This window comes from Gopherus evgoodei, chromosome 2, assembly GCF_007399415.2.
Source record: "Gopherus evgoodei ecotype Sinaloan lineage chromosome 2, rGopEvg1_v1.p, whole genome shotgun sequence".
NCBI lineage: Eukaryota > Metazoa > Chordata > Testudines > Testudinidae > Gopherus > Gopherus evgoodei.
The window spans coordinates 230,770,736-230,914,914 of NC_044323.1; the positions used below are offsets into that span (position 1 = coordinate 230,770,736).

General features: G+C 42.4%; 1 protein-coding gene across 1 annotated transcript; it reads right to left on the reverse strand.

Moving 5' to 3' along the window:
- Positions 1–2,150: 2,150 nt before the first annotated feature.
- Positions 2,151–51,981, reverse strand: CA8 (carbonic anhydrase 8). The gene is made up of 9 exons (XM_030549571.1): positions 51,795–51,981; positions 50,886–51,077; positions 47,045–47,169; positions 17,767–17,862; positions 14,485–14,547; positions 12,272–12,320; positions 10,294–10,406; positions 3,685–3,858; positions 2,151–3,283 (listed from the first exon to the last, which is right to left on the reverse strand). Exons 1-8 carry the CDS (start codon positions 51,862–51,864, stop codon positions 3,724–3,726), a joined length of 843 nt encoding a protein of 280 aa, XP_030405431.1. The 5' UTR covers positions 51,865–51,981; the 3' UTR covers positions 2,151–3,283; positions 3,685–3,723.
- Between the last annotated feature and the right edge of the window lie 92,198 nt (positions 51,982–144,179).

Here is a 144,179-nt window from a genome sequence, read left to right on the forward strand (position 1 = left end):
CTCCTGGATGGCGATTTAAAATCCAAAAAGCCTGACGTGTCCGGGAAAGTACAGATGTATGTTAACTCTACCTAAAGTTCTTTTTTAAAAAGATGTGTCTGAACTAAAAATGAGCTCCGCCACTCCCTGAGGGTGTGCTAGGCTGCATGTGTGGGTCCCAGCTGCTCCCTGCCCACCTCATTGAAGCAGTTGTGCAGGGTTACTTCCCTAGGAACTACAGGGCACCAGTGGACATGGGGCTGGCTGGAGGTGGGGGAGAGGTGGCTGGAGGTAGGGTCTGGCTGCAGGCTGGGCAAGGGGTGTGGGGCAGGCTGGAGACGGCGTGTGGGATGGGCTGGCTGGCTTCAGGCAGGGCCACAGGGGGAGTGTGGCATGGGTTGGCAGGGCTGGAGACAATGGAGTGCAGACTGGCTGGCTTCAGGCAGAGGGGTGCAGCAGGGGTTGGCTGGAGATAGGGAAGGGGCTGGCTGGAGACAGGGGTTGGTGCAGGGCTGAAGGCAAGGCAGGGGGTGAGGGGCTGGCTGGAGACCGGCTGGCTGTGGGCAGAGGGTGCAGGGCTGGCTGCAGACAGGAACTGGTGCAGGCAGGGCAGGAGGTGCGGCAGGGGTTGGCTGTGGGCAACTGGTGCAGGTACAGGGGGTACAGCCCATCCTGTATGGTGAGTGCCCCCTCCCCCTGCCTCCCCCACCAGGGTAGCAGTAGCAGCCCATGGCTCAGGAGCTATTTAAAGGGCCTGGGGCTCCCCTGCTTCCACTGCCCCAGCCCTGTAAATAGCTGCAGGAGCCCTGGGGAAGTGGTGGGGCTCCAGGGGCTATTTAAAGGACCAGGGCAGCAAAGGCATCTGGAGACACCCCCTCCCCCGCTACCCCAGGGCTCTGGGGGCTATTTAAAGAGCCTGCGGCTCCCCTGCTTCTACCACCCCAGCCCTGTAAATAGCCAAGGGAGCCCTGGGGAAGTGATGTGGCTTCAGCGACTATTTAAGGACCGGGGTGGCAGAGGCAGCTGGAGCCCCAGCCCTTTAAATAGCCCCCAAAGCCCCCCGCTACCCCAGGGCTCTGGGGTATTTAAAGGGCCCGGGGCTCCCCTTCTTCTACCACCCCAGCCCTTTAAATAGCCATGGGAACCCTGGGGAAGTGGTGGGGCTCCAGTGGCTATTTAAAGGGCCGGGGCAGTAAAAGCGACGGGAACCCCGGACTTTTTAAATATCCCCCAGAGCCCCACAGCCCTACCCCAGGGCTCCAGCAGTGGTGCTCTGGTGGCAATTTAAAGGGCCTGGGAGCCACAGGCCTTTTAAATTGCCCCCTGGGGAAGCTGGGCCACCCTGCTACAGCGCACTGGCTTTTGCCCATACACACAGAGATTTAAATGGCTCTGGGCTCCCCACCACTGCGGGCAGCTCAGAGCCTTTTGAATCCCGGCCGCGGCTGAGATTTAAATGGTTCTGGGCTCCCCACCGCTGCGAGCAGCCCAGAGCCCTATGAATCCCGGCCGCAGCTGAGATTTAAATGGCTCTGGGCTCCCACCAGTGCGGGCAGCCCAGAGCTTTTTGAATCCCGGCTGCGGCTGGGATTTAAAGAGCTCTGAGCTCCCCACCGCTGCGGGCAGCTCAGAGCCCTATGAATCCTGGCCGCGGCTGAGATTTAAATGGCTCTGGGCTCCCCGCTGCTGCAGGCAACCCAGAGCCCTATGAATCCCGGCCGCAGCTGAGATTTATATGGCTCTGGGCTCCCCACTGCTGCGGGCAGCCCAATTCCTTTTAAATCCCGGCTGCTGGGATTTAAAGAGCTCTGAGCTCCCTGCCGCTGCAGGCAGCCCAAAGCCCTATGAATCCCGGCCGCAGCTGAGATTTAAATGGCTCTGGGCTCCCCACCACTGCGGGCAGCGCAGAGCCTTTTGAATTCTGGCCACGGCTGGGATTTAAAGAGCTCTGAGCTCCCCGCCACTGCAGGCAGCGAAGAGCCTTTTGAATCCCGCCGCGGGCCGCACAGTGAGCCTCTGTGGGCCGCATGTTGTGCAGGCCTGTTTTATTGAACTAATTTCTGTTGTTGAGAGAGACAAGCTTTTGAGTTTACACAGAGCTCTGCTTCAGGTATGGGAAAGGTACTCAGAGTGTCACAGCTAAATACAAATCGTTAAGCATAAGGAGTTAACACAAGTTGCTAGAGACCATTCAAGGTGAAGTGGGCAGTTTATACTTCTGCAGTCATAGGACAGAGAAGGGTTAGTGGGTTACCGATTGTTGTAATGAGGCATAAACCTGATGTCTTTACTGAGTCCATGATTTTTAGTGTCTAGCAAAGTTATGAATTTAAGCTCCCAGACTCACCTTTTGAAAGTGTTGTTCGGGTTTCCTTTGTGGCCTGAGAGGTCAGAGATGAAGTGATCACTTTGTGAAAAGTGTTTGACCATGGGTGATATGGTGTTTTTGTCTTTTATCATTTTTCTGTGTAAGTTCATTCAAGAAAAATTGTGATCATCTCATTTCACCGACTGGATGAGGTACATCACATTATTGTGACAGGTATGTGTAAGACCCAGGGATCCTGAAATGTATGTGTGGGGGGGAGTGTGTTGATCATTGCAGCTGTGGAGTTATGTCTACTTATTTTGCATCATCAGTCATTACAGAGAGCAAGTGAGTAGCCTGTGCATCTGGAATGGTCCATTTTCTTGACAATGTTGGAGGGCTGTTAAATAATAACATTAGTTACCAAGTTGGGGCTGATCCTATTGTCTGCATGGTAAGTTCTCTTTTATTCAGTGTTAGTATATCCCATCACCAGGCTGCTGTGTATTACACTGATTATCTAAGTGTAATGGGCGTTGGTGAATTATGCTGGAATACTGAGGGATTTTTAAATGTAAGGTCAGGGGAAATAGATTGTGGTAGTTTTGATTAACTGACGTGTGGATAGTGAAGGTTCAAATGTGTATTTGCACCTATGCATGGGACCCAAAGTCATCTTTTACTTCTTGTTCTTCAAGCCAGTGGAAGCTAAAAACATTACTGAGGCAAGAAACAATCATAACTACTCTGATTAATGGAACAACAGATTAACATTAGCCATGAAAAGGCCAAATATTCAGCATCCTCTTCTGCATGCATTGGCTGTGCCTAACTAAACATGCAGCATTTGGAGTAAAAAAGTAACATTTTAACAGAGGACAGAGGAGATCCAAATGAAACAATCCTCCTTTGAGATGGGATCATTTTCTTCCATCTTTATCAGTCTCATGGAGTGGAGCTCTGTAACACTAAAACGACTCATTGATGACTGAAGTCCTAAAAACACAAAATGTAAAAATCAGCCAATGCATCCATATCACTAGGCAAATCTCACTTGTGCTCAGGTTTAGCACTCTTCTTGTCACATGAAACCAAATGCCCTAACAGGGCCCAATCCAATGTTCACTGAAATTGATGAAAATACTCCAATTGACTTTACTGAGTATTGTACAGAGCCTATATTGAACCTAATTATTACAAGGTGTTCGGGAGTGCAGATAAAGGCAAAATATATTGTGGTATCAGATGAAAAATTAAAATAATACAAGGTTCAAAGTACGTGGGTTACCCAGGGCATTTATCTAAAAGCATTGTCTCCTAAAACACAATCTCTATCATGAAAATTGTTTCAATAGACTTATTTTCCATTTTTGTTTTTCTGCTGAACTTTCACTTACCTGAATAAAGCTTTGTTTTCATTGTTGTTTTTTCTTCTGCTACTGGAATGCAGCCCTGATGACTCTGTCACTAAGTGGCTGAGTTGGTCTAAAGTTATCTCCTAATATCCCATCACAGCCTTCTAAAAGTTCTGCACCTTTAACGTGTGTCCTCAGTCTTCGAAACTCTTCTATCTGAAAAAGTAAAGAAATGACATGCAGAATATTTTAGATATTTTGTTCACTGTGTGGCCAATGGTCTAGCCTTAACTATAGTTGAAAGTGTGGTTTCAATGCCTAAATATCTGAGCACATAAATTCTCATAATCAAATAATTGTAGGTGGATAAATTAATTTGTACACAAAAACTGCATTTGCCTGGGCAAAATGAGTAGCAATTACAATAGATGTCAACCTATTCAACTGTGTGCATAACTTCCCAAATAGTTCTAGCTCAAACTACAGCTTGCTCTTGAAAAAGTGCTCGCCAAATATTTGGACATTCATACCTCTCCATGAAATTTTAGAAACTTCTTCTGAAAAATTAAACCAATAGATTAAAAACTGAACGTAACTGGGGGAGAAAATTAGTCAATGTCTGTATTTTTTAAATTGTTGGTATAACATGAATATGGTATTTTGAGCCAATTCTTTTTAAATAAGTGCCTACATTGTAACTGCAAAAAATAATTGCACATGCAGAACATGTAGCTGTGTGAGCAAAAAAAGATAGTGTGCACATATGCTTTTGAAAGCTAATCTCTGCATATTTTGTCACCACTTTTTTTAGAACATTTAGAGCGTATTCAGAGCCAGCCTTTGGGGCAGGCAATTGGTGCAGCCACCCTGACTGCCAGCATTTAGGGGTGCCAAATGATCACATTCAGGGATGCCAAATCCCTAGTGTGTTAGTTTTTTCTAGTTGTTGTGTTTTGCTTGTGCATTTTGGGTTGATGCAGGCGGGGCCACTGAAAACGTTTTCTGACATGGGCAACAAAGCACCTAAGGCCTGTCATGCAGATATTTCCCTATCTTGCATTTCATTCTAGATCACCTCCTATGTATGAAATAACACAACAGACAGGGGACCTCTTTCTGCTGTCACTTAGATGATGGTAAATCAGGGATAACTCCTTTAATAGCAGCATAAGTCCTCTGTGATATCAGAAATGGTGCCAGAGGGTGAGTTCATAGTGACATATCTTCATTTGTTAAGCATGAGACAAAAAGTAGTCTTGCAGCACTACTGAACCAGTGTGTGCACCTTGCTGCAATAGCACACTCTTTTTGACAGTTTGTTTTTAAAACAGGATTTTAAATTAATGCAAATCACACGTATTTTAAACAGAAAAGAACATAATAGTAGAAAGAAAGTAACATGAAAGAGTGATCTGTAAAATAATTAACCTTCATAGAAGAATTACATTTCTTTTATTTTCTTTGGCCTCTCACAGCTGAGATGTAAGGAAGACAGCTTGGACTGAAAAGATGAAAGGAGGGAAGAGTGGTGAGGCTCTTTTAGAATGCTTTTAAAGGTAGAGCTGTTGTATTAATTTAGCTGGAATACAGATGCCTATTCTTGAAGATTTTTTTTTTCTATTATTTTATGATTATTTAACTTGAACTGAAAATAAACACATTACAGGCCTGGAGACTGAAGAAACCTGCAGAAGTCAAGTGCTGGTAGAAGCAGTGAGCGGCTTTTCTGAAGGTGGCCTCTTCCAACAGAGCTGAACTGAATCAATAGTGGAATCGTCTGAAACCACTGTAGTTTGGGAAGAAGCATTTCACAAGAGCACAGCTTTTGTTTGATTTTCGGAGGCTTGGAGACTTCAAATAAAAACAAATCAAGCAGGAAAACGCCTTTCTGTAAAGCCAATATTTTGGAATTATCCACTGCTGCAACTTCAAATGTGCTGCAGTGTACACTGAGCTGAATCACTCACTTCCTGGAGGCTTTCCTCACAGAGCAGCTCCAACACCATTCAGTCAGGAGGGCAGGGTTCACCCCAGTTCCACATACTGAGTTCTGGGTCCCTATCACAAACCTTTGATCTGCAGAGGGTCAGAGCCATTGTACTGAGACACACTGTGCCTCTACACCAGCTTTGAAGCCCCACTGTCTGCCTGCCCAATTCCTGATAGCGTGGTTCCAGACAAGACACACTGCATGGGCTCTGCTAGCCATGGCTGTCCTCATGACCACTGAGGAAGTGGCTCTGTGGGAAAGATAATACAGGCTCAGACTCTATTACCTTTCCCAGATAACTTCCACGGGGAAGAGAAGGGAAACTGTGTAACCCATTGGCCCTGCCCCACCCAATGTGTAGTTTGCCACCCTCTGCCAACCTTCCCGTGCCTCTCCCCTCTCACAGACACCATCATTTGAAACATACTCTTCAAGGCCCTGCGGGGAAAAAGGATGTTTCGGTAGAGGTGGCTCCCTCTCCCAGCAAACACCCACTCCACCAGGGAGTGGGGAGATCCAGACACAGAGGGTTCCATCCATGTTCAGATCAAGGGTGCATGAGCTGACCTTTTGAATGGAATAAGAAGGCCTAATCCTGGTCCCACTAAAATCCATCCTAACACTCCCTTAGAATTCTATTGAGAACCAGTTCAAGCCCAAAATGTTAACTATATAGAAACCTAAACCAGATTAAAGCTCTTTGCTGTATTATAAACACTGTGTAGACATGGTTTATATCACAGTTGGTGACAAAAACACCATTAGCTTCTATTTTTCAGAATTTTGCATTAACATTTAGGTCAGATTTCCTGATTTCAGACTCTAAATTTTGCTTAATTTATGGTTTCTATTAAAAGGCTATTTTCTTCATAGCACAACACAAACCCAAGAATGTTTCCTCTGTGAAAATCAGATTTTCTTGGAAAATGGACCCATTATCACGTAGATTTTTTTTGTTTCCAGTTTTGCTTGAAAATTTCATGTACGTTAGTGACACATTCTCTGAAAACAGTCACTTTTTTCAGTAAACAAAATACTATGAATCACCCATAGTTCTTTAGTTTGCTGAACATATTTCCACACCAGTTCAGCCACAACCATATATGCCAGTGACTATTTATTTTCTTTTAAAATGATTCGGTACAAATGAGCTAGACAAAGGAGCTAGAGATCTAATCACTCAATTCAAAACTAGCTAACTCTGACAGTGAGTATAGTGGATTGACAGCTGCTCCCTGTATTACTGTTAGAAAGCCACATTCTGACTGGCTCAGAGGATGCAATTGTTCTGTGCTTCAGTGAACTACAAAACAAATTCTTTGTAAGTGTCTAGTTAGAAAAACAAATTGTCTAGCAAAATCTGAACAAGCTTTTCCCTATTTTTCGTTTCCTTTGGGAACATCATAAGCGGGAGAATACTCTTCTTATTACAATGTTATATTTCTGTAGTGCATAGGAATGTGCTTGGTGTCTTCCAAAACAAATTAAGACATTGTCCTTCCCCTTGAAATAAAGGTAACATGAGACAAGTGAGGGTCATAAACAGACAAGAGAAGGGAAGGGAGAAAGAAGGAAAAGGTTGACATTAGGAGGGAGCAGTTGTCCAGGCTGATCTTCTTCCTATTGACATCAGTGAAAAAACTCCAAGGGCCAGAGTGTGAACCTTTTGTCCCCACTGCTGAACAGTTACTGGCAAAAGCCATCCAGACTTCACTAAGGCCAGGTCCACACTACAGCGTTAAATCGATTTAAACAGCGTTAAATCGATTTAACGCTGTAACCATCCACACTACAAGGCACTTAAAATCGACTTTAAGGGGTCTTAAAATCGATTTCTGTACTCCAGCTAAACGAAAGGAGTAACCCTAAAATCGATATTACTAAATCGATTTAGGGTTAGTGTGGACGGATATCGAAGTTATTGGTCCTATTCTTTTACTGAGCTAATCAGAGTGCACCGCTCCAGAAATCGATGGTACCCTGGGACCATGGACGCATACCACCGAAGTAATGTGCCCTAGTGTGGACGCGTAAAATCGATTTTATAAAACCTGTTTTATAAAATCGATTTTACTAATATCGATTTAAAGCTGTAGTGTGGACGTAGGCTAAGACTGCTTGTGAAAACAACTGCACAGTCGGGCCCCAGTTGACTGCCAGTGGAGTAGGATCAAGCCCTAGCATCCTGATAGTTCTGTTCCTTGTTTGTTCTTTTGTTACTCAGGTAATTAATAAGTTCCAATCTCAGCTACCAAAATGACAAATATGTATTGGACCTGCTTCTCCTCTTACACTGGTGTAATCAGGAGTAACTCCACTGCAGTCAATGGAGTATAAAACTATCATAAGTAAGAGGAGAATCAGGCCAATTGGTTGGAATCCTTATCAGCCAATCACAATTAAGTCTAGATCAAACCAGTTTATACAAGAACTTCTCTACCATCTTTGCGCCCATATTAAGCAAAAATGAAAATGTGTTGGAATGTATAGGAATGGGAGATCTAAACTTATGTTACATAAACTTTATACCCTTCAACTGAGGTGATATTCCCTGAGCTGTTTAGGCCAAGTTAAGGCCTAATCCAACCAACAGTGCAGCTGAAAGATCTGGCCTACTAACACTAATCACTTTTCTTTCCTTTCTCTGCACATCATGTATTACTGCTTTCTTTCTTAAAGAAACCTGACTGAAAGTGAACTTGGTAATTGAGGTTAGAGGATGAGGCTGAACCACTGATTAATATAATGGCAGCATACTATGTTCCACATTAAGCTCTATCCCCTTCACAATACATCCTAGTATCTAGTTTGCTTTTTCAACCACTGCTGTGAATTTGTGTGTCTTCATTGTAGTAGCCATGACCTCTAGCCCTTTTTTTTTCTGTATGTTAACTAATGTGGAATCATTGGTGTGTAGATAGCTTAAATTGTGCCAGCCTTAAATTGTGCCACTAATTGCCTTAATTTGCCTATCATATACTGAATTACTCCATGGCTACCTAACAGGACACAGGGTTGCCTGAGCTAGTGACTTAGCGCAAAACTGGCCACCTATCGAGGTGAATAAGGGACAACTTAGTCCTTTTATTTTATCATGTGAATATCCTCTCTCATCTTGGTAGCAATATTTCTCCTAATAAATAACAAAATCTCCAGGAATTTCTCTGATGAAAAAAGAGATTTAGTCAACTTCTCTCCACAATAGCCCACAAAATCTATTAGCATTTTCAGTTGTGTACACTGTGTTCAAGGCTTTGTATTTACATACTAAAATATTTTATTAACTATCAGAAAATACAGAATATAGGCTAAAAATATCTAAGTAGTGTAAAGCAGAATGTCATTCAAGGCCTCAATCTCATAGCCACCATATTATTTGATGCATCTGAAGAAGTGTTTTTTTACCCACGAAAGCTTATGCCCAAATAAATCTGTTAGTCATTAAGGTGCCACTGGACTCCTCGTTGTTTTTGTGGATTCAGACTAACACGGCTACCCCTCTGATATTTGAGTATTGTTTTGTTTACATTCATATAAGACCTTTTAACACTATCATACTAGAATGGTTATAGCAGTTGACATAGATTAATACAGAGTACATTTTTCACAACAGTTATTCTGAGTCTGCTGATACCAACAGATGTGTTTTCATTCAATCAGTGCTAAACTGTCAGGAGACCCATCCTTTCAGCAAGAAAATATGTGTCAGACTCATGATTAGATATTTTTAAGTTACAGTCACTTAATTTAAAACTAAGTTTACTGGAAGCTAGTGCTTTTATTCTATGATCAATGAATTACATTGTTGAATTAACTTGTCATATTAAAACAAACACTGTCAACTTAAAATAAGTTGTGAACAAACACATTACTTGTGTTACAAGTAACACCTTAGATTATTAAAAGTGGGGGAAAAGAATTAAAAATCCAGTTTGTCACTGTTTATGCTCTTTTGTCTCTACTGTTTTGCCTTCTCTCAGCATGGACAATAAAAAATCAGTGCATTCATATTCTGTGTTATCGTTAGGTTCACCTTGCTCATTGCAGGTGTTCCTATGACTGGGTTTCAAACACTGCTGGGGAATATTTATGTGTTCAGCACCAACAGTTTTCTTTGTTATTTTTGTATTTATGTTGTGCAGAAAGGCTTATATGTATTATAAAAGCATATTTTTTTTAAAAATGGGCCAAATTTATATTGACTGTTCATTTGCCAACTTTTATTATGTAAGATTATGCAAAGAGTAAGATAAATTAAATATAGTCCAAAGTAATAGAGTTAACCTGCACTATTAACAATTTCATTCTCCAGGACACACTGTCTCCTAGTGTGTCTTTGTTCCTTTAATATCAAAAAGAAGTGATATTTGAAAGCTTTTGATTACAAAGGATTGAATTTCTTTAGCTCATTGATTTCTTGCTTTCACTTTAGTAAAGAATTATTTTAAATGCAGATGATAAATGATAACAACATTTGTTTCCATCTTTGACCTTTTCGTGCATTCACTGACTCAAAAGGTTTAACATTTTACTTGAAAAGCTATGTACAGATCTAATGGAATCTTCAAGAAAAACCAGGTATAGCATCCTGCTTTATATTTGCACACTATAACCTTTAGCTCAGAACCATATTCTTAGGTCACTTTAAGCACAGTTATTACCTGCAGTTGGGATACAGTCAATGGATATCGAAATAATATCCAGGTAACACTTTCACTGCAAGGTGGGATGGTAAGGGAGCCCTCATATACCCAATAATCACGTAGAAGAGGATCTGAAATTAAAAGGATAATTTAATGTTAATGTACTAATTAAGGAGTTTCTATTCACATATACACAGATTTTATTATAATAATTTATACTTAGTCTGTCCAAGAATCCAAAAACTGCTAAAATCCACAAAAATGGCTATTATTATCCCTATATTACAGATGTGAAAAACAAGGTTCAAAGAGTGTACATCCTCAGTCACACAGCAAATATATAACAGAGTGGAAAACTGATTCCAGATTTTTTGATTCCCTGGTCCTTTGCTCTAATCATTAGTAAGCGCTGCCTCCCTTAGGACTAGACTGTGCCTAACCCTGCCTGTATAAAAGGGAAGATGAAAGAATTAGTTCCTTTCTTGTAGCCTGGCCAGAGGAGATCAGACATAGTTTCATGATCTGATCCTGCAAGGAGCTCAGAGCTCTTTGCTGGATTGGGGTTTAAATTTCTTGTGCTCCCACAGTGAGAGGGCAAAGAGCTGCAACAGAAACCCCATGAGGAGGAGCAGATATGGCGAGGGCTGTAGTTATACACTCCCTCCATATCCACATGTGCACCTTGGCATCATGAGGAAGAACACTTTCTGCACCCTACAGTAAAGGTGCCACTGTAGGCATTCTCCTAGTTCTCCCGTAGGCATTGTTCCACTGCAAACATCTTCACCCTCACCCAACATGGGCACTGACTTAAAGCTACAATCCAGTCCTTAATTTTAGGCAGAGCTGGTAGGCAAAGGTCCTGTGGAAAAAACCAGTATGTGAGCATGTAATTAAGGACTGTACCATAATGCATATGCAATGGGGGGCTGAATTAAGGTTGCAATTGCAGCCTTAATTCTGGCATTTCCTGTCTTTTGAGTACTTGACTTTCCAACCTTAAAAATGTTCTTTTAAGGTAGTTTTGGGTCTGTACTGTGGAAAGAGACTGCCACAATGGCATGGAATTTGGCATGGAGGCAGTCCTTACAATGGAAGCTATGTTTTGAAGGAAATTGGTAGAACTGGTCAAAAAAGAGGTCAAATTTTCATGACACCCTGCAATGGGGTTGGTTATACTTATTTGTCTCTGTTGGTCTAAGACTTATTTGCTGTGTGACTTTGAGCAAGTCACTTAACTTCTCTGTTACCCATGTGTGATGTAGATATCCTAGCATTTGGGGCATTCTTTCCATTGATATCAAGCCCAACGGAGATGTGGGGATTAATTATCAGACGTTGGACAGTAGTTGTTTAGAAAAACAGCTCTGTATAGGGAATTACTCTCTGAAGTCTGGAGGAGTAGAGGGCACTGCACAAAGAAAACACACAACTTTCCTTCTAACCTGGGCCTAATGTCTCCCCAGAGCCAGCAGGGATGGGAGATTATCAAGCTGGCTGGCCAGAGAGTAGTGGATGCTGCACAATCTTAAAGGATATACTGGCATCCACACTTCCCAGGCACACTGTAATGCTCGGGGAAAAAATGTACCTCCACATTGTCCCAGGCTGGGTCTGTGCCTCCAGGGGATCAAAGAAGCCACTGATGTATATTGTGACTTCCTGTGAGTATCACAGTTGCTAGCTGCATGGCAGAGGCGATAATCTTGAAAACAATGATTCCACACGATAAGAAATATAATGGGTACTCAATGGATAAATTGCTGATAGCCAGACACAGTTCATTTCCACTATTGGTCAATGGAGCACCCACATCCAGATCTACAGAGAGTTTTGCTATTGATTCAGCTACATTAAAGCTGTTCTCCAGGAAAGAATGAGTTGCAACAGGATTTTATAAAGTGGCACAAGGCATTTGACTGTTCAGAACGCAACATATGTAACAGTACATCTACACTAGTAAGTAAAGGTTTGCTGTATTTGAAACAACACCTACCTGGTAATAAAGAGTTGGGATTAAAACAGGGTATTGTTTTGGACTTCCCCTGAAAAATCAATACAAATCCATCTCATCTCCAGTTCTCATTAAAAAAATGTAGAAGGGGAAAAAAGGAGCCTTTGAATGTTGCATCACAGTAAGCCTTGAATTGCTGTCCCTGTCAACCACTGATGACAGTCTCCACTGTATCATCATTACATTAGTCCTTGCAGCTATACAACCCTTTTCTTTCTTTCTTTATTTTATATTTTCTGTCCAAGGCTACCCAGCCCGTTTTTGTAGATCTTTGTTAGCTTAGTCTCTCCTTTTGGCATGGAGCCCTCTGCAAGGCCTTGATCCTGCAGTTCACTGCATTAGCTTCAGTGGGTTCCACATAGGTGAAGCTGCGTGAACTGAAGGACTGGCCCCTAACTGAGCTTCGTCCCAAGCAGCCTGTTTACTCCATTATTTCTAAGGGCAAAATTCTGCCCATAGATTTCTAATAGCAGGTGGCCTTTGAGATCCTGGATGACAACATGTACACCAAAGGACAGAGTTAACTGCACAATTGAAAATGTCTGATTTTCAAAAGTGAATTTCAAAGCTTTGGGGGGGGTTTGCAAAAAGGTGTTTTACACCAACATTAATGCTTTATAAATGTAAAAATTACCAGTGAGTGGGGGCGGGGAGGGGGAGAAAGGGTATTATCCCCTGGAGGAATATTTTGTTATACGTTGCATGTGGGTTTGTATTTAGTAGCAGATGGAGGGATCTCTGCAGTGGCTGTCTTGCTCAAGGGAAGGAGAAGCATTTTAAGGAAGATCCTTTTAATTGTTCTTTGTTTACATTTGATTTAATTTTTATTTTAAATTGGAAGCACCTAGAGATTATGAACAGGTACAGTAAAACTAATTAACTAAAAATGCGTTTTAAAACAAAGCATTTGAAAATCAATTCCCTCCTACATTTACATGCCAAATCCTGAGTTTCTGGATTTATATTTCTCACATCAAAATGCCTAACACAAATCCAATCCAAAGCCCATTGACTTCCACTGATTTCAGTGGGTTTAGATCAGCCCCACTGAGCAGGAAGTGTTGTGCTTCACTCTGTGATTTGGAAAGCTTATTAGAAAGACATGTAACACACCAATTCTAAGTATTAGCAAATATATTATCATAAACTTCTCATTAACTTCTTTTGATTATGGTTGGGTTGAAATTGAAGATGTGACTTTTGGGTGTGACACTTTATAATATAAGATTATGTTGATGTGCTTAGTGCAAATAAAATGTATGTATGCACAAAGCACGTATCATGCTGGCCCTCTGAATTCAGGAGTGAGCTTTCATGATCTTCCTATTTTTATCTGTCCTACCAACAGAGTATAAAGAGTTCTATACAATCTCTTGCTCTCTCTCTCAGACACACATGTACACAAACACACAATAATAGTTTGTAGAAATGAATGCTACACCTGGAGTACATGAGATATTGTTCAACTAAAACAACATTTAACATTCAGATTAATTAATAATAATACATAGTTCCTAAAATTCCTATACTTCTGTCTTTTCAGACCTATACAGTGCTTTTCATTCATCGATCTCAAAGCCTTTTATAATCATTATCCCCATTTTACAGATGGGGACAGTGAGGCAGGGAGCTCAAGTGTCTTGATTAAGTGGTCACAGAATAAATCAGTGTCAGAGCTGGGAAGAAAATCCAGATCCCCTGAATCCCATTCCAATGCCATATCTAATTCATTGACTCTCTTAACAGGGTTCCACTATGCTATAGCCATATTGCAGCTGTGATTTTTCCTGGGTGTTCGGTCTGCATATTCTGCTCTTGTATAACTTGAAACCTGGCAGGTTGGGGAATAGTGACACTGGGGTTCTCTGAACATTCAGCACAGATCTTTCTTGGTAGTTGATTTCACATTGACAAAGTATTGGTATCATTAAAAAAATCAATACTTGTGAACTGTTACCGGTATATGAGATTAAAACTTTCCCTGCAGTCAGAATAGGAAATAACTGTACTAATTGTGTGGGATTAATTTTTAAATGTTGACTTTTAATGGTGACCACTGTATTATGGCTCCCACATGATATCTTAGCGCAAACATTTCTGACACTGTACTATCTGCTTCAGTTTATTTTCTTTGTCATTCCCCCATTCAGTCCGTCTCTGTCAAGTATTTCTGTTTCCCTCAAACAATTCCTCACCTTGTACTGGATGTCCTGGAGAATTTCAGTTACGGCCTTTAGGCCTAAATGTTCCTTTCCTATCTGAAACATAACAAACAAAAAAGCAAACCCAAAAATGAACTTCACTGCTGTGTTGTTTCTGAAAACTAAGAGAGAGGTCAACAAGCCTGGCCAGTTCAGTGCTTATTTGTACACAACCTTGGATTAACCAACTATTCTGTTACAAACAAGAGGTACTATTCCCATCAGGGGCGGCTCTAGACATTTCGCCACCCCAAGCACAGCGTCACGCCGTGGGGGGCACTGTGCCAGTCGCCAGTCCCGTGGCTCCGGTGGACCTCCCGCAGGTGTGCCTGCGGAGGGTCCGCTGGTCCCGCGGCTCCACCGAAGCATATGTAGAAACAAATTTTTTAAATGAGAGATCCTGATTATTTAATGTAGTTTTAAAGTAGCCAAGTTGCATTGTAGAACCAGGATCTGATTCTAACCTGAGATATATACATATGCTCACACATACATGCACGCCTGCCATTGACTTCATTAAGAGCTGTATGCACATGTACATGGGCACAAATGCACTCAGATAGTTTACAAAATGTCATTGTTTAAATGCACTATGTTTCTGAGCTCGGTACATAAGCACTAATAGAACAGCCTGGGCATAATAATAAAAAAAAAAACCTACGGAATCCAAAACACACAATTTTCCCCCTCTGGAGAGGATGAGAGAAAGAACGAACCAATATGACCAATGTTATTCACATTGCTTAATGCCTTATTGCTGGGTGCTCAGATAATAAGATGGTGAAGGAGGTGTGAAAGTCCATACAGAATAGAATCACAGATTCATAGTTTCCTAGGACTAAAAAGAGGTGTGAAAGTCCATACAGAATAGAATCACAGATTCATAGTTTCCTAGGACTAAAAAGGACCATTCTGATCATCTAGTCAGACCTCCTGTATAACAAGGGCAATAGAATAAAATACAGGGAGCATTTTCAAAAGCACGTAAGTGATCTAGGAGCACAGGACCCATTGACTTCCAGTGAGACTCGTGCTCTTAAGTAGGTGATTTTGAAAATCCCTCCCTAAAAATCAGGAACACATAAAACTTCCTGGGCTTGATTTTGATGTAACCATGCCTCCTGATTTCAGCAGAGTTCTTCCTAACTCACACTATGCAGTGTGAGAGCAGAACAAGCGCTCCCTCACCACAGTGTTTTTACATTCATAAGAATGCTGACGAGACTGAAAGACCTAAAATTTGACTTTTTTTCTAATCTGCCAAATTTTTGTAAATGTCTGTGCATGGGTAGAATTGGAGTGCACAGGGAACTGGCACCAAGGCAGGAATAGTTGTTTTTTTTTAGAAAGCACCCAACACTTCAACTGACTAGTGGTGTTGGGGGTGTTAGGGCATGTATTTGTGCATATAGGTTTTTAGGAGGCAAAAAGTTTCAGTAGGAGTTTGAACCTCCAAGAAGCAATTATAAACAGCAGTGGCTTAAAAAAAAATCACTCTTTCTGTCTTTAACAGAAGTGAAAAGAAATGTGACAATTTGTTTTCTCACTGAACCTTTAATAAGTAGCATAAAGCAAACTATGATTTTTTTAGACAATTTTTAATTAGGTGGAGCCTTTCTTGGCTAATAAGAAAACACCATGGAATGCTTACGGCGAGAGATAGAAGTAGAAAAAAAAAAAGATATTGGTTACGTTTCAAAGATTTATTTAAGAATTGTATGTAACTTTGTAAGTGACTCCAAAGTTACCTCTGCTGGAATTAGAGGGTGACTTATATAAGCAATTATGACATAAGCCTGTAGGATATGAAGCTAAGAGAACTGAGAATTTCTAGCATTACTGTTTAACAATTCTATCTCAGTGCTGAGACTGTATCCAACGTACTTTTACATTCAAATAGAGGTAAACCTCAGAGGTGCTCAGAAGCTCATTATGGAATATGACTAATTAACAGTACAACTGTGGGAAAAAATCCATTTGATCTAAATGTGCATCATAACTCTCTTCCTCAGACCTCCTTAAATGGAATGGTTCACCATTTCTCATGACTAGGGTTAGGGGAAATTGATGCTTTGGGTTCACGGGGGTGCTGGGAATCAAAACTGGTTGGCTTTGTTCATAGGGTTCCCAGCTCTCGAAGACACTTACTGTCACTTAGAGTCAGGGAATCACCTGAACACCCAATTAACTCCCAGGGTCACCAACAAGCCACACAGGTCCTTTCTTTTTGACTTTTCAGGATGGGCTGCCCTGTGAGCACCATGACCCAGCATCTCCCCTTCCAATGTCTCTGAAGAGGGAAAGTCTCTCCCCACCTTATACTCCGTGCAGAGGCCACACTATGCTGGTGTCCTTGGGTCTAACACAAACTCTCTACAGGGTTACCCCCATTGGCAGCACTGGGGTCACAAAGTAAGGAGAGACTAATCCACACAACACCCCTCCCATCCCCATATCTCTCATGGCCTGCATAACAGGATTGGCCGAGAATGGAAGGGAGCAAACTTTAAGTGGACATAGTCCCTGAGAGCTCTAGGAGGCGTTGTATTCCAGAGGCACACTACTTCCTTCTGTTCCCACTGGAGGGGTGTGATTCCACAGCTGCCCCAGCACAGACCTGTGTTTTACTGCCACCATTTACAGGTAGCACCATGCTGCTGTCCACAACAGTTTAGGACAAGAAACTAAGGATTTCCTTTTCCAACTGAAACTTCAGGGTGAACTGATGTGGACAGGATGTAATTACCTCAGCGGAAATTTGGCCAGAACATCAGAGCTAACAGCCTATTTCTTATTAAGAGTGCTGTGGGACTTTTAACAAACAAAGAAGTGGCCAGCACTTCAGTTTTTATACAGCACCTGCTGCAGCACAGAACCACCTAGCACTGACTGAGTAAGAAGGCAGCGTGGCACCTTTTGAATTTCCTACACCACTTTCTGCTGCCACCTAAGTGTTTTTTAAAGGTATGGCATCCAAGTACCCACCCAGCCCACTGCTCTTTAGCTTATATGACATGACAAGGCTGCAGGACAAGTCAGTTAGATGGCATGTTTTCCATTCTTTAGTTACATTATTTTAAATATGTTGCTTTTAATCAAATATCATTTTAGTTACCATTTACACTGAAGATACGTGTAGACAAATCCTTGTTGTATTAGAATACAAGCACCTGTCGATTTCTTTTGTTTTCTGAAATCACTAACAGTAGAAAGTAGAAGGGGACTCTTTTATAGGGGCCAAATGATAACATGTGATCACCACAGTAAAATATTTACCTGCACAAACAGAGCAATGATAGCTATCCCGTGCTTCTTCCCCACTGCCTCATCAATACTGCTGTATAGTGTAGAGTTCCAGTGGATTAGATGGAGCTAAAACAAAATGATGCAGACAACGTCACCAGTAGTTAAAAGTTTCTGTGTACTTGAGAAACAGGAAGGTGATTTTAGCTAACAAAGCCAGCACATATTATAAAAGGTGGAATCCCATGATGACCATTATAAGTCCAGTAAGAAAGAAGGTACTGTTGATAACTTCCCCTCCTACTTTAACCACAGAAAGGATGCTTTGCATTCAGCTGCCAAGTATCCATGACAAAGGCATGGATCAATGTGGTAACAGTGCATTACAAATGGTGTACTTCCTCATTCTGAGGCACTGAAATAAACTCTGCAAACTCAACCCTTTGGCATGGCCTCCATCACTACCAGCTAGCTCTCTTCCAAGCCTCAAATTCATATTCGCCACATTAGAGTATGGCTGTGGACATGGATTTTCCTAACATTCATTTAATTGGCTGGCTGTGCCTTTTTGATAGTACATGTCTCGTGAACTACCACTGCAATGGTGAACCACTGGGAACTCAGCAATGAACAACAATCCCTCTCCTTCTCCCACCCCCCGACTCCCACTCATTGTATGTAATGGGTTGGGAAAAGGGGAAATGGGGAAAAGGTAAACACAGGCAGCATGACTGGGGAGAAGTAGAGACAGGCAGCTTGCAGGTGCAAGAGATGAAGGTATTGGTGGATAATAATCCATTATTGGTGGATAATAAGTGCCAATAAAAGCCTGTGGACATCCAGCTACTTTTAATCAGCTTCCCTGAATCAAGGCTTGAATTAGTAGCTGCACATGTAAACAGGAAGCAGTAGTCACTGGCTGATAAAAGGGAGGTCTTATTCTGGCAAACTGGTACAGCTGCCCAGCAAGAATTGGGAACCTCTGTCATAGAAGCAATTTGTTAATGAAAAGAAAGAAAGGGGAAGACTGACAGCTTTATATAGTCAATGGCAATATGCATTTCAAACAGCTGACTGTTTCCAGCATTAATGATAACATGTTATCTCCTTGGCTATGGCCCATAGCACTGGAGAGGTTTCCCCCACTCAAGCATGTGTGCATTTAAGTTTATCTAGGAGCAGCCATGGCACATTCCATGCAGATAAAACAGCTACAAAAAAACTAAATTTAATTCCCTGTCGTAAAATCAAGTGATCGATGTTTTGCACTGTTAGATGTTTGAGGGGTTAAAATGTCACCTGCATTTTTCCCAGTTTCACAAAAAATAGTTTTTAAAATAGAGTTTTTCTCTGTCTTACTATTTCTGCCTGGCACCCCCAAGCAGTGATAACTGCTCTCCACCCCTAGAGAGTTCTTTTAGATTGCTCAGCATCTCCGATGATCAAGCCCTCAGACTGCTGCTCATCCCTTATTTCAGCTCAGATGGAAACCAATCATAGGAATCTGATTATCATTCTGATTATCAATGAAGGATTTTTAAATGTACTGTTGCAAATTAAATTAGCATAATAGATCATTTTATTCATTCTGAACACAAATATTTGACATGATAAAGAAAACTACAAGCTAAGTTTCATTAGAAAGTCCACTTGCATTGAACAGTGCTAATATAAAAAACACTGACCCATAGCTACAGAAGTAATAGGCAAATAAATTACCAAGTAAAACAAGACACAGAACTAAGTTGTGTCCCTGTACGTCCTGCATTCATAAAACTTTACTTGGAAGCAAATAAATATGAAGGAGTAAATCAGTCTATTTGACATCTTGTTTAAGATTACTATTTAAATGGGTCCTTTTGTAACGTCGTTCTTTTCATACATTTGAAACTTTCATAAAATGACCTTTATTTCCATTTTCTCTTTTTAATATTAAGTGATTCTTTAAAAAGCGAAACAAAAAATCAAATAAAGACAATTTAGTACTAATGCAATCTCTAGGAAAAAGATGAACTAATACAATCCAATTAGTTTAGAAGGCAATGCTATACCTTAAATCAGACTATTTGTCCAAAATGCTACATTATTTGATTAGGCCGGAATTTGCAGATATTACTTTAGCCACTAGAGGGGGCTCATGCAGTCCCATGAACATAAAAAGCCCTGAAATTAACAAGGAAAAATCTACTTCCTACAAACAGGTCGGTACAGACACCCAAAAAAGAATAACATTCCAGTGACTGCAATTGTGATGGCAATGTCCTCGGTACTGCAGAAAACAATACCCCATATCACTGCTATTAATTTTATTTTAAATGTCAGCATAAACCTTTCCTTCTGGACAGTAACAATGGTCTTGAACGTTTAGAAAGCCCATTACTTTGACTAAATCAACAAGCAGATCTGAGCTAAAGCCACCATGACATTCAATGTGTTGTTACATTCAAAGAGGTAACATTTGTAATCTGACATTTTTCTGCATTCTGTCAGCAATGTTGCAACAAGTCGTTTTCTGAAGTTCTAAAAGGAAAATGCATGACTTGAGATTTTCCTCAATGAGGAGGGAGAATGTACGAGCCCCATATAGCACAACATCAGCACCCTTTACTTGTTGAGAGGCAGACTGGCCCTAGAGCAGGGTATAGGAGACCTGGGTTCTATTTCTGAAGCTGACCTGCTATGTACTGGGGAGCAAATTACTTCACTTCTCTGTGCCTTCCCGGCTGTGTCTTGCCTATCTGTTTAGATTATAAGCTCTTCAGGGCAGAGACTGTCCACTGCTATGAGTTTGTATGTTGTCCAGTACAATGGGACTCCAATCTCTGTGTAACACAACTGATAATTGTAGCTCCATTATTAAGAAAAATGTTAGTGATCAAATTTTGCTGTGGCCAGTCTACAAGGAGAAGCAGAAATCCTGTGAGGTGTGTCCTGTGCTCCAGAAATGCTAGTGGGGATTTGTGCTGTGAAGTGCACCTTGCTGCTGCTCTGACCTGGAGCAAAGCTCATGACTACCTGTTTCTAGCTAGCACATACAGTTAACCACAGGATGTATCGGCTGGCTGGAGAGCAGTCACGTCCCCACAGACTACTAACACTTGGAGAGGAAGTGCTGTGAGCTGACATGCTAGCATGCTATCTCTAGAGCTCTCCTTAGTACTATCAAAATATTCTGCCCTAAACTTTTCCAGGAGGGAAGAGGCTCCATATGCCTTTTCCTCGCCTCTTTCCCTCCCTTCTCTTCACTAGTTATGCATCAGTGTAGTAGACGTCAGTATTTAGTCCTAAAACATGAAGAGAAGTTAGACAAGAGAACAAACTGCCAAAGGGAGATGTGGAAATGTCCACACTGAAGATATTCAGGATTAGTGTAGACACCAACCAATTAGGAACAGGTTAAGTAATTATTAAATCAATCCTGCCACAAGTCCTGGACAGGCAGTAGGGGGACATTTGTAGGACTTGCCAACGCAAATCTTTCTAAGACTTTAGGACTCTAGTCATGGATGCCCTAGGTTTAGATTGTAAGCTCTGTGGGGGCAGGGACCATTGTTTTTTGTTCTGTGTTTGCACAGCAATTAGCACAATAGGCCCCGGCTCATGACTACAGCCCTGCTGTAATAGAAATAATTAATAATAGTAATAGGCTGGTGGAGCTCAGGATGATTATGGTCCACATCAAAAGAGGACAACTGCTGTTTTCTTCTTGTAGCTGTAGAGCCCTGTAGTGGATATCCAGATCCACGGACCATTTTTGTGGCTCATGGATCAGATGAGGATACAAATTTTGTATCTCTGCAGGGCTATTGTACCTGGTTCTGTTCCTTGGCTTCAGAGGTTGCTTGAGCCATCTTGTGGGTGCAGAACCGAAGCACTGAGATGACAGTTACTATTAGGAGATAAAAATGGATGCACGTGAATGGATTCACGTCCTCACGGCGCTGGATCAACGGCTGCGACTTTGCTTCCGCCTCTCGCACTGCTGGAGTTCAGCAGTTGATGAGAGAGCGATCAGGAATCAATTTTATCGCATCTACACTACACTTGATAAATCGATCCCCGATAAATCGATCGCTACCCAGCGATCCAGTGGATAGTGTGGACATACCCTCAGACAGGGGCCAGCTACAGTGGAAGGCCCGGTATTCTTCTGAGCACAGGCGCTACTCTCTGCTAGTGACCACTACATAGCTCAGAGTGGCAGGAAAATATAAGGGGACAGCACCACCCCTTCAGGTAAACACACAGTGTATGCTCCTCATGGGGTTACTGTGAGAACGCTCCCAGTGCCTGCTGGAAGAGCTCCAGGAGACATTGTGCATAGCACTTCACAGACAAGTAAGGAGACAAAGGCCTTGTAGACAGGCAACAGAATGAGAAATGACCACAAATCATACTATTAGATATCAGAGGGGTAGCCGTGTTAGTCTGGATCTGCAAAAGCAGCAAAAAGTCCTGTGGCACCTTATAGACTAACAGACGTTTTGGAGCATGAGCTCTCATGGGCGAATACCCACTTCATCAGACGCATGTAGTGGAAATTTCCAGGGGCAGGTATATATATGCAGGCAAGCTAGAGATAATGAGGTAGTTCAATCAGGGAGGATGAGGCCCTGTTCTAGCAGTTGAGGTGTGAAAACCAAGGGAGGAGAAACTGGTTCTGTAATTGGCAAGCCATTCACAGTCTTTGTTTAATCCTGAGCTGATAGTGTCAAATTTGCAGATGAACTGAAGCTCAGCAGTTTCTCTTTGAAGTCTGGTCCTGAAGTTTTTTTGCTGCAGGATGGCCACCTTAAGGTTTGCTATAGTGTGGCCAGGGAGGTTGAAGTGTTCTCCTACAGGTTTTTGTATATTGCCATTCCTGATATCTGATTTGTGTCCGTTTATCCTTTTCCATAGCGACTGTCCAGTTTGGCCGAGATACATAGCTGAGGGGCATTGCTGGCATATGATGGCGTATATTACATTGATGGACGTGCAGGTGAATGAACCGGTGATAGTGTGGCTGATCTGGTTAGGTCCTGTGATGGTGTCGCTGGTGTAGATATGTGGGCAGAGTTGGCATCGAGGTTTGTTGCATGGATTGGTTCCTGAGCTAGAGTTACTATGGTGTGGTGTGCAGTTACTGGTGAGAATATGTTTCAGGTTGGCAGGTTGCCTGTGGGCGAGGACTGGCCTGCCACTCAAGACCTGTGAAAGTGTGGGGTCATTGTCCAGGATGGGTTGTAGGTCCCTGATGATGTGTTGGAGAGATTTTAGCTGGGGACTGTATGTGATGGCCAGTGGAGTCCTGTTGGTTTCTCTCTTGGGTTTGTCTTGCAGTAGAAGGCTTCTGGGTACACGTCTGGCTCTGTTGATCTGTTTCCTTATTTCCTCATGTGGGTATTGTAGTTTTGAGAATGCTTGGTGGAGATTTTGTAGATGTTGGTCTCTGTCTGTGGGGTTAGAGCAGATGCGGTTGTACCTCAGTGCTTGGCTGTAGACAATGGATCGTGTGATGTGCCCGGGATGGAAGCTGGAGGCATGAAGGTAGGCATAGCGGTCTGTAGGTTTTCAGTATAGGGTGGTGGTAATGTGACCATCACTTATTTGCACCATGGTGTCTAGGAAGTGGACCTCCCGTGTAGATTGGTCCAGGCTGAGGTTGATGGTGGGGTGGAAGCTGTTGAAATCGTGGTGGAGTTTTTCCAGAGACTCCTTCCCATGGGTCCAGATGATGAAGATGTCATCAATGTAGCGTAGGTAGAGAAGGAGCGTGAGTGGACGAGAGCTGAGGAAGAGTTGTTCCAGGTCAGCCATAAAGATATTGGCATATTGTGGGGCCATGCGGTGCCCATAGCTGTGCCACTGATCTGGAGATATATATTGTCATCAAATTTGAAATAGTTGTGTGTGAGGATAAAGGCACAGAGCTCAGCAGCCAGTTGTGCTGTAGCATCATCAGGGATACTATTCCTAACAGCTTGTATTCCATCTGTGTGTGGGATGTTCATGCAGAGAGCCTCTACATCCATGGTGGCTAGGATGGTGTTTTCTGGAAGGTCACCAATGCATTGTAGTTTCCTCAGGAAATCAGTGGTGTCACGGAGATAGCTGGGAGTGCTGGTGGCATAGGGTATGAGTAGAGAGTCCACATATCCAGACAAAAGCAGCAAAGAATCCTGTGGCACCTTATAGACTAACAGACGTTTTGGAGCATGAGCTTTCGTGGGTGAATACCCACTTCCTCAGATGCATCTGAGGAAGTGGGTATTCACCCATGAAAGCTCATGCTCCAAAACGTCTGTTAGTCTATAAGGTGCCACAGGATTCTTTGCTGCTTTTACAGATCCAGACTAACACGGCTACCCTCTGATACTTGATATCCAGACAGTCCTTCAGTGAGAGTGCCAATGCCCGAGATGATGGGGCATCCAGGATTTCCGGGTTTGTGGATCTTGGGTAGTAGATAGAATAACCCTGGTCGGGGCTCTAAGGGTATATTGATTTGTTCTGGTGTTAGTGTAGGGAGTGTCCTGAGTAGATGTTGCAGTTTCTTAGTGTATTCCTCAGTGGGATCTGAGGGAAGTGGCTTGTAGAATTTGGTGTTGGAGAGTTGTCTGGCAGCCTCCTTTTGGTAGTCAGACCTGTTCATGATGACAACAGCACCTCCTTTATCAGCCTCTTTGATGATAATATCTGGGTGGTTTCTGAGGCTGTGGATGGAATTGCGACTTAGATTATGAGGCAAGCGATATTGTTTTTCCACAATTTCTGCCTGTGCACATCGGCGGAAGCATTCAATGTAGAGGTCCAGACTGTCATTTCGACCCTCAGGAGGAGTCCATGTGGAGAAATTGTGGAAAAACAACATCGCTTGCCTCATAACCTAAGTCGAGCAGAACGCAATGCCATCCTCCCTGATTGAACTACCTCATTATCTCTAGCTTGCCTGCATATATATACCTGCCCCTGGAAATTTCCACTACATGCATCTGACGAAGTGGGTATTCACCCACGAAAGCTCATGCTCCAAAACATCTGTTAGTCTATAAGGTGCCACAGGACTCTTTGCTGCTTTTGCGTACTATTAGAGTGACCACACGCCTCACTGCATTCACTCTAGCACTGATGATTTTATACATGCACATTTAAACAAATAAATAGATTTACAGCTTCCTTAAAAAACCAATCAAGCTAATTCTCCTCCAGACTGGGGAGGAAGAAAGAAAGTTCAAAACTGTACCTCTTCCTTCTAGTCTTATATACTTGGGAATCATTCAGAGGCTAAATTGATGGAGGCCATATAAGTAAATAGATAGGTCCACCAAGCGGGAACCAAGAAAGGAAGACATCAGAAAACAAGTGGAAAAACAACTCTGCTCTTTGGAAACTAGCATTTATTTTTTACTTTTTTTGTTTGCGTGTTCTTTTGTTTATTAGTTGTTTTATTTGTAATATGGTTAGGCGTACAGAAGTCAGGTGACACCATGAGATACAAAAATAAAAACAACTACTGGTGGCAAAAAAAGAAAAGAAAACCCATCTACCAACAAAGATTATACAATTTGAACTCTAAGGCCTACATTCCGCAGTTGACAGAACAAACAACTCCTGTTAATATTAATGGGAGTTGGAGGTCCACCTTGGGAGAACTGATCCCAACAGTTTTGCAGATTTTTATAATACAAACGTATGATGCATTTGTAAACTATACATTTCATAGCTTCACTTCCCAACATGCAACAATTTATAGTCACTATTCTGAGAGTGATGCTAACTTTTTGATCCTTATCAGACCAATGCACAATATTCTGCTAACCTTCATTTTACATTCAGGCAGTCATACAAAGAGCACGCATTGGTGATACTAGACTGATATGAATATAACCACAGATTTGGTAGAATAATAGATTGAAACCACTAGATTGTACTGGCAGTTTCCCATTATGTGGTTTTAAAGTATCCTTCATTCAGAGTAGAAACAAGCTGAGCATGTCAGTACAGCCAGAAAGGTTCTGTACAATTTACTAAGCTAAAGTTTTGATTTTCAGTGGTTATGATGTTTTTATTGAGCCAAAAAGAGTCAGCTACTCTGCTACTCTGCCAGTCAGGTGCACAATGAGAAGTATTTTCACAAACTGTTTATAAAACTAGGAAAAGGTCCTTAGCTGTCAGAAAATAACTTATTTTCCTTGGAGGAGAAAATAATAATTCAGAGGATTTTATTGTAGCTGGATGAGTGGCAAGTTAGTATCGAGTTCCTTTCAAGGTGAACTGAAGCCTTAAAAATGGTAAATAAATAACACAGCGCTGATGAAATTGTCTTGTTCTGCCATCAGGTAGAGAGAAGTTTCTTCTTATGTATCACTAAGAAACTCAGAACTGAGCCTAGGAAAAATATTTATTTCTTTAAGGGTCATATCCTGAGGACCTTACTTAGTTTTTACTCCATCCTTCCTTAATCCAAACATGCACTGATCTCAGTTCTTATGACTTTACTCAGACAATATCCCCACTGACATTAACTTGAGGTTTGCATCAGTAAGGACTGAATACGAACTCAGTAAGGACCTGAGTTTCAGGCCCTATGTTAACGTTGTACCTGAGACTTTAGAATGATTGACTAGCCCTGATTTAGGAAACCATGCCTTTCTGCTTCCAGGCCACCACAGCAAGATCTTTTATGGCTGAATGAAAAGATGGGGCCCTGGGATGCTGGAGCCTGACATGGAATCAGAGGCATTCTCTGTACCGCTGATAGGTTTATTAGTTCTGGCAGCCAGCTTCTCTCAATAACAAACAGAGTCGGAGAATCTTGTAAAAGTTTACTCCTGACTATGGCAATGGCTGTTCTATGCAGCTCAAAGGGGTCATGAGTTCACAAAGAACAAAAGTGAGCAATTAAGCTCTGATGTCAGCCAATCTTACTCTTACACATCGACAACTAGTCAGGAATTGCTATATCAGGTACCTGGCTGCAGACATCCAGCAGTGCAAACTCTGGATTGCAACGTTACCTAGTCTTCTAAGCTATGCCTGACTTGACTTATTTTTAGCCCTGCCCTGTACTGCCACATTCCCATATCCAGCTGCCATTTGAGTGACAGACCCCTCCTGAGATGCTGTATGGAAAAGCTTCCTATGAAATAAATCGCAGCCCATTGTTTAGGATAACACATCTGATTAACAGTACAGATTGGCGTAGGATCTTTGAGATCTGGGCCCAGTGGTTGTGGTGGGCAAATGGGAGCCAGTTACCTACTAGGGTGAGTTGGCCTGTTTCACTTCTGAGCAAGGGAATGGGCTCACTCTTGGGAGGAAGAGTCTGTCTGGAAAAGGGAGACGGAGCAAGCCATCTGTCTAGGGGGATAGGCGCACAAAGATTTGATGGATCTAAACCCCATTTAGCTTTAATCCAGCCATGACTATAAATAAGTATGTTATACATTTACACAATACATAATAATTTGCCCAGTTTTACTACATTAAAAATATTTTTTACTTCCTTTAACTATTATGAGAGGAATTATGAAACCCTCATTTGGTATTTGGACAAACATAAAAAACTATTCATCCTGCACTAGTGAAAGGACAGTTTTAATAGTAAACTAAGCAACTGGGACTGGAAAAGCAATTACAGGCCAGGTCATGCTCCCTCAAAGGCAAACTTCTATTGACCTCAGTGGCAGCAGGACTGGGTCCTGGCAGAAAAATTCTGCACAAGACAACAGCATTTTGGTTGAGAGAACTGAATGCAGCATGAAGCATCTGCACAACCTGGCTGTAGCCACTTCCCCCAGCTAGCAGCCATGGCCCATGGCACCCCTTTAACATGGTGATGTGGTCCTGAGGATTAGTTCTGCTAATGAGCCTACCAGTTGTGCTCTTCCCACACTGAGTTCTTCTCCACACTTCTGTGAATAGTATGGCTGAGGATTTAAACTTCACAGTTGTGACACTCTGTGCCTTGGGGAAACCCCCTGCACCCCTATGTTCATCCTTATAAAATGATTGTGTGGTATCCAATGCAAAGTTTGTCATGTTGGGTGTCTTTGGAAGGCTCATGATGCACTGAGCATTGTTGTTATGGTAATGTTATAGGTTGTAATTTCATGTATATAGTTATGAGGCTGAAAGTATGTCCTCGTGGCTTAAAACAAGCCCAGGCAAAACTCTCCAGAAAAAGAGGGGCAGTTCACACCTCATCAGGGCGTGTATGGGACAAACCCAGCCCAGCCTCACAGGAACAAAGGACACTGGCCTAGGCAGCAACAAAGGATCTGTTGGACTCTTGAGTGAGTCACCCCACTTCCCTTGGTCAGTCAGGGACTGCAATGAGGTAATGCTCATCTGACTCTGAAATGGCGGGGACAAAGCCAAGAGGGAAGAAAGAACATGATAAAAGGGAGAGACATTTGTCATGCTCTTCCTCTCTCTTCCACCTACATCTACAGACATCACCTCCAAGCAACTAAAGCTCTGATCAAAGGGGAGAGCCTGGCTGAATGGCAACCAGCCATCCTGTGGTGAGACGCATCTAAGTTTGTAAGGGCACTGAAAGTGTTACGATCAGCTAAGAATGCATTTTGCCTTTATGTCATTTGGTTACACAATCAAAGCAGCTTACATGCCAGAGGCTGTACACAAACAGCCCAGGAGTGGGGGTTGTCACAGCAGAGCAGGGTAAGGCTGGCTCCCAGAGTCAAGGATAACACCAGGGGAACGTCACAACAGTATACTGTGGATTCTCTCTATATATCTGCTCTACTACTTGTCCCCCATGGGAAGGCAGAAATGTGGCATGCTCATTGGTGGATTTTGTGGGTCTGGCAATGCGGGGCCAGTATGAGGATCATAGTGAGCAGATATGTACAGTAATATGGTGCCATTTATGAAGAATCATTTTTCAGATCCACAGCTTAAACTGTATCAAAGTTAGAAAAACATCTTGTTGCTACTGTAACTACACTATGATTACTGAGCATGTGCTATTTTTGTAATCAGCTGTTCATTTTCTTCTATTGCCTGAATTCTTACTCTCACTGAGGGGCTAATTATTACAAAGACTCCTTTCTTTTATGCAAGCAATGTCAAATGTAAATTAATCCTTGGGAGCCTGTTTGTTTCTCCGTCAGAACCAGGTTACACAGAAATTTCCCATTAGCTGTGCAACTAGGTACTGTAATCTCTGGAACAGTTCTTTAGGCCAGTATCGTTGTCAGCTAAGCATGTTTCTAAAGGCTTAAGACAAAGAGTATCCCTATGAGTTCTGTGTGTATCTCAAGCTCAAGAGATTCCAAGGTTCTGTTTGGGTGAGCTAAGCATCACAAAGCTTATCGAAAGGGGTATTCAAATATATCCTATCCAAACCTGATTTCCCTCTGGTTTTAAATATTGTATGAATACTGTGGAATGGCCCTCTCAGACAAAGACAAAGTGCAATACAAGCCTGGAGTAGAAGTTACAGCTGCTAGGATCAGCATTAACTTCCAGACAGATATCTTCATGAATAGCAACCCAGTTCAGAGGGAAGCATGCCCATCAACAATGACTACTGCCCAGCACCCCTTTGAATTTCCCTCTTCCAAATTGCTGAGCTCCTCCATCATATGGCATGGCTGCAGAGGAGCCTCTTCTGGGTCCCTGTAGGGTTAAAACCAACCCTGGGAGAGGGCTGGAGGGTTGGGAGAACAGCCCAGGCTGAGTGGGAAGCAGGCTCAGCTGGGGCCATGCCCCAATTAGGGCCCAGCTGGCCCTATGAGGGCTTGAGCCAGGAGGTCAAGCAAACAGTCTCCCTCTGGCTGTAGAGGGAGAAGGGCCTGGCTGCAGGGAGCTAGAGACAGGGTACCTAAGTGAAGCAGGGCTGAGGAAAGGCAGAGGAGCTGGGGAACTCCAGCCTGGAAAGCCCCAGGCTGTGGCCTAGCATTGGGCTAATAAGTACTGGGGGTTGCAGAGGGCAGCCCAGGGGTAGGCCAAGGCAGCAGGTCCAAACCTAACCTTGCCAGTGATGAGTAGGGCCTAGACAATGACTGGCAGTAGCCCTATACTGAGGTGAGGTGGGGATAGTGGGTGGGGGTTCCCTGGGGAGACACTAAGACTGAGAGGTTACTGCCAGGGGGCAGTGCCCCACATAACAGGGCACTGGGTCTGGGAGGGACACAGGGGCCAAGTGGTAGAAGGACACCAGTCTGCAGAGGGCGCTCCAATGGCTGGAGAGCTAATTCCCTGAGACCACCAGCAGGAGGTGCCACAGGGGTGAGTCTACACGCTTACAGTCCCAAAATGGAGGGTGAGTCACAGATTCAACTCCTGAGCTTTTCCACCTAGTTGTATTTTTCCTTGCTTTCCTTCACATTTCATATCTAATTTACATTGCACCAGAAGAAAGGCAAAGAAATCGAGTAGAGGCATCCTAGTGCAAAGGGTTACATATAAATGAGTGCATCATTTCACATAAAGATTACAAATGCCTATATACCAATGCAGGAAGCTCGAAAACACAAATAGATGAGTTGGAAAGCCTGAGATCTGGAGAAGATCTCATAATAATTGGCTATTGGGTACTAGTTAGATGAGAATGAACTGCATTATACCATGATTTCTGCTGCAATTTATTCTAGAAAGATGGTTTTGGTACAAGAGGAGAAGAAGTACTATGTATTAAAGAATCTATGGGCTATAGAGAGAGCTTCTTAGGAAGAATAGGTTTTCAGTGTAGAGAAGGGATCGACAACCTTTGGCACATGGCTCGCCAGGGTAAGCACCATGGTGGGCCAGGCCAGTTTGTTTACCTGCCACGACTGCAGGTTTGGCTAATTGCAGCTCCCACAGGCTGTGGTTCGCTGCTCCAGGACAATGGAGGCAGAGGGAAGCAGCAGCCAGCACATCCCTCAGCCCATGCCGCTTCCTGCAGCCCCCATTAGCTTGGAGTGGCAAACCGCGGCCTGTGGGATCTGTGATTGGCCAAACCTGTGGATAAGGCAGGTAAACAAACTGGCCCGGCCCACCAGGGTGCTTACCCTGGCGAGCTGCATGCCAAAGGTTGCTGATCCCTGGTGTAGAGAATAATACTTATGAGGTAGATTCAGCATGAATAAAAATCTGAGTTTATTAAAATTAGGATGCACATGGGGCTTTCAATCAGAACAAAGATGAAGTCAAAGGGCACAACCATGGGGGAAAGCAAAAGCTGTGGTGAGCCATCATCACCCTTGCCCTTGGCCTTGGGGTTGAACCTGCCCTTGACATAAATTAGAGCATCCTAAGGACTGCTCTAACTTATATTAGCCAGTAGAGTCCTCTAGAGCAGTGGTTCCCAAACTTGTTCTGCCACTTGTGAAGGGAAAGCCCATGGAGGGCTGGGCCTGTTTGCTTACCTGCCGTGTCCGCAGGTTCAGCCCATCATGGCTCCCAGTGGCCATGGGAGACGCTGGAAGTGGTGTGGGCCGAGGGACGTGCTGGCCGTCACTTCCAGCAGCTCCCATTGGCCTGGAGCAGTGAACCATGGCAAGTGGGAGCCGTGATCGGCCAAACCTGTCAATATGGCAGGTAAACAAACAGGCCCGGCCCACATGGGGCTTTCCCTGCACAAGCGGTGGAACAAGTTTGGGAACCACTGCTCTAGAGCAGTGTTTCTCAACAACCAATCCATGGACCGGCACTGGTCCCTGAGATCTCCCTGGCACAGTTTAGGAAGGCAGCAAGCCGGTCCCTGGTATCAAAAAGATGGAGGAACACTGCCCTAGAGGACGTTCCATAGGTTCAGGTTTTCCAGAGGGCATCATGTTGTGGTTCCAACCACAACACGATACAAAAGTAGAGGAGAGTGTATGAAGTAAAGGGAATCTTTACCTGCCCATTTGGAACTGGTATGATGTTCCTTTTATAGCTTCTACAGTGCAAAGGGACCCTAGTGAAAGCTTAGGACAGGTGTTCTCAATTGGGGGTCAGAATGCCTCAGGGGGTCACAAGGTTCTTATATGGGGGGATCGCAAACTGTCAGCCTCCACCACAAATCCCACTTTGCCTCTGGTATTTATAATGGTGTTATAAATTAAAAACACTTTTAAATATATCTAAGAGGGGTAGGGGTCACACTCAGAGGCTTGCTATGTGAGAGGGGTCACCAGTACAAAGTTTGAGAACCACTGGCTTAGGATATGGCCCAGAAATTTATGTGAGATCAGAAAGGCAATAGAAGCTAGTAGAATGGTAATGTGTAATTTCAGCCACCCAAGTACTGAGTAAACAATGTCACAGGAGGGCATGACTTTGAAAAACAATTTCTTACTACCGTAACCAATAGTTTGTGTGAGCATTTAAAAGGGAGAAACCTGACTTACTGCTGAATTATTTTAAGAAGCAAGTGTGTCTGAGTCACTACGACTGACCATAATATTCAGTAATTAAGTTCCACATCTTCATGGAGGGATCATACCCAGGAATGCTACTATGGCACTCAATTTCAAAATGGTGATTTTTTTAAAAAATAGGAAGTTAGTTATTAACAGCCTGAAGGGGAAAGTTAGGACATTAAAATTCATAGAAGCAGTATAGAGGCTGTTGGAGAATATCTTAGTGGCAAGGTAGAAGGCCTGTGTATCCCACAACACAAAAAGGAAGCAAAAAAATGAATGAGCAAAGCCTGGCAAGGTGCAAGTGTTCAGTCAGGCTAAAATATATCATTTAACCATGCAAATTCAGAGTGAAGCTAAGTGATAACTGAACAGAGCATCAACTTTGGCCAGAACTTGCCTTCCATCCCTAGTCCCTTCCATTGGTGCAGAAGGCTTGATGGGAACTATCTTTTTGTTCCATGTTTGCATAGCACCTAGCACCATGGGCCATGGGCCAGGACTGGGGTATTAGGTGCTACCACAACAAATAAATAATAGTGAAACCAACGTGGCTCTGAGTCCAGTGTGGCTCTGAGGAATAGGGTTCAAGGATCTTGAGCTGAGCATCCACATCAATTATATCCAATGGTTCTTCTTTCTCATTCAGTGAATTATAACAGGTTAGAGAGATACCATTTACCATAGCAGAAGATGTGCTGTTTTTCCCCCAGGTTCTGTAAACATACACAACAGAAAGATGACCAAAAGAGACAACAGGTGGGTACAATGAACAGATGTGAGGAGAGCACAAGGTAACAGTGAGATGCTGTTCAGCAAATTTTGTACCCACAGAGTGAGATGTAATTCTAAATCATGGAATAAAAAGTAACTAAAAGATTGAAAGCATACATTAGGAATAAATGGCCTGTTCTATAGCAAGAGGCTGATAGTGGTGTAGCCCAAAACCAGCACTGACTAGTGTTGTTTAATTTATTTACTAGCAACCTCGAAGAAGGGTTGAAAATCTGCTGGCAACACAAAATGAGGTAATGAGTCAATAAAGGGAAAGATTGCAAGGCACACACCAAAGGGCCTGAATAAAACTTGATAACTGCGTGGCACGTCTACAGTTGAAATTCAATTTATACGAGTGAAAGCGTAAGGAACAGCTGGAACAAGCCATATGCACAGTGATGGGTTCTGAATTAGTTGTACTATTTCAGAAAAAGCTCTAGGTGTCATTGTGGACAATCCAGTGTGCTTAAGCAGTCAGAGGCTACGTCCAGACTACCCGCAGTATCGGCGGGTTAAAATCGATTGCTCGGGGATCAATGTATCGCGTCTCATCTAGACGCAATATATCGATCCCTGAGCGCGCTTATATCAATTCCGGAACTCCATCAACCCCAACGGAGTTCCGGAATCGACAGGGAGAGCCGCGAACATCGATCCCGCGCGGTGTGGACGGGTGAGTAATCCGATCTTAGATATTCGACTTCAGCTACATTATTCACGTAGCTGAAGTTGCGTATCTAAGATCGATTTCCCCCCCGTAGTGTGGACCAGCCCAGAGTAACTAAGCTATTAGGCTTTTGTTAAGGAAAGGATAGAGAATTGAGACATTACATATATATCAGTGGTATGTCTTCGTGCTGAACAGTAAATTCACAAATGTCAATCTCATCTCAAATAAGACATACCAGAAATTTTGACAGCAGCAAAGTGCTTTTACAGATCCAGACTAACACAGCTACCCCTCTCATACTTGACAGAAATATTGACAGTCCTTTGAAAAACAGAATTAACAGCAGGAAGGGCTTCCATAGGGGGAAAGACTCTAAAGACTAGAACTATTTTTGGCAGGCTGGAAAGAAGAGTAAAAAGAGATACAGAGAAGGATGAGGAATACAGAAAAGGCCAGCCAAGTTCTCCTCTTCACCCCATTTTAGAATACAAGAACGGATTAGTCTTAGCAGAAATGCTTCATTTTAGGGCTGTCAAGAGATTAAAAAATTTAATCACGATTAATCACACAATTAAAAAAATTAATTGTGTAATTAATTGCACTGTTGAAGAATAATAGAATACCATTTATTTCAATATTTTTGGATGTTTTCTACATTTTCAAATATATTGATTTCAATTACAATACAGAATACAAAGTGTGCAGTACTCACTTTATATTTATTTTTATAACAAATATTTGCACTGTAAAAAACAAGAAATAGTATTTTTCAATTCACCTAATACAAGTACTATAGTACAATCTCTTTATCATGAAATTTGAAGTTACAAATGTATAATTATGTAAAAAAACTGCATTCAAAAGTAAAACAATGTAAAATTTTAGAGCCTGCAAGTCCACTCAGTCCTACTTCTTGTTCAGCCAATCGCTCAGACAAACAAGTTTGGTTACATTTGCTGGAGATAATGCTGCCCACTTCTCACTTTCAGGTGACATTGTAACCAAGAAAAAGTGTTTTCATGGCACTGTTGTAGCTAGCATTGCAAGATATTTTCATGCTAGATGAAAGATTCATATGCCCCTTCATGCTTCAACCACCATTCAAGGGGACATGCCCCCATGCTGATGATGGGTTCTGCTCGATAACAAACCAAAGCAATGCAGACCAACACATGTTCATTTTTGTTATCTGAGTCAGATGCCACCAACAGAAGGTTGATTTTCTTTTTTGGTGGTTCAGGTTTTGTAGTTGCCACATCGGAGTGTTGCTCTGTTAAGACTTCTGAAAGCATGTTTCACACCTCGTCCCTCTCAGATTTTGGAAGGCACTTCAGCTTCTAAACCTTGGGTCGAGTGCTGTAGCTATCTTTAGAAATCTCACATTGGTACCTTCTTTGCGTTTTGTCAAATCTGCAGTGAAAGTATTCTTAAAATGAACATGTGCTCGGTCATCATCTAAGACTGCTATAACATAAAATATATGGCAGAAGGTGGATAAAACAGAGCAGGGACATACAATTCTCCCCCAAAGAGTTCAGTCACAAATTTAACTGACATATTATTTTTTTAATGAGCGTCATCTGCATGGAAGCATGTTCTCTGAAATGGTGGCCGAAGCATAAAGGCCATATGAATGTTTAGCATATCTGGCACCTAAGCACCTTTCAATGCCAGTTACAAAAGTGTCATGCAATGCCTGTTCTCACTTCATGGTAACATTGTAAATAAGAAGAGGGCATCATTACCTCCTGTAAATGTAAAATAACTTGTTGATTTTAGCGGTTGGCTGAACAAGAAGTAGGACTGAGTGGACTTGTAGGCTCTGAAGTTTTACATTGTTTTGTTTTTTTAGTGCAGTTATATAACAAAAAAGTCTACATTTGTAAGCTGCACTTTAACAACAAAAAGATTGCACTACAGTACTTCGATAAGGTGAATTGAAAAATACTATTTCTTTTGTTTACCATTTTTACAGTGCAAATATTTATAATGAAAAATAATATACACTTTGATTTCAATTACAAAACAGAATACAATGTATATGAAAATATAGAAAAAACATCCAAAATATTTAATACATTTCAATTGGTATTCTATTATTTAACAGTGCAATTAAAACTGTGATTAATCGCGATTCATTTTTTTGAGTTAATCGCATGAGTTAACTGCGATTAATTGACAGCCCTACTTCATTTCCATTGTGCATGAGGTCAGGAAATGGGGAGGCCACACAGGGAGTCTCTGATGGACACAGAGATGAATGCTGAGCAGCCCTCTCAACACAGATGGGAGTGGCAAGATGTGGCCTTGAGCTACCTGCATATAATGCAGTAAGCCACAGCTGCCACTGCAGTCCACAGGCCTTAGTATCTCCTGTGGCAAGCTGCAACGTTCTCCTCTCTATGCCTTGGTTTGCAGGGAGAAGGACCTGATCCCCCACAAAATCATTTAAGCTCCCCACACACAAAACCTTTTTACTCCGGTTTTAAACAGGAGACCAAAATATCACAAAGATCATCAATATGATTAACAGGCAGGGTTCACCGCCACAGAGCACTGTGGGGCCAAACAGCTCAGTATGATTGGTAGAGGAACTAAGAGAAGGTTGTGCAGTTAGGCCACCAAAGGTAACAGTACAAGGGTCTCATGTGTCAGGTCACATGCTGTTCACTAGCTATGGGAGGAATAAATTTCACCCAACAATTGTATAATTAGGGGGTGCATTATAAGTAAATTATTGGGTGTGTTCTACAATTGTCCTTTAGTGAAGAGCTTGGACTATGATAATTCATTCAATTCATTTCATTTGAATGTTCTTGTTTGTGAACAGATCATGATTTTACCAAACTCATGTGCTATTTGTGAATAAATATTTCATTTATTCAACCAGCCTATAGCTGGTTGAATTATATTTTGTGACTAATATTAAATTTTGGCATTTTTCATCAAATAATTATATGTATTTTCAATGGTACAGCAGCTTCTACCTTAGAAGGACCTAAATATATTTTTAAACTTAGCTACTGGGGTGGAGGGGCAGGGAAACTGAGGGTTCCTAAGATGACCTGTGCACCAAATTTGCGCAAATCCCATTTTATTCCTATTTACAAGGACAAACTCCTCTATTTCCAGGTTTTCAACTTTTCACCTTGAGTGTGCAGGAGATACAATGAAAACAGGAATCATCTCAAAATGAAAACTGTTTCCACCATTAATAAATACTCTATATAATAACAAAAGAAGAAAAAAGCAAATATGTCATTACTTGGCTCCCGATTGTTGGCTTTTAGCACCAAAACCCTTCACCAGGAAAGTGAAATGCTGTGTAAGTCCTGCAGTCAGATTTATAGGCCAGATTCTTTGCTGTGCCAAGTTTCCGCCCAGGTGTAAGATACAGCACCCTTGGAGCTGCTCTAATCTGTGCCAGCTGATAATAGTACTCAAGGTTCTGTACTTCAACTGGAGATAGCTGGAGCACAGTGCACTCCAGTCTTGCCTCTTACTACCTCTAAATTAGGATGACTAGGAAGGGGTGTGTGGGAAAGATGAGGATTTCTATAAAAGTATCTCCAGTCTGTTTTTGCTATGTAGATGTCTTTGCTGGTGTGTGTGGGGGTGTGTGGAGGTGAGTGGGTGGGCGGTTATATTATTTTTAAGCTTTGAGAGACCAAAACCTGGCAAGAAGACTGGATTAATATAAGTGATTATTAATGCATACAAGTTTACTGCATCTGGTGGAATAGTCAACTATATTGTGTGCTATCAAAGTCATGAGTTTTCTAAGCTGTGAAGAAAACATCCAGAGGTGTGATTCAAGAGAGTAACTCTGGAAAATGTATTCACATGATCAGCTTCTCAACTGAAATCAGTGGGCCTAAGGTAACTGCCATTCATTTCCAGGGATTTAATATCAGACTATTCACCTGAGGAAGGACTAGTTATTTAAACAAGGGCTGCAGGACAAGGGCTCTTAATCTCTTTGATTTTATTTTTATACATACATTTATCTAATGAAGGCAGAATAACACAGTGATCACTCCCATCTGATTTATTTCATATTTACAGATAATTTGGTTTGATATTTGCTGTAAGATGACCTGAGGTTCTTCCTAAATGGATGACCATAACAGCAAGAGTAGGTTATTTTCCAAATATAATCTTGACTTCTCTCCAATGAGCGGTTATACTTAAATAGTACACGCTTCAAGGAAGCTCAGAACAATTTTCAGCTCAATACTGCCCAAGTTTCCAACAATAATAATCTTCATTGTATATCTTTAACAGCCTGCTGTTGAATTGCAGTTTTACATGCTGCATTAGTATTGTGTAATGACTTTTCTCTGAGATGGTCTGTGAGGTACTAGATTGGGACTCAGAAGACTGGTCTGTCTATATAGATACTTATTAGAGCTAATTGAAACTCAGAATTTTAAATCCATGAGGAATTTGGACATTTCAAAATTTCCATTCATCCTAAATCATAATGAAAAGTCATTTTCCACAAAATTGGGGAAATTTTCATTTCAGAAATATCTAAATGATTTTATGAAAATGTTTCATTTTGACTTTATTATTTTGATTATATTACAGTATGTTATACTGAACTTCATATAGCATAAAAGCTGAAACAATAATGTTGAAATGAAGTGCTCTGGCCATATGAAAACTAAAGATTTTGACTTTACCCAAACAAAATATTTAGATAATTACTGGTCAAAAATGTAAATGAAATCAACACATTCCCACAAAACATTTCAATGTAATCAAATCAGCACTTTCCTCATCTACTCAAGGGGTGGAGGAGATAATGCTGAATCCTTTAAAGAGGTCTCAGAGATTGCATTCCCTTCAACAAAGCCAGGGAACTGTGAGACATTTCACCTTCAGTGCTTCCCCTATGATGGTGCAGTTCCAGGTCAGTCTTTACTATACACTGCGGCTATACTTGTCTAGACACGATAAATTGATCCCCGAACATGCTCCCCGTCAACTCCAGAACTCCATCAGGGCAAGAGGTGGAAGCAGAGTCGATGGGGGAGCTGCAGCCAGCAATCCCGCACAGTGAGGACGGGAGGTAAGTTGAACTAAGATACGTCAGCTTCAGCTATGCTATTTCCCCCTACCCCCTAGTGTAGACCAGGCCTAAGTGTAACAGCATAGCCCTAAGTGAATACAATAAGATTTGGTCCTAGTGTGTTGGCCTTCTAGGCAAAATTAGCCCTCAACCACAGACCTCTCCAATGGCTTGCTACTCATTTCCTTCTACCAAACATTCCCTATGTGTCATTTCTTACCCAAAAAGGTATCTTGCTTTCTGGCTGATTTATCTGTAGTGGGGACCTTCCATTTCTTAAATGCATAATCCTTTGTACTGGTTATAGTGGTGCTTCAGAGAAACTATTGAAGTAGCCAGTAGAAAAGATTCTGAGGTGCTCATGAGACTCAAAAGCATCTGCTGCACAATTGGGCAAAAACAGGAAAATCCCTGGAAAAGGGAGTAGATGGGCAATGAGCAGTTTGGAACTCACCTGCTAGTGACTTTTCCCTTAAATGGTGGTGGCTGAGTAGTATCGTGTATGTCTTCCCAGCATCACCCCTGGATTAAATTGCAGTTTTTGCTCACAAAGAAGGCCCCAAACACATTTCACATAAGCACATGAATACCCTTCTTTCAAAGAGCTGGAAGAAGCATTTCCCCCTACATCCAGCTATATCAAAGCCATGCCCACCTGCTAGCATATCGACTGTTAGTGCACCCGGTGCGCCTTATGAATCAACACTGCAATACAAAGTTCTTAAATGTATTCTTTGCAAAGTATAAACTATGCGTGACTGAACAAAGCCATAAGCACTCAATGTTCATACTGGCGAATTACCTAGAATCAAAGTACAATTTAGGGACTGTGAGTGATCATTTGGATCAAATTATCTGTCAGCAACAAATAACAAATCTAATACTGAAAGAACTTAGCAACTGGTAACAAAGCTATTTCAGGAATCATATGCTGCTCATATTACTTTTAAAATGATGATAATGAATGTATTTCATTTTGTCAGTTTCTCTTTGGTCTACTGAGAGAGGGAGAGAGGGTTTCCAGTTCTGCACAGCAGCCAAAAAAACAAATCACAAGTCAATAAATAAGGGGGAAATTGGAAGGTCGCACTAAGTGAAAAACTTCTGGAAAATACTTTTTTTGCAGAGCATCAGCTGGATTCAACCCCCAGTGTAACTCCAGTGATGATTCTGGAGTTGTACCAGGAATCAGTCTGATACATAAAGTACTATGTAAGGGGCATATATTATGATTATACCTTCATTCTATATAAGTGGTAAAATTATGTTTTTCTTTTTCATCAGTGATGGTTTGAATCTGGATCCAGTTGCGAATACAAGAATAGTGTTAGTCATAAAAAACACCACAGTACTTTAAACACTACATTACTAGTCAACAATGATACTAGACTGAACAGTCATTTAGTTATTTGAATATTAAGTTAATATTCTATTAGGGAATTTTCTTTATTAAAAATACTTCTTAAAAAAGTATGAGCAGAAAAACCTAAAATTTAAATTTAAAATAGCAGAATTAAGTTTTGTTAAAGCACTCTGAGCCAATTCCTGCTTGTAAAGAGTGAAATTCATTCCCTTACTTTTGAAATCATCAGTGGATCTTAAGCAATTCATAGGCTTTATGCTGCCCCTTTGCAAAGGAATGAATTCCATCCTTTACAAGCAGGAAATCAGTGAGATCATTGAGGTGAATGAGATGTAGGCCTGTGTTGAAAACATTCCCATTTGAGTTTATGGCCCAGATCAGCGGTCAGCAACCTTTCAGAAGTGGTGTGCCGAGTCTTCATTTATTCACTCTAATTTAAGGTTTCGTGTGCCAGTAATACATTTTAACGTTTTTAGAAGGTCTCTTTCTATAAGTCTATAATATATAACTAAACTATTGTTGTATTAAAGTAAATAAGATTTTTAAAATGTTTAAGAAGCTTCTTTTAAAATGAAATTAAAATGCAGAGATGCTGCCTTCGGCACACGTGCCATAGGTTGCTTACCCCTGGCCCAGTTCATAGTCACATTAAAGTTAATGGCAAAACTCCCACTCATTTCCGTGGTGCAAGATTGGTGCCTAATCTTGGAAACAAGTGTTGTTAAAATGGGTCTGCTTGTCTTACTCCTCTCACCAAGCTCACTGAGGTCAAAGGGAGTACTTGTGTGAGGTAAAGGGAGTAGGATTTGTGTGTGCATGGAGGGGAGTAGAGATTGCCAACCTGGTGTTACAATTACATGTATTTTGTTTGTGTTTGTTTTGTTTTATCACGCAAATTTACAAAGGAAGCAATAAATCTTTGAATAAAATAAACAACACAGAGACCTCTGAACTACAAATATAGGGTGACCATATTTCCCTATGCTGAATATGGGACACCTGGTAAAATTGCTCATATTCAGGGGAATTCAATGACAATCAGAACTATGACGTACAAACATTCAAATTAACATCAAGATGTCTGAGCCCCTGTCAAAAAGAAATACTGCATAGTTGGATTATTTTTATTTATCTTCTTATCTTTAAAGCTTTAGGGCAGAGGGAGGGCAGGTGAAGAGGGTGCTAAGCTCCTGCCCAGGAGGCTGCTGTGGAGCCCGCAGGTTTGGGGCATGAACAGGCTGGAAATTGCCTTCCCCACACACACTCCAGAACTTAGCTGAGGGTTGGAGAGACTTCCCCAAGCCAGAGCTGTGCAGGGGAGTTGGCACATGCAGGGCTCAGCTCCTCCCAGCCAGTGCCCCAGGCCGGAGGATCTTGGGTTTTTCCAGGGCCCTGGCCCAGCCAGAGGCAGTGGGGGACGGAATGAGCCTGCCGGCCAGGCTGCTGGTGCACTGAGCACTCCAACCAAGGGCTGGTTCTCTGCACAGCACTGGGAACAAGCCGCACCCCGCCGAGGGGGGATATGGAGGAGCAGAGGGTCTGGGGGGATGTGAAAGGGCAAAAGGCAGAGGCCGCCGCCTGGCACCTGCACACAGTCACCAGCTATCACAGCGTGCATCCAGTGCCGGCTAGAAACGGGATGGAGGGGCAGGGCCTGCTGAGCCAGCACGCAGCAGGGGCTGTGCTGACAGACCAGCATGGGGAGCAGCCAGCCCCACCACCAGCCTTGCACACCCACCCCCATTGTCGGTCGCTGGACCCCCTCCCCAGCTAATCACTGGTGGGCAGGCGGCTAGTGATCAGGGATCCAGCCAGTAGCAGGAACTGCCAGTACTGATGAGTTGTGGGGGGGCAGAAAATACGGGATAATTTGCCTTTTTTTAAAGAAAAAGTTGGGACACCTGCAGGAGGGCTTAAATATGGTTGGTCACCCTATACATATATGCAAAATAAGGGGTGAATTTCACACAAGGGCATATCTACATTGCAATAAAACATCCACAGATGGCCCATGTCAGTTGACTTGGGCTCGTGGGCTTCAGATGTGGAGCTAGAAAACTGCATTATAGACATTTGGGCTCAGGCTGGAAATTGGGTTCTGGGACTTTCCCCACTCAGGGTCCCAGAACCCAGGCTCCAGCATGAGCCCAACCACCCCTTTGCAATTTTATAGCCCTGCAGCCCAAGCCCAAGCCGACTGATATGAGCCATCCGCAGGTCTTTTACTGCAGTGTAGACATGCCAAAGGTGAGCAGAATTTGGTCCAAAATGCTTTAACAAAACCTAATTCAGACATTTCAAGATTAAGGTAAAGTTCAGTATAAACCTGTGCATTAGAAGCATGGGATTTTTTCTCACAGAAATGAAAAGGGGCAGATTGGTACAGTCTATATATCTGATTTGAAAGCTGTGCTCTTTAAAATAATCCAAAGAACCAAACACTATGTGTTGCTAAACAGATGGTGAAGATGCTTGAGGGAGAGAAATTTAATATCATAATTTTACTCTAAAGCCATTAATTGAGACAAAGTACTATTTTAATACTTAAGATGGCATCATTTCAGATGAGCAAAAGAAAATCTAATTGTTTCATTTAGACTGGGTGAGTTTTATGTATTTATTACAGCATTTTTTGTGATAGTTATTGTTGTAATGAAAAATACTACAGAACAAACGAGTTTGTTTTATATTACATTACGCAAAAGACTATTTTATTTTATTTTTTACTTTTGTTTGGCTTTGCTGTTCAAAACTCATTTGGACTCCGCAGGCAGCTGTGAGATTTTTTGTTTTTTTAATTGAAAATTTATGACAGCAAAAGGGAAGGTGTTTCTCTTCCTGTACATCTTGGAAAGGCTTGGAAATAATTTGCAGCTTATTCCCTCCCACTGATAGTTTGCACAAGGTTTGGAAAAAACATACTGCAGCTGGCTAGTAATGTGTGTACAAAACAAGCTAACATCAGCCAATATTTTAAAGGGTTGGATTCTACAGAATTCACCACTCTGCTCCCAGTCAAGTTGCTTGCATTGACAGGAACCATTTTTGACCAGTGTCAGTTTTATTTTATAGCAGCTTCCTGTGATTGACTCTAAAAATAAATTGTTCTTTTAGGGTTAAATTGTGCTGTTTGGCCCAGTCCTGAGCAAGTACCAGTGTGTAAGCTACACCGTCCCAGACAAGTTCAGGGACATACTAGGACATTCAGAGACACATCTCTGAGGCACAGTTCCCTCCATGCTTCTCCTTGCTGCAGTAGGGTGGTAATTTGCTGTTGGCCTATATCAACAGTAAATTGTTAACCTCCACCCCTGCACCAGGCAACAAGTAGGAAGGGGAGAATCAAGGTTCCACACATTTGCCACTCTTTCCTTCCTATTCCCCACCCACCTTCTGGAGGGGGTGAAGAGTAGATTGCAGCACCCACTTGCTCATTCATCTCCACACTCAAGGCTTGGGTAGTTCATGCAAAGGTAGAAGAGTAGCTTTTACTCCCTTTTCTCCCCTGTATAGGTGTGTATTCCATGTCACAGTCTAGCCTTTGTATCTTTGAAGGAAATTGAACTAGATACTAATCTTCTATTGTTGAGCTCTTTATCAAACATATAGCAGCAGCAGCAGCCTGAGAGAGTAAAGTATCCCTGAGTATGCTCAGTAGAATTCTGCATATGATTTCTGAGGAAGGCTGTATGAAATACCTCCTCCCAGTTTTTGGCTGCAAGGCAAGATTGGGCATTGTATTTCTTTCCAGGAACAACGGGAGGAGGATCGTTAACAACATGTACAGTACATGTTAAAAAAGGTGTAACAATGTTTACATTAGACTGCAGTTTGCTGCTTTGTCTGGCTTATCTTGGTTATTGCAACTACAAGGGTTTCAATTAAAATGATAACATATATATTAAAGTCAACATTTTGATTTCTTCCATTAGGGAAGCTGAAAAAACAAGACTTTACCGAATTTCTGATAATAATAAAAATAACAACAAATTTAGCCTCTCAGTCACATGAACAGCAGTTTTGTTAAAATGACATGGTAAATGATCTCAAGTGTTTGTCCCAGGGGTCACAGTACAAACCTAATTTGCTAATCTATTTAGCCATGAACCTGAAAGTCCTAACCCTGTGCAAGATTCCAAGATGTCTAGTTAGAAAATAATAGATTGTTACACTTAGAGTACAGGATATTGCTTAATTCCTATCTAATAGTTATATCAAGGGTAAAGAACCAGAGGAAGGAACTAAGCAATAATCTTCTTCCAAACATTGAGAAGTAACATTCCTGTCTAAAGTCAGACTTTACAAGAGTTCTTACACTGATATTCTGTAGCTGTTCTGTAATAGCTGGCCCAGTTTATTAACGTAAGGGTGTGTAGGATGGTTCCTATATCTTAGAGTCAGAATTCAAAATCAAACTGCTGCTCTGATCAATAAATACAGAGAGTCATATCAGATATATCAGTTGAAATCCAGAGTTACTACATTGGCTTCAACAGAATTACTCGGGATTTTAATGGAATAATAAAGGTCCCAGTTTGGTGTGTTGCTAATAGATTTAGTAAAAACCATGCAGTTTTTTTTATCATTTGTTCATATGCTTGGTTTGTGTCCTCCTGAAAGTCTTATCATCCAATGTTTTTTTTTATTATCAGTGACAGAAATGAATTTCAGGCTTCCAAGGCAAAAATCAGCAGCTGGGGCAGACATTCTCTTCTAGTGGAAAAGCCAGGCACAGCTATCAAGGGCCTGATTCTCAGGCTTGCTTTTGTGTATACACATTTACACATACACACTACAAGATGAGAACACATACTCCACAGATGGGTATGCAACTGGACAGACACCTATCACTATCTATTAGTGTACACATTAAATTACCATTACCTACCAACCTGCTGAAAATGAGGCCCTAAACTACATACTATGACCACCAGCTCCTGAACAAAAAGATGCCCATATAACAGGCAAGAAAATAGCTTTACTGATCAAAGTGACTGTTTGTGATAAAAGTAATGTGTGGAAATCCCCGGAATGAAGACAGTGATTAGAATCCCGTGTTCTGTAAGCGATGACATAGATCATACTATTGAAGGGACATATATATTTGTCATCAGCACCTGCTTTCACCCTCCTCAATTTTTTACAGTATGATATTTGGACCAAAGTTTAGCTGCCCTGTATGCCTAAGACTAGAAAACTCACAGGTAAAAGGGAAATAGGAGCAGAAGTTTTCTACAGAGAGTGTGGTTCCTCCTCCATTTCAATCTCCCCAAAACACATGCAAAGAAGTCACTCTACAGGCTGTCAAATCAGGATAGTGTGGGAATAAGGGACATGGGGTTAAGTATCAGAGGGTAGCCGTGTTAGTCTGGATCTGTAAAAGCAGCAAAGAATCCTGTGGCACCTTATAGACTAACGGACGTTTTGAAGCATGAGCTTTCGGCCTGTATATCTGTCTGTATATGACTTCTAACCCAAGAGTGGTAACTTCTCACAAGAGAAGAGTAATCTACTTGGGGACCTGTATGTAAGGCTGCACGTTTATGCTGCTTTTACAATGTATTTAAAATAAATCAATAAATCTTATCTTCTAGCCATTAGACCTATCCTACTGGCACCAGTAAGCAAGATCCTAGGATCAGAACTTAGCCAAAAATGGCTTTGATGCAAGGGATGAGGTGGAAGCCAATTTGCTCTTCTGTAGATTTATATACATACTTCTGTGCAAACTGTAATGAAATCTTGGGTTTGACATCCCTCACTTTGTCAGGAAGTTTCAGCACAGCTGTCATGCTGCCCTTAAAGGAGGTGCAGCATGGGTTCCCACTGAGACTGATCAGATCTGTTAGCTAATCCCTGGACCTTTTTCATGACTTGCCTCTATGTGGACCCTTTTTTACATACTGATTTATTTTTTAAATAGACATTAACTTACTGGGGGCAGGTTTGCTTTATATTGTATCAGTTGCCCACTGTCACAAGGGGCCACTAGAACTGCTTTGGCATGGGGATGCATCTATACAGGGTCCAGTAAAAGGTGGTGTAGAAGCCGTTACTCTGACCCTACATTACCTGGTGAGTCCCCCATGTAGGGGTAACTTTCCTGAAGCCAATTCTGCAGTGGACTGATACAAAACAGTCACAGCAGAGGCCAAGATCTGACCAATGTTCCTAACCTAGTTATTTAAGCTACACATTAAACTTGTATCTAGTCCACAAGTTCGTGTGGATTTTTATATTTATTTTTTAAATAAATGCTGATTTTTATCCTTTTTCTTTTAAAAAATTCTGCTCCAGCAGAGTGGGCTCCATGCGTAACCAGTCAGTAACAAATGCCCAAGCACTTGAAGAGGAGAGCATAAATGGATAGGAAATTCCAATTTGAGCTTCTAAGGGATTATGATAAACAGCAAGGCAAAAATAATTTTAAAACCTCTGAAAAAAGGCATGAAAGTTCCTTATAATACAAAAGATGAAGTGCATGGTAAATGAAAATACTGGAATGATCTTCTGCAGCACAATTGCAATCGTGGAACATAAAGTTGAGTGTCTGTGGAACAGGTCACATTTTAAAATTGCAGAACATTTGTATCCTTCTTTCCAAAGCTGAGCTTCATTCCATGCTATGATTATATAGAAGAATTTCATATATCCTCCAGTTTTCAGATGTCTAAGGCTTTTCATGAACAATTTATTTATGCTTTTTTAAAACAAGTTTATTATTTAATTATTATTTACCATGGAAAGGCTTCCAGCAGCTATTTCCCCACAACTATAGCTATTAGTCAAGGTGACATAGGAAGTGTTGAAATAGCAGATCTTGTTAGAATGCTGTTATTATTAAGACAGAAGTTAATAGTTCTGCAAGTTGACTTTATGGCCAATTAATCATGCAATATGATGAATGCTAGAGGCACATTACTAAAGACTCAAATCTCAATTTACTGGCACTAAAGCACACTTCAGCAGACGGTTTTTCGTTTGAAAAATGCTGAGCTAAAATAAAAGCTGTTTTGAACTACCAGGTTATCAAGCAATGTTTAACATCTTGTGCATAGCACAGGTTTTTTGTAACGTGATGTCATTCTTACCTCCATGGGAAAAGCTTTAAAATTAACAGTGTGTTCAGAGCCACGCTGGTTTTCTCTCCCCCAGTGAAACTGAACATCATGTAGTTCAAATTCATGTCCCCGAGGTAATGGCCCACCAACTAACACTGAAAAAGAACACAAATGAAGACATACTTAGTTTTCCAAGCAAACAAGCTGCTGAGTATATTGTCCACAAACAATTGGGAGATTGTTGCAAACTTCTTTATTACCATCTATCTAAGAGAGAATGGGAGCAAAGCTACCATACCTGCTGTCTGTTCTCCTGTGTTATTACTCATCTGCAGAATCCCAATTTGTTCTCAGTTATATAATGCTATTAAAATGGTATTATCCTGCATTCTGAGTTTTATAAGGTGGAACAGCTAGTCATATTGCAAGATAAAAGCATTGTATATTTATCACTCCAAAGAGTGAATAGGTTTATAGATTGATAACCAAACAGAAGCTCTGTGTTCTAACCAGGTGATGTGGTTTCCTTCTGGTGTCAAACTGCTTAATTGCCTTGTAGCTGTACAAATGCCTCGCCGGCATCACCTATGTTTGTTGTGCATAAATTGGTCATGAAACTCTGGCATTCTTGGCTGCCAATATTTTGTTAGATAATGATATTTTGATAGACAACACCTGCCAAGCTTGTGAGATACAGGTTGCCCTTATGTTCCATGAGCTCATAATAAATAATCTTAAGATCCAATATCAACACTATACTATATTTACTTAAAGTAAACCACTAGGAAGATGCTTCACAGTACTGTAGACCGCCAGAATATTCTTACTGCTGTTTCTAAAACCCACAGTTGTGAATGTGGGATAATGCTTTAAAATTAAACAACAAAAAGATCCATCCCCCAGTCATAAAAAATGAAAAGAAGTATAAATTATAACTTGAACATTTGAATTAATCTATCTATTTGCAATGGTATATACACATAGGTACACACATCTGAAGCCAAACTTTGGCCCTCACTTCCTTCCATACCACAGTTTGGTCCAGTGAGTCCTGAAGCTGCTTAGGACCAAATATTGCCTTCAGATACATGCTTAAAACTCTTCACTGAAATCAATAGGAGTAATGTCCTAATATACAAGGGCAGATTTGGGGCTTAGAGTACTTACAGGTCTGCTCCAAAGCCTATCAAACTCTAGTCTCTCACTGTCTTCAGTATGATAATCATTGAGGAAACCAACATGTCCAGAATACAGCAAAATCTGATAATGTGCTATATTAATATTATATCTTTAATAACTTTTTTTGGTGAAAGGAAATATTATTCCCATTATGTGTGTGACTGGAAGTGCTCTCTACTGTAATATTGTTTTGGATTTACAATCACCAAACCTATCTCTGAGGCTTAATTCATAACACTCATCTCATGTTAAGAGTATTTATTATCAGTGCATAGAACATATTCGTGTGCACTTTGCCTCTCTGCAACATGTGAGTCCCTATTGGAAAATCATTCTGAAACTGAAACTGTCAGTCCTTGAAGAGTATACTTGACCTGCATTGTGGTCAAAGAAGTGTTTCTGCTAGTAGAATACCCTCTAAAATATTTCTGAAATATTCAAGAAGGCTCTCGGTCATATCTATTCTCCTCCATTGTAAAGTCAGTCATGCTTTCTCCATCTTATATATCATACATGCACAGTGCTCAAGCTGGATGCAGCCTGTAAAATGTTTACAAAGTCAAATGAAGAGTCTGAATGTATGTTCTGAATTAAGGATCAAAAGAACCATCATTAATGATAGCTCTATAGATGACAACAATATGTGCACTGTGCAATGATGCAGCTGAAAAATGTATAGTCTGAAATGGAATAACCATTGATTTTAATATATATTTTAATCATTTCACTTTATATATTTGTAGGCTTTTCTATAGTCACTACGCCATGTATATGGGAACCTCTCATACCTTAAATGGACATATTTTCAAAAGTGCTCAGTGCTCACGAGCTCCCATTTAGAAAATCTGGCTAAATGGATTTGTCTTCACAGCACTCCATGAGGTGGCAAGCTGTGGGAGCCGCAGCAAGATTTAGGGAACTGGACACAGAGGAGTTCTATTGTTGTTAGTCTTTAAGCTTAAGGGAGCTTATTAACTCCTTCCTCCCCCTCCTGGAGGCAGAAGACATGCACCTGTAATGGAAGATATATCCTGATTTTACATATGGAGATCGGGGGCACAAAAAGATTAAGTGACAGGAACAGACCTAGGAACAGAAGATGGGACTTAACTGAGACTGCCAGCTTATTTCCCACATGTCACCAAAGACAGTAACAGTTGGGCACTATCACTCTGAATTCACATTGGTGACCTAGAGGTCACTGTACTGCTTTTCAAGGACCTCATGTCCAGACATGTATAACTTTTAACTCTCTGTAAAAATCCCCTCCAACAGAAGTTCCCAAACTATGGCCCATGTATCACTGGTGGCCCTCAGAACACTTTCTGTGGTGAATTGACTGGTCACATCATGCAAGTTTTCATCCTGTTAAAATACGGTAAACACCATACTTTCTGAATTACTAACATTAATTCCTAGTGCTATCTTGACAGACTAAAGCTCATCTCAAAGATGTACATTGAATGCCTGTTTCTCCTTCCACTATACAAATCCACCACCTATATTATTGGTTTGATGAAAATAAACATCACGGGCCAGATCCTGGGCCCTTGCTCTGACCTCTTTGCACAAACGGAGCAGCGGGGGATTCCCCCAGAACAGGTGAATAACCAGCTGGCAAAAAGCTGGCTCTGCACCATCCTTCCCAGACTGCTTTGAGTATGTGGCTTGCCAGGCATGGCTGGAAAGCCTTGGGCTGTAGCAATCTTGTGCTTCATAACAGCCTCTACAAGGCTGTTACCAGACAACACAGTTCTGAGACTCCTCTAACTTTATGCAGGGTATGAACTGGCCCCTGTCCACAGGACTGGAAGGTCACTAAGGATTGCCTCTCTCCACCTTCCCTCCTGACTTAAGTCCTCCACTTAGCATAGCTAATCCAGATGCAAAGTTCTGATCACAGAATTCCTCACCCAGGATTTCAACTTTCAGTTAAGCTGGAAATGGTGTTTTTATTGCTTTCTAGTTTTGTTTTGTTTGTTTTTTTTGGGGGGGGGGGCACAAATACTGATCCAATACCCTTTACAATTGAAGGCCTATCAACATCCTAAGTATAATTCAAGCATCTTATCCTAAATGGACCATCAGGTCCACAATTATCCATATAATGCATCATCAAAATCCATGGAAGTCAATGGAAAATTCCTGTTGATTTCCATAGACTTTGGATCAGGTCCACAGTTTCTGCCAGTTAAAAGTATAAAATACAATTTGGGTTCCACAACAGCTTAGTTATATTCTGGACAATTTCTAAACTTCAAACACTGTTGGCTCAAGTGAATTAAGGTCACACCATCATAAGTTGAAATTTTGAACAATGCTGCATGTTGTGAACTAGGCTGGCATCAGCAAATTTTCTTGACATAGGGATTAATTATTAGATTTCTAACAGAAGCAAACTTTCTTGACATAAGGATTAATTGTTAAATTTCTAACAGTGTCACAAAAATGAATGTCCAGTTTTGGACCACAACAATCCAGCTACCCACAAAGCTCACTCCTGCTTCCATTAAAGTCAGTGGCAAAACTATTATCCACTAAAATGATGCAGGATCTGGATCATAGCTCATTTATAGAGGTGAATGTTCTTTCTCAGTTCAGTTACTGTGCAGAGAATATTCCTTAAAACAATCTAAACTTTATCATCCATTTTATTGTGTTGGAAAAAAATGTAAACAATGATTAAGCATACCTGATTTTGACTTAAGGACAATTTGAATGGAATGCCCATCATTAATTACTTCGCAGTCACGGCAAACAACATAGTTTGGTGATAAACGCACTTCTAGTAGTGAGGGGTCATATCGGGCTTCTCTTGAATTCAAGTTAATAGGAGACTGGTATTCTCCATTAGCATCAGGAAAGATCAGCCCCCATTCGACTCCTAAAAATAAAATGAAAAGCTAGCATGTGGAAATAAAATTACTGTTTTTCATGAAGGACATGCAGCTTTAACCTTTACATACGTGCACACATATATAATTGAATAGACCCCTTCACTTAAAGGGACACTGTCCAAAAAATGCTGTTACTAATACCCTGTTAGATAGTTCAACATGAATGTATTTTTAAAATCCCATTGGCTACTCATAATTTATTATGTTTTCCTTTTTTTGCATTTCTCTGAACTTGGACAATGAAATCAGCTAAATTAGTTCTACTTTGTTTTATAGTCGGTTTCACTATCAGGTTCTTAGTGCTGCAGTGTCCGGATTTTAAAGGCAGCAGAGGAATATTTATTTATTTTTAAAATACCTGGTTTCTCCTGTTAGGTTTTTGTTTGTTTGTTTGTCTAATGGGGAAAATATTTCTGTCGGTCTTAGGTTGCATAAAGGGGTGTTTGTACTACATATGGATTTGGGGACAAATGAAAGTTGGCAGTGCCCCTTGACACCATGATCTCAGCTTCGATATTACCCTGAAAGTGTAGCTGCTAAAGAGCCAGAGTTACGACGGTGTGATGGTGGTCTGCATGTCACTGTACTTTGCCTTTCCATAGGTGAAAGTAAACGTCCCTTTCTCCTCCGCACAATGAAACTTCTCCCTTCTTCAGCCCCAGCCAGCAGCTCCGGGAGCCAGCTTCCTTCCCCTCTCTCCTTACCTTCCTCGTAGCCCCACTCCTCCTTCTGCGGGAAGGACTCGGGTTTCTCAATGAAGCTCTTGTCAGCCATGGGCAGCGTCTCCACACCTGCTGTGTCCCTCGGAGCGTCCCGGGGTCTCCCTCTCTGAGCGGGGCTGCCTTGCAGAAGCCTGCTCACTTCGGACGGGAGAGGGGGGTTAGTTTGCAGCTCTCTGGGCGTGTGTGTGTGCGTGTGTGCTGCGCGTGTCAAGCAGTGGCTGTGGTTTGGTTTGCAGAGCAGCCGGGGGGGGGGGGGGGTTGGTGGGACTGTAACACTGTGTGTCACTCTCAGAGGTGATTAGACAGATTAGAATTCTGTGTACTCTATACGGAGATGTCCTGGGACGGAGCTGTGAGGACAATAGCTGAGAGAAAATCAAGGGGGGGGGGAGAGAGACTGTAGCCTGAGTAGACCGACAGGTAGATACTACACAGACATACAGGTACTGCTGTAAACGGAGTGGGATGATACAGTTGATCTGTCCTTGTGTCCGTCTGTCTGGCGATGCTGCAAGCAGGATTATACTGCAGGTAGATTTAGTTAATACAGAAACTCCAGTGAGTGTGTGTTGGGGCTGTACTGAAGCCTTCCCATTGGCAGCAGCTCATAGGCAGCTATGAGATCAGATGTGAACTCTTGCAAGAAGCAATGGGCTTAAATCCCAGCAAGGGCTGTTTAGGTTGGACATTAGGAAAACTTCCTAACCCTCAGGGCAGTTAAGCGCTGAAATAAATTTTCTAGGGAAGCTGTGACTCTCTGTCACTGGAGGTTTTTAAGAACACATTAGAACACCTGTCAGGAATGGTCTAGTTACTATGTAGTTCTGCCTTGCTTGCAGGGGACTGGACTAGATGACTACTTGAGGCCCTTCCCAATCCTACACTTCTCTGAGTCTTACCTGATTCTGATCACAGGTCTGATCTTCTCCCTGTAGCCCCCACCTCTGTCCCACCTTGCCATCTCTGTTTCCTTCTCACTCTTTCTTCCCCCTCACACCTGTAAATATCCTCACAATCTCAACTGTCCCTAACTAGAGCTGGATTAAGGCAGTTGAGGATCCTAGACACATCCACTGAGAGAATCCCAGAGGTGGCCCCACTCCATCCCACATGATTCTGCCCCTGTTTAGACTCTAAACTCCTTAGGACAAGGTCTTTTTTTTCCTGTGTTTTTCCAGCACCTAGAACAATAGGGTCCTGCTCCTAGCTGCTATGATAATAAAAACAATAAATAATCATACTTGTGTTGGTGATAAAAGGGGTCTTCAAATAGGCTGATGGGGCCCACTGCCTGTTCATAAACCCCAGCTATTGCTGCTTTTCAGGGAGGCTGGGGCCTCCTTGTTCCCTAGTCCAGCGTTCCCCATACTTGGGTAGGCTGGGTGCACCCAGGAACAAGGAGGCCTCAGCCCTTCCCACTCCAGCAGAGTGCTCACTATTGGGCAGCATGCAGTTTGAGGGAGGTCCCCCCACACACAAACAGGACCTCCCCCCAATCCAGGTGTGGCAGGCAGCCTCCTCACAGGGCCCAGCACCAAGAGCACCTGTGGAGGTGACAGCCCTCAGCTCTGGTGGGGGGAGGGAACCAGTCTCATCACAAGGCTCCCTGCTTCAGAGAGTATAACGATGAAAAGTGATCCAGGCCATTGCACAAGCTGCACCAGTGGCAATTGGGTAGGAGGGAGCCCAACAGTGGCAGTCAGTGCTCCCATCTCCACCCAGAGAGGGCAGAAGCAGTTAGGAAGTTCCCCCAGCCACCTGCAGACAAGTAGCTCTGGCAGCTGGAAGCCCCCACTCCCCATACATACACTCCGTCTTCAGCCACTTAAAGGAGGCAGCGGCTCCCGACCACGTGGTAATGTCACTGATGTCATCATATTCCTCCTGGAGGCATTTGTGCCTCTTGGTGAACCTGGGCCTTCCCTAGTTCACCTGTAATGCCTATGATTACTGGGCAGGACAGTAACAAGAGTAAAAGTTAATGCCAGTCTTGGATTGCTATTGCAGGAGAGGAAGGAACGGGTTGGAAAAGGGGTCCCGAAATACAACGATAAATCAAGAGCTAACGAGTATCTGATTTGTGAAATATATGCAAATACACAAGGTAGAAAGAGATGGGGCAAATTAGGAAGAGCATACTCATGTCTGCTTCCCGTTCTTGGTCAGGAATACAAATACAGGTTTCTTTCTGCGAGACTTTTATTATTTATTCTTCTGAGCTCATCAAGGAAATGAAACTGCATAATAAGCTATGTTCAAGGGCAGCAGCTTGTTGGATCCTTTCTAAACCAAGATGTTATTTTCCTTCCTAAGTTTATTTCAGGGTCGCTTGCCTTGCACAATTGCAGCTTTGCTTGACCATGAGGGTAGCACTGCAAACCTAAATTCCATAATTCATCATCTAATGAATCCTTGACATTTGTACAAATGAAACACATATATTATATAACAGGAACTTTTGGCACTAAGGAGATCATGTTGTCCAGCCACGTCTGTTTTTTTCCAACTGTATATTGTAAGATATTTTTCCCTCTCAGCATTTCTTATATATACATAAGTTGCTGCCATTGATGTTTAAACCAATTGATTCTACACACTACTCAGCCCAGTGAAAAAACAAGTCCCTCCTAAAGCTCCTTTGATCCTGGCCTACCAGACTGCAAATTCATTTCCCTTTCACTTCCAGAATCTCACACATCTCAAAACATTCTGTGGCATCTATAGTCTTCCCATTATACCTTTTAGATACAGTGTTTCATTCATGTCCTATACTAAGTTAGCCCCTGTAGTAGTTTTCCTTTCGGGGGGGAGGGGAGGGTCCATGCTTGAATTTCATACATGGACGACTGCATGATTGGACCTGCAATTTCCTGATTTGTAATAAATACCCAAGACTAGTTTTTCTAGCCTCCATTCACTGTTTAAGACGCTACTTATATTTGTTCCTCTTCATTTTTACCTTTCCATCTTTTCACTATCTTTCTGCAATACTAGGCACAGTAGGCAAAATCCTATTGAATATTTGGCATTGCATTTTCCCCTAGCATATGTTTAATTTCTCCATGCATCCAAATATCTTATTACTTCCTTGGTTGTGGCCAGGCACTCAGTCATCAGGTTTCAGATTTCTGTTAATATACCAGCACTTCTGCAGTCCTTTTACTGCTGACTTTCTTGTGAATCAGATGTAAGTGCTGGGTAAAATTTTCAAAAACCCCTATGTGACTGAAGAAGCTAAGTCTTCTTGAAAGTCAAAGGGCTTTAGGGTCCTAAATTAGAACTAGGTGAAAATGTTCAGCCAAAACTTTTTATCTGTGAAATATGCAGATTCAGCAACATCAAGACTCATGAAAAAGGCTCATGAAACATTTTGATTCCAGTCAAACAAAAAGTTTTCTTCTACCCAAAATGATATTTTTTTCTTTTACTTTTCAATTTGCCATGTCTGTTTTGGTGTTTAAAATTATTTGCAAGCTGACCCAAAACAATTTTCCCTCTTTTCTGGAATTGTCAGCAAACCCAAAACATTATTATTTACACAGGTCTCTCTGAAGTGACTTAGGCACTTTTGAAAATGGGGCTTGAGCTTCTAAGTCACTTAGGCACATCTGAAAATTTTACCCTCTAGCCCAGTGGTTCCCAAACTTGTTCAGCCGCTTGTGCAGGGAAAGCCCCTGGCAGGCCGGGCTGATCTGTTTACCTGCCAGGTCCACAGGTTCACTCGATCACAGCTTCCATTGGCCGTGTGTTCCAGGCAAATGGGAGCTGCCGGAAGCAGCAGCCAGTATGTCCCTTGGCCCATGCCGCTTCCAGCAGCCCCCATTGGCCTGGATCAGCAAACCTCAGTCACTGGGAGCTGCGATCAGCCGAACCTGTGGACGTGGCAGGTAAACAGACCAGACCAGCCCACTAGGGGCTTTCCCTGCACAAATGGTGGAACAAGTTTGGGAACCACTGTTCTAGCCCCATTTCTGTTCTGTGACATAGGTGTGATATACTGAATGTGTGTATATTCTGCTTATTGCTACACATTCCTATAATACTCAGCCTACACATTCTAAAAATGTACCTTTTCTATGGTATTAACTAACTAATACTATGCTAAAACATAGTAAGAGATAGTCCCTGCTCTCAAGAGGCATATATTATCTATATATAGAAGAACGATAGAGAGGAAGAATAGGAACAGTGGCTTGTACAAAGCCACGCAGCAGGTCATTGGCAGAACTGAATTTCAGGCCAACAGGTCTCTCCTGAATTTCAGGTCAATGTTCTACCCTTTAGACTATGCTGCGTCTCTGGTACCTAATGCTGATACTTTCCCTCAGGTTAGAGTCCTTAAAGAACCATTTGTGGAAAACAGCAATAAAAGGTCTATGAGGAACTTCATGACCTAACACTAGTTCATTTTTCTGTTACATAATGCAGTCTTTTGGAAATGAGAGGACAATTTATCCCAAAGACAGCTGAGTCTCCTGGATGCCAGTGGTCTCATATCTGCTGTTGCAAGCTGAGGAGTTGTATTTTAGAACATTTTCAATTGTCATTAGATTGCAATCAGCCATTCTTGTGTTACCCATTATCTAGGTTGTAATTATTATTGCTTGTTTATTATTTTATTTACAGATTCTTATTTGTATAGCATCAACAGTGTGCTAGGCTTCGAACTTTACAAACAGGGACTTTCTGAAGATGCTATCACAGCTTCAAAGATCTTACCATTTAAATACTGCTAGACAAGTCTGAACCAAACCTCTAGATCCAAACACCTGTATGTAAGTTTGGATCCATACATTTCCACTGACAATGATCCCAAGTTTTCTAGATCTGAATGCCAAGCTTTTTAAAGCATTTTAGTTCCAGCCCTCACAACCCACAGGGGGATGAGCTGGTGAAGAGAACAGTAAAGAGTGCTTAAAAAAAATATCCTCTACAGCAAAAAGACCCCCTATTAGTTCTGCTGGGCTGTAGAGTAATTCTCATGTTAGTTACTGGAGTAAGCCCAACTAGGATGCCTCTGGGTTGACCAGACCAAAACAACTCTGCAGACCTTAAAGGTTGTGAAGCTGAGAGATAACAAATCCTTAAGAGGCCTCAAACGTTCTTCTTACAGTGTTGGTACACAATCCGTGATTAAAACAGGGGCCCCAGTTTGGATCAGTATTTTTTGTTAACAATTTTGCTGATGCAGAAAAAGGGGGTGAAAACATGATATTAAGTGTACTGTTTCTTTCAGTTGACTCAGAAAGCTGGACAGGATGGGGCTGGGACAGTGAAACAGATAGAGCAGCTTTAGTGATAAAAATGTTTTCCGTATCCTTGTGCTGCATTAGAAGAAAACAATTGTAACTCTTCCTGCCCTCTCTGTTGCTTCAGCCCCACCTCATCCTTTGTAGGCCACTGAAAGAGGAGAGGAGGAAGAGGATGCTTTGCATGTCAAGTATAGCTCCTCTTCCCAAAAATCTACTTCCTGGTGCTTCCCCACTCCCCAGAAACCAGCATGCTAATGCTTGGTGGTGGCTGCAGAAGTCACAGCTATTTCTCTGACTCTCAGGAAAAAATAGGATTGGTTTGTGATAGGAATGGGATTCCTTCATGCTTTACTTTTTCTTTTTTTAAGGTATTCCTGGAAATGGGGCCGCTAGTGAAGGATAGAAGGGGGACACTAGGGATTTATATCTGCCTTCGGGGAGAAGAGAAGTGCCTCAAGGAGTAGTAAGAGACGTAATGTTGGCCAGCTGTGCTGAAATGTCAGTCTAAAGAAAGAGCTAATTTAGAGTCTAAGAGAGTGAGGAGCACCTGGCTTTCTGAATGAATAGCTTTTTTAATTTTTGCTTTGACTATCTCAGTCTGAGGCTGGCTAGCCACCATCCCTCTCTCTCACACTGGCTGCCTGTTTCTCTCTTGATTTCTTGCCAAGTTGCTTCCTCAGCTAAGCTTTGTGGGGGGATTAAGGGTCGTTTTGTTTTGTTTTATTCAGATTGAAGAGAATAATCGAAATATTGCTAGATTTGTTTGTTAGACTGTGGGGTTAATTATGATAAGGTAGAAAATTTAGCTGCACATTTTAAAGGGCAAGACTTCAATAAAAATGGCTGATTTCTAGGGCAGGTTCTACAGAACAGTACCACTTCTGGGATGGCAATAGTTGCTTAGAATTTTCTCTGTGATTGGAAAAATGAATTATGGGAGAAACAAGCTGTGGTCAAGTGGTATAAAAACCTGGCCCATGGTGGAGAAAGGGAGACAGTCTGATTAGGGGTAGGTAAAGAGAAATGCTTCTCAGTGACAGGTTCCATATGTGTTTATATTTCACGCTTGTGCTGGCAAATGCTGCCCTAATATGTTGACCAGAGCTCTGCAAGACCACTACCCAAAGAATTTTCATTTCCTTCAGTATAAGAGTTCCAGATACAGAGAATTTTCAAAATTGGGCCATCTGTTTGGGGGGGGTTGGTTTTCTGGGGGGGATAGTTTGTTTGTTTAACAAACCAACCATTTTAGCTAAGTCGTCACCCACCTATGTTTCATGGTTTTGTATGAAACCTGTTAGTTTAAGTTCCATTGAGAAACATTCCTATGAAATTTTATGATGTTCTACACAAAGAACCCTTTAAAATGGTTACAATGTATGATATATTGAAATATTACTGGTTTCTAAGGCCTGATTCTCCTATGTAGAACCTGAGTATCTCCTGTGGAAATCAATAGGTGTTGTTTGGATCCTGTAGGCAGAGAAATTGGCTTCCTATTTTTACAAAGCAATTGAACCAAAGACCTCGATCCTGAAAACCCTTACACATGTTTCACTTTACATACATTCGTAGTCCAATTTTAAATTGATAGGTTTGCTCACAGGCATGAAAGCTTGTGCATAAGTGTTTGCAGGTTCTGAGCATAAAGTGATCTTATGTAAAATCATCTCTGTCCAGGCAGCAAAAGAGAAATATTGAACTAATGGACACAATAGACACATATTCTCCTTATGATTCAAATGAGTATAACAGAAGCACTATACTGCCAACTGGAATCCACACATTCATCTAGGAAACAATAAATCCAAGGATTGTTCATACGTCTTTAAAAGAAAAATAACGGTATGGGGAACCTAATGTTAAACCAGAAGCCTAAAAAGGAACAATCCTAAGCAAAAGGAAAACCGTAAATAGTAACAAAATACTTGATGTGGTTAAAAGGAGGTATACAAAAGAAATTAAGGGAATAATCCAATGGTGCCCTTTGAAACTAACTTGAGCCTTTCCACTAACATCAGTTGATAGTGGATCAGGCCCTATATCTGTAGAATTTCTATGTGAGTGATGCCAAATGCAGAATGCATAACACCCATCAAGAAGGGTATGAAAAATAAGAGAAGCTATAAAAAATACAGCAAAATCTTGCTGATTGTAGGTGTGATGGCGAGATAAATGTTCTCCTAATATATTCAGAGGAAAAGACAGACAGAAGATGAAATAGGATCTCTGTGGAACACAGAAGAGAAAACAATATCCAAGGGCTCTAACATGGCAGAACTCCTGTCGTGGTATAATCCCCACTCTGAACCTTAGCGTCCAAAAGATGGGGTACCAGCATGAATTCCTCTAAGCTTAATTACCAGCTTAGAACCTGTAGCGCTACCACCAACCAGGAATTCCAGTGCCTGGTACACTCTGGGGCCCCCAAAACCTGGCCCGGGGACCCCCAAGACCCAGACTCTCTGGATCCTAACACAAGGAAACTAAACCCTTTCCCTCACCGTTGCCTCTCCCAGACTTCTTCTCTCTGGGTTACCCTGGAAGATGACTGTGATTCAAACTCTTTGAATCTTAAAACAGAGAGGAAAATTTATCTTCCCCCCTCTTTCTCTCTCCCCCTCCAAAATTCTCCCTGAGAGAGAAAGTAATCCTAACACAGAGCGAAATTAACCTTTCTCTCCCCCTTCCCTCCTTTCTCCCCACCAATTCCCTGGTGGATCCAGACCCAGTCCTCTGGGGTCTCACCAGAATAAAAAAAAAACAATCAGGTTCTTAAACAAGAAAAGCTTTTAATTAAAGAGAGAAAAACAGTAAAAATTATCTTTGGAAATTTAAAATAGAATAAGTACAGAGTCTTTCAGCTATAGACACTGGGAATACCCTCCCAGCCTAAGTATACAAGTACAAATTAAAATCCTTTCAGCAAAATACCAATTTGAACTCCTTCCAACAAAATACACATTTGCAAATAAAGAAAACAACCATAAGCCTAACTCGCTTTATCTACCTAGTACTCACTATTATGAACTTATAAGGGCCTGTATCGGAGAGATTGGAGAGAAATCTGGTTGCACGTCTGATCCCTCTGAGCCCCCAGAGTGAACAACCACCAAAAAACTAACAGCACAAACAAAACTTCCCTCCTTCAAGATTTGAAAGTATCCTGTCCTCTGATTGGTCCTCTGGTCAGGTGACAGCGAGGCTCACTGTTCTTATTAACCCTTTCCAGGCAAAAGAGATATGAAGTACTTCTGTTCCATTAACTCTTAACTATCCGTTTATGACAACTCCTACATAAATATGTCTTCATTTTGAATAGGAAGGACAAGGACTAGAGATACACAGGAAGCCAAATTAAAAGGAATAAAATAGACCATGCAGAAAAGAAAATGCAATAAGAAGGCCGTAAAAAGTATTCACCTGACTTTCACTAATACAAATCTTGAAGACCTAGTGAGATTCCTGAAGGACTATGGAAGCCTCATCCAATACCTTTTGATATCAAACAGAGTCTTTCCACCGAAGCCAATGGGCTTGGGACCAGGCCCCAGCAAAGGAAATAGAGAAAGCATTAGTGATTACATTTGACAGATCATCAAAAACAGGTGAAACATCCAAAGACAGCGGGTGGCGGGGGAGGAATTAATATAGGTCTAGTGTTTAACAAGCAAAAGAAGAATGATCTGAGTAATTAACCTGACCTCTACCCTTGGTAAAATTCTTGAAAACTCAATGGCTGATACCCTACCTGATTTTATTGAGGTGATCAATCCCACTGAAAACAGTGGGATTTTTCGTGTGAGGAAGGTGAACTGTATTGGTGTATTAAGGGAATCGATTTGTGGAGCACATGTAGAGAGGAAAGCAGTGCACAAAAAGCAAGTGGGGTTAGGGGTACAGGACCCACATTTTCTATTATGTAGAATGATAGCAAAGAGATGCTCAGTTCTTCATTTCATTCATTTTACTTCTCAGTGTGTAAATATGTGGGGATAACTAAAGTGTCCATGTGACCTATTTATATTTATATTTTTCAATAAAACCATGTATTCATAGAATTTAAGGCTAGAAGGGACTATTAGATCATCTAATCCAGTAGTTCTCAAACTAGGGCCACTGTTTGTTCAGGGAAAGCCCCTGGCGGGTCAGGACGGTTTGTTTACCTGCTGCATCTGCAGGTTCAGCTGATCGCAGCTCCCACTGGCCGCAGTTTGCCACTCCAGGCCAATGGGGGCTGCAGAAAGCGGTGCGGGCAGAAATACAGATTTATTGAACAATTCTGCCTTTTCTGCATCATTTTGGGGTTGGCAGAATTTGCCTTTTTTAATTTTATTTTTATAATTTTGATGGATATTGATGTTTATTTTTAAACATTTTTTTCAATTTTTATCTATTTAAATTTTCACAGTTCTAGGACATTGGGCTGGTGTCAGCAAATCGGAGGGGGGGGTTAGACAATAATTATTTAATGACAATAGATGTTGAGATTTTAAAAATTAAAGCTTTATAACCATTACAACACAAATTGTCAACATCACATACCAAAATATACAAAGTAAACATCCTTAAATCAAACTCTAATAAGTTCTCAAACAGTATTTTTCTTACTTTGCCTATCCGTAAATTTCAGTTATTATTGATGTCAATATTTTTGTCAGTTTGTGTGTGTATGGTGAAATTGATGTTTACCAATAAAAAAATCTAATCCTTCCAAACCTAATCGCTAACTGTTTTACCATTTCATATAGTAATGGGTCTATATCATTGATAGGATTTCTGTCATTCCTAACATACTTAAAAAAATTCCTCCTTATTGGTCTTAATCCCACCAGACACAGATTTTCCCTGATGTCTTTAACTTCCCTTATCAATTTTCTGCACTTCATGCCTTCTGATTTATATTGATTGCTATCTATTCCCCTCTTTTTCTGTTATTATTTTTTTTTTATTTCTAATTGCTGTCTGCACTTCACCTATGAATCAGGATGGGTTTTAGTCAACTCATTCTCTTTTTTCACTGTCAAATTGCAACTTGTTAACCATATAATACATTCTTTTTTAAAAACTCCCAATTTTCATACATATTTTCCTGTCTACATTTTTTCCTCCCAATCAATTGTGTTCATAATTTTTCTAAACACTGGGAAATGAGCTCTTTTGAAGCACCAACTATAAACAAGAAAAAACATAGCAATAATTAAGATGCAGTAATAAGGTTTTTTTTTATTTTCAGACCAATATCTATAAATATCCAGGGAGCAATTGTAGCTAATAATTAGAGGGAGAAAGCATTCATAAAGTGTCCAGGTGGTAAAAGGATAGCAAAGACTACGAGGTCACCATGTGATGCTGCTGCAAAGATCAATAGGCCAGACTTCCAGCTGATATAAATCAGCATAGTTCTATTGAAGCCCGAATGGTGAGCAATTTAGGATTGTCAGTGACAATGTCAGTAATCGTTGTGGGGGGTTTGTCCTAATGGTTGTAGCAAGCATCTGAACTATCAGTTAGAGCTGAATCCAGAGGGGAAGGGCTAGGAGCAAAGTCAAGAGTCAGAGCCAAGAGTCAGAAGCCAAAGCCTAAGCCCAAGAGGTAACTGGAATCACAGTCACAAGACGTGGCCAAGGGTCTGAGCCAAGAGTCAGAAGTCCAGAAGAAGTGGGGGCTGGAGCAAGTACAAGCTGTAGCTGTAGTGAGGCTACAGACTGCAGAGGCAGGGACAGGACCAAGTGTAACTGTGGGTAGAAAGGCTTTGAGTGGCTGCAGGACAGCTGCTGCTACTGAACTGAAGGGTCAGCCTGCTGAGTCCTGAAAGCAATGAGGTGGTGCAGGCAGACAGCTTCTATCAGGACCAACTGGGCTCATTAGGTTGTCCTGAGACTAGCTGTGCTGCAGCTGGCCCTGACAGTACCCCCTCTTCAAGGACACCTCGTAGGGGCCATGAGACCTGGTTTCCAGGAGTGGTTTTGATTGAAGACACATATGAGATACATGGAGCATGGACATTTTCTACATGATCCCACGATTGTTCTTGCAGTCCATAACCCTTCCAGTTCCACAGGTAACAGAGTTTGCTTTAAACTTCCTTGAAGTGCAGGATTTCTCAGACCTTGTACTCCTCTTGGCCCTGGACATCGGTGGTGAAGTGGAGTGGCTAGGAAAAGGATTCTCTGCATAAGGTTTCAGAAGGGACATATGGAAGACCGGGTGGACCTCCAACGATTCTGGCAACTGTAGCCTAAAGTCTCTGTTTATGTCAGAAGGATGTCCCAGTCATCTTGACGCCAACTGACAAAGCAACAGTGGTATTGTTCGAGGACCTGGTTCTCCCATTCTTTCTGCCTCGTCTGTGGGTGATAGGTCAAGGAGGTAAGCAGTTCCATTTCGGAAACTAACTTGCTGACCTCAAGCTGAGACTATTCCTTTTGACAGCACATGGGGTGAAAAAACATAATCTAGAAAAAGGTGGGCCATTGCCTGCATGGTTGGGAAGGAGCGAATGCAAATAAATATAGTGACGGCGATGAGGACGACAGTGCAACCCTGTGAGCGAACTAGCTTGACAATGAAATCCAAGGACAGCAAGGACCAGGAGCAAGATGGGACAGGCAAAGGCTGGAGAAGACTGAGTGTTTTGGCATATGGGCACTTGCTCTGACAGCACAGATAGCAGGAAATAAACATCAGTACTCAACACTGGCCACAAGAAATTCCATAATATTAGGTCTTAGGTCTTAGAGTGTCTGAAGCAACTGGCAGCCAGTGTATTATGACACAACTTTAACACCTCAAGTCTGAGCTGGCCTTCTGGGATATAAAGGTGCCTTCCATAATGAAGTAGACCATCCTTCAAATGAAGCTCCCAACTGGGCAGAACAGGAGGAGATTTTAGGGTTTGACATATCTTAGTAATTTGCACATCTTGGGGAAGCAGGGACTGGAGAAGAGATATCAGATCTTTCTTTGTTGTCCCTTGAATAAAATTTGATGGCATAAAATGGTAGTCAAGAGAGCTGAATCTGACTCAGAGTATTTATCCTTGGGGGATAGGGCATCTGCCTTCCCATTCTGTGATCCAGCGCAGTAGGTGATGAGGAAGTTGAATCTGGCAAAGAAATGCAACCAGCGGATCTGTTGCTGGTTAATTTTACGAGCAGTTCAGAGATATTTCAGATTATTGTGGTTGGTAAGAACCTGGACTGGGGACCAAGCTCTTTGCAGAAAGTATCTCCATTCTTCAAATGCTACTTTTCTTGAAAAGAATTATTTGTTCCAGATATCATAATTCATCTCAGTGGGAGTTAGTGTTCACAAATAGAAGGCACAAGGCTGGAATGGGTTATTATGAGGGCCAGTATGTGTGACAGAATGGCTCAGACGGCAAAGTTCAAAGCCCCTAATGTGAAGAGAGTGGCAGGACTTGGGTGCGCAAAAAGGTAAAAGATTTCTTTAGCTGATCAAATGTTAACTGTGCCCCTGGAGACCAGATGAAGTGAAATCTCTTTCAGAGAAACACAATTATCAGGGCTCTCTGTGTTTAGCAGCAGACAAAAAAACTAACAGAATGTTAGGAACCATTAGGAAAGTGGTAGAAACTACCCAGATAATGTCATAATGCCACTATATAAATCCATGGTATCCCCAATACCTTAAATACTGCATGCAGTGCTGGCCATCCCATCTCAAAAAAGATACATTAGAATTGGAAAATGTGCAGATAAGAGCAATGAAAATTATTAGGGATATGGAACAGCTTCCATATGAGGAGAGATTAAAAAGACTGGGACTGTTTATCTTAGAAAAGATGACTAAGGAGGGATGTGATAAAGACCTATAAAATCATGAATGGAATGGAAAAAAGTAAATAGGAAAGTGTTATTTACGTCTTCACATAACACAAGAAACAGAGGTCACCTGATAAAAGTAACAAGCAGCAGGTACAAAACAAACAAAAGGAAGTACTTTTTCACATGATGCACAGTCAGCCTGTGGAACTCATTCCCATGGGATGTTCTGAAAGCCAAAAGTATAAGTGGGTTCAGAAAAGAATTAGATAAGTTCATAAAGAACAAGTCCATCAATGGCTAGTAGCCAAGATGATGACATGCAATGCCATGCTCCAGGTGTCTCTAACCCTCCAACTACCAGAAGCATCTGGCACTGGCCACAGTGAGAGACCGGATACCGGGCTAGATGGACCATTGGTCTGACTCAGTATGGTCATTCTTATGTCAAACTCACATTTCTCCAGTTGGGCATAAAGATGGTTTTGGCAGAGTCTGCTGAGAACGTGGCATACATGTTGGTCATGCAGAGTCTGGTTTCCAGAAAAAACAAGAATAACATTCAAATAAATAATTACAAACTGGTCCAATATGTTCCAGAAGATAACACTGACAAAATTCTGGAACATGGTTGGCATGTTATACAACCCAAAAGGCATAACAAAACATTGAAAATGTCTGCATCATGTGTAGAATACTGGTAGATAAAGCAGGGTTCAGGGCCCTGGAATGAAGATGAACCCGTGCATCAGGGCTGAGACCTGCAGTCTTTCTGGTTGAAACAAGCCCCAGTTCTTAATGGGGCAATCCATGGCATAGTGTCCAGATTCCCCACAATACAGGCATGAACCTGAAACATGATTCCAGCTCTTCTCCATGTCAGAAGGTGAGGTCAAAGCCAGCTGATCTACCCCAACCCCTGGGAGGAGAGCATAGAAGGGGCTGGGAATTTAACTCTCTCTCCAGGCAGTGCTTAGTCAGTATGGATACAAAGCTTGATCAAGGTGCCCAGGTTGGGCAGCGGTTTCACTCATGTCACCTCATCCTCGATTTCCTCACTTAGGGCATGTCAGGAGTGGTAGTTCCAGGCTGCTTCATTCCATTGGGTATCTGCTGCCAGGCACTGGAACAGCACAGCAAACTAAATGGCTGAGCTGTTCCCTGACATACCTCACAAAGTTCATTCACAATGGACCATGTGCAATTCAGATAACACTGCTCTACAGCCAAAATGATTCTGAAATAAATGTAGTCCAACTTCACTAATTCTGGGTCACTGAGAACGAAAATGATGCTTAAAATTGTTGATTGGCTCTAGTTTTCAAGATATGCTATTGGGCCAGTATATACGACCCTTGACTTGGGAATGGCGGAGGATAAGTGAGTTATAAAGGGAAGGGATCTCAATTTAAACCAGAAATGACTAAAATACATCTTTAACTGGATCTATGAATAAATCTGTGACTGGGTTTGGACAGTACTTGCTTTTTAGGCAAAACAATGAATGATGCAATCTGAACCTGCTATTGTGTCATACATGATATGAATTGCATCATGTTATTCCTAGAAGTCATGGATGATGCAATCATAATGAAGCTTACATCACTCTGCTGAACAAATTGCCCTATATCAGCTCTAGAAATCATACAGTGTCTGCTCTCTTATTTGTCAGTGTTTGATTTTGCAAAGCGACACATTTCTGTTTAGCCAAAGTGAGCAGAGATGCCTGGTACTTGTGTGAACAGTGCAGATAACTTCTGCTATGTTTGCGGTGAAGTGACTTTTGCATCACAAGAGCGCAGTAGAACCGTTATGGTTAAGAAAGCCTATCACCTTGATTTTGGCTGCAAAATTGGAGATCAGGACAAGAGGTGGGCCCCACACATATGCTGCAACACTTGTGCAACAAATCTTCGCCAGTGGTTGAACAGAAAAAGGAAATCTATGCCTTTTGCAGTGCCAATGATTTGGAGAGAGCCAACAGATCATACCAGCAATTGTTACTTCTGCATGGTGCCTCCAATTGGGAAAGGTGTGTCAAAGAAGAAAAAGTGGACTGTGCATTATCCAAACATTCCATAAGCTATACGCCCAGTACCCCACGGAGATGGACTGCTGGTTCCTGATGCACCAGAATCATTCTCACTTGAGTCAGACGAGGAAGAGGAAGAGGATGAAACTTCTGGTCCTGAACCATCAATGTCACAGGACCCACATTTTCTCCCATCCTCCTCCTCTGAACCACACCTCATAACACAAGGTGAACTGAATGACCTTGTCAGGGATTTGGAACTACCAAAGAGTAAGGCAGAGCTATTGGGCTCCAGACTACAGCAGTGGAATCTCCTGGCAGGCTATCAGGGCACATGGAGCCCATCAATGCTTGCAGACTATTGCTGGACAGTGACAAGAGATGCTCCATTTAATGAATACAAGAGACAAGTTAAGAAGCGCCAAGTAGACACTGAATAGGACTAAACTGTGTACAGAACAGTTTTTTGCCTTTTGTTTCATAATAAATTTTATTTATATAACCCTTTTGCTGATTTTTAAAGTGTTACATAAACAGGACAGGTGAAATATTATCATAAAGCAACCATAAACACATGAAAAGACCTCGGTTTACAATTTATAATTAAAACTCAACTATCTACACAATATACATAGACATAAAATGTAAAAACTTAAATATCTTAGAAACAGTAGCCAATCAGTTGTTTTAATTGTCATATTTGAATTCAGCACATCAAAATACATAATAAATAAAACATTTTATCTCTGAAGCAGACGACTTCTCAAAAATTGTAGACCAGTGTAATGAAATACAATCACCATGGCTTGAACAAACACTTTGAACTTCTCCAGCAGGAGGTGGGGACTAGAAGTCTCCTGGAAGGGAAGAATCATAGAATATCAGGGTTGGAAGGGACCTCAGGAGGCCAATTCTCTGCTCAAAGTAGGACAATACCCAACTAAATCATCCCAGCCAGGGCTTTGTCAAGCCTGATCTTACAACCTTCTAAGGAAGGAGATTCCACCACCTCCCTAGGAAACCCATTCCAGTGCTTCACCACCCTTCTAATGAAAACGTTTTTCCTAATATCCAACCTAAACCTCCCCCACTGCAACTTGAGTCCATTACTCCTTGTTCTGTCATCTGGTACCACTGAGAACAGTCTAGATTCATCCTCTTTGGAACCCCCTTTCAGGTAGTTGAAAGCAGCTACCTGAAAGCAGCCCCCTCATTCTTCTCTTCTGCAGACTAAATAATTCCAGTTCCCTCAGCCTCTCCTCATAAGTCATGTGCTCCAGCCTCCTAATCATTTTTGTTGCCCTCCGCTGGACTCTTTCCAATTTTTCCACATCCTTCTTATAGTGTGGGGCCCAAAATTGGACACAGTACTCCAGATGAGGCCTAATCAATGTTGAATAGAGGGGAATGATCACGTCCCTTGATCTGCTGGCAATGCCCCTATTTATACAGCCCAAAATGCTGTTAGCCTTCTTGGCAACAAAGGCACACTGTCGACTCATATCCAGCTTCTTGTCCACTGTAACCCCTAGGTCCTTTTCTGCAGAATTGCTGCCAAGCCATTCGTCCCTAGTCTGTAGCAGTGCATGGAATTCTGCCATCCTGAGTGCAGGACTCTACATTTGTCATTGCTGAACCTCATCAGATTTCTTTTGGCCCAGTTCTCTGGCCACCTTTGGCCAGGGCCTCTCCAGTTAACATCTGGAGAATGGATGGGGATATTGCATGAACAGTAGCTGGCACTGGTTCATGAAACTGCAGAACTTGTTATGGTTCCTGTCAAACTTACCTAACATTGGAATCTCCGGTTCCCTAGAAGCTGGAGGGGCAGATACAGTCTGGAAGATAGGGCTGCAGGACTGTAGTTTGTGTCCACGCGGCCATAATCAGGGCCTGTAGACTCTGCAGGATTCCCACAATGTCTGGCAGGAGCATAGCCACTCTTATGGAATCATCTGAAGGGCAGTCCGGCCCCCTACCCATTTACATTTAATTTCTTGGGCTGTTCAAACTACCAGCAACTAGGCCATGGGCAGTCTTGCCTAATGCTTTGTCATAAACAGATAGCTAAGGGTTAATGTCTCTTTCCCCTGAAAAACCTTCCCTGGGGACCCCAAGACCCAAATCCCTTGAGTCTCACAACAAAGGGAAATAATCCTTTTTCCCTTCCCCCCTCCAGGTGTGCTATCTGTTTATGACATGCTTGGAGCAAAAACCTGGCCTACCAGTTACTGCTGGATCCAGACTGGAGGGCAGGAGTAAAGCCACGGGTCAGAGCCAGGAGCCAGAAGCCAAAGCCTAAGCGCAAGGGTTAACTGGAGTCATAATCAGAAGGCAGAGCCAAGGGTCTGAGCCAGGAGTCAGAAAGAAGTTGGGCACAGGCTGGGAATAGAGCAGGGCTAGACACAGAACAAAGCACAGCTGCGAGCTAGGACTTCATTGAGCAATCGCTTGACTTTCTTGTTCTTTCTTTTTCTGATGTTTTATGGTGCAGCAGCCTCAGCATGTGAGGCTATGACTACCACCTTACCGCAGCTTTAACATATTCAAAAATCAACATCTTCTTACTCTGTTTAGTACTCTTAAGAAAACCGCAGGAGTGCTTTTTTTCATGCTACCCACGTTTTCCCCAATACTTTTACCAATCCTGACAGACTATATTCTTTCACCTTGAGGCATCTCCATTCTACATAAAGAATCTTTCTTCCTTTCTAATTAACCCTGCATTGCCATAGCAGATGCCCAACTGTTTCTTTAGCTTTGCATGTTTCACACAACTCATCTTTGTAGGCCACTGGACTGTTGTGGCTGCTGCTACTGAGCTTAGGTATCAGCCTGGTGACTCCTGCAACCAATCTGGTGGTGCAGTCAATCAGACAGCTTCTTTCAGGATCAGCTACATTCAGTCAGGCTGCCCAGAGACTGGCTCAGCTGCACATTGGCTTCTGACAGGGCTTAGATTTTATTTGTAGTTGGTCATATTTTGAGAAGCTGCTGGTTTCATTCTGATCTGTATGATCAGGGCTTTTGCCCATATAAAAAGCACTTAGCACTTTTCTTCAACATTTTTGTTGTAATGTAAATACATTAAGAGAAATAAATTAATAAATAAGCCTACTCTTCTATGCAAAACCTGGCTAGAAGGGGCTGCACTGCCAGCCACTGGCTGCTGAATTCCCTTAAGGAGGTTTTCACTGACAGGTGGCAAGAGAGAACTGAGAATGGTAATGTTGAGTCAGCATGAATTTACAGATGTTTCATTTTGCAGATGGGGAAACTGAGACAAGTGACATGTGACAAAGTAGAGAGGGATAGAATGCAAGTCTATCAAGTTCTGGTCCAGTGCCCTTTTCAATGGACTGCAGTGCCTCCCTTTATACTATAACTCATGACTAATCATAACTGTTTTTAAAGCATGAGAAAACTTATGACAACTGTGACAGCTTTTTTACCAAACAGGAACACAATACCATGCAACAAGAAGATGTTAATCTCTGTCTTAAAATCAAATCTGCCGTAAAAAGAATCACTGAAGAGTTTTGTCCTGTGATATCAAAGCTTTAAAAACTCAGATCTTCCACCCATATATACTTGTGTGCTTTCGGAATTGCAGAGAGACTACTCCTAGCATTTCAAAACTCAGAGCAGCTGCAAACAGCTGCCATTTATATATAAATAAATAAATTAAATAAAAGATTCCACCCACACACCAAATGCAGAATTTTTCACCCAAACCCCACTGGACCTAAGTGAAGTGCAGTCAGCCAAGGACACATTTCAGCATCAGTATCTTATGACCCACCAGGAAACAGCAGTTTCAAATCACCAAAAAGGGAAGATTGTTGCTGAGTTTCTCTCTTCCCTTTGATTTCAATGAGGGTGATAGGTACCTTTTAGGATCAGATCTTCGAAGGTTCAGAGGGAAGGGAAAATGCATCTATATATTTTCAGGTGTGCAACCATCCTTTAGGCCTTAGGTTGATGTAATGTGCTGCAATACATTGCAGTAAGTAGAGTAAATTTCACAATAAAATTGCGTACTAATCTCTAATTTGGGCATGGTTAGTGAACCATAAGAATCTGCAAAGCCTCTGAGAGTAACACGTCTCAGTAGCTAAGACCAGCTTTCTCTCCTCTGAGTTTCCCTTTGTTTATTAGTGGTTGGTTTTGATGCTGAGCTTTGTTAGAGTCTGTTAGCCTGTGGCAATGAGAGCTGACGTGCAACTTCACTAAGTTACAGATTACTAAATAAATGTGTCTATGTGTGTATATATATATCTATATAAAAATGCACATTCTTTTATATGTAGATTGTTGCTGACAGAGTATCTGAACCAGCTTGTTGTGTAACTATATTGTTACTTTTTTTTCAACATAATGGGGGAAATGAAATCTGTCAGATAATGCCCAATGTATTAAGCCCAAGACACTGCAAACATTAAAAAATGCACCTTATTTAAAAGCCCACAAAATCACTGTAGCATCACTTTTTAAATGATGCACTGCATGAAATGGCAAATTCCAACTAAAAAAGCACTTTTCTACTGAGGAGATTATGTGTCTGCTCTTTGCCAGGGATAGCATGCTCTGCCCCACTCATATGTAGGGAGAAGTAGCGGGAGCCAACACTTTGCCTACTATGTGCCCCTTCCCATCAACTTGCTGCTTGGCAAGCAGACCTGCTCTTTCTCATGTGGTCAGACCTGAGATCTGGTAGCTCCCACACAGCCACATATGGAGTAGAGGAAGGGCTTTACTTTCTCCCTTGCATAGACTCATAAGAGCAGGGCACAGTCTGGCTGTACATTACATTAAAACAGGTTTCAGGATTTTTTCACTGTTCAAAAATAAAAAAAGTTGAATTTGACGGCTTTGATGTCAGTGCCTTTCCCCAAACCACTCCTCACAACTGAAATGCCTTTTCCGAGGGTTGATGGTAGCACTAGCCCATGCCCACTACTCCCTCAGAGTAGCTGGATATTGCTACTAAATTAATCAGCAATGAAATAGTTAACTTGTGGACACTGCTGATGTCATTATTAGCTTCCAGAGTTAACATTCCATTGAAATGAATGGAGATTAGTGCCTTTTAGAGCTATTGTTTGAAGCTATCTGCATACTGTGACAACACTGCATGGCACTGGAAACTTTAACTCTGGTATTTTCTAACCGCTGAGTGTTGATTTTGCAACCTTAATAACATTCTATCAGTGTAGCTTTTTTGTATATAGTATAGAGATATATGGAAAATATGCATGTATTTTATAAATGTTCTTTCTTATTATTCATCAAGTTATTTTATCTTCCATCAAAATGTCTCTCTTATAAATAATTCTCAGAAATCAGTGTGTAGATATCATAAATATCTTCATTTTTTACTCTTAAAAATATGCAACACTTGTTGAAGTATTCCCCAGGGCCTCTCTACTAGCTTTGCTTCCTTTTGGTTCTCAAAGCAGTTTAAACACACACCCCACACACCTGATTATTCCTTATATTTTCAGCTGTTTCTAAACAGGAAAAAAAAATCAATAGATGCTAGATTGAGGGAGGGTCTTTCTATTCACACTCACACAGATTCTCAGCCTGCAAAATCAGTTCCACTCCAGCCTCTTTCATTTTTCACTCTAACAGTGGAGACAAAGAAAGCATTCATAGCCAGAACACATGTGACATGGGCCAGTCTAATGGCTCTAGAGCAGTTCAGTGAAGCATTAATGAAGTTAGAGAGATGACAGCACTACACTGCTGGAAACTAATCTATCCTGTGGTAAATGCTTTTTGCAAGTAACCTTCTTCTCAAATAACCAGCCAAGAAACTAACTGAAATCTTTTCTTTTCACATTTGTTTTCTGTCAAAATGTTATCAACTAGTTTCGTTTTGAAAGCTATAGTTGACTTCTCACTTGATATATTACATTACATTAGGAGGTTACAGAAGTTCATGTCTCACCTCAAATCATTCTCCCTAAGTGTACCCTGAGGTGTCCAAATGAAATTTCAGATGCTCCAGATATCAGACATTTGAAAATTATTATTGCCTATTGTCTCCGTCTCCTCCAGTTTCCTTATGCCACTGGTCTCAGCTGATGATTGAAAGTGATAGCCTAGCCAGAATCTTGCATAGAAAAATATGAAACCCACATCACAAGTATCAAATTCCTTATAACATGTTAATCCTATCCCTGCTTCACATCTAGGCTTCCTTTTCTTCACTGACATTATCTCTTCTGAACTCAGCTACAGATACACATTCTGCCTATCCTGTGTGTCGCAGGGTAAGCTGGGCCCATTAGGGGATAAGGTTTCGGATCTGACCTGCAGTTCAGTGAGGAGACTAAGGGTCACATGTTGGCAGCCCATAGATAGCACCAAGAGAATCTGAAAGCTCACACAGGCCCTGATCCTGTACCATTTAAATGAGAGGGAGCTTTCCATTGGCTTACATGGGCACAGTGAAGGAAGTAAGGAGCAGGTAGTGATGAGAGGCTGTTCAGATGTAGTAACCTGGAAAGGACTGTATTGGGCTTAGGGAGAATAGAAAGCCTGTGGAGCTCACAAAGAATTCAGCCTGAGGATGACCAGAGACCTAAGGAGAGGAGAGCACCCTTATACCTTTGGTTGTGCCTCCTGGATGAGGCAAGTGAACAATCCTGCATCAAGGGGGTAGAGCCCTGGGTTGTGTCATAGAGTTTAAGGCCTGAAGTGATCACCATATCATCCAGTCTGACCTCCTGTGTATCACAGGCCACCAACATCACCCAGCACCCACACAATAAACCCAACAACCAAAATTAGATCAAAGAATTACAGCCTACAGGAAACTAGACTATTATGTGCTATGGGTAGCAAATAGGAAGAACCAAGGTGCTTCAGTACCTGAAGCACAGCAGTGGCAGGGATGCCACATATGCCAACCAGTTAGACCCTGAGCATGTGATCAAGAACTAGCCAGCCACGCATCTGAAAGAGAGAAAGAGAATATTCGATGCCACCTCACAGCCCTGGCCCATGACCCCACAATGTCCTATCTCCAGCTATAGCCATCCTTGATGCTTCAGAGGAAGGAGATTAAAAATATGCAGAATACATTGGGAGAAGAAAACCCTAGGTTTTAGGCTATCTGAAACCCTGAGGCATGAACTTTTTAGGAACATAAGATATAAACCAGAAGTGAGCTCGAATGTTGCTGAGCTCTGCCCCCTACCATCACAAGCAACCCCACTCTATATTCACACTCATAAATTTGTCCAGCTCTCTCACAAAAGTAATTAAATTGTTTGCCCCCACAACTCCTATTGGGAGGCTGTTCCAGAGCCTCTGATGGTTAGAAACCTTCCTCTAAGATCCAGTCTAAATTTGTTCATGGCCAGTTTATATCCATTTATTCTTGTGCCAACACAGTGCTTTAGCTTAAATAGCATTTCACCCTCCCTAAGATTAATAGAGAGCAATCATATCCCCTCCGAGGATTCTTTCTGCTAAGCCAAACTCTTCCAGTCTCCTCTCATAAAATAGGCCCTCCATTTCCCTGAGCATCCTAGTAGCTCTTCTCTGCACCTGTTCTAGTCTGAATTAATCTTTTTTCAAACATGAGTGACCACAATTACACACAGATTTAAAATTAGGTCTTCCAGTGCCTTGTACAATGGGATTAATACTTCTCTATCGCTACTGGAAATGCCTCACATGGATAACATTTGCCTTTTTTCACAGCCGTATCACATTGTGTAGGCCAAAAAGGACTAAGCACAGAGGAGTGAAAGGAATTGTGAAATCCTGCTGTCTAGGGAATAACTGCTTGTTTCAGAGATAGACAAAGTACTTGCTTATGATTTGTTATGACTTAATACATCAGACTTCAAGAGGCGGAACATGATTTTAAATCATAGAAGTGTACGACTCAAAGGGACATCAATGGGTCATCTAATCCATTCCTCTACACTCAAAGCTATAACTAGACCATTCCTGACAGGTGTATGTCTAACCTGTTCTTGAAAAGCTCCAATGATGGAGATTCCATAGCATCCATAGGCGCCTGAGTAAGCATGAGTATGTCTGTGGATCAGAAGTAGAACTCAAGGCCAGAATGATGGGATGCTGGGATGTGGTAGGACCCTTAGATACTGTGAAACTTGGGAACTGCACAAGGTTAGTACCCACAAGGTTATCACCATTAGTGCTAACATCATTGGAGACATCCAATATTAATGGCATGATTATGCATTGCCGTGCCCCACACTAAACATAAGGAAAGTGCTTCTGTGATTGCTTCTGTGTCCATGTTCCCTAATACTTTCAATGAAGCAGTTATGAAGAAATCTATGTTTTTCACTGTGTTACAAAGATAAAAATCATAAGTCTAATTCTCCTTTTCCTTAAAGTGGGTGAAGCAAACTGGCATGGACACAAGGCAAATGACACAAAAGGTAATAGAGAAGCTCTGTTACATGGTCTCCTGTACCTGCAGAATCCCTTCCATGTCAAATCTAAGAATGTAGGCCTCTGCTACTCAGGTGACAGCAAGCTGGGGTGGATGAAAGGGATACCACACACTCACAGGGATGCAGAGTAAGTCAGGGATAGTGGGGTTCCTTAGGAATTTACACTGCCATGAGAAGGGGGTGCTAAGAAGCATTCAGAACAGAAGGCCATCCCTGAGGATGCTTTCCCTTCCCCACAGAGCCTTTGTTAATTGATTTCAATGGGACTTCTCAGAGTGAGTAAGGGGTGATGAAGACTCTTGTTATCAGAAATACATGATGGAAACTGTCCTCCAAAAACAGACTTATAAAGTTAGGATCTAACAGAATCAATTGCCTACATTAACCTCATTTCTTCATTGAAGTAATTTCAAAATTAGTTAATAAATCAAAGATATAAGGTTTTATAAGAAGTTTCATATTTACCAATATCACAACAGCACACTTAAAAAAATATTGTTCTTCATCTCCAGACCAGTTGTCATATTACCTCATTCATCATACTGTAGGGACCTGAGCAAAACTGAAGCACTGGAGAATGACAACATTTAATATATGTTTCTTACTGTATGAGCCTTTCCCTCTTCCACATCTTATCTTAGCCTGTTTTCTTTCATTCTTTTTTTTCAGTTATTGTAGTCAGGTGAATATAAATACTAGAAAAATATTGTAAAACATAGAAATATTTACTTCAGACCATAATTTATTGTATCAGATATTAAAAATACATTAAGGAAAACATCCACTATCACTATAGTTTTTTTTTTATTTTTGTTTTTGCTTGCTACTGTTTGTCATTCCCTCATGACCCACCTCTGTCTCCTCTCTTCCTCCCACCAAGGAATGCTGAGCAGAGAATCAGGCCCATTGAAATTATTGTGTCCTCATCCAGGTTTGTACAGGAATTCCTTCTAATAGAAATGAATGACAAATAACAGCAGCAAGATACAATTAAATGCATAACTGTAATTTGGGAGCTACCTATTTATAGAGAATATAAGCAATATTTTGTCTCATGTACCTCGTTGTTTTCTAACGTTAGCCTCCATGTCCTGATATATTCAAAAGTGAATTTTCTTCTTTTTCTTTATCCATCCAAATTGAATGGACAACAAACAAAAAAATCTATTTCTCAGTACTACTGCAGAATGCATGTACAGCCATCAAATACATCCTACACTGCTATTAGTTTTGCAACAAAGAAATGCTTCTATCAGACAGGTCTTATCAACAAAATTAAACAGGAATGATAAATGGCTTGCTAATATTCTCCCCTGAGAGAGTTTTTAAATGGGCCACATTGTTCTTCTCTATACTAGTAACCTAAAATAGAAGCTATTATATCAACAGTGGTTTGAGGATAATGAAACATTATCTGATATTGAGTTTGGGCTATATGTTTCATTGAAAATGAAGGCTACACAGGTGCAGTGATTGAAAATTATTATAATTTATTTTTTTAATTTTTCTATTTGTGGTCCACATCCTCCATAGTAAAAAATGCAGCCAGAACTTTTATTAAAGAAAAATGCTCCCTATCTTTAGAAAATGAAAAAAATGAGTGTTCGTTGTGAGAGCATCGTATTGCAGAGCTTTCGTCTCCCTCTTTGTAGACCTGCGGGCCAAATTCTCTGCTGCTGTAAACCGGAGCAACTCCACTGATTTCAATAGTGAGGCCCCAATTTGATTTGCACCAGCAAAGAATTTGGCTCCATGAGTCTGCAGCCAAAGTTGCCTCAAGTTCTAAGAAACAGAGTGTAAAATAAGTAAAACACAAATTGTATTTTTCTCACAAATCTTAAATGAACAAAGATTATTAGTACAAACTGAACACAATCTCATTTTACACTGCACTAGCTAGCAGATGCACAGCTGCATCTTAACAGCAGCAAGACAAACACAAGCTGCCCACAAACACCAAAAAATGATCATGAAGATGCAGCACCCCAAGACAAACATGTAGGCCATTCAGTAGTCACCAGCACCTCAAGGAGGGTTATTGACATTCACCTTCTCATGCTTAGGAGACATGGAAATGAAAGCTCTCTTAACCATAAAATTCATGCCTGTGAGAAAAGTCCTACTTAAGATTGTACTCAGGCAGTGCCACATGTTAAGATTCTGGCCATAAATGCAAGCAGAGAATTACTCTGGCAGAGAGGATGTGCCGTCTGACATAGGACAGGCTCCTGCTCCAGATGTGCCCCCACCTCCAGCAGAGGTGGCAAACCAGTGGAGGGAAAGAGTGTGTCAGGGGTAGCGGAAGCCTAGGGACATTATGCCATTCTGCCCTAGGTTGCTCACAGTCATGCTGCAGCCAGGGCCGGCTCCAGCATTTCTTTCCAAGTGGAAGAAGAAGAAGATGAAAAAGTCAATTCGCAGCTCTTTAGTAGCAGCTCAGCCACGCCGCTCCATTCTTTGGCAGCAGTTCGGTGGCAGGTCCTTCACGCCCTCTCTTCCTCTTCGGCGGCACTTCGGTGGCAGCTTAAAGAGGAGGAGAGGGAATGAGGGACCCGCCGCCAAATTCCCGCCGAAGACCTGGACGTGCTGCCCTGATACTGGATGGAGTGCTGCCCCTTTGTATTGGCTGCTCCAAGCACCTGCTTCCTTCGCTAGTGCCTGGAGCTGGCTCTATCTGCAGCCAGCCAGTGAGAATCAGGGAGCCATAACCATCTCCCTGATGGCCTCACCCTACCACCATCTACTATGCTGAGCAAAGCTTGGACACAGGAGGGACCAGAATCACACCCAAAGCCTTAAAATAAGGCTGACGTGGGACTTAAGTAGCACAGTAGCTTTATTTGGAACCTCTGCACAGAGGGGAATTTCTCCCAAAGAGAGAGACTAATAAAATCTGCACATTAAATCCATTTCTTATGGGGGAAAGTGCTTGTTAACGTCTCCAGTGTGCAACTGACAAGTGTTTGAAAGTCACAGGAAAATGAAGTGCTGAAAGACTAAATATTTAAGGCTTCTTTTTCTATTTATATGCACTTTATTCCCACAGATCCCAGCAATCTGCAGCCCAGGGACAGCCTGTGAGAATTTGGGCTCTACTAAATGAGTAGTTAGTGTAAGTCTCCAGGTAGATCAGCAGAGCGAAATTAACACAGGGCCCCTCAGGTGAGACCTAGAGAACTTGAGTAGCAGAGATATTTAGCGATGATCTAATTGTGGTTGGAAATGAGAGATTAAAGGGACACAGGTAAGGTCCAAGAGTTACAGGAGATTGTGAGAGCAACATTCGGCTCAGTGTGATGAGAAGCCAGCCCAGAGGACAAGGACCAGTAACACAACCAGCAGGCCAGGAGTCAAAAATGTCTAGACAGCTTCAGGAATTAGTTATGGGCATGATAATGAGCAGGATTTCAATCACTGTGTAGGGTCTTGGGGGTGACGTTTAAAGAAAAATAGGGAATTTGGAGGGTGGAGGGGAGAGGGAAGGGATGTGCCGCTGATTACTCAGAATTCTATATATGATGGGGTTGCTGTTTCTCACGTTGATTTATTGTATTTTTAAGTATGAGTCAGAGGTGCCTCTTGTTAATGTTGTTTTCTAAATCTGAAGAATGAATCACTAAATATAGGGCCTATCAGGGTTGGCCTTACCATGAGGCGAACTGAGGTGACCGTCTCAGGTGCCAGACTGTGGGGGCTGCCACTAGGATCCAGAGTGTAGAACATTGTGTCTGCTGCTGGTGCATATGTATTCTCTCTGCTCTATATGCACAGAGATGGTGGAGGAAGGAGGGCACAAGAGATAACAGGCAGGCAGGAGAAAAGGTGAGGGGGAATAACAGAAAGCAGCAGGAGCTGCAGGGAGAGAGAGGAGGAGGAGCCTCTTATGTACCTCTGTAGCACCCCCAGGAGCCTGGATTGATTAACACCAGCTTCTCAGGGAGCTTCCTGTTTCCTGATGCTTCCCTGAACCCACTTGAGGAGAACAGGCAGTCAGCTGAAGTAGTAGGACCCAGTTAGGCCTTTAAGACGCTGATATCTTCCCTCACTCAGGCCCTGCTACCAGCCTGTTTATTTGTCCCCTTCAATTGAGTGTTGAGAGCTACTGTAGCTGGCACAGAACAGCAGTCATGAGTGAAAGAAGGAAACACCCCTCTGGGGCAGCGTTCAGAAAAAAAAAGAAAGCAAAGGAAGCTTTTCTATCTAAGCAGGAAGGAGCTCTCCTGAGATACATAGACGCAAACATTCACGGTGAGCCTTCCAGCCCCAGTGAGGATGTGAGTGGTGAGGAGATGCCTGATCTTCCAGTTAGTCAGAGTGCAAGTGACTTAGCAGCTACTGCAGCATACATATCTCCATCTCAAATGGATGCACATTCCTGAAGAAAAGTGTAGATCAGAGAAAAGTGTGATGGAGGTGCAAGAAACAGCTGCTGCTGAGGTTAGTTCCTTAAGTCTAGATGATCCAGGACTCTGGACCCACTTGAGCAGTAGCCTGAGGGACTTTCTTGTACTGCATGGGCCACAGCAAGTGAAAAACTTCATGTTCCCCAAAGACAATGAAAATAGAAGTTTCCAAGCAACACATTACTGGCATGAAATCCCCAATGGTGACAAACTGGAGAGGCCCTGGCTTATGTTCTCAAAAACCCAGAATGCTGCATACTGCTTTTGTTGCAAACTCTTCCAGTATAATGTTCCAGCCACAGTGGGTTCTACAGGAACACAGGACTGGAAAAATCTGTCTAGAAATCTGGCATGCCATGAGAAGGCAGCAAACCACCAGATTCCATAGGTGGAAAGAGTCACCATAGATGATCAGCATCAAGAGAAGATTGCATCAGAGTTTCTTTACTGGCAAAATGTTCTGAAAAGGCTCATTGCCATTGTGAGAATTTTTGCTACCCAAAAGCTAGCACTGTGTGGCACTTCAGATCAGTTGTATGTGCCAAACAATGGAAACTTCCTTAAAATTGTGGAGTTGGTGGCTGAGTTTCATGCTGTACTCCAGGAGTATCTAAGAAGAGTCACCACCCAAGAAATGTACGCACACCACTACCTTGGAAAAACAATTCAAAATGAGATCATACAGTTACTGGCAACAAAAGTCAAGCAGAAGATTGTGGCAGATCTGAAGTCAGCAAGATATTACTCTGTTATTCTGGACTGCACACCTGACATCAGCCATATGAAACAAATGACTTTAATGGTGCGTTTTGTAACAACAGAACCTAGTGAAAATGTCCCTCCAAAGATGACTGTCACAGAGCATTTTCTATATTACATTGATGATACTACAGGAGCTTGTATGACAAATGTGCTTCATAAAAAGCTGGAAGATACAGGAATTGCGATAGCTGACAAGAGAGGTCAGGGCTACGACAATGGTGCCAACATGAGAGGAAAGAAGAGAGGAATGCAGACACAAATCCGAGAGTTAAATCCTCCAGCTTTTTTTGTCCCATGCAGTTCTCATTCACTGAACTTGGTGGTCAGTGATGCAGCATCAGTTTCTAGTGAGACTGGTGAATTTTTTAATGTAATTCAAAGCATCTGTGTATTTTTCTTTGCATCAACTCATCAATGGCAAATTTTGAAGCAACATCTGGGAACATCCTCTCTGACACTGAAACCACTGAGTGCCACATGATGGAAAAGTCGAGTGGAGGCAATAAAGCCTATCAAACACCAAATTGGGAAGATAGATGATGCCATAAGGGCCATTATGGAGCATAATGCTATGACAGGAACCGTTCATGGGAGAACAGTGGCAGAGAGAAATGGAATCACCAGAAACATACATAGCTTCAAATTTCTGTGTGGCTTAGTGTTGTGGCATGGCATACTATTTGAAATAAATGTTGTAAGCAAGAGACTCCAAGGTGTTGACCTTGATATATCTGGAGCAATGGAACAACTGGACAAAGCAAAGTCATACCCACAGTCTTACCAGTCAGATGAGGGATTTCAAAAAGTTCTGGAGAGTGCACAGAAGTTGGCAGAGGAACTTCACTCTAAAGCTATTTTCCCACCCATTCAAGTATACAAGAGTCACCAAAGAAGAAGACATTTTGATAACGAGGCATGGGATAATTCCATAAGAGAACCCAAACAACAATTCAAAGTTGAATTCTTTAACCAGGTGCTACACTGTGCAATACAGTTAGTTCAAGAATGTTTCATGCAGCTCAAAGAACACAGCAGTATATTTGGGATGTTGTATGATATTCCAAAACTCCTCACTATACCTGAAGAAGACCTACACCAGCAATGCAGTGCACTAGAGACAGTGTTGACACATGATGACATGAGTGATATTGATGCGAGTGAGTTAGCTGATGAACTGAAAGCTCTTCCAAGATACATTTCAGCAGGATCAACTCCAAAGGCTGTTCAGGAATATATGTATACAAATGAGATGACTACCCTCTTTCCAAATGCTTTTGTTGCTCTGCGCATACTTCTAACACTTCCTGTAACAGTTGCCAGTGGAGAATGCAGCTTCTCCAAGCTGAAGTTAATAAAAACAAAATCTATGCTCCACAATGACACAGGGGAGGCTGGTCAGCCTTGCAATCATCTCAACAGAGCATGAGCTGACCCAGACTGTGGACCTTCAGGAAGCAGTTCAAATCTTTGCAACCAAGAAGGCATGGAAATCACCACTTTCATTATTCAAAAAGATAAAAATGCCAGTGTTTACTATGCAGACAAAAAAAGTTACATTTGCAGTTGAGGCGTTTGAAACGTAAGTGTTGCTTAAAATTTTTGAACAAGGCATCTTAAGTTGTTAGTTCTCCTTTATTGGGGTAAGTAGCAGAGCAGTACCATGAGAGGAGTAGAACAGGAAGAAGGCAGAAATTGAGACCTTTCAAAAAGTTTTAGCCCAAGCGAAGGGATATGGGGATGTCATTTGAGCGCCCCACCTCAGGTGCCAAAATGTTGTGGGCTGGCCCTAGTGCCTATCACCACAGCAAGTACAAGAATGTGTATTGTTTCTTTAAAATTGTATTCAGAAGCTAGGCAGAAGGGGCATGGACAAGGTTTTAAGCAGATGCTGCACAGTGAAGCAGAGAGGGAGAATGTGAGTGAATAGTTAGTTTTACAGATAATATTGTTTTCTGTATTCTAACAGAGTTTCTTGTTCAATGTTAAAATAAAGTAACTCTTTATGATTCTTTACCATGATAAACCATTACAGTATCTAAGTACTACTCCATTCTCATTCCTAATGCTGAAACTACCAAATTGGGTGCTAATTGTCATGATGGCATGTGCAATGTGGCTATCATTACACTAGGAGCTGGTCTCAGACTGAAACAATTAAATCCTATTTCAGACTCACAGAAGGTTCTGAAAGTTTTGAGAGAGCAACAGTGATGAAATTGGTCATAAAATAAATAAATTTTAAAAATCACATTATTTGATGACTGATGGAAAAATGAGTCAGAAATATTACTTGCTGCATACTATTAGATCATTTATAACAGCAGGTCAATAATGAAAAATACAATTTGTGATTAATTTACTTGTGGAAAAATACCCAAAAATCCTCATATAAATTTTCTCCAATGAATAATTCAAACAGCTCCGCTTCATAGGCAAACAAGGATAGCAGCTGAAAAAGCTAATTTAAATGTGCTGTTGGCAAATGTCAAATTTATTTTGTGTTAGCATAATTTTAGTTTAGTGAATTCTGTTTATGCATTAAAATAGATTTTGTAATAAATCTTCTGGGGTTATAGTTTGTGTTTTGAAATCTTCTCATGAAGGGAAGACAAGAGTTTAAAAATACCATGTTTAAGACCAAGAATGAAATTAATAATCCTTTCGTATTTTGTGCTCCTTCTTGATGTAAGTGTTAATCATCCTATTGCAGTAGGTCAATCTCTGCTGTAGAAATGCTTCAGATAATCTTCAGTGGCATTTCCTAAACCATCCATAGCAATGTCTAAATCGAGATTTGGAAGGAATGGACAAGGCTTAGACAACAATATACCATTTTATTTTTCAGAAACAGCTGATAGAAGGAAATTGATATAAAATGAATTAACTCATTAGAACAGTAGTTCACATTAGAAAATTCAAAACAGACTGCCTGGAATGGTTTAGGTCTAGCGTGGGGTTAACGTCAGTTCCTTGTTTAGGTGTGTCAGTGTTCTAATCTATTGCTCCAGTTACAGAAAGTTTCATGAGCACAATACACTGGCGTGTTCATATTCAGATGACCTTATACTTTACTGCCTACATGGGTAAAATACTGTGTGCAGTTGACACGCGCGCAACACACACACACACACTTGTTGAGATTTGGCTTGATATATGTGAAGGCTGGTGTAATTTATTTCATTCAGAACTGGTTGGCAGAGGACAGTGCTGTAAACATATTCTCTTTAGGAAGCTGTACTAGTATCTAGTCCAGAAACTTAGCAAACACATCAATGAATCAAGGATTCTTCTCATGGCTGATTTATAGTCAACAGGGGATTTCTTAAAAATTGGGCTTCTATATGCTCACCATCTGTCATCTTCTGGCTGTCAGACTGGGCTCTTTAATCTACTTGTAAGTTTGATCTCTGTTTCTCCAAGTGTATCACAAAATGTACTCTCTTCATTTTAAGAACAGATGTCAGTCAAACTACTTGATGGAACTTCCTAGTCTATGATAACAATACTGTAGTGTAATTTTGTAAAAATTATGGATTTTTAATAATATGAAACCTCACTGCAGCCCTATATCTCATATTTGCTGACAAGTGGCTTTGTGTGCAAATAATAGAGGGCCAGGTTGTACCTTCAGAGACTTTCCCAAATTGACCTACCCCTTAAGAGGGTGTTGCACACACTCCACTCTGTGTCTGGCCGGTAGAAGAGAGTAGGAGCAGGTTCACTGCCATCCCTTTGAGATGGAGAGTATTCCTAGTCTGGCAGCAGTCCTTGCACTCATAAGAGCCCATGTGTTGAAGTTTGCCTGTCCCCTGCATCAGGGGAAGCGAGGAAGGATCTTTGCATCCTCTCCTCACTATCATGTGTATTTAGCCGATGTCCGGACATAGATTATCCCAAATCATGTTGTTTATTAAGGATTATGGTGAGGAGGTTGTATATGTTATGTGTTTCTGTGCTGAGGCTATGTTCTAATTGTGACAGCCTATAAAGTGGTGTGCAGTTAAAAATCATTTGGGGGAAATCCCCTTTTTGACTGTTGTCATAAACAGATAGCTAAGGGTTAATGTCTCCTTCACCTGTAAAGGGTTAACAAACAGTGACCTGCAACACCTGACCAGAGGACCAATCAGGAGACAAGATACTTTTAAATCTTGGTGGAGGGAAGCCTTTGTGTGTGTTTTTGGGTTTTGCTTTGTTCTCTCTGGACTCTGAGAGTGACCACACGTACCTACAGGTTCTCTAATCTTCTATTCCCATTTTGTGAGTAGAAAGGTAGAAAGGCGGTATAGTGTTTTTATTTCTTTTCCTTTATTTGCAGTTGTGTAGTTTGCTGGAAGTATTTTAAATTGTATTTGCTGGGGAGAGGCTTCTTTTTAGTGTCTATAAGCTGACAGACCCTGTAACTTTTTATTATCTAAATTGCAGAAATAGACCTTTTACTTTTTTCTTTCTTTTTATTAAAAGTTTTGCGTTTAAGACCTGTCTGATTTTTTTCTCCTTGTTGAGGCTCAAGGGAATTGATTCTGTACTTAACAGGGAGGGAGGGGAGAAGGGAGAATCCCATTGTTTTAGATTCACGGAACTTGAATCTGGATTGCCTCTGGGGGAAGGTATCATTCCTCTCTGTGTGGTGATTCAAGGAGTTGAATCACGGTGATCTCCTAGTGTACCCAGGGTGGGAAAGAGCTGGGAGGAAGAAAGGAGGGGGAAGGGAAATGGTTTATTCCCCTTTGTTGTGAGACTCAAGGAATTTGGGTCTTGGGGTCCCCAGGGAAGGTTTTGGGGGAGACCAGAGTCTATCGGGCACTCTACTCTAAGTCCTGATTGGTGGCAGCACTACAGGATCTAAGCTGGTAATTAAGCTTAGGGAAATTCATGCTAGTACCCATATTTTGGATGCTAAGGTTCAGATTTGGGAATTATACTATGACAACTGTGAACTGATACGATCAGTGCAAATGGTGATCAATAAAATCAAATTCCATGAAATGCGAGGGGGTTTGTAATGTATCTGAAAAGGATGTGAAATATCTAGTGTTTGTCTTCCACATATGGTATATTAGAAGTGCTGAAAACCTTTTTCTGACATTTTAAACGCTTCCCCTTTCTGGAATCTGTTATAATATGTCCCAACGTGTTTTTGGGGAGAGCTCCATCACTGGGTTCCCTAAACTAAATGTTTGTATTTGTGTTTCAAGAACATACTGTGTATATTCCAATTCTTGCACAATAGGTGCATCAATAGGTGCAAAGCAGACAGGGGAGTTTGAGAGGGAGTTTGACAGTGGGAGGCCTATGATGGTTAGGAAGACCCTAAACACCTGTGCCAGCACTGCTTCTGTCTCCTCCACCTGCGCCTGTAGCCAGATCCTGGTGTGGTTTTGCAGGGACTGTGACTTGCAATTCCCACTTACCAGGCTGGGGGGACCATCCAATGTGAAAGGTGCCTGCTAGTGGAATCTCTCAGGAAGCAGGTGGGAGAGCTACAGGAGGAGGTGGCTAGGTGAGAAGCATCCGAATCCACGAGAACTTCCTGGACAGTCTCCACGTGGAGACAGCTGAGGTAGCTGTCCCAGTACACAGGACTGCTGACACACCACTGGTGGACGAGGAGATGGCTCAGGGTGGACACTGGCAGCTGGTTACTTCTGGCAGTGCTCCATCCCTGCTCCAAACTCTCCCACCATGGAAACCGTTTTGCTCTTCTTGATACAAGAGAGAAGGAATCACCCCCTACAGCAGAGGAGGAGAAGCCTCGCCCCCCTAAGGCTGGCAGGTCTGTTGCCACCATTGCGAATAGGAAACATAGGGTAGTGGTGGTCAGAGATTCTTTTCTGAGGGGGACGGAGGTGCCCATCTGTCAACCTGACAATTCATCTTGAGAGGTATGCTGCCTGCCAAGGGCCTGTATCTGAGATATTATGGAGGCATTGTCGAGGATTATCCAACCCTCTGACTACTATCCCATGCTACTCATCCATGTGGGCATAAATGATACTGCGAAGTGTGACACTGAGCAGATCAAGAGTGACTACAGGGCTTTGGGAGTACGGGTGAAGGAGTTTGGAGAACAGGTGGTATTTTCTTCCATCCTTCCTGTCAAAGGTAGGGGCCTGGGCAGAGACAGGTGCATCGTGGAGGTGAATGCCTGGCTGCAAAGATAGTGTCACCAGGAGGGCTTTGGCTTCCTCGACCACAGGATGCTATTTGAGGAAGGACTGCTAGGCAGAGATGGCGTTCACCTTTCAAGGAGGAGAAAGACCCTATTTGGACACAGACTGGCTAACCTAGTAAGGAGGGCTTTAAACTAGGTTCGACAGGGACAGGTGAGCAAAACCCACAGATAAGTGGGGAACATGGAGACCTGGGAGATGGGTCGGAAATAGGAGGGAGCATGGGCTATAATGGCGGAGAGAAAGGAGGGTCAGGGCAAAACTGGGAGGCAAGATCAAATCAGTATCTTAGATGCTTACATACAAATATGAGAAGTATGGGTAATAAGCAGGAAGAACTGGAAGTGCTAATAAATAAATACTACTATGACATTGTTGGCATCAGCGAAACTTGGTGGAATAATACACATGATTGGAATGTTGGTGTGGATGGGTACAGCTTGCTCAGGAAGGATAGACAGAGGAAACAGGGAGGAGGTGTTGCCTTATACATTAAAAATGTGCACACTTGGACTGAGGTGGAGATGGACATAGGAGACGGAAATGTTGAGAGTCTCTGAGTTAGGCTAAAAGGGGTAAAAAACAAGGGTGATGTCATGCTAGAAGTCTATTACAGGCCACCTAACCAGGTGGAAGAGGTGGATGAGGCTTTTTTTAATCAACTAACAATATCATCCAAAGCCCAAGATTTGGTGGTGATGGGGTACTTCAGCTATCCAGATATATATTGGAAAAATAACACACCGAGGCACAGACTATCCAATAAGTTTTTGGACTGTATTGCAGACAACTTTTTATTTCAGAAGGCTGAAAAAGCTACTGGGGGGAAGCTGTTCTAGACCCAATTTTAACAAACAGGGAGGAACTCATTGAGAATTTGAAAGTGAAAGGCAGGTTGGGTGAAAGTGATCATGAAATCATAGAGTTCACAATTCTAAGGAAGGGTAGAAGGGAGTACAGCAAAATAGAGACAATGAATTTCAGGAAGGTGGATTTTGATAAGCTCAGAGAGCTGATAGGTGAGGTCCCATGGGAATCAAGACTGAGGGGAAAAACAACTGAGGAGAGTTGGCAGTATTTCAAAGGGACACTATTAAGGGCACAAAAACAAGCTATTCCACTGGGTAGGAAAGATAGAAAATGTGGCAAAAGACCACTGTGATTTAACCACGAAATCTTGCATGATCTAAAAAATAAAAAGGAGTCATACAAAAAATGGAAACTAGGACAAATTACAAAGGATGAATATAGGCAAACACAGGAATGCAGGGACAAGATTAGAAAGGCAAAGGCACAAAATGAGCTCAAACTAGCTATGGGAATAAAGGGAAACAATAAGACCTTTTATCAATACATTATAAGCAAGAGGAAGACCAAGGACAGGGTAGCCCGCTGATCAGTGAGGAGGAAGAAACAGTAACAGGAAACTTGGAAATGGCAGAGATGCTTAATTACTTCTTTGTTTTGGTCTTCACCGAGAAGTCTGAAGGAATGTCTAACATAGTGAATGCTAATGGAAGGGGGTAGGTTTAGAAGATAAAATAAAAAAGAACAAGTTAAAAATCTCTTAGAAAAGTTAGATGCCTGCAAGTCACCAGGGCCTGATGAAATGCATCCTAGAATACTCAAGGAGCTAACAGAGGAGGTATCTGAGCCTCTAGCTATTACCTTTGGAAAGTCATGGGAGATGGGAGAGATTCCAGAAGACTGGAAAAGGGCAAATATAGTGCCCATCTACAAAAAGAGAAATAAAAACAACCCAGAAAAGTACAGACAAGTTAGTTTAACTTCTGTGCCAGGGAAGATAATGGAGCAAGTAATTAAGGAAATCATCTGCAAACACTTGGAAGGTGGTAAGGTGATAGGGAATAGCCAGCATGGATTTGTAAAGAACAAATCATGTCAAACCAATCTGATAGCTTTCTTTGATAGGACGACGAGTCTTGTGGCTAAGGTAGAAGCAGTTGATGTAGTATACCTAGACTTTAGTAAGGCATTTGATACGGTCTCATATGATATTCTTATCAATAAACTAGGCATATACAACTTAGATGGGGCTACTATAAGGTGGGTGGATAACTGGCTGAATAACCGTACTCAGAGAGTAGTTATTAATGGTTCCGAATCCTGCTGGAAAGGTTCAGCAGTGGTCTGTTTTGGGACAGGTTCTGTTCAATATCTTCATCAATGACTTAGATATTGGCATAGAAAGTATGCTAATTAAGTTTGTAGATATCACCAAACTGGGAGGGATTGCAACTGCTTTGGAGGATAGGGTCATAATTCAAAATGATCTGGACAAATTGGAGAAACGGTCTGAGGTAAAGAGGATGAAATTTAATAAAGACAAATGCAAAGTGCTCCACTTAAAAAGGAACAATCAGTTTCACACATACAGAATGGGAAGAGACTGTCTAGGAAGGAGTACAGCAGAATGGGATCTAGGGGTTATAGTGGACCACAAGCTAAATATGAGTCAACAGTGTGATGCTGTTGCAAAAAAAGTAATAGTGATTCTGGGATGCATTAACAGGTGTGTTGTGAGCAAGACACAAGAAGTCATTCTTCCACTCTACTCTGCACTGGTTAGGTCTCAACTGGAGTATTGTGTCCAGTTCTGGGCATCGCATTTCAAGAAAGATGTGGAGAAACTGGAGAGGTTCCAGAGAAGAGCAACAAGAATGATTTACCTTTACCTTTAAATGATTAAAGGTCTAGGGAACATGACCTAGGAAGGAAGGCTGAAAGAACTGGGTTTGTTTAGTTTGGAAAAGAGAAGACTGAGAGAGGACATGATAGCAGTTTTCAGGTATCTAAAAGGGTGTCATAAGGAGGAGGGAGAAAATTTGTTCATCTTAGCCTCTAAGGATAGAATAAGAAGCAATGGGCTTAAACTGCAGCAAGAGAGGTTTAGGTTGGACATTAGGAAAAAGTTCCCAACCATCAGAGTGCTTAAACACTGGAATAAATTGCCTAGGGAGATTGTGGAATCTCAATCTCTGGAGATATTTAAGAGTAGGTTAGATAAATGTTTATCAGGGATGGTCTAGACAGTATGTGGTCCTGCCCTGAGGGCAGGGGACTGGACTTGATGTCCTAGAGTCCTAGACCCCTTCCAGTCCGAGAGTCTATGAATCTATGAATTTCAACTTGAGGCAAACTTCTTGCAAACTGCCATACCAGTCCTCCTTATAAATGGAGAACCATTATCAGACATCATAATTTTTTTAAAGGATTGTTGGCCTAAAGCAGTATCCTGGGATCAAATTCAATCCCATACAACCCCTCAAAGACACTGAAGGCTAGATTTGGCATTTGGATATCTGATTTAGCTGATGGATGTCGTTACTGAACTCCCTAATGACTACTGAGCAGTAGCTGCTGAAGAATGCAGATTTGCAGCTGAGTCCGGCATTCATTTGTGCTCCAAATCCCCCCCTCCAGAGCTGTCTCTTTCTGTTGTTTGCTGCTTCTAACCACTTTAGGGCAAATTTTCAAAACTGGGAGGCACATAATGGCTACCAGTGAATACACATGCAAGTATGCATCTGCATTTGCTTATGTAAATATCCATTGAAGTAAACTAATATCCTATATATGAGTGTATATGTGAGTACAGGCCGGCTGCCACTGTTGAAATAGTGATGTTTCAACCCACTTCCCTCTCTGAGGCATCAGCAAGCTCTTTGAGGCAGAAACCATCTTTTTGTTCAGTGGTTGTACAACACCTAGCTCAGTGGGGTCCTGATCCATGACTGGGGCTCCTAAGTGCTGCAGTCATACAAATAACAAATAGTAATGAATACAGAAGACATGTAATCATGGAGAACTCTACAGCAACAGTTCCTCAATTAACTGTGGGTGCTCTTGTCAGCCATTCAACACGCTCCTCATGGCTGGCCGGTTAGGCTTTGAGATATGATCTTTACTCCGTGTGGTAAACTTTTGCCCACCCATATTCAGAGGTCATCAGCTCCAGGGCCTCCTAGACATTGTCAATGAACACCATTAAAACCTGTACATTTACTGTTTATAGTAGCTGAATTTACCAAGGTTTTTGGAGTATATTCCATTCTAAGTATAGGGAATCCTTCAAATAGCAACTAAAGGCACATGACACAGTGAGCATCTATTTTAATGGCACTTAAAGTAAATGAAGCCAAATTTCTGACATCCACCTGTTGTGGGCCTAAGTATGGAAATCAGACTTTTTTCTCGTGTTGATAAGATTCATGAATGTATTCATCTCATCTCTCCCTATATAAGTAATAATATTAATCTTGAATTCACTGAGCTCTCAACCTTGTAAGTAATAAACATAATTTTCCCAGAGACCTGTACACCTCTCCTGACTTTCAGACATCTCTGATTTGTACTTCAAAATTTTTTATTCATTCTATGGTTGGTCCCAAGCCTACTGCTCTTCATACAAGTAATTCTCATTAGGGCACCAGGAGTTTGCAGGCATTAGTCACAGGTCCAGGCCCCGAATTTGAATCAGTAGTATCTTTTCTTAAAGGAAAAACAAAAAAAACCCAAACAAACAACAATAAAAATCCCTGAAATTTGGCAACCACAGGGAAATATAAGATTTTAAAGTAACTGCAGCATCTCTCTTTTTTTGACGGGGGAGAGGTTGAGAAATTACTTCAGTGTACAGGATTTTCAACCCTTTCAAGAATGCTGTTTTGTTGCTGTTGTTCTGGTGTGATTTTTCTGTTGATCTTGTTTGTAATGTTGTCCCTAAATGTTACAGCACTTGGACCAAATCCAGTTGACTGTAGTCCAACCCTGATATTCAGTGATTCTATGTAGCCAAATAAATTTCAACCAAATTGCTCCTGTAGCTAAAACCACAGGATCTGGAGGCATGTAAGAAACTTGAGTGGAATATTTGTGTGTCAGCTAAACCAGGTAGTTAGTAGTTATTGTGGCATGGCAAAAATATGAATGATGTTGGATTAATATGATAATTATTATATCCATAATCCATATCAAGGAGAGGAGAGCTGAATCCCTCAAAGGTGGCTTAAGAAATATATAACCAACACCAGAATCATCTCTTATTATATAATATTTATTACATAACCTGATCTATAGGTATTCAAAATGTGCAAGGTACACCAAATGAAGGCCATTTCTCTGCTTTCTCATATTTATGAGCTGATATCATGGGCTGATTCACAAGAAAGAAGTTACTGGCAACAAAACATTAAGTGACTTGTCTTCTCTGAGGTGCTAAGGTGACTTTCAGGCACTGTAAAAATGACATTCAGTAATATGTCAGTTTAAATAAGTGACAATTTAAGGTAAAATACACGTGGCAAGTTTTTATAGTAAGCACTAGCAGGGACACTCCATCTATCACAGCGATGGGCAAACTACGGCCTGCGGGACCCTCCTGCCCGGACCCTGAACTCCTGCCCAGGGAGGCTCACCCCCAGACCCTGCCCTGCTGTTCCCTCCCCTGCAGCCTCAGCTTGCTCGCTCTACCGCCCGCGCAATCCTCTGGGCTGCAGGACTATGAGCTCCTGGGGCAGTGCAGCTGGAGATCCTGGTCTGACCTGGTGCTCTGTGCTGCTTGGTGGTGGTGGCAGCAGCAGTGTGACCCGGCTCTAACCGAGTGGCGCAGCTGTAGCGCTGCCAGCCACCAGTGCTCCAAGCAGCACGGTAAGAGGGCAGGGGAATTTGGGGTGGTGGTCAGTGGGTGCGGGGGTGGATGGTGGTCAGGGGGGGCACAGCAGGTTGAATGGGGGAGGGCGTCCTGGGTGGCAGTCAGGAAGGAGGGGGGGTTGGATGGGGCAGCAGGGGGCCGTCAGGGGACAGGGAGAAGGGTGGTTGGATGGGGCAAGGGTCCCAGGGTGGGGCATCAGGAATGAGAGGAGGGGTTGAATGGGGCAGCAGGGGCCAGGGGCAGAGGCCAAGAAGCAAGGGTGTGTGGATGGGGCACGGGTCCCAGACAGGCTGTCAGGGAACAGGGGGTGTTGGATGGGGCAGGAGTCCCAGGTGGGCAGATAGGAAGCGGGGGCCGGGCAATGACCCCCTCCCCTAACCAGCCCTCCATACAATTTATGAAACCCGATGCGGACCTCAGGCCAAAAAGTATGCCTGCCCCGATCTATCAACTAGAAAGGAAGGAGAACATTTTAAACACCTTGTGAGGGATAATGCGACCTGACACAAATACTCTCAGTGACATTTTAAGATCAAATAGTCCAAGCAATAAGTACATGTACTTCATGACCACATATCTGAGTCAAAAGTGACGAGTTCTGCTTGATCTCTAAACAAACTGGCCAACCCATGTGCTAGAGATTTACTCAGTTCCAGAAATGTGTATCTGGGGACTTTACGTGTAGCCAAGGACTGTGTGTACTTGTATTTCTGACCCCAAATCAGCTGACTGCTCTGTGATTGATTTCCTAATGATATTTCCTAATACAGTATTTAGAACTGCTTTTATAAGGTTCTTTTTTCCTAAATCAAACCCTGCTTACCCACTGTCGGTAAGTGAATTATTTGCCAAGAAAAAATGAAATGTTTCTGCTTTTGAATATAAAGAAAGACATATCCAGAGATATAAAAGACCATTTGGAGATGACATTTAAGAGAGAGATCCCAAAGAACAAGAAGAGAAATGTAAGATATTCAGCAAAGACTAACGAAAGAGGAAACAGTGAGAAAGGCAGGATAGATAGGGCGATTTTTAAAAGCTGCCAAGAAATACATTAAATCTCAGGCACAGAGTATAGGAACAGGATGATGACACTGAGGTCATTAGAGGTCAGCAGAAGAACAAAGGTGAGACTTGTGCCCTGAAAGTAAAACAAAAGAGATGTATGAGGAGGGAATTAAAAAAAACATACACTGAAAGAAAGTCATGGGGGAAAGTTAAGAGGGTTGGAGAAGGGTCTCAGTAATGGCAAATACACTTCAAAATGACCTTACTAATTTTCCTGTGAGGAAAAAAGTGGTGTCTCCTGAACAAATCATTGAACAGCTATATTAAAAGTTCCTTCCCCTCAGAAAGCATCAGTTCATATGAAAGGTGGAGTGTATTAATTCAGTCTATCTCTCACTATTCTTATAAAACACCATTTCTTCTGAAAAGGAAATTAGAATTTTCAAACAACATTAAGTTGGTGTGTGAATATATGACCAAATACTATCATCTAAACTCAGCTAGTCTCTGATTTAGAAATAGGACTTAAGCATATGTTTAAAGTTAACATAGCATTTGTTTAAGTGCTTTGATGAATTGGGGCCACTGTGACATTCTGTACCTTAGGGGAGTATCTTGTAACCCCCATATTCCTCATTTTTATATAATCGGGATCTTACATATAAAGCAGGCCTTGTAAAGTATCAGGGGAAAGGTTATGATCTGCAGAAAGTCATTCCTCTATCCATATATGCATATCCTTAATGCATATGAAGTTATGAGAATTCTGTTGTATGGTTGTCACTAAAACGTGCTGTAAATTGGGGAATTAGCCAGATATTATCTGTCCAGAGCCAACAGTAAGGAAAGTAACAACACCCAAGTGGGGTTTCAAACAACCCATCAACAACCATTATCCAGAAAGGAGCTACTATTCAATGACTCACCTGCATGAGCCCCACCAGGGGAATTGCTCAAACTTGCCTGTAGACTCAGCAATGCCCCCAGACATGCCTTGACCTCTGCTCTCCAAGCACTTACGATTGAGGGTATAAAACAGACATAGTGGCCATAAGCTTGGCCTTTCTCCTTCATCCACCTACACTGCAAGCAACAAGGACATTCTGAAGACTCCAATGGAGGGGACTGCTCCAGATTTCAAGGGGGAATCTGTGTATTATGAACTGCAATATCTAGTTGTTGCCCGGTCTGATAGGGTTTATCTTTACCAATAAGTTTGTATGAAGTGTGTGACAAATCTACTCAGGTTTTGCAAAGGCTGTTGTATATCCACTTTCCATTGATGAAGTGGTGAACTAATTAATAAATTGGCAGAGCTCATCTGGAGCAGTGCAAGACTGTATATTCCTGAGGTACAGTGATGGGAGCTGGGAGGATTTGGCTCTGGTGCCTTTCTCTGTGTCATTCATGAGTGGCTTTGGGAGCATTCATGCAATCTAGCTGGAAGTGGGGCTCCACATACGGTTGTGCTGAATGATAACAGCGCCTGGAGGGGCTTGCTGCTTGTCACTAGCAAAGCTGTATGAGAGACAGCCCAGGATGGAGACAGTTAAGGGGACACAGTGGTCTCACAGTCCCAGGCTGCACCCCAGGGTCCAGTCACAGCCACAATGAACAATTATCATGCTACTGGATCAATATTCATTATATAAAATCAGATACGTCTATAGTTACATACATATACAGTTGAACCATATGCCAGCAATAAATTCATTATGATAAAACTTTATTCCAGGATTGATGTTTCCTGCCTGGAGAATAGATGTCTCTACTTTACTTCAACATCTAATAGCCACATTATTCTGTGAAAACATTCTGTTCCAGTTACATTATTGCACATGTATTTTATGAACATTTTCTTTTCTGTCTTGATGCAGTAAATCAAATAAACAGATGATAGTCACCAGGTGTAAAATAGACAACAATGTACAACATTTCTTATATGCTTTGGATCTTACTCTGAAGTTTTCATTTCAACTTTGTATAAATTTTACTATGCTGACATGATGATACCAACAATTATGTACATTTATATTGTATTGTAAAATGCTAGATCAGGCCATTGCTCAGTCTGAATATTACAAGTTTTTGATGACAGGATACAGGAAATACATCTTTTAGAAATCCTAATCTCTGAGATTTGGCCTTCCGAATTCTTGTAAAGCCATTTAAAAATTACTTCCCCCCACACACACTCAGACTGAAGCTATGACAATCCAGCATATTGCCTCTGCCTGTAACTCCACATTTTAGCTAGTTTAGAACCAGGTGCTGTTTTTAACTCACCTGAAAAAGATGGCAGAAGATTGTTTTAAGGGCTAAATGTAATTGTGATTTATAACGCCCTCTATCACTAATCTCATATGAACAACAAGGAGTCTGGTGACCCCTTAAAGACTAACAGATTTATTTGGGCATAAGCTTTCGTGGGTAAAAAACCTCACTTCCCCACGAAAGCTTATGCCCAAATAAATCTGTTAGTCTTTAAGGTGCCACCGGACTCCTTGTTGTTTTTGTGGATACAGACTAACACGGCTACCTCTTGATACTTAATCTCATATGAGTGTCTCTTTCAACTCTTGGCCTTTTTACTTTAAAATGTTGTTCATGTTCTAAAAGTCATTTTGTAAAAATGACATTGCATGGTTCCATGTTCATTGTCATTCAACAATTTCTCCATCAAGTATGTTTTGTTAGCAACTGTTGGCGAAAAGTACTACTCATCATTAGTAAATTGATCAAAATCTGCTCCTCGTCTCGGAATCTGAAAGTCAAACTGGGCTGTCTTGTGTGTACGCAGTAATGAAGGGTCTCTTGACCAAGTTATGTTCTTATTCATAAATGTAATGCTACTGTCTTCACATGATACCCTCAATGACACCGATGCAAATCCATTGTTTTCAGTGTATTTGCACAGTATAACTCTGGTCCTAAAATTGAAACTGGAAAAAAGATACACTGATAATGCACAAAGTTGAATGCAGGTCACTCTCTGGTAGCTGGCTTGGCTCTCTGGGGCTAACAAGCAAAATTCAATGGGGGGAGGGATAGCTCGGTGGTTTGAGGCTGGGTCTGCTAAATCTAGCATGGTGACTTCAACCCCCTAGGAGGCCATTTACGGAACTGGGATTAAAAAAAAAATCTGTCTGTGGATTAGTCCTGCTTTGAGCAGGTGGTTGGACTAGATGACCTCCTCGGGTCCCCTCCAACCCTGATATTCTGTGCTGTGTAAATTGTCTTAGCTCAGCTGAGGATCTTCCCCTATTTCCTTCCATTTATAATTGAGCACCTACTCCATCACTCTAGATGACTTTGTCAACTTTCAAATAAACAAATACATGCTTCTTATACTCCCTTCATCACCTATCTAACCACTAATGATTGAGCAAAAAACAAATGACCATTACCTCCACCACTTACAACTCTCCTATTCCCCTCCCCTCAACTCCTTAAAAGCTTTGTAACCTAGCCTAACTATCAATTTCAGCTCTTTTGGACCAAGAAGTTCAAAAACTTAGAACCACTCACAGAGAAAATCCTGCCAGGAGCTCTCTTTTAAATCAGAGGTTCTCCACAGACCAACACTGTGGCACAATGGCATGGAGAGAAAGGCTAATGGGGGAATACACATCAGCTTCTAACTCCCCTCGCCAGAGCCCTGACATTCAGGCAACTGAGATGGAGAGGTAGACGCACCCCTCACAAATAGCAAAGTTCATATACATAAAATGCAAATACTTCCTGTTATGACAAGAAACATGAATGTAAAGTCCTATTACTAGCCAATAAAAGTGACTTCTATGTCTTTCTCTCTCATTCAGGAAGGAACTGAGGGATTTTTAAATCTGGATTTCCAAATACAGCCAACCATAATGTTCTTTCTTATGAAGAGGAGGATAGGAAACAAATTTAAATATCCTTAAATTTCCAAGGCCTACTTATCTCATCTGCCTCTCTCTCCTTACAGTATTCCTTCCTGATCCACTTTCTCCCTGAGCAAATCAAAGCTCCAATGATTTCTACAAGAACACTTCCTGTTCGTAAAGGTTAGGTCATCCAGAAGAAGCACACACTGTCATTGAGGTGATAAAACACACAGGTTGAAAATAGGGAATTCTGATCACTGACTAGGCAAATCAGAAACACCAGAGCATCAACTTTTCTTTGACATTTCATTTCTGTTTCCAGTTCTCACCAAACTAGGAAATGTGCATGTAGAAAAGGAGGGATGGGGTGGAATTGTTTAATCTTATTGTTATCATTGCTGTATATAATGTTTTGTTATATTTATTAATCTTGTTGTTTTTATAACCTTAGCTTAACACAAAAGGCCTATTCCAATACACTGAACTTGAACTGCTCCATCTTTCCCACTGCTTCATGGGCCCCTACATGCTAAAAGTGAGACCTATAAAGAGAACAATTACTTGACTGCAATAACTAGGCTGGGAAATAAAGCATTGTGTTTAGAGTGTTTGTTTTGGGGAGGGTTAAATCTAAAGTCATGTTTTTGTCACCTCAGCTGAACCACTGGAAAAGGCTACACCTCTGGTTTCTCACCCACAGAGTACCATGAAGAAGTGCCTGCTAGCTTGAAAGGGAGGACAGTGGTTGTCCTATGATTCTGAAGCAAAACTTCTTCAAGATTCTTCTGTGACTCCTTTAAAAGTAGTGTGACAATCCTATAAGGTTGGTAGTCAAATTGTATTGTGTATTGGATAGCTTTGCAGCCAAGAGTGCAGTAAGCTTTGTTTACTAAGGGTATATCTACACTACCCACCACTTTCAGCAGCATGTAGGGTATGTGTAACTACACTCTTCATTGAAAAGCAGGCTGCATCCATGCTGCAGTGTGTAGCTACATGTCATTGAAAAAATCTGACAGTAGGGAAGCAGTGAGAAAAGGTTTCAGCAGCTCCCCACTGCTAAAGGCTTTCACTGTATTGAGGAAAATTTCTGATGGGGGAAGGCAGTGGGAGCTTTTCCCCACTGCCAGAGTCTTTCCCTCCTGATGGAGTCATTACCTGCAGGTGGGAGAGGTTCAAGGAGCAGGGAGCTGCCAGAGTCTTTCCCTGCAATGAGGAATGTTTCTAGCAGTGAGAAATTGGCAGAGACTTTGCTCCCTGCTGAAGCCTTTGCTGGCTGCCAGAGTCTTTTCCGGTGGTGGAGAAAGGCTCCAGCAGCTTGGAGGCAGTGGGACACTACATGACTAGAAATAGCAGTGTAGCAAGTAGAGAGGCATGTGGGTACATGCTCCGGTACATACCTACACCATTCAAGCATGTCCATATTCTACTCACCAAAACCATGTGTCCCCACCTATACTACTACTTAAAGCCATGTTATGGGGGCTGCCCAAGTACATACTCTATGTGTGCTAAAAAAAGCGTCTAGTGCAGACGTAGCTTAAGAGTAGCCCCAGCATCTCAAAACAAGGCTGACACAACAGGACATTCAGAAGAGAATGAGTCTGTGCAGTTCATTTTCTTCATAGAATCATAGAAGATTAAGGTTGGAAGAGACCACCAGAGGTCATCTAGTCCAACCCCCTGCTCAAAGCAGTACCAACTCCAACTAAATCATCCCAGTCAGGGCTTTGTCAAGCTGGGCCTTAAAAACTTCTAAGGATGGAGATTACACCACCTCCCCAGGTAACCCATTCCAGTGCTTCACCACCCACCTAGTGAAATAGTTTTTCCTAATATGCAACCTAGATCTCCCCCACTGCAACTTGAGACCATTGCTTCTTGTTCTGTCATTTGCCACCACTGAGAACAGCCGAGCTCCATCCTCTTTGAAACCTCCCTTTGGGTAGCTGAAGGCTGCTATCAGATCCCACCTCACTCTTCTCTTCTGCAGACTAAATAACCCCAGTTCCCTCAGCCTCTCCTCATGAGTCATATGCCCCAGCCCCCTAATTATTTTTGTTGCCCTCTGTTGGTCTCTCTCCAGTTTGTCCACATCCTTTCTGTAGTGGGGGACCTGAAACTGGATGCAATACTCCAGTTGTGGCCTCACCAGTGCTGAATAGAGGGAATAATCACTTCCCTCAATCTGCTGGCAATGCTCCTACTAATGCAGCCCAAAGGGCACCAAGGGCACACTGTTGACTCATATCCAGCTTCTTGTCCACTGTAATCCCCAGGTCCTTTTCTGCAGAATTGCCACTTAGCCAGTCGGTCCCCAGCCTGTAGCAGTGCATGGGATTCTTTCATCCTAAGTTCAGAATTTTGCACTTGTCCTTGTTGAACCTCATCCAAGGCCGGCTCCAGGCATGAGCAAAGGAAGCGGGTGCCTGGGGCGACCCATAGAAAGGGACAGCAGTGCATCCATTGCCAGGACAGCATGTCCGGATCGGCAGCGGCGGCACTTCGGCGGCAGCTCAATCAGCCCGCTCCAGATTGGCGGCAATTTGGTGGTGGGTCCTTCACTTGCTGTCTTCCTCTTCGGCAGCAGCTCAATCGGGTTCTTCTTTTTTTTTTTCACTGCTTGGGACAGCAAAAAAGCTGGAGCCGCACTCACCTCATCCTCCAATTTGTCTAGGTCACTCTGGACCCTATCCCTACCTTCCGGCATAGCTACCTCTCCTCCCAGCTTAGTGTCTTCCGCGAACTTGCTGAGAGTGAAATCCATCCCATTATCCAGATCATTAATGAAGATGTTCAACAAAACCAGCCCCAGGACCAACCCCTGGAGCGTTCCACTTGATACCCGTTGCCAGCTAGAAATCGAGTCTTTGATCACTCACTGCTGAATCCCACACCACACTCAAGATTTTGAGAAAACAGAAGTGTTTACAATTCCATTTCATCACATTGTAATCCAATAGGCATCAAATCTTAGAATCTAAATGATCATTTATTTATATTTGTATGAATATACTTGAATTTCTTGGCCATACTATCAAAGGTAGGTGAATGCATAACTGTGTGCACCTAAGTTATGTTTGCAAACAGCCAATGTACACAAAGCAATGATGTTTATATATTGATAGGTATGTCTATGGGACCTACCACTACAGAAACAGAAAAGTAGCTCAATAGTCACAAAATAAAAAAGATATTTCTCAAAAAAAAAACAGAATAGATGTGGCTTTGGCTCAGTATCCCTGAGCTGTAAGGGGTCCTGCTAGAACTTTTGTTGTCTTATCTAATACAATACTGACCCATCAAACTTAATACATTTCGGAATGACATTTAGAGACCTTAAATTAGTATAGTTGTAACTCCCCAAGCTTCCTTTAATCTGGATGAAATGTGGGATGATTTAAATGGGTCCACTTCCTAGACTATTCTTATTTTCTTTATAAATGTAAGCAGAGTCAGAATGAGCTTTCTGCTGACATCTGGTGGTAAGCTGTGGAAAAGGACTTCAGGGGCTGATCTTGTTTGCATGGGCACACCCACCCTGCCTAGCATGATGGACTGCTTGCCCAAATGGTCACTTTGGTTGTTGTGAGATCCCCAGTCTCTTTGTTATTGGGGCAGGACTAATAACGGGTTGTTATCCTGGTTATGTGAATCAAGGACAGTAGAACCATACTTGGCATTTTATGACGGAGGGACTCGCCCTCAACTAAGTAGCACTCGCTAGGCTAGGGACATCGGCAAAGCCCTTAGGGAATTAAGAGAGGTTGGGTACAGGTATTTGTAAAAGGTAGTGTGGGCCCCTTCTGAGGGTCCTAAAATCACTGAGAACTGTGTTAAGTTGAGGGGGCCTGAAGACAAATTGGTGAGCAGCTAACAGAGAGGTGTGGTGAGCAGAGTGTATAGCAAGGTGGGTGATGGAGCGGATAGCAGGGTGGCTGGCAGAGAAATATAGCTAGCAGTGAAGACTACAGCAGAATCCCACAGAGAGGAGTGGCAATCGGCCCTCAACCCAAGCAGCAGAGCATGTAAGATGCCTCCCATACGTCCCCCGACTTCCACCCAGGCTGGGAGATAAATGTTGCAGAGGAACTTCTAAACTCTGAGGGCTGCACTGAGCAAGGTCAGAAACTGTAGGTGGAGTGACTGTTGGGTTGCTGGACTTAAGACACTGAAGCTAAAAGGACACTGCCAAACTTACTTGTGGGTGGGTCTTTTGCTCACAGTTTGTGTTATGAATCCTGTTTGTGGTGTTTCCCCAACATAATGCTGCATTGTTTTTCCTCCTTTATTAAAGGCTTTTGCTACACTAAGACTCTGTGCTTGCCAGAGGGGAAGTATTACCTCTTAGAGGCACCAAGGGGGGGTGGTATGTAACGTCCCAGGTCACTGGGTGGGGGTTCAAGCTGGTTTTGCCTTGTGTTATTGAAACAGAACCCCTAGATACTGAACCCGGCCCTTGTTGCTGCAACTCTGACTGGCAGAAGGGTTACATAAAAATAAACTTCTTAGAGAACAAGGAGGAAATTATGTATTAGTTAACAGCATGTTCCAGATGAGGATCAAAACATTCTGTCAGCTATTAAAACAGAAACACAGAATCTGCATTCATATCTTTCAAGCATGTCTGTGCCAAAACAAGCTGTAAATTGCTGTTGCTATACATTATGCATGGAGTATGTAATGTTGTTCAAATATGATTATGATTGATGACAAATATATACATATGTATAAAATTGCACATGATCTCATTTTAAATTCTGTCCTAATATTCTGTGCTAAAATTAGAAGTGTATGTGAGAAAATGATCCTTTCTTTTTTTAAACAGATCTTTTCCCAATGGGCGTTCTAAGGTGTTATGTAAAAAAGCATCATCACCCAAATAAGTTGTTCCAAACATGTAGGAAAAATGTTTAAGGGTCATTTTGGAACACATTAGATATGAAAGTGACAGCAGTAAACTAGCAAATAATCATAGCTTCACTGCCAGTATGTGGCCATTTATCTGTCAAGCAGACCTTAGCACATGACAGACAAGTAATAATTCAACATAGTTTGGACTAGTTCAAGGATATTTCATCCAACTATGATAAAAAATAAACCTTGAGATTTGCTGAATGGAAACATTTAGCAACATAAGCAGGATGCCAGAATTTCTGTGTAACGTTCTTAATTACAAAATTAACATTTCAGTGCACAAGGTTTTAGCAACAGTTCCCGGAGCCCATTTATGAACATTAGGAGTACACATGTACATGCAAACATTGGGCCAAATTCTGCCTTTGTGTAGACACACAAGAATCCAATCTGTGCATATCTGAGTAGAATTTGGCACTTAATACCCCTCAGATAAAGAGAAAAGAACTTGGTGCAGCCAGTATCATGCCTAGACCTTTACGTTTGGTCTCAGTGCTGTCCTGTATAAAAACCATGGGGGGAGTGCATGTGTGCATGTACTCCCACACCACCTCCCAGGTGTAGGGTCTGACCTTTACAGAAAGGCAAAGACGTTCTCTGATGACACACCCTTTTCTCACTTTTGACCTCAGGAGAGCCCTGCTCAATGCTGAAGAGAGAATGGAATGACTATTTCTGTGGAGGGAATCTCACATGAAATCCTCAGGGTAATGGTTTCAAGGGAGCTCGGATCAGAGGTAAGAGGAGGTATTTTGCAATGGAAGAGGAATTTAGTGTTTACCCATATTATAAGAAATAATAATTCTAAAGAAAAAGATAATTACACATTTTTACAGATAGGATAATAGTGAGTGTGCATTAATGGGTGGCTATGCAAAGATTGAGGACATAGACCATAGACCAGTGGTCCCCAACCTTTTCGGCTGGCAGGCGCCAGCTGAAGGACTACTGTGGTGGTGGAGCACGCACCGAAATGCATCTCGATGAAGTCACTTGTCGCCAAAATTCGGGAGTGACGCCTCTCAATGACATCACTTGTCGATGGCAAGCAGCGTCAGCGAGAGGCGTCCCCGCTGAAATTCGGGGTGATGCCTCTCGATGACGTCACCTGTCGACGGCAAGTGGCGTCATCGAGAGGCATCACTGCCGAAATTTGGGAGCGACACCTCTCGATGACATCACTTGTCGGCGACAAGCGCTGTCATCGAGAGGCATCCCCACCAAAATGCCGATGAGGCATTTCGGCAGGTGCTCTCCTGGGGGCCAGGACGCGGACACATTAAGATGCCCTCGCAGGTGCCATGGCACCTGATGGCACTGCGTTGGGAACCCCTGACATAGACTAATAAAACTAGAGCTGGTTGAAAACTGAAAACAAATGTGTGACTATTTCAAAAATGGCTAATGCTTTTTCAAAATTTCGGAAAAAGTTGATATTTCAAAATGTTGATGAAAATATTTGATCATCAACAAATGTTAATATTGTAGTTGGTCAAAAATATGTTTTGTTGGGACTGTGTGTCAAACTTCTGAAATAAAATGCAGGTTTTCCACTATGAATGTTAACATGTTTGGGTTTTGGTGCTAGACTTGATGTGGATACCAATGAATGGCCCAAGCATAGATGCATTCTTCATAAACTTCTACACAACTATATTCTCTTCAGCTGAAAGGAGAGCAAGTTTATTCATGGACATGGTCACAGTGGGCAGTCACTAGCAACTACAGGCAACTCTAATAAAGAGCTAGACTAGTGCTCTTCTGTCTGATCAGATGTAGATTTCAACTCATTACAATTGTTTTGAGTTAATTGACTGCCAGTTACCACGTTTACAAAGACTAGTTTGGACAATGCTCTAGGCTACAAACATTTGCTCTAGGCTACACACATTTGCAGTTTACCCTAAGCTGATCCTGGGGGTAACACAAACACAGGTGTTTGGAGCTTGGAACAAACATTTAGGCAATGTGTAAACCAATTTTACAAAGACCCACATTATATTTAGTTTTTACTTGAATTTGAAATAAATAATTACATACACGCTGTTCTGACTTGCAGAGCCAATGTGGTGATGGGCTTGGCACTTCAATAATACACAAGGAGAAAACTAAACATATAATCAACACTAAGAAAACAATATAAAAATGACAAATTCTTATTCAAAGATCCATACAAAGAATAAGCAGAATGCAGAGACTGTACTGTAAGACAGTCATGGTAACAATAATACTTTATTTTAATTTACTCAAAGGAATGAGACCAAAAACCAGATATTGGCACAACCAATTTCACTGTCAGGCAATCAAATCTGAAGTCTTCACTGTTTGTGAACAAAAAGAGGGGGGAAATTGCCTATCCTGATTTTGTGTAAACAGATAATATTCTGAGCCTGTAAAGAAGAGTCTGAAATTAAACTTATTTGGAAAATGTTATCCCTATATATAATTATTGACTATACCACCGAACAATCTCTGATAACAAGAGTGATCCATTAATTCATCAATAATGGTAACCAACTGTATTCTTTATATTCACTTGGAATTGGAGTTAAATATTTTCTGTATGGTTTTAATGAAAAACTTTATAGTGGGACATGTATGTTTTCTACTGTCAAGGAAAGTCCCAGTATATAAGGGACAGAACCAACATTTAAAAGCAAAAGAGAGAGAAGCACAATAGCAGTAACACTTCAACCACAAATGAAATACTGGTACCACTGAATGTCTGTCTAAATGAAAAGCTCTACCTCAACTGGAAGTTATAAGCTTGAAATTACATGGTGAAAATCTATTTTTGTGTCCTGCAGGAAGTCAGACTAGATTCTAGACTATGAATCAGTCAATGAGAGAGTTTTGAACTGCAGTGGGGCCAGGATTTCACTCCAGACATAGAAAAATCTTCAAAAAGGATGTTCTCTCTCCCTGAGCCTTTTCTGATAAGCACTGGTAAGAAATATGGGTGATGGAGTTAGATGCATAGAGGATAAAACTGTCCTATTTGCTACTCCTTTAGCCTTACTGGTGAAGTAGTCCAAAATAATTCTAATATGAGGATATCAGATTTATTTTGCAGTGGTGACCCTATTTATGATAAGATTCTAAAGCTGTGAGCATTTAAAATATTTTCCATGGGACATAATGTTTATGACCTCCAGAAAAGTTCCTTCACTCACTGGAACAAAAAACTGGTAAAATCTCTTTTGAATGAAAAATCAATATTTCCTGTACTCCAGTGTATCTTAAGTGCCACAACTGAAGATCTGATCGAGGATCACTTGACAAAGGCTTTTATGCAAGATAAGTAACTAATGGGAGGGTTGAAACCATGGTTGAACTAACGAATTAAAGTAAAAGTTTCCTGCATTCATTGCCTTCAGCATTGTTAACAACACACTCGAAACATTGCATAATGGCTTTCACTTCTGCTTCCAGCAGATACAAAAATGCAATATGTACTCTAATTTCATCAAACTCACACTCTAAGACAAAATCTTAACAGTGACCTCTTATGTCAACAGATTAGCACAAAGGTAGGTAACCGATAGCACGGGTGCCGAAGGTGGCACGCAAGCTGATTTTCAGTGGCACTCACACTGCCCGGGTCCTGGTCACCGATCGGGGGGGCTCTGCACTTTAATTTAATTTTAAGTGAAGCTTCTTAAAAAAAATTTTAAAACATATTTACTTTACATACAACAATAGTTTAGTTATATATTATAGACTTATAGAAAGATACTTTCTAAAAATGTTGAAATGTATTACTGGCACACGCAACCTTAAATTAGAGTGAATAAATGAAGACTCGGCACACCACTTCTGAAAGGTTGCCGACCCCTGGATTAGCACATCACTGTCACACATTCCATACATTTGGGAGGTTTTTCTGCTTTAATATTGCTGAAGTTTAAGATACTGCTCAGTGACACTAAGACATCTCATAATGAGTTTCTTCTTTGTTATACCTACAGATCTAACACATTGGAACAAAAACATCTCCTCTTCCATTATAGCAAAACTCTAGCTGACTTGAGCATTTTGGCTCTTGATCTTATGTTTCTAACTTAACTAAATGCAAAACAATTAGACAGACAAGGTGGGTGAGGTAATATCTTTTATTGAACCAACTTCTGTTGGTGAGAGAGACAAGCATTTGAGCCACACTGAGCTCTTCTGTGGTTCGAAAGCTTGTCTCTCACCAACAGAAGTTGGTCCAATAAAAGCTATATCACCCACCTTGTCTGTCTAATATCCTGGAACCACCACAGATACAACTACATTGCGTGGAAAGCAATTACTCAGCATAGCCAGTTATCTAGATAGTTTCTGTTCTTCATCCCTAGGTTTCCAGCTTTTTTTCCCCTCACTTTGGGTTTCACTTATTTAGTTTTGAAGGACCAACTGACAATAACTTAGTTACCATTCTCTGCCTGCCACATGATACATACGTGTATGTCTGCTCTCTGCAATGCAATCTGTACTGGATCGCAGATGCTGGTTCCTCGATAGTTACACAAGCTAGCAAAGCAAAGTTCATGATGCATGAGTTTTCAAGAACTCTGCTTATACATGGAATGACAGAACAGAGACAGAACTATTCCCAACCCATTGCAAAGAAATTAACAGGATCTCTTTACCTGAGGATGCTGGAGGATCCTTTACTCCCTGGGCTAATTAACCCTTATCCTGATTACACCAACAGAGTAAAGCATTGCTTCAACTGCTGCCTCACCAGGTACTGAATATTGATTGAGTATATCTTTGGAAGACTGATAGCAAAATGGAGATGGCTTCTAAAGTGCAGTGATAATGACACTATGTCCTCCATCTAATTTAATCACATTGCATTTTACACATTTGTGAAAGCAGCTGAGGTTTTTTTCACAGGGAGAGGAATGGGAAGGCTGAAAGAGCTACTGTATTTTACTATCCCAAAACCCCTGAGATGCAAGAGCTCAGCACTGTGCAAGTGTCAGGAAAGCTAATATGATCTAGGAGGCCCTTTGACAATACTTTTCAGCTTGCATCAGCAAAAGGCAAGAAAAGCATTAACTGAAATCAAATGGCCAACAGTGGCTGCTATAGGCCACAAATCATACTAAGTATTATTTGACTTAGAGATATCTGCTTCCTGATTATGCATAATGCTGAATTATTTCATCATATTTGGTGTGACACATGTGAGGGAAATAGGAATGCTTAAACTTCAATCTATGATACCCCTTTGGCTTTGACACTTATCAAACCACTTCAGATATCAGGACATATATTTTTTTCATGGACTAATAAAAAATATTAGAAGCTTTCTTATAAAGTATGCTGCAATAAGCAATCATGAATTAGATTCAGAGGAGTAAGTAGTCTATAGTGTCATAGAACCAGGACCTATAGTGCCCAAGAAGTATGGGAGGTAGGTAGGGGGCTAAGAGGTAGGATTATTGATTTGCAAAGTATGAAGCAAAATGCCGTAGTAGAGACTACTGGAACGTAAGGGTAGGCTGATGTCCATGGGCATGTCCTTATTTTTTTATCATAGTAGCAGTAAAACTCTTGATCAGCTACCTAGGATGTTGGGCTTTCCCTACTTTCCTTGTCTATTCAACTGTGTCACAGAGTGATCTGGGCCTTTAGGAGAGTTGTAAGTCCCTGCTCTGATCTGTACCTAATTTCCTCCCCTATTGAGAGAATTGCTGGCCTTGTTTCCAGGTATCATGTATCTGTCTGCTATCAAAGGGCCTGCTGAAGATGGAGATATGGTAATATAAAGGGAGGTCATGTTCTTCAGTGTGAGAAGATATTTGAACGGGTGTCAATAACTGACTCCACTTGTCCAGAGATGGGATGGTGCACCTCTAGCAGAGACAGAGCCAAGGCCAAAGACCCCAGAAGATCAGAAATTGCTGCAGTGGCCAAGGAAGGGTGCCATGAGGGAGTGCCCTGGAGAAAGTCAAGGACCTGGAGAGAACCGTCCTTGGGGGTGAATAACCATGCACCTGGGCCTAACCAGAGCAGTAACGACCCATCACCACCTCTCAACATGGAGTTGCTGTCTGGCGAGAGAGACTTTGTAGAAGAACAAAGGAGTGACTCGACTTTGGACCAGATTTAGGAACAAGTCACTTGCATGGATGACACAGTACTAGACCCTCAGCTTTTGAGCTCCATTTTGAGCTGGTTGAGGACAGGGCTTATCAGGCCATGAAGGACACCAAGATGGGGGAGACGAGAATGCAGCTGCTCATGCCCAGGAAGTTCAGGGGTGAAGGGTGCTCCAATCGGTCCAAGCAATACTACGCAGGTGCCACTTTGGGAGAGAAAAAAGACACTTGAAGGAGTGACTGTGTGGTTCTACTGGCCAGGCATTCACTCAGAAGTTATGCCCCAAGTGCCAGTGGACAGATCCCCAAATGTCCCAAAGGCCACACTGGTACCATTGCCCATTACACAGCTGCCCTTTGAAAAGCTAGGTGTTGACCTGTTGGGCCCATTGGAAAAGTCCACAGCTAGGTACAAATACATACTGCGATCCTAGATTATGCCACCCTGTCATAAACAGATAGCTAAGGGTTAATGTCTCTTACACCTGGAAAGAAGTAACCTGAAACACCTGACCAGAGGACCAATCAGGAAACCAGACTTTTTCAGGTCTGGGTGGAGGGAAGTTTGTGTCTGAGTTCTTTGTGTTGTGCCTGTGTCTCTCTCGGCTATGGGAGGATTTCTGTCTCTTGCTTTCTAATCTTCTGTTTCCCAGTTGTAAGTACAAAAGATCAGATAGTGATTTATATGTTTTTTTGTATTTTACCTGTGTGTAGTTCCTGGAGTGCTTTGAATTGTATTCTTTTTGAATAAGGCTGTTTGTTCATATTTCTTTTAAGCAATTGACCCTGTATTTGTCACCTTAATACAGAGAGACCATTTTTAGGTATTTTTCTTTCTTTTTACATAAAGCTTTCTTTTTAAGACCTGTTGGAGTTTTTCTTTAGTGGGGAACTCCAGGGAATTGAGTCTGTGCTCACCAGGGAATTGGTGGGAAGAAGAAGTCAGGGGGAAATCTGTGTATGTTAGATTTACTAGCCTGACTTTGCATTCCCTCTGGATGAGGGGGGAAGAGAGATTAGCTCTCGGTACTTCTGTTTTCCAAGGCTGGAAACGGGGAGGGTGGAATCCCTCTGTTTAGATTCACGGAGCTTGCTTCTGTGTGTCTCTCCAGGAACACCTGGAGGGGGGAAGGGAAAAGGTTTATTTCCCTTTGTTGTGAGACTCAAGGGATTTGGGTCTTGGGGTCCCCAGAGAAGGTTTTGGGGGATCAGAGTGCCCCAAAACACTCTAATTTTTTGGGTGGTGGCAGCTTTACCAGGTCCAAGCTGGTAACTAAGCTTGGAGGTTTTCATGTTAACCCCCATATTTTGGACACTAAGGTCCAAATCTGGGACTAGGTTATGACACACCCAATGCCCTGAAGCCAGCCCACTTTGATCAGTTACAGTGGCCACTATCACTAATGAGCTACTGAAAGTGTTTTTCCAGGTGGGAATCCCCAAAGAGATGTTAACAGATCAGGGAACCAATTTCATTTCACAATTAGTGAAGAAGGAGTTCTAAACCTCCCCTGCAAGACATGGGAGGAACTGGACTCCAGAGCAACCAGAATGGTACATTACCCTTGTCATAAACAGATGGTTAAAGGTTAATGTCTCTTTTACCTGTAAAGGGTGAAGAAGCTCAGTAAACCTGGCTGACACCTGACCAGAGAACCAATAGGGGGACAAGATACTTTCAAATCTTGGTTGGAGGGAAGTCTTTGTTTGTGCTTTTTGTTTTGTTCGTTGTTCGCTCTTGGGACTTAGAGGGACCAGACGTACATCCAGGCTCTCCAAATCTTTCTAAATCAGTCTTTCATGTTTCAAACTTGTAAGTAATCAGCCAGGCAAGGCGTGTTAGTCTTATGTTTGTTTTCTCAATTTGTAAATGTTTCCTTTTTGCTGGAAGGATTTTTATCTCTCTTTGCTGTAACTTTGAACCTAAGGCTGGCAGGAGGGTGGGATCCCTCTGGTCTATAGGAATCTGATTACCCTGTAAAGCATTTTCCATCCTGATTTTACAGAGATAATTTTTACTTTTTCTTTCTTTAATTAAAAGCTTTCTTTTAAAGAACCTGATTGATTTTTCCTTGTTTTAAGATCCAAGGGGATTGGATCTGGACTCACCAGGGATTGGTGGGGGGAAAGGAGAGGGATGGTTAATTTATCCTTGTTTTAAGATCCAAGGGGTTTGGATCTGTGTTCACCAGGGAATTGGTGAAGTCCCTCAAGGCAACCCAGGGAGAGGAAAGTTTTGGGGGGACAAAAAGTGCCCCAGACACTGAAATTCTGGGTGGTGGCAGTGTTACCAGATCTAAGCTAGTAATTAAGCTTAGAAGGGTCCATGCAGGTCCCCCACATATGTACCCTAAAGTTCAGAGTGGGGAAAAAACCTTGACAACCCTGTTCTGAGGGAAGTTGAAGTCCCAAGAGGGATCTGCAAGGGAAAACCTGCAAAGGGCACAGCACAGCCAAGAGCAGACCTATAACAAGGCAGCCCATCTACACAAGTTTCATCCAGGGGACTGAGTGTTGCTCCTGATGCCAATATTAGAATCAAAGCTATTGGCCCAATGGCAGGGCTCCTTTGAGGTGGTGAGATGAGTGGGGGAAGATGACTACATGTCCCAACAAGGGAGGAACAAGGGACCCAGGTGTATCACACCAACCTGTTGAAGGCATGGAAAGGACATGAAGGTTTCCTCATCACCACATGCCTGCCCCCGCAACCCCGAACTTGGCCTACAGGCTCCAAGATCCTACCCCTGCTCCAGAAGGGAGACATCTGTGGACCAACCAAGTTCAACAAATTTGTTGGCTGGTTGCCTCATTCCGAGAGGTATTCTTGGTGTTGCCCAAGCAAACACATATGGTATCCCACCATAATGACACAGAACCCAGAAGAAAGTTGTGCAAGTATCTGTCTCCTTCCAAAGAAGCAGTGGGAGACAGTGCACTAGGAACTCTGGGCCATAGTAGATCTAGGGGTCATGAAAGAGTTGCACAGCAAATGGAAAAGCCCCATTGTGCTCATGCCCAAACAGTAAGGGCCAACACAGTTTTGCGTTGACGTCTGCAAGGTGAACACAATGTCAAAATTCAATGCCTACTCCATGTCAAGTGTTGATGAACTATTAGAGAAACTGGGGGCAGCCAAGTATATAGCTCACCCTAACAAGGGGGGATTGGCAGATTCCTTTGACACCTAAGTCTAAAGAGAAGACTGCCTTCTCCACTCCCATTTGGGTTGTATCAGTTCAAGACCATATCCTTCAGGCTCCACAGGGCCGCTGCCACCTTTCAGTGGCTGATGGATAGAATGCTATGGCTGCATGAGACATACACTGATGCCTACATCAATGACAGCATATTACACAATGAAGGGTGGGCTGACCATATAAAGGCACCATTTAGCAATATTACAAACTCTAAAGGAGGCAGGACTAATGGCCAACACAACCATGTGCTGCCTAGCTGATCAAAAAGTCACTTAGCTGGGGTATACAGTGGGAGGAAGACTGTTACAACCCCTGCTGGGTAAAGTCCAAGCCCTAGCAGACCTCCTTGTCTCCTCTGCCAAGAAGCAAGTTTGCTACTTCTTGGGATTTGCAGGACACTATCAGCAATTCATCCCAAACGTTGCTACCATTGCCATCCCTTGGGTGGACTTACCAAAGGATTCAGCACCCAAAAAACTTTGTTGAACAAAAAGCTGTGAGGAGGCATTGAAAGACTGAATGAACCAGGTATATAGAATCGATGCAGTTTGGGAAAAAATAATCTCAGTGAAGACAGGCACAAACAAAGCAGATTGGAGAAACACAACCAAGGTAAGAAAATGTTGTTATCAGTCTTATCTATATGTGTTGTCCCTCTAGATTCTATAAGTGGCTGTTGATGGGTGGAGGGTTGTGGAGTTGCCTTGTGGTTGTGGGTTAGAGTTGCAGCAGGCTTCCCTTGCTGGGAGGCGAGGGTGGTGCCAGCTATTTTTTGTATTTCAAAGTTGGTAACCCTACCCCCAAACCTGCTAAGCACACTCCAACCACAGAGGAGCAGGTTAAAAGGAGCTACACATTCCAAAGAAAGGGTGGTGGACAGTCTGTAGGAAAGACTGGGGATTGGTCCTGCTTTGAGCATGGGGTTGGACTAGCTGACCTGCTGAGGTCCCTTCAAACCCTGATATTCTGTGATTCTAAGAGTAATCCTTCTCCAGGAAGTCAGACAGAAGAGTGATCCTGAACAGGGACCACAGAGCAGGAAAGCCCCACAGGCAGAGCCTTCTCTAACCACCATCGCCTTGAGAACTCCAAGGTCAGGTAGGACCTTGCACCTTTGGATTCTTTTGGTTGTACTATACTGTACTTATGGACTATAAGGACTATGCCCCAAACTGAAGGAATCTATTGGTAAGAAGTAGCCCAGGGAAGCAACTTAGACTTACTTCAGGGAGGACCCTGCTGGTGTTGCTTCCAACAGGGCCGTGAGCCGGGACCAGGTGGAGATGGAAGGCCCAGGTCCCCCTACCAATCCACTTACGGGCCTAGGCCAGTGGTCCCCAACCTTTTTGTGGCCAGTAGCACATTCATGCTTTCAGAAGAGTGTGGCGGGCACCAGCAATTTTTCAAGGCTTATTTTGTATTTGTACATTAAATAATATGAAAAACATCATATTTAATATTACTTAATATAAGAATCGCTAAGATAAAAAGGGTAATTTTACATGTAAAAGGCATTAAATTAAATTATTCTGCAATTACTCTTTCACCTTACCATGTGAATTTGCTATTTTTATCTACCTGTAAGAAAAATTAAGGAATTTTTACATAATAAATATCATAAACAGTTTTCATATTATTTATTTTTAAAAAGTAAAATATTGTTAAACTGCTGGTCCAAATACATTTTTTATTCTTACTTTAACATAGAATGAAGCCTGCAGCCCCGGAGTTCTCTGTTCCCGGCAGGCACGGGGCCACGGCTTCTCTCCGGCTTAAGCTATGGCCCCATGCCTGCCAGGGACTGAGAACACCGGTGCCCACAGACCCGGAGTTCTCTGTCCTCGGCAGAGGTGGGGCCGCCTCTTCTCTCCAGCTTCGAAGCCAGAGAGAAGGGTCCAGCGCCTGCCAGGGACCAAGAACACCGGCACCTGCAGCCCCGTGCCTGCCAGGGACAGAGAAAGCTGGTGCCTGCAGCCCTGGAGTACTCTCTCCCCAGCAGACGTGGGACCCCAGCTTCTCTCCCCTGCTTGGCACTAGGCAGGCACAAATAAATGCCCTGGCGGGAGCCATGGCACCCACAGGCACTGCGTTGGGGACCACTGGCCTAGACCCAGATATAGGTGGAAAGCCAAAGATGCCTAGCTTAAGGTCAGGAACAGGACAAGGGCTAGAAGTTGTTGGATGTGCTAATCATAGGCTGCCCATCCCACTGAGCTCCATACCGCACTCCCCTACACCTCAGCTGCCACCAGAAAGTGGTCAGCTGTTACAGTTGCACCTAAAGAAGAGGACTTTGTGGACCCCTGACAGCAAAACAGGGTACCCCTCATACAAGGGGTGACAGGAGAGGTCACATACGGAGGGCTGTGGCCCAGAAAGGGCAAAGGCATTTCATTGCCTCCTGAACCAAGAGGTGATGGTTGGGATTTGTGATATTTGCATTTGGACTTTCATTTACCTAAGAAAGTGAAATTGTTTTAGTTTGGCCAAAGAGACAAACTATTCCATCAAGAAGAGGGAAACTGAGGCAGATAGACCAAGTAAGCCATGGTTACAAGCTCATATAAGAACTTGCTCACTGGTCTGTGTGTCCCTACGTAAAAGGACTTAGAAGAAGAAGAAGAGCAGGTTACCGTGTTTGCCATGCTCTCCCTCTGTTCCATCTCTTTCTTTTGTGAAATTTATCTTCTCCACTTCTCCTCTACTCTTTCATTCATTCTTGCATCCCAATTATCCTTGAAGGAAAAGGAACAATAATTAAAGACAGAAGAGGAACAGGAGGACTGATGCTAGGACTCAATGTCATAATGTTAATTAACCTTACTGCCTTTGCCATAGAATGAGAAAAGAACAATACCTAGCTCTTAGTACTTTTCATCAGTAGATCTCAAACCATTTCACAATCTTTAATGTCTTTATCCAGAAACACCTCTGTGAGGAAGGGAAATATTACATTTTACAGATGGAGAACTGCATGATTATAATGTTTCTTAGAATGCACAGATTGTCTCTAACACTGAATTCTCTAAAATCCTTTCTTGAGGGGCAAACCCTCCTAGACATACACAATGTACCTTTTCCTAATTGCAATTGCTTTTTAGAGCAAAAGTTTCATTTTTCTTGCCTGACATACTTGGAGGGGGAAACAGGGAAATGAATACAAACAATTATGATGAATAGTTTCTCAAAAATTACCTGTTTTCAGTTTGGAGCCTTAACAGTTATCTTTGCTGAGTCAGCTGACCAAATGACACTGACAGACATTGCCATGATGAATATTTCTCCCCATGTTCCATGCTCCCTGTTTTGGTACAGTCAGAAGACAGTCAGCTAAATCTGGATTTTAACTTTTTTAAATATTGATCTTGACTTGTACCCTGCCCTGTGAAATAAACATGTTATTGTAAGGGCTGGCAGGGAAAGATAATTTAATGTGCAATCTGGTCACAAACTTGGAAGAATGGATAACTGAGAAATACGCCATGCTGATAGGTGAACATTGAAGAAAAGAATAAACTTAAAATAAGCTTTCTACATTTGCTAGATATCCATTCTGATATCACCTGTCAGGAGATGCTGGGCATTATATGCTTGTAATGGACTTCCAGTTATCACAGGCAGAGTTACCCATCGGATATGTGAAGAGGGAGCACTGAGTGCTGAAGACACTTACGTACAGGGCTTTCACTGAAATTTGAGACCCTGCATTGTGGGATGAAGTAAGGAAGTCTAAGTGAAAATAATTATCTAAACTGGAATTTGACTAGGACTCTGGAGTGTAATAGAATCTGTAATGACCTCAGGTACTCAGAACCTTGTTTTTATATCTCAGTTAAAAGCAGCATCTCCACAGCTCTGTGTCCTTTACCATCATCAATGACTTAGATATTGGCATAGAAAGTATGCTTATTAAGTTTGCAGATGATACCAAACTGGGAGGAATTGCAACTGCTTTGGAGGATAGGGTCAAAATTCAAAATGATCTGGAGAAATTGGAGAAATGGTCTGAGGTAAACAGGATGAAGTTTAATAAAGACAAATGCAACGTGCTCCACTTAGGAAGGAACAATCAGTTTCACACATACAGAATGGGAAGAGACTGTCTAGGAAGGAATACAGCAGAATGGGATCTAGGGGTTATAGTGCACCACAAGCTAAATATGAGTCAACAGTGTGATGCTTTTGCAAAGAAAGTAATAGTGATTCTGGGATGCATCAACAGGTGTGTTGTGAGCAGGACACAAGAAGTCATTCTTCTACTCTACTCTGCGCTGGTCAGGCCTCAACTGGAGTATTGTGTCCAGTTCTGGGCACTGCATTTCAAGAAAGATGTGGAGAAATTGGAGAGGGTCCAGAGAAGAGCAACAAGAATGATTAAAGATCTAAAGAACATGACCTATGAAGGAAGGCTGAAAGAATTGGGTTTGTTTAGTTTAGAAAAGAGAAAACTGAGAGGGTACATGATAGCAGTTTTCAGGTCTCTAAAAGGGTGTCATAAGGAGGTGGGAAAAAACTTTTTCATCTTAGCCTCTAAGGATAGAACAAGAATCAATGGGCTTAAACTGCAGCAAGGGAGGTTTAGGTTGGACATTAGGAGAAAGTTCCAAATTGTCAAGGTGGTTAAACATTGGAATAAACTGCCTAGAGAGTGTGGAAGTAGAGAAAGAACTGACAGGGATTTGTAGGGGATCTTAATGTATGACAGTCTCTGTTAACAAGAGTTAGGCTAGCTGTAACCCTAATAAGGCAAGATTTGTAGAAGCGAGGATTGTGTGAGGTGAGTGGAAAAGAACTGTGTGAGAAGTTGTTGCGACCTTGTGTAGATAACATGTAGATAATATGTAATGTAGATTGGCATCTAAAGAGAAATGAGAAAAACAAGATATCAGGATGATATGATATGATATGTATAAACAAAATGCAGCTGTTGCTTATTATTGTCTGTAACAAAAGTATAAATGCTTGCTGTAATTGTTTACCTGTTGAGAGACCTGTCTAGCAAGGGGAAACCGTATATCCTAGTGCACTCTCTCCCTGCTGTAGCTGCTAAACAGAATAAAGTATTTGACTTTGCTGTGCCCAAACAAATAAGTGAGAACTAAGTTTTTCTCTGACAAGAGGTTGTGGAATCTCCATCCCTGGAGATATTTAAGAGTAGGTTAGATAAATGTCTATCAGGGATGGTCTAGACAGTACTTGGTCATGCCATGAGGGCAGGGGACTGGACTCTATGACCTCGCGAGGTTCCTTCCAGTCCTAGAGTCTATGAATCTGAATCATGCTGGTGCATTAATTCCGTACTAATTAAGACAAAAAGTATTACCTGCTGAATCACTTTTTGCCACACCTGGCCTTTCCTCAGTGGTCTCATGTTCAAATGTAGTACTGACCAAGCCTGACCCTGCATACGATCTGGCAGGATCATAGTCCAAGGTGGTACTGCTACAGCCAAGAAAGCTATAATGAAACAAACTGAGCCAACCTTGTAAATTTTAGAGATCAAAAAATAGTTCATATGGAAACTGGCAGACAAATTAATCTGAATCACTTAATTAAGCTACTACCTTGTCCTAATTTCCTTGTCCACTTTTGTCTATATGGAATCAACACTGCAAGTTTGAAACAGTAACACAGCCACAGATCTTTAATATATCCAAGGTAATGCTGCTCCTTTCTTAGGCTCTGCAGGCATACACACAGAGCAAGACTGGTAGTAAGACTGCTCAAGATATATCCTGCTCAAGTGTTAGACTTCTCTCCATTTGCTGGATGCCTAATTATATAACCTAGAAATATAAAGAATATGGAGACAACGAGGAGTCTGGTGGCACCTTAAAGACTAACAGTTTTATCTGGGCAGATTTGAAAGAAAATTGTCTCCTGCACAGATGAGCTTTACCTTTACTTTTACGTAGAGTTTGGTGCAGATCTTGTATATCAGCTGACCAGATTTGAAAAGCCAGAGAAAATAACTAAATATCACTATACTTAGATTTTCTGTTAACTGGGATCCAGTTACATGCTGTTTTGCTGAAATAAATATTCCTCCCTTGGCACACATTTTTCACTTACTTTGCCTTTGCACAGTAAACCAGCTCATTAGAATTAACTGGACAGCCAATAAAAATGTCTTGAGTGAACAATTTCACAGCAAGTTTGAAAATGACAAAAATCATCTCCTTTAGCTGTTGTGTTTTTGTCAGGGAATATAAATTGACTGTTTTATCAACTGAAAGTATTTATAATTTATTTATAAGTTAACGTATATTTCCAAGAGCTCTCTGAAATTTTATAGAAGAAATTAAAAGTTGTCCTTGATCAGAACTGAAAAGAGACATTGACACAAACATGATTCATTTCCTAAAAAATTAATTTGTGTAAAGTAACTATGATTTTCATTAGTATTAACAATTTAGGTACATACTTGATGCAAGGTCTCCACCTAGTGGACTAATTTTTAATTCCATGTAATTGATTCATAATTCATTATATGAGATCAGTTGTATTTCTGAGCAACGCAAGGCCCATAATAGTTATGTTTTTTTCATTCACATAATATTTTTAGTATTTTTTCAATATTACAAATATTACCAAAATAAAAATGTATTTATATACATAATGTTTATGAAAGCAGAATTATATTTTATTTCAAAAACATAAAAGCTGAGATAACTTTTAATAAACAACTTACTAAAAACTACAGTCTATCCACAGTACAACTTAAAGAAACACTGCTCCAAGATACCTTATTCATCCAGAGGTTGATTGTCTGGCAGGTCTTTTGTTAGTTTTTTTTTCTATAATCTATTTGAAATTCCTAGGTGTTTCACAAATACTAAAATCTATGCACAAATACTATACAATTTTAGACTGTAGATATACTTGTATATTTGCTAATATCTCAATAATAAAACAAGCCCACCAGCCAATTACAGTAAAAGTTAATAAATGGAACTAATTTACCAAGGCATATGGTGGATTCTGCAACACTTGAAGTCTTTAGATCAAAATTAGATGTCTGGGAAGAGAGGTAGTCTCTGGGAGAAATTAACAAATATGAGGGACCTTCATGGAGATCACCCTGCAAGCAGCTTCTCCTCATTAAAATGGGTGGGGTTTCTGCTCAAGTGCCTCTGTTGATCACAACTGTGGCAGTATCACCCAAGAAGAGAAGAGTTCCTTCAGGTAACTTAACCCCCCCTAAATGTCTGGGAACCTAGTCAAAATTAATAACATGAAGAATTGCACCTAGATATTTATTCACATCCAATACAGATCCCAGGGCACTAGTGTAATGGTTCATATCCCTGTATGAGACACCACTTAACAGTTGTGTGGTTGCATGTTGAACTACCTTTGGTTTCAGAGTGGTCTCTAGGTGCAGCCACACCCAGAGTGCATTAGTCATCCAATATTGAGGTCCCAAAGGTAAGGATTACTGTGGCAGAGAGAAAAGGTCTCAATATTCTGAACAGGTTCAAATTAAACTGTACACTTGTGCTAACAGAGTATCTGAACCTCTTCGTACATAATCAAATACTAAACTGATAACTTGTGTTTCCAACATTGGCTACACTCCCACAGTTGAAGGAGATCTCAATATAATCTTTTATGAGCAGCTTCCACCAACCCACCAAGTCTTATCACAATTTGATCTGGGTTTAGTCACACTCAATTTGCGCCTATCCAGCATGCAGTCTCACAGACACTGGGCTATTTGTTCCCCTGCATCAGGCATATCGGTTGTGATGGAGTTGTGGAGCAAGGCGTCACCATCCTGTATATACAGTATGGCACCACATCTTCTTTCACTAACCTTCCGAATGGTTTCATATACATATTCAACCAGAAATGTTAGAATATAGATCCCTCAGTACCCTGTCCTTGGGGCAGAGGAGCAATTGTAGCAAAGCAGAACAGGCTAAAAACATTTAAAGACAATAGAAAAATAGCCAAGGATTATCTGTCATGGTCTCAATTTTAGCATGTGCTTGGAATATGTTTCAAGTTCACAATTTTGTGAACAAAAATGCCTCTCATGTCCGCTATCAAATTACTATAAATGTGGGGGGGAGGGGAACTCAAATAATTCTTAGCACTTCTCTAGAGCTTCATATGTTTAAAGCATTATACAAATATTAGCTAATCTTCCATAGACCCACGTAAGTCGGTATCATTGTCCCTACTGCTTAAAAATGGAAACTGACACTCCAGGAGGTTGAGATTTACCTGGGAAACACAACAAATCAGAGGCAGAGCAGGGAATAGAATTCAGGAGTTATCAGATTCTATTCCTGTACTCTAGTCACTTGATCGCACTCCCTTCCAAAACATCAGACTTTTATTCCAAGCAGGAAAGAGGATAGTACTTGCAGCCATAGCCCAGTAAAGAAGTTATTCCTTACAGGCCAGGTAAGATTACTAATTTTGGTTGGATGTATTCCTGGAGATCTCATCACATGACATAATCTTTAATTAAAGATTAATCTTTAATTCCTGGAGACTGCAGGCCAATCCTGGAGCGTCGGCAACCTTAAGGCCAGGTCATGCCAGATAGGCACAAATCCCTGTAGGCGTTGATATGGTTGCATGCTGCCGCATGGGGAGCTCTGGTAAAAATTACAGGTGTTCATGGGAAGTACCATCCCTTACTAGGGCTGAGTTGTTATTGTGGGAGAAACATTAATTACTGGAATTCTGTGACTTTTGAGTGCTTGGTGTCTCAGTCTCAATATTAAATTAACACTAGTTTATTGAATTTAATTTCTTTGGGTGTTTTTAAAGAAAGAAGAGAAATGAAGATCTATACAGCTTGCAGAGTTTTGTAGCTGCTTTCTTTCAAAGTTGCTGAGCTCCCTTAGCACCTAAGTCCTATTGCACTAAATGAGGCAGCGCTCACTACAAGCTCAGTAGTCTCTTTACTAGGAGCCTAAATTATCTGCATGACACATGAATCACAGAATTATAGAATATTAGGGTTGGAAGGGACCTCAGGAGGTCATCTAGTCCAATCCCCTGCTCAAAGCAGGACCAATCCTCAACTAAATCATCCCAGCCAGGGATTTGTCAAGTGCACAGTGCACTTCTCTCTTTTTTATAATGTTGGAAGTGTGATGGGCTCAAAGACCAGGAGCTCCAGAAAGGGAAGGCAAGAGTTAAGTCTAAGCCTCCCAGCGCTTATAAGAGGAAGTCCAACCTATGGCAGGACCTTTGGACAATGGCTTAACAGCCAATGGTGAGTGGGCTAAGGAAGGTCTGGGCCTCATCAAGGAAACATAACTGTAAGCTTTCACTTTGTTTTAAGATGTGTTTGGGTAATACTGTAACTGATCCCTGTTCTGGATGTTACTGTGAATGTCGTGGGACAGCAGTCGTCTCTGGTTGTCTGGTAGTATACTCTGAGTAGCATGAGATTTGATGCAAGACTGGGTTGTTCAGGCTCTACCCTTTTGTGTGTTCCAATAAGTACTCACACGCTTCAGGTAAAAGGATTCCCTTACTAGAACTGCCTGCCAGAAATTAAGAGGTGCAGATAACCTAGGCATAATGGTTATGGACAGTAAAAATCAACCCAACACTTCCTAAGCCAGGTACAGGTGACTAGGAACTCTTGGCACTGATGGACCAGTGGTGGGCAGCTTGATTTATAGGGAGGTAGTAAAAAGTACTGTTTTAGAACTAAAGACTCCTGTATATGTGCAAACTCTAGTTTTCAAATCTTCCTAGGAAATACCAAATTTTCAACATTCCTAATAACTCAAACTGACCAAATCAAAATGATTTTTGGCAGCACGCTAAATAGCTATTTTCCTGCCAAATTTCAGCTTCCTTACCCCCAAATGCTTTGGCACTAAGACCTTTACAAATATTTTTTATTAGGGGAGGAAAATATTTTTTCCACTTTCCTTGTTGTCAAAGAAGATTGAAATGTCTTTCTCAATCTGCATAAATAGCCATGACCCTTGCGTAGAGACTGAGCCTGGAAAATTTCAATGTGGTAAGTGAAAGTGTCAGAAAACAGTGAGCCACTGGAAATAGTGGGTTAGAATGGAAATGCTTAGACATCCTTAACCATGTTTGTTGCTAATGCTCCAGCTATAGTATGCTAAATTGTTTAAAATAGTCACTTACACTGGTATAAAGCTGTAGCTAAACTATTAAGGCTAGTGTACTTTCCTTTGCATTCATTTAAAACTGAACTGGCATTTGGCTTTGACCTCAGATGACTTTGCTACCCTTTTGATAATGGGGGATTTCCCTTGTCCTTGTTGCTGTTTTTAAAACCACTCGCCCCCACCAAACAAACAAAAACAAAACAAATACAAAAAACATGCTATAGCAGATGTACAACTTGCAGCTCCAAAACACTTGTTTATACATTTACAGCTGAAAGCAATTTTCAGCAGATTGCTACTGTGCAGCTACAGGAAGGGAGGGAACATTGCTTCATTATATCATCATTATAATTAGGGTCGTATTGGACATAAATAAGCTTCCCTTGGGATTGGATTGTGATTCCAAATTCAGGGTTTTTTTCTCTAAAGAAGATGGATAATGGACACACAGCTCTTTAATTAGCAGCTGTCCCTTTTTTTCCCCCGCCATGTACAGTATGTAAGAAAATGTTCCTTTATGAGCTGACAATTGAGTAATTACAAAGATTCTGAATGGTCTTTCACTATCTGAATTTGTTTGCTGGCAAGGATTAATACTCTGTTAAAATGTTGTAAATTGTGGGAGGCACATAGGCTGATTGTTGTGTGTTTGACTTGGTGTTTTCATCTGATCTTTACTCCTACCACACTAAAGGTTTCCACATTAAGTTCTAGAAAGTGACACTTTCAGCTTTCATTCTACAACACTAAAGGATTCATCACTGACTTATTAGAACAATGCTATTAGCAGCACTGCGCTACATTTCATGTTGTATGAATAGTGGAAGGCAAACAACTTAATACTGAATCTTTCCCATACAGAAGATGCAAAGGTTAATGATAAAGAGCTATAGAATGTTATGCTATCAGTGTGTCTGCTGACAATGAAACTCATAGGAAGCAGATTCTAGAAGCTTTCTTGGGGAAAGATAGTCAGAGCAGACTCAATTGCCCCAGGAAACAAATAGGTCCAGCTCTGAATTTAATTGTTGGGCTACAAAGAAAAAGCACTTTCACTTTTCCAGACCCAAGCCCAGATCACCTCTTCCATGGACATATCTCTGGGAGAATGCATGGTGTGTACATGAATGGGGGCACATGGATCCCCTAGTGGCAACTCCTTGGGGCTGTTCTGTCATGGTTGCTCCCCAGTGGAATGGCTTGTAACTGTGCACCGAACCTGCCCTTCAGGTAGTCCCTGGGCTTCCGTGCCAGTCTAATATCCCCACAAATGTGGAGTATTGGCAAAGACTCCAGCTTGGAGGTGATTACAGAAGACATAAAGCAGGTGTATTACTTTTGCCTGCTCTTCTTCAGCATTTGGAAGAAAGATGTCATTCACACATGCTAGTCTGTATAGTCCTTGACTAGCCACAGGTTTTCCAGCCCTATGGAAGAGATTCCAAAAGGCTGGAACAGGAGGGCAAGTCTGTGAAGACAACTGACCACCCTGTCCACACAAAGAAATGGGATTCATATAGAAACTCTGTACCCTTAATGCTGGGAAAAATACTGGCCTTGAACTTGACAGTAGGAGAACCCTAGTTTGAGAGTATAGTTAGGGACAAGGCTCTGAGGAACAAAATGTTTCAATCTCCATGGGGTTTAGCTAAATCTATTTAAATTAACACTAAGTTATATGAGTGCAACTCTTTAGATAAACTCTCATATATTAATCTGACCAGAATCCACAGAACGCTTCTGGATCTCACCACATCTATCTGAGAAGTCTTACTAAATGTCAAGTTAATCAAAGAGGGCCAGAATCTCAACGGGTGTAAGTTGACTTCACAGCTCTAATTAATTCAGTGATGCTCTTCTGATTGACAAGAGTTGAGGCTTTGACCTTCCCTTTTTTTTCCTGTAATAATGCACTAAATTTCAGATGCGCTCAGTTCTCAACTCAAAATTACTTTAAACACCAATCAATCTTTCCATTTTTGTAGAATTGTACCCCCTCTTCAAGTCTCATTCTTCCATAGTTTAGCCCTAAAATACTGGAAAACACCTTTGGCACCACACTCCACATCCTCTTCTCTGTTTTCCCAGGAGACCTTTGCCTATCACTCCCACACTAGATTAGCAGGTTGAAAAAATAATCAGTTACATATCACTAATCATTATCTTTCATTTTATCTCTTTTGTTGTTGTTATGGCTATACTGGATATCATGACATCATATTCTGGACTGGAATGACAAGATGGCCAAGAAAGAAATGAAAGTATTGTGTTCCCTTACATCCCAAGCAGTGATCAGGTCACTTCAGTATTTTATTTATTACTTTATACATATATCTCCTCTTGTCCTAAAGGATTCCAAAACACACTGTTTAGAAAAGCAATCAATATGATGTAGATATTACTTACTATAATCTGATAGTGTTCCTTGCTTCTGTGTTAAATTACTGTAGTAGCCTAGTCCATAGATAACTAAAGCTGGTCTCTGAGTTCTCAGTTCAATAAACAGTGTTCTCTTTGACCAACAGACTTGCAACTGTAGTACAGCATTTGTCAAAAGCTCTATTCTATCCTTAGCTGAATTAAGCTCATAAATGATGGCACAAACACATTTGTGCTGCTGATAGTGACAGTGCTAGCTCTCCAGATGTCACTGTTGCGTCCCTTTGCCCCCACATAACTCAGACAATCTTGGGTATTTTTCCAGAAACTTGGACAAAGACTGATTCAGTCCTTTGCATTTATTGAAACACACTGGGTCTGTATAGTACAACAGCAAGAAGGACTTAGACTGCAATATCTTATTTATTAAAATACTTGGTCTGAACTAGAGTTGCAGCAAGAAGTTTGCCAGAGATTTGGTCCCTTGTGAATGAGTCCCTCTAGCTCATTTGGAAGAGTTGAACTTTACTTACTAGCCTCAACGAGTGAACTTCACACCTGAGCAGTGTGACAGCACAAGGCTTATGCCACAGATATGTTTCACTTGCCCTGGACTCTGAGGGTTTTGTAGTGCCTAGGCCTCATGCTTGCCAATTGCCAATATTGCTCTTAAATGAAAAAGCTACATGAATACAAAATTATGCCCAAGACTTTGCACAAAGTAAGGAAATATATAGTTATGTTTCCCCCAACAACCATAACTTTCAGCCCATGTGATCATATGAGGAGTCTGGGTATTTTTGCATATGAAAATAAGCATTATTTTACAACACCCCAAAGTATACTCAATGCCTCACAGTATAGAAAAGTTTCACATATCCCTTGCCCTAAAAAGTTTACAATCTATTTTCACACTTGATGTGACAACATGGAAGAATGGACATGGGGGAAGAAAAGCAGGGATCACTGCAATAATATTACGCAGATAACCAACAAAGACATATGCTCAGCATGGTCAAATAATGTTTATATCATACATATAGATATAGGTGCTCAGCACTTACTGAAAAATAGACCTTTTTAAGGTGTCTCCAGTTAGGTACCCCAACCCTAAGACATCCCAAATCACTAGTCATGTCTCAAAAATCTTGGCATGTCTAATATATAACAAAACTAACTAGGAAATAGTTAATACTGAAGTGTCTTATCAATGGAGTCTACCTAACACATTTTCTGGTTATTATAATTGCCACAGAATAATTCTTCTATCTCAAACAACACCCAGGATGTACATCTGTAAATGAACAGTTAAGGGAGACAGCCACTCCACTCATCCTACATTCATTCTTCTTTTACTATTGCAACAGGAAAGTTACACCTCCATACCTAACCTTGAGTTGATACCCCTTATTCTTAATAACAAAAGTTTCTCCCTCAACAGAAGTTAGCACATAAAATCTCCTTCAGGAAAACTCTCAAAGCTTTGTCCTTTTTTTAAAAAAATGGCCACTATTTCCCATTTCTTTCATTGGGACTGAGATCAGCCCTGATGGAGCCTTCCCAAAGTGGGGCACCCACCCCCTCTGCTCAAGGCACCGCTCTGGCCAAGACAGAGCAGGCTAGGAGCAATGGACCCTCCACCTGCCCAGGTTGAGGGGGCCAAGAGTCGCCCTCAGCCCACGTCCCTACCCTGTGGGCCCCCCACCCAGAGCAAGTGGAGGGTTCGTGGCTCCCCACAGCTGCCTGGTCGCACAGCTCTTACCCTGACCCAGCTCAGGGGAAAGAGTACAGGTGGAGGGGCCAGGCCCATCCACTTTCAAAAGGTAGGAGGGCCATGGCCCCTGGCCTCTCCGATTCCATTGCTGATGACTGAGATCATAGATTTTCCTTAGCAAATACAGCCTCTGCAGTGGAGCAAACCTGCCCTCAAGGAAGATGGGGGCCCTATATACTCTCGAGGAGAGAAGCACTATCAAGAGCAGGTGGGTGGAGGCGGTAGCTATTTATGCTAAGAGCAGCTTGTGGTGTCTATTCTGTTGTGAACAATGAAGGTGGTGGCCATTTTGAGGAGATCATCTTAACTGAGGGTAGCTTCTGGTCTTAGTTCCATTAGCAGTCATGGGAGATGGCAACTATTTTGAAAGAAGGAAATTCTTTGAGTTTTTCTGAAGGAGAATATTAATCTTCAGCCACTGCTGAAAGTGAAACTTTAAAATTACAAAGAATAAAGGAGAAATGACAATTAATCCTAAAATAGGTACCTTCAAAATATACCTACTGCATCATATCAACTCAAGATTCAGCTCTCTGCCAATTTTTCTCTAGATAGCCTCCACTTCCTTTGTTGTATTGCAGTTTTGGGGACAGGAGAAACTGACTGTGACTGCAGCAAATTTATTTCCTGTTTTATACACTTCTTTTGAGCAGGGAGAGGTGACAGAAGGGGAGATGTGACCTTGAGCCTTCTGTGTCTAATACAGGCAAGTTCAGTACCAGAGCCCTCTCAATTAATATAAAATACTGCAGTGAGCACCAATGACTGTTCCTGGAGTATCCAGGACTGAGAGTTATCTTGTTACCCCGTCTCTAACAAGTAGCAGCCTTGCCTGTAGTGACTCACAATTAGCTCCCTAACACCACCAGCCTGTTAGCCACTCCAGCACTCTCCCCTGGCTATGCCAGCACTGTCTTTGCCTTGCAGGCTAAAAATACATGCATTCCAGTCCCTGGGACCCTTTGAATTATTCCCAGCAGTGGTTATTCACAAAAATCCCAGATCCTCAGCCCCCAAAGGATCAATGTACCCCAGTTCGTTAGTTTTACTTTAAATCACCACTCCTGTAATACACACAGCACTTGTAATAAAACAAAAGAAGGCTTAATTCAGAAAGAACAGAGATTCAACTAAAAACAAGAGAGTGGTGGAAACAAATGATTACAACATAAAACAAAATAATAAAACACCACATAGGGCTCACACTTCATATTTACCTTTCTTAGCTAATAAAGTAGATTTTCCCCATAAAGTTCAGTATATTGCAAGGCCAGCCAGCTTTACATGAACCAGGATCCAAACTTTCATGAAACCACACCCCTCCGCAAGTTGTTTCTTCAGTAAATGGACACAGAGTGCCTCCCCCCAACCTGTGTTAGACTGTTTCAGTGTTTTCTCTCTATTCATAGACAGAGGAAACCTCTGTCTGTTGAAATGTTCTTTTTACCTCCCAGTTGTTTCAATTGTTTGCAGTGGTCTCTGATAGTCTTGGGATGGAGCAAGGCTAGTCAATTGAGCCTTGCATTACATCACTGGCTAACCATGGCAAAGTGACAACTCCATCCTACTTGAATAGGCCATCTCTGAGATGTATTATCTACTCCTATGGGAATTCTGCACCCCACAAAATCTGCTCATAATATTTTAAAATTCTGCATATTTTGTCAATAAATAAATGTGGAGGATCCAGCATGGCAGTGGGGAGCACAGGCCACTGGCTGCATGGAGGTGGGAGATCACCATGCAGCCTTGGACCTACCCAGAAACACCCCAGGGCCCTGGCGCACTCCAAGATAGCAAGTGATCCAGATATGGAGCAGGCAAGGTCAGCCCAGCAGGATCCAAGTGTGGAGGGGCTTAGTGTGGGGTGAGAGGTTTCTTTATAGGGCAATCTGGATGTGGGTAGATCAGTGGGGAGTCAGGTGGGATCTGGATGCACAGGGGCTTGTGGGGTTCTGGGTGCAGGGGAAATGAGACTTTGTGGGGGGTCCAGGTGAAGGTGCTTGGGGCTCAGCAGGGTGGGTCTTGGTGTGGGGGAGTGGGACTTGGTGGGGGAGGGGGCTGGGTGAACTGGTTGGGGCTCACTGGGAAAGGGATCCAGGTGCAGGGAACTTGTTGGGGTGGTCCAAGTGCAGAAGGGATTTGGCTCATTGGTGAGGGGGTTCGAATGGGGGGCACTCAGAAGGAGGTGGTTTGGGGTGTAGGGTGGGGGTCCAGATGCAGAGGGGATGGGTCTCTGTGGGAAGGTTGGGATACAGGGGGACTTTGGATGCAGAAGATGAGGCTCAGCAAGGTGGAGGTTCACGTGTGGGAGGGTGAGGTTTAGCAGGGGGTTCTGGGTATGGGGGGGTCCAGATGCACAAGAGTTGGACAGACAGGGAGCAGCTCCCCCTACAGTGACCCCTCCCCCTGCAGTTGAGGCAAGATGGTGCCAGGGAGTGGGATGGGGAGCTTCCTGCAGCTCAGGGAGGTTTCTGGGCATGGGTCTGCCCAGCCCTGGCCACTCCTTGCAGGGAAAGAGGAGGTCCTGTCCTCCCCAGCCCAGAATCAGCAGCTGAGACCAGCCAGGCCACCATCCCCACCATGCCACTCCCTTCACTGTGGTGATTTACCTCTCCACTAGCAATTTCAGGTGCCCAAAACGTGGTGGCTTCCCTTTTCTTCACTGTCATTTTCTCCAGGGAACACGAATTCTGCAAGCAGACAGTGGCACACAATTCCACCAGGAGTAATTATCTCCTGCTGACTAACTTTTACTCCTAAGTCCATAAAACATACATTCAATTTAAATATATTTTTCTTAAATATTAACTATACATACATATCATGATAATTATGAATCTTGACAAGTTATAAGTTTTCTGTAGATACCTTCCATGTTACTCTTTATGGATAAATATCATGCAAGATAAAGTATAGTGAGTTTGTGAGGTCTGAGGTGAGAGTTGTTTTCAAAGAACAGGGGACCCTTGGCTAATGAGCTTCTGTGTCACAAGCACTGTCTTCAATAATCCATGCTGGTTTAATTTAAACACTTTTATTTTGACATCATTCAGTAAACTAATGTTCTAGCCATGACTAGTGACCTTTCAAAAGGAGTCAAACTTCCCAAAGATTTGGAACAAATGCAGTGTCAAAACATTGTTCTTTTAAATAACTGTCAACATGTATTATTAAATTAAATCAATCTGAATTGAAGACTATGTACTGCTATTATTCTGAAATGCAAACCAAACTTTGTACTCATTGAGGGAACTGTGCTGAGAATTAATCTTGATAATTTCACTTGATTTTTGGGGACGCAAACATGACACACCCCATATCATTAAATATAAAAGTAGCTACTATTTGTTATTTAACATTGTTAGTGTACTGGAACTACTTAATAGTGTGACAAAGTTCCTCCTCTATCTTGGTGGGTCCTGCACTGATTGGCAGATTTGTTTGCCTCAGAGATTCACCATGTGGGTCAGGGAACAGCCCAGAGACCTTCCCCACTGGTAGAACCCACAGTCCAGGTCAATTCCTCCTGTGTCTGATCAGGAGTTGGGAGGTTTAGGGGGCAAGCTAAGCCCCCCCTCTACCCAGATTCCAGCCCAGGGGACTGCAGCTATTTAGAGTGTCTCCTGGAACAGCTGCATGACAGCTACAACTCCCTAGGCTACTTCCTCATAGCCTCCTCCCAACACCTTCTTTATCCTCCCCACAGGACCTTTCTCCTGATGTCTGATAACACTGCTCTACAGCCAAAATGATTCTGAAATAAATGTAGTCCAACTTTACTAATTCTGGGTCACTGAGAATGAAAATAATGCTTAAAATTTTTGATTGGCTCTAGTTTTCAAGATATGCTATTGGGTCAGTATATACGACCCTTGACTTGGGAATGGCGGAGGATAAGCGAGTTATAAAGGGAAGGGATCTCCATTTAAACCAGAAATGACTAAAATACATCTTTGACTGGATCTGTGAATAAATCTATGACTGGGTTTGGACAGTACTTGCTTTTTAGGCAAAACAATGAATGATGCAATCTGAAGCTGCTATTGCGTCATACATTATATGAATTGCGTCATGTTATTCCTAGAAGTCATGGATGATGCAATCATAATGAAGCTTACATCACTCTGCTGAACAAATTGCCCTATATCAGCTCTAGAAATCATTCAGTGTCGTGCTCTCTTATTTGTCAGTGTTTGATTTTGCAAAGGGACACATTTCTGTTTAGCCAAAGTGAGCACAGATGCCTCGTACTTGTGTGAACAGTGCAGATAACTTCTGCTATGTTTGTGGTGAAGTGACTTTTGCATCACAAAAGCGCAGTATAACCACTATGGTTAAGAAAGCCTATCACCTTGATTTTGGCTGCAAAACTGTAGATCAGGACAAGAGGTGGGCCCCACACATATGCTGCAACACTTGTGCAACAAATCTTCGCCAGTGGTTGAACAGGAAAAGGAAATCTATGCCTTTTGCAGTGCCAATGATTTGGAGAGAGCCAACAGATCATACCAGCAATTGTTACTTCTGCATGGTGCCTCCAGTTGGGAAAGGTGTGTCAAAGAAGAATAAGTGGACTGTGCATTATCCAAAGATTCCATCAGCTATACGTCCAGTACCCCAGGGAGAAGGACTGCCAGTTCCTGATGCACCAGAATCATTCTCACTTGAGTCAGACGAGGAAGAGGAAGAGGATGAAACTTCTGGTCCTGAACCATCAATGTCACAGGACCCACATTTTCTCCCATCCTCCTCCTCTGAACCACACCTCATAACACAAGGTGAACTGAATGACCTTGTCAGGGATTTGGAACTACCCCAAAAGTAAGGCAGAGCTGTTGGGCTCCAGACTACAGCAGTGGAATCTCCTGGCAGGCTATCAGGGCAAATGGAGCCCATCAATGCTTGCAGACTATTGCTGGACAGTGACAAGAGATGCTCCATTTAATGAATACAAGAGACAAGCCAAGAAGCGCCGAGTAGACACTGAATAGGACTAAACTATGTACATAATAGTTTTTTGCCTTTGTTTCATGATAAATTTTATTTATATAACCCTTTTGCTGATTTTTAAAGTGTTACATAAACAGGACAGGTGAAATATTATCATGTAAAGCAACCATAAACACATGAAAAGACCTAGGTTTACAATTTATGATTAAAACTCTACTATCTACACAATATACATAGACATACATAAAATGTAAAAACTTAAATATCTTAGAAACAGTAGCCAATCAGTTGTTTTAATTGTCATATTTGAATTCAGCACATCAAAATACATAATAAATATCACATTTTATCTCTGAAGCAGACGACTTCTCAGAAGTTGTAGACCAGTGTAATGCTTGTACTCCTCAATCCACCAGCATTACACGTTCCCACTCTCAGCTCCTCACATGCACGCTACAAACTGAAGTGAGGTCCTTTCTCAACTCAGGTTCCCCAAATAGCCAGCCTGTCCTAATTGATTCTAGCTGTTTCTTCTTAATTGGCTCCAGGTGTTCTAATTAGCCTGCCTGCATTAATTGGTTCTATCAAGTTCCTGCTTGTTCTGGAACTGCCCCTGTTACCTTATCCAGGGAAAGGGAATTGCCTTCATCTGAGACTAATAGAGCTCTCCCTTTTAAGACTCTACTGTAGCTATCTGGCCTGGAGGATGGATGAAGGTAGGAGGCTGTTCCTACTCCAGCTGCTCCCTTGGCTGGGCCAGACACCACCACCACCCACCCACTCCCTTCTCTGCTACCTGGGTGCTGGCTAGCTGGCTGCTGCAACCCCAACCCCTCAGTTGCTGCTATTGCTCCAGCCACAGCCCCTTGGGGGTGGGGGCTGGCTACTGGCCTGCTCCCTGGAGGAGGGGAGTGCAGGACCCTAGCCCAAGCTATTGCTGCTGTGGACATTACCACCATCTGAGTGGGGTCCCTCTGGCCTGGCCACTGGACTACCACCTGGAGCTGCTGTGTTTGTTGCTGGGGAGTTGCTGGAGTCCCAAGGAGGAGAAGAAGAGGCCTACCTGCTGCTGGGGGACTGCACAGACTCTGAAGACCACTGTGAAGGGGGTGTGTCATAAACAGATAGTTAAGGGTTAATACCTCTTTTACCTGTAAAGGGTTAAGAAGTTCACCTCACCTAGCTGACAACTGACCAGAGGAACCAATGGGGGAACAAGATGTTTCAAAAGGAAGGAGGGAAGTTTCCTTTGTTTAGTCAGTTTCAGTTGGAGTGAAAAAGATCAAGGAACCAACCTCTTATCAGAGTTGTAGGTTTTAGAAAGGAATAAATAGGTTTATGTTTATTTTCTCTTGTGACTTGGTGCCATTAAGGGAATTAACAAATTGGGTATTCTTGTGTGTATTAAGATTTTTGCACAGGAGACCATCCCGTGTTTTCAGTCTATTGTCTGTGAGATCAGCTGGTATGCTGTTCCCCAGAGGTCTTTTCTTCTTTCTTTCTTTCTTTAATTAAAAGCTGCCTTTTAAGAACCTGATTGATTCCCCCCCCCTTTCTTTTTTTTTTAAGATCCAAGGGAATTGGATCTGGACTCACCAGGGAATTGATGGAGAAGTATTTCAAGGCTATCCAGGGAGGGCAAGGTTTTTTGGGGGGAAAGGGAGTGATCCAGGTACTCAAATTCTGGATGGTGGTAGCGAGACCAGATCTAAGATGGTAATTAAGCTTAGAAGTGTCCATGCAGGTCCCCACATCTGTATCCTAAAGTTCAGAGTGGGGGTGAGACCGATGACAGGGTGCTTAAAGACCGAGTAATTTTTCAAACTGTGCTCTTATGGTGGGGGTCTGGACTCTTATTTGTGGGGACACCTAGGGTGTGGAGCCTGCCCCCTGGTCCATCTGTGTCCTCCTTGGCCCCCCACCCCCGCTCCCTCCACCATGCCCATTGGCTGTTTACCATCTGCCTTGAACTCCTGCCTCTGGGCCTGAGCTGCTTGCCTAGCTTGTCATGCCCGTTTCCACCTTTGGGCCTGAAACAGCAGCCAGCCCCAACATTAAGGGCAAGCGCTTGTGGGTGCACATACTCCCTCCCCTTAGACTGACCCCTCCACTTTGCAACAGGCCCCCCAGCTTTACCCCTTCCTGTCTACCCCATTTGCCCCTGTGGCCTTTGCTCCTCCCTAGCCCCAGTTTGTTTGTCTGCCTCACCTGTTTCCCTCTACAGCTTTTTTTGCCCTGCCCCTGCCCTGAAGCCAGCCCCAGTTCCTGTGCCCTGCTCCCAGCCTAGTAGTTCCCATCCCCCTTCAGTCCTCCTGGCTCTGATTAGCCCCTCCCATGCGCTTGTGCCCCTCCCCTGTTTGAGTTTGACCCCTGGTTCACTGCACACCCCCCATGTTTACATCCCCCGATTCCCTAGTGCAGCTAGAGGAGCTGGATTTCTATCTCGAGTCATTGACTGACCCTCCGCACCTCAAGTTCTTGATAGCCCCCCCCACCCACCCACCCATTTAGCCCTCCCCTTCTGGTGTCCTTCTCCTCTGCCTGCAGCTTAGCAGGGAGGAGTGGTTGCCCTCTTTTCCCTACTCTCCCTCGCTGTTTATCCTCCTCCACCCCCCATTATGTCAGGGGACATAGCAGGTGAGACCTCTCAAGCTCACCCCGTTGCCACCACATCCACCCCCTAGCCTCTACCTCAACCGCCGCTACCAAACCACCTGTTATCGCCCCTGCCGAGCCGCCTAGCAGCAGTGAATACTGGGGAGACCTCTTCTGCTGCCACGTCCCTCAACCCTTGTGATTCTGGGGGAGCCCCCCCACCTGGCAGGAAAAGCCAGGGAAAGAAGAAGGGTAAGGGCGCTGCTAAAAAGACCAGGCCCTCCATGGCAGGGGCTGCCCTCGCTGCCTAGGCCCCACCACTGGCCATGGCATTCCTCCCTGCTGCTCCCTCCACCAGCTCTGTGGATTCCGCCCCCCCCAGCTCCCAGGGCGTACACCCAGGTGGCAGTGACCCCCCTGCCTGCTGCTGTGTCAACTCTCCTGACCACCGCCTCCGCTACCACCTATAGCAGCCGGGGCCCTTCCCCGCCTTGACGAGGAAGCACAGCGTCCGTTGCCTCCTGGTGCCCACTTCACCCCACATGGAGACTACGTGCAGGCGTTGGCGAGGGTGGTGGGGTCCACGGCCATCATGGCAGCCTCCAAGATGTACAGAAAGGTCCTCTTCCTAGCATCGGAGGCTGCCACCCAAGAGGTGGTGGAGAAGGCTCTGGCAGTGGGGAGCGTATTCATCCCCCTAGAGCCACTGGAGGACCTGGGAGTCCAGATAGTCCTAACCTCCGTCCCTCCCTTCCTACCCAATGCCGCTCTGCTGCCCGCCCTTTCAACCCTGGGGAAACCAATCTCTGTCATCAGCCCTCTCCCACTGGGCTGCAAAGACCCCGCCCTCCATCACATCCTCTCGTTCCCCCGGCAGGTGCAGCTTCAACTGCCTCCAGCAGCGCATGACAGAGAGGCACTTGAGGGATCCTTCCTGGTCCCCTACCAGGGGGACCGCTATGGGTGCATTATTCCACAGGGGAGGCCCGATGCTACTTCTGCCGGGCAATGGGGCATGTCCGAAGGGACTGCCCCTTGGCCCGGCACGGGACCCCTGAGCGTCTGGGACCCCCGAATCCCCCTTACCATCTGAAGCCCTTGCGAGCCCCGAAGCGAGTATCTCTTTGGATGCCAGTGGGAAGAACTCCGGGGTGGGGGAAGGTGATCTCCCCTCCATTTATGAGGTGATTGAGACCCTGGGTCTGACCCCGGTCACCTGCCCGTCTTGGTGGGCCACAGGGCTTTGACAGGGGCCCCACCAGAGGCAATCCAGAGTCCAGTGACTCTACTCCCATACACTGCAAGAAGAGCTGCAGGAGTTCCTTGCAGACGTCCGTGGCTCCCGTAACAAGGTGAAGCTCGCTCTCCAGCGATGGGGGGGTATTTCCATCAAATCCTCCGGGCTGTGAGGGCAAGAAGCAGGCCACTGTGGCCTACCAGCGGGTCTGCCTTTTCCATGACTCCTTACTCACCTACAGGGTAGGTCACGGTTTGCTGCACGGCCCAATGGGGGCTGTGAGCGACTTTGCCGGCGAGGATTCCCCCTGAGCCCTCCTCATGGCACCTATCATCTTCGCAACATTGAACACCCAGGTCTGTAGGATGGGTCTCTGCAGGAGCCAGGTGCTCTCCTTCCTTCGGGATGGGGCATACTCTGTGGTTTTTCTGCAGGAGACCCATACGGCTCTCGCCGCCAAAGACAGCTGGCGGTTGGAATGGGGGGACAGGGTCTACTTTAGCCACCTCACAGTTCATACAGCTTGAGTGGCAACCCTGTTCTCCCCCAACCTACGGTGAGAGGTGCTGGGGGTCGCCGAGGTTGTGCTGGGCTGTCTGCTGCACCTCTGGGTCCATATGGAGGTAGTCATGGTCAATCTCATCAATGTTTACACCCCGACATTGGGCCCAGAGTGGCTGCGTTTCTATCAGCAGGCGTTCACCTTCCTCGGCTCCTTGGATCCTCGCGAGTGCCTGGTCCTGGGCGGAGACTTTAACACCACCCTTGAGGAGCAGGACCACTCAGGAACTGAGCAGTATCCGGACGCCATGGAAGTCCTCTGGGAGATCATAGATCATCACTCTCTGGTCTGGCACCATCACCACCCAGACGATGTCTCGACGTTCACCTTTGACTGGGTGGAGGCCCAGCGGTTGAGCCACTCCCGGTTGGACCGCATATAACTGTCTTGCTTCTACCTTTCACGGGCCTGCTCCTCCAACATCTGGCCGGCCCTGTTTTCAGATCACCATCTAGCCACCGTGACAGCGGCTTTCTGTACGGAGAGGCCACGGCTGGCCTATTGGCATTTCAACAACAGCTTGTTGGAGGATGTGGGCTTCGTGGCATCCTTCCGGGAGTTCTGGATGGCCTGGCCAGGGCAGAGGCACGCCTTTTCCTTGGTGCAGCGGTGGTGAGACGTGGGGAAGGTGTGCGCCCAGCTCTTCTGCCATGACTACACCCGGGATGCCAGCCGACAGAGGGATGTGGAGATACAGCAGTTGGAACGGGAGGTCTTAGAGCTGGAGAGACATCTGGCCGCCAGCCCTGAGGGTCCATCTCTCTGCGGAGCATGCTGGGAGAAGTGGGAGGAGCTCCAAGCCCTCGAGGACCATCGGGCCCAGGGTGCCTTTGTTCGATCCCACATCCGCCTCCTTTGGAAGATGGATCATGGCTCCCACTTCTTCTTTGCCCTGGAGAAAAAGTAGGAGGGCCAAGAAGCATGTCACCTGCCTCCTGGCAGAGGACAGCACCCCCTCACAGATCTAGCAAAGATATGCAGGAGGGCCTGGGCCTTCTACGCAGACCTTTTCTCCCTGGATCTGACTGATCCTAATGCTTGCAGAGTGCTCTGGGACGGATTCCCCGATGGTCAGCGCAGGCGACCAAGACCAGCCAGAGCTGCCTCTCACTCCGGTGAAGTTCTCAGAAGCCTTCTGCCACATGCCCACCAATAAATCTCCGGGAATGGAGGGGGTGACGGCGGAGGTCTACTGCATGTTCTGGGACATCCTCAGCCCAGACCAAGTCACAGTCTGGGCCAAGTCCTTGCAGAGCAGCGTCCTCCCTCTTTCATGCAGGTGAGCTGTGCTTGCCTTATTGCTGAAGAAGGGGGACCTCTGCGACTTACAGAATTGGTGTCTCATCTTGCTTCTCAGCATAGACTACAAAATCATAGCCAAAGCCATCTCGCTGCAGCTAGGGTCCGTGCTGACAGACATGGTTTGACCAGACCAGACCTACACCATCCCGGGCTGCACCATATTCAATAATCTGTATCTGGTCTGGGACCTCTTGGAGCTCAGGTGAAGGGATGGTCTGTCGTTCACCCTCCTGTCCCTGGATCAGGAGAAGGCGTTTGACAGAGTGGACCATGGTTATCTCCTGAGCACTTTGCGAGCATTTGGCTTCTGACCCCAGTTTGTGGGTTTTCTCCAGGTGCTGTATGCTTCCACAGAGTGTCTAGTCAGGCTCATCTGGACTCTGACAGAACTGGTCAGCTTCGGGCAAAGATTAAGGCAGGGGTGCCCCCTCTCTGGCCAGCTGTACACTCTGGCGATCGAGCCCTTCCTCTGCCTCCTCCGCAGTAGATTGACAGGGTTGGTGCTGTGAGAGCTGGAGCTGCGGCTAGTCCTGTCGGTGTATGCCAATGACGTGCTCCTCACAGTCCAGGACCTGAGTGACTTGGCAGGGGTGGAGGCTTTTCAGGCAGTCTACTCGTTAGCCTCCTCTGCCTGGGTCAACTGGGTCAAGAGCTCTGGCCTGGTGGTCGGGGACGGGTGGCAGGCAAGCTCCCTCCCACCTGCGCTTCAGTCCCTCCAGTGGAGCGCAGGTCCGCTGCTCTATCTCAGCGTTCACCTTTCTGCTATGCATTCTTCTCTGACAGAAAACCGGTATGGTTTGACAGACAGGGCGACAGAGCAGCTCTGGAAATGGACAGGACTACTCTAGTGCCTCTCCCTCTGAGGGAGGGCACTGGTGCTCAATCAGCTAGTCCTGTCCATACTTTGGTACTGACTCAACACCCTGGTCCTGACCCTGGGCTTCCTGGCCCACCTCTGGATGGTGATTCTGGAGTTCTTTTGGCCAGGACTGCACTGGGTCTCCACAAGGGTCCTCCACCTTCCACTGGAGGAGGGGGGGGGCAGGGCCTGAAATGTCTACACACTTAGGTCCATGTCTTCCACCTCCAGGCCCTGCAGAGGCTTCTTTATGGTGCAGGTAGTCCAGTGTGGACAGTACTGGCGCATGCTTTCCTGTGCCACTTCTGATGTCTCTGATACAACTAACAGCTCCTTTATCTCCATCCAAGCAGTCTTCCATGAGTTCTTTCTGGGCTGCCGGTCTTCTACCAAGACCTCCTCTGGACCTGGAAACTGTTCTTAGCGACCAGGTCCATGGCAGCCACCGAGGGGGTAGATCTCCTCACGGAGCCCCTGCTACACAACCCCAGCTCCGTGTGCAGGTGGTGGAGTCCCCCTCAGTGTGCCAGAGGTTGGTCCTGGAAGAAGTCACCAGAGTCGGAGACCTCCTGGACTATGACTGGGGAGACTGGCTGGATCCCCTGAAGCTCGCTCGGTGCATGGGACTCTCCAGGCCTCATACTCCACAGCACGTACTTCAGGAGGTGAGGGCCGCTTTGCTGCCTGCTGCTCAGGCCTACCTTGACTGGGTCCCGCGAGAGGGCATGCCCCCTCCACGTCAGGCCCTCCGGACCTTTTCGTTGGGCTCCTTTACTGTGGACCCAGCCAGTCCACCCGCCCCTTTACCATGAGTTGACTGCACAATCTACAGTTGGTCCGCTTCCAGACTGCACCAAGGAAACATCTATACTTACTCGTGCTCCACACCCTTCACTTCCTCACCTTTGCATCCCGCCCCGACACAAAGTGGTGGAAACTCCTGCCACCTCTAGAGGGTGAGGAGCCCCAGTGGGCCAGCATCTACTCTATCCTGGTCCTGAGGCCCATCGGAGATATCAGTTGGCGACTCCTTCATGGGGCTGTGAGCATGGGCATGTACTTAGTGTAGTTTACCCCTATCCCAGCCACCTGCCCCTTTTGTGGCGTGAGGGAAACCCTGGTGCACATTTACTTGGAGTGTGCCAGACTGCAGCCCCTATTCCAGCTCCTCACAAACATTTTGTTAAGAGTTTGGTTGCACTTTCCCCTCACCTTTTTATTTATGCACTCTCTATTCATGACCCCACAAAGTCACGGGGCCTCCTGGTCAACCTCCTCCTGGCCCTGGCTAAAAAAGCTGTTTATAAATCCAGGGAGAGGAGGTTGGCCGATGGAGTCTCCTGTGACTATGGGGCCTATTTCCGATCCTCTGTCCGTTCACACATCTGGGCAGTGTTCCTCTGGGCAGCGTCTGCTGGCTCCCTTGATGTCTCTGAGGAGCAGTGGGCGCTGTCCGGGATTCTCTGTTCAGTGTCCCCATCAGGTTCCCTTTGTTTGACCCTTTGACCTCACTCCCATCCCTGTTATCTCATTAGTTGTCCCCTGGAATTATTTGGTTTCCAGGCCCTGTGGATCCTCCCCTTATGCTGGGGAGAGGGTCCTTCAGCAGTGGTGGGCTCGGCCCACCCTCTTTCCTGTATCCATCTGACCTGACCCTGTCACAATAGCTATATTGTATCGAGCCCTTATGTGGTCAAATATTGTATGTCTGGACTGGAGCTTGTGTCCTGGATCAAACATTTGTGGAGTATCTGGGTTAGCGTTTACAATCATGTGAGCCAACTCACCTTAATTAACAACAAATTAACTAGAGTTAAAAAAGGACATCAAACTCTAGTCTGGACAAACCCATGGGGGGCTTGAGGAAGTACTACAGATATTTTTGTCCCATCCCTGGAGGAACAAGTAGACGGGTTCACAGGTCCTCTCTTTGTACATCATAGCCATTGGAACTTGCTGATGGCACAGAGAGGAGGTATGCTGTACCCCATAAAAGAGTGTAGCAAATAATTTCCCCATACCTTTTCCTTCTTCTGCCCCTCTCCCCAGCTACAACAGGGGATTGCTTGGTAAATGGTGTCCCTCTGCACCACCCCTTACTATGTTCTGCACTTACCAACATATAAAACCTACATATACACAAGTGTCAAAACTTTGTTTACCTTTGTTACAACTCTTGTTTATTATATGTTAATCACTGACTCTCTTAATATGGTGTTTTTCCCCCAGCACTCCTAAGAATTAAATTTGTATGCTCAGAGGCAATAATTCCACATACAGAAATAATTAGCAAGAACTTTGCTAATCATCAAGTTAACTGTTCTTGCCCAGGAATATGTATTCTATTCTGCCTCCATAACCTGTAGCTGGTTCCTGACTAGACATTTGCATTTACATAAACTCCAGCTAGATCACAGATACTCATCAGCATAAATTAGACATTCTTTGATTCTTTTTTATGCAAAAGCCAGAGACCAACTTATGTGTACAAATATGTGAGGAATTTACTCATCCTAAGACATAAGGTCAAGCATCTGTTTACTGCAGAATATGGCATTAAACCTATTTGATCCTTATCTGAGGGATAGGATAAACTGTTGCATTGAATCCTTATGTTTTCACTTTAAAAGCCATTGGTAAGTTTAGTGCTCATAAAGTTGAGGAACTGGTAAGGTGCTCTGAAAAGCGGGACAGTTAGTCTGCAAAGTGACTTCTGTAAGACTGTATAAACTCTTTGGAATTATCATGAAAGCTTTTTCTAGGAATATTTGAAGTATATGACATTTATAGCAAAAATAAATGCTCCTAATTGACAAAACAGTAAACATACTAACCTGAAACCTAGAAGAATTGAACAAAACAAAAACAATACAAAACAAAAAGGATATTCAGATTAAACTCATTGGTGTCCCCAAAAGATCATACATTTTTCACTCCATTAAGGGGCAGGAGAGAGGCATGCTTAATTGTGACAAATTAAGGATGAATTCACTTGTATATGTTAACAAGCCTATGAATCTCTGTATAGTCTACTTGTTTTGAGGTTGTTCCACTTATACAATTAGCATGTCACAGTGAATGTATTTTACTTTTGCTTTCTGCTTTTTTTCCAATTTACGCAGAGAGCCAAACAGTTCTGCAAAATGGTTGTTTTTATGGTATGCCTGACATTGTACTCCTTGCACTGGATATTATGTGTTACATTCTAAATACTGTATTTTCCATATATTCTTGTACTTGTCTTCTGCATTTATGCATTTTATAAGATGCACTTCTTTCACTGCTTTCATTTGCAGGAATAGTTTAAAGTCTTGTTTTGACTCATAATAATACAAATAACTTGTTATTTGATTAGTCCAATTTTTAATTGTTCAAATTCAAATGACTTGGCTATTTTATGTAAGTCTCCAACAGAATGGTCATTGATCTCACTTGACAGCTGATATCCTAAATAAAGACAGTGCCTTTCCCAAACAACAGTCTTAGATACATAAAAATATTTTTGAAACTCCTGAATAACTTTATCTAGTAGTTTGTAGTCCCCTCTGAGCTCCCACTGGAAGGCATTATAGATCCCCAGTGCTTCTGAACACACCACATGTACTAGTGTGGGGGGATTTCTCTTCAATATCACTTTCTTTCAGAAACACTTAGAACTGCAACCATGTCCTCCAGTTCTCTGTCATGTCACTCAGGTGTCCTTCCAAGGGACCAAGGGAATCAGTTAATTTCCTTTGCTCTTTTTTTGCCAAATGTCTGTTTTCTAGAGCTGTTGATTATTGGCAGTTAACTCACGCAACTAATTCAAAAAAATTAATTGTGATTAATCGTAGTTTTAATCACACTGTTAAGCTATAGAATACCAATTGATATTTATTAAATATTTTGGATATTTTTCTACATTTTCATAGATACTGCATTCTGTGTTGTAATTGAAATCAGTGTATATTTTTATTAGAAATATTTGCACTATAAAAATAATAAATAAAAATAGTATTTTTCAATTCACCTCGTACAAGTACAATCTTTGTCATGAAACTGCAATTTACAAATGTAGATTTTTTTTGTTACATAACTTCACTCAAAAAACAAAACAATGTAAAATTTCAGATCCTTCAAGTCCACTCAATCCTACTTCTTAGTCAGCCAGTTGCTAAGACAAACAAGTTTGTTCACATTTATGTGAGAACGCTTCCCTCTTCTTATTTACAGTGTCACCAAAAAGTGAGAACAGGCATTTGCATGGCACTTTTGTAGCTGGCATTGCAAGCTATTTATGTGCCAGATATGCTAAACATTCATATCCCCCTTCTTGCTTCGGCCACCATTCCAGAGAACATGCTTCCATGCTAATAATGGTTGTTTAAAAAATAAAAAAGTATGCTAATTAAATTTGTGACTGAACTCCTTGGGGAGAATAGTATGTCTCCTGCTCTGTTTTACCCCCATCTGCTATATATTTCATGTTATAACAGTCTTGGATGATGACCCAGCACATGTTGTTCATTTTAAGAACACTTTCACTGCAGATCTGACAAAACGCAAAGAAGGTACCAATATGAGATTTCTAAAGATAGCTACGACACTCGACCCAAGGTTTAAGAATCTGAAGTGCCTTCCAAAATCTGAGAGGGACGAGGTGTGAAGCATGCTTTCAGAAGTCTTAACAGAGCAACGCTCTAATGTGGCAACTACAGAACCCGAACAACCAAAAAAGAAAATCAACCTGCTGCTGGTGGCATATGACTCAGATAATGAAAATGAACATGCGTCAGTCCGCATTGCTTTGGATTGTTATTGAGCAGAACCCGTCATCAGTATGGACGTATGTCACCTGGATGTTAGTTGAACCATGTAAATATATTGTGAGACTGGCTACAACAGTGTCATGCGAATGCCTGTTCTCACTTTCAGGTGTCATTGTAAACAAGAAGCGGACAGCATTATCTCCTGCAAATGTAACACTTGTCTGTCTGAGCGATTGGCTGAACGAAAAGTAGGACTGAGTGGACTTGCAGGCTTTAAAATTTTATATTGCATTCAAAAATAAAACAGTTATTTTGTACATAATTCTACATTTGTACGTTCAACTTTCATGATAAAGAGATTACAGTACAATGTGAACTAGATGAATTGAAAAATACTATTTTTACAGTACAAATACTTGTAAAAAAATAAATATCAAGTGAGCACTGTACACTTTGTATTGTGTTGTAACTGAAATCAATATATTTGAAAATATGGAAAACATCCAAAAACATTTAAATAAATGGTATTCTATTATTATTTAACAGTGCAATTAATCACGATTAAATTTTTTAATCGCTTGATAGCCCTACTATTTTCATGTGATACAAGTGAGTTCTGGTTTTTATCAGACTGAATTTTATCTTCTGGTCACTAGCGAGAAATATGGGCAGAAATAACAAATGAGTGTAGCTGGTCACATCCCTTTTTTTGTGATAAACATGTTTTTTTCTAAATGTCCTACAAAAACTATTTTGCTGAAAGACAAACCTACCAAAACCCTATTTTTAACCAAAAACGTTTACTGAAGCTTTTGGTTTTCAGTTTTTCATACAAAAATATTGTTAAACTTTACCAAAATGAAAATTTTCTGTGGAAACTTTGTTTTCCCTGAAAAGTCATCTTTCTCTTTAAAAAAAGTTTTGCAATTCTAAAACATGAGATTCAATTTTAGAAAAGGAAAAATAATCCAAAGAAAGTATATGCAATGGAAGGGAGAACCCTAAGAAGCTGAAGTACTGAAAAGAGACTTAAGGATGAGGCATTTCTGTATGTGGAATGATTGGTTCTGAGCATACAGATTTAATTAGACATGGGTTTACAATGCAATATGGCTGGCGGGGGAGGATGGGAGGGAAGCAAACTTGGGCTGCAAACACAAAGATATCCTCCATCAGAAGACATTGATAATGATGCAATTGCATCTTGAATATTACATTTACATCAGGGCACTACATTGCTAGAAAGATACTGACAAACTTGGAGATAATTCAGAGAAGAGCGGCAAATAATTGGTAATATAAATAATAGAAAGCTATGAGGATTGATTTATGAGGAACAATTAAGCCTAGTTGTCATTGTCAATGTTTAAATAAGAACCATAGGTAGAAGCAAGCTGATGTATCTGCTGTTGTGCAACCACAGGATTCATCATCACATTCATTCAGTGCTCTATAAACTTATGAGCATTTTTTTCCTTTCACACTTGAAAGAAATAGTATATGACACATTTTGAAATGTTGTAAGTTGCTGCATTATAAGTGCAGAGATATAAATGAGGAAATACAGTTCATTAGAATTCTTAATACACACTAGCAAACTAAAATTGTGTGTGGTAGCAGTGAAGGCTGAGGCAGGATACGTTCCATCCACCCAACACTTTAAAAGAATGGAAATAAGTTAAAGGGAAAACGGTGCATTCCTTTCCATCTTTGCATTGCCATCAGTATATCAGTCCAACATTCCCTATGGCTTTCACTTCCATCTCCAACAGATACCAAAAAGTAACAAACCAGTGCCAAACATTAACAGGGACCTCATATACTTTGAAATCAGTATACACAGATCAGCATATCTTATTAACACACATTCCATGCATCTGGGAACATGTTCTTCCTTAACACTACTGAAGTCCCTGTTTAGGTATGTCTACACAGGGATAAAAGCCCTGTGGTACAGTCACGGCTGGCTTGGGTCAGTTACCTCAGGCTTGCGGGGCTGAAAAATCGCTCTGTAGATGTTCAGGCTTGGACTGGAGCCTGTGCTCTGGGACCCTCCACCCTTGCAAGGTTCCAGAACTTGGGCTCCAGCGCAAGTCCAAAAGTCTACACAGCAGTTTTCAGCCCAAGACCTGAGCCCTGCAAGCTTGAGTCACCTGACTTGGGCCAGCCATGGGGTTTTTATCCTTGTGTAGAGAAGGAGTTTGCTGTGGAGTGCAAATGCAATTCTGCA

What these genes read in the sequence shown, in the direction of transcription:
- CA8 (XM_030549571.1), bottom strand. Translation starts at nt 51,864, where the DNA reads ATGGCTGACAAGAGCTTCATTGAGAAACCCGAGTCCTTCCCGCAGAAG. An exon ending in TGTCCTTAAGTCAAAATCAG is followed by an intron (nt 47,170 to 50,885) that starts GTATGCTTAATC and finishes GTTCTTTTTCAG; the next exon opens with TGTTAGTTGGTGGGCCATTA. An exon ending in TTAAAGCTTTTCCCATGGAG is followed by an intron (nt 17,863 to 47,044) that starts GTAAGAATGACA and finishes ATTTTGTTTTAG; the next exon opens with CTCCATCTAATCCACTGGAA.